The 144179-nt window shown below is 46.2% G+C and overlaps 1 protein-coding gene across 4 annotated transcripts; it reads left to right on the forward strand.

The window, feature by feature from the left end:
* The first annotated feature begins 3321 nt into the window (after window positions 1–3321).
* Window positions 3322–80316, forward strand: MACROH2A1 (macroH2A.1 histone). 4 transcript variants are annotated; one of them, XM_087816372.1, is made up of 9 exons: window positions 3322–3433; window positions 13461–13665; window positions 38100–38206; window positions 38632–38829; window positions 54882–54992; window positions 62685–62784; window positions 69217–69306; window positions 71616–71790; window positions 79562–80316. In XM_087816372.1, the coding sequence occupies exons 2-9, from the start codon at window positions 13494–13496 to the stop codon at window positions 79725–79727; spliced, it is 1119 nt and encodes a 372-aa protein (XP_087672498.1). In that variant the 5' UTR covers window positions 3322–3433; window positions 13461–13493; the 3' UTR covers window positions 79728–80316. The 4 variants fall into 4 exon arrangements, with proteins under 4 accessions (XP_087672498.1, XP_087672500.1, XP_087672499.1 ...); XM_087816374.1 differs by lacking the exon at window positions 62685–62784 and adding an exon at window positions 64466–64556; XM_087816373.1 differs by having other exon boundaries at window positions 54885–54992.
* Window positions 80317–144179: the final 63863 nt, after the last annotated feature.

Genomic DNA, 144179 nt, shown 5'->3' on the forward strand with positions numbered 1-144179 from the left:
TATTTAAAAATAAATAAATAAATAAATAAATAAATAAATAAATAAATAAATAAATAAATCTCTTGTAGGTGAGAATCTTAGGGGAGGTCTCAGGGGAGTGTTTCAGCAGAATATTCATCAGTTTTCTAAGTTTGCTCTTTCAGGGTCGTGGTCTCTACTGATTGGTCAGTGTTAGGGGAGGGGGTCATTAGTCACTGCAGCTGGTCCTGGCGTCATCCACCTGGTTTTGCTGCTTTTCTGGCCTGGAGCTGAAATACAGCTGAGGCCTAGATGTTATCTTGAGAGACAGGAACTTCTGTGTTTGGCTGTAAATTGCTCGGCTAGTTTGTTCAGCTTTCTGTCTCAATTTCCCATTCCACTAGCAGAGAAATTTTCCTAGCTTCTTACTGTCCTGCCTCAGTAGGTCTGGATATCCTGCCAATGCAGGGCTTTTCTTTGTTTGTTTGTCTTTGTTTTAAATGGAGGAAGAGAGGCCCATGAAGGCAAAAATACCTAAGGCTCAGGGTGGTGAGGGGTGGGGGGTAGGGGATGGGAGGGTGGAACCTTCTGGAGAGAGGTGGGGACAGGGCCTCTGCATTGAAGAGCTCCAGGAGGCAATATTCCTAGAGTTCTATGAGAATGGTACACTGAGGAGGGGCATGAAGGGGTGGGAGGACACCAAGATCAGCCCTTGGAGGAGTGTGGACTCTAACCCAAGGACAGTGATGCATGACTGAGTGGGGACAAAGAGACCCACGCTGAATTGAGGGGTGTGGGGAGGGTGGATGCTGGGTGCAGAGGAAGCCAAGCCCCTGGAAAGGCTCTCTTCAGTTCTGAACCATGAGAGCTCAGGATCCAGATGAATCCAGATTTGAATCCCAGCGTCAGCTTGCCCTCTCTGTGATCTCAGGCATATTTCTTAGTTTCCCTAATCTGTAGTGTCTTCAGCTGTAAAATGAGGCTAGAAATGTTTCAGAAATAGCCTGCCTGCTGAGGCTTCTGTGAGGGTGAAATGATGGGAAGAATGTGACCTGGCACATGGTGAGTGTGCAATAAGATGGAGAGCGAAATTGGCCTTTTCAACATTACCCACTTCCAAGTCACCAGCAAAAACCAATGCTTCACCAGCAGAAACCAATGCTGGGGTGGAGGTGAGTGAGTTACTTCTTGGCCCCCTTGACATTTACTGGACAGTCATCCTCTGTGTCTGGCCTTGGCCATCACCGAGGACCTGGGGAAGAAGAAGCGTCAAGTTTGCCCACCACCAAGGCACCAGCAGGCTGCAGGCATCTTCCTCTCTCCATACAGGCCTGGCCTAGCAACACAACTAGAATGTTGCTCTCCTTGGGAAGGAGTTTGGCATGGGCCTGGCACATAGTAGGTGCTCAGCAAGTATCAGTTGAGTAAATAAGTAAAGTCTGGTATCCTTCTGACTTGCTGTGGCCCCCAGAAATCTTGCCTGGTGGCTGGACCCTGCAGAACCGAGGGGCCTGCTCAAGGACCCAGGGAAGGACAGAGTCACAAGGCAGGTGGCCTTTGTACCTTCCTCTGATATCCCCCACATCTTCCTGGGGGGAGGGTCCTCACACATCCTTAATGCTTTATTTTGGCACACAAAAAAAATCAGTTCCCCAGTTTTGTCTCTTATAACTCCTCTTCACTCATTCCACTCCAACCACACACTCACTATTCTTTTTAAAAAAAATCAAAATATTATTGACATATAACATTGTGTAAGTTTAAGGTGTTGACTTGACACGTTTATGTACTGCAATATAATTACCACTTGAGCGTTAGTTAACACTGCTATCATATCACATAATTATCATTTATTTTTTGTGGTAAGAACACACTATTCCTTTGCCTCAGGAGCTTTGCACTTGCTGCTGTTCATGGTGCTTGGAACATTCCTCCCCCAGATACCCACGTGGCTTACTTCCTCAGTTCCCTCAGGACTGTGCTTCAGTGTCACCTTCTCGGGGAGGGCTTCTCTAAACTTTGAAACTCCACCTCATTTCCCACTCCCTACCCTCCTTGCCTGCCTTACTTTCTCCCCAGCATTTATACCATCTACCACACCATCGCTTTCGCCTTTCCTTCCCTCCTAGACTGCAACCTCCAGGAGGGCAGGGAATTTTGCCTGTTCTGTTCACTGCTTTATCTTAATCACCCCAATTGGTGCACGGCCCCGGAGCATGACTTCAGAACTTAAGTAAATCAGTGAACGCGTGAGTGACATGTATTGGATGCTGCTTTGCAAAGTCCGGTGTAAAACACCTTGGTGAAGGGGGGAGGTTACCACCGCTGCTCTAGGGGGCGGCTTGAGGCTGGGAGGGCTTTGCTGGGAGGGGCGGCGGTACTTTAAGCAGCTAGTTAGCTCCGCCGGGTGCGTATTGTTATCCAAATGTGGTCGACAGCCCGGTGCTCAGGTGGCTTCCCCCTAACACTGTGGCAGGTGGAGAGGAGGGGAGCAGAGGGAGGGCCCTATTTAAGTACCCGGGGTAGGGCACTATCGCCTTCGGGAGAGAAACCTAGTTTAGAGATCCACGGATGGGTCTCAGAGGCCCCTCCTCTTTCTGCTTGGCCGCAGTTTTAAAACACGTGCGTGGTGATTAAAGAACCGCTGTTTGCATCAGTGAATCCCAGCTGGGTTCATTCGCGAACGTTTGCTCAATGGAAGCAGAAGTAGCCAACGGCTTCCGTGTGCCAAGCAGGTCCAGCCTTCTGGGGTCAGGATGAAGCGCCCTAGGGGAGCCGGATAGTTTCGAGGGACAGATAAGGTTGGCTGGGGGCTTTTATCTAAAGACAGCGGGGGAGGGGGGTCTGAGGCGCGCGGTTGGTCTTTTGCATGGGCTGGGGAGGGAAAGGTGGTAACAGCATTTGTTGTGCCTCCTTTCCGGGGTTCAAGGGAAGGAATCCAGAGACGAGGCAGCGAAAGCCCCATGCTGAGGGCCAGGCACACGGCAGGCGCTCAGTAAGTGCCACTCGCGACGCACAGGCTGGGACGTGCGCTGGAGCAGCTCTTCTGCCAGGGCATCGCTGCTGGGGGGACCCCGCGGCCGGCGTCGGGGGGTGCCTGCGGGCACAGGGCCGCACGCCAGGGCCTCGGTGCCGCCGGGGGCAGACCGACCGACGTCCGGGCGAGGAGCGAGGAGAGCCCCCGCGCGCGCCGGCGGGCTGGGGTCAAGGCCGGGGTGGCGCGGGAGGGGCGGCCGGACGCGCGCGGACGGGATGGGATGTGACGAGCGGCGCGCGGTGCATTGTGGGAATCCCGGGGCCGCGGCGACTGGTTCCAGTTCATTCGGCAGCGGAGCCGGGCGGAGGGGGCGAGCGCGGGGCGTGCGGGCGGGAAGCGAGGAGGCGGGCGGGCCAGCGAGGAGCGCGGAGAGAAAAGGCGCGAGCGGCCCAGAGGGCACAAGCCGAGCACCTTGCTGCCGCCGCCGCCGAGCCGCCCGTAAGTGCCGCGCGGACCCCTCGCCGCGCGCCCTGCCCCGCCGCCCGCCCGGCCGCCGCGCTCCGCCGCCGCGGTGCCTGGGGGCGGCCCGGCCTGTCGGCACCGGGAGTCGCGGGCCGGGTCGGGCCGCCGGGCTCGGCGCGGCCCACGCCGGGCCTCGCGCGCGGCGCCTTCCCAGGCCGTGCCGGGGCCGCGCGGGATTCCCTTTGGTTTTGTTCAGAAAGCAAACCCGGAAGCCAACTTCTCTGCCGCGCTCGGGCGCTTTTGTGGGAAGGGGACAGTCGGGCCGCTTCCCCGCGACCCTTCCCTGGGTGGGCGGGCAGGCGGCCCGGCCCGAGGCCGGAGGGGGCCTGGGCGCCCGGGGCCGGTCGTGCGCAGAGTCGGACTTGGTGAGGCCCCGCCAGCCCGCGAGTGGCCGGCCCCGGGACAATAAGTCGGGCCCGGTGGCCGCGATGTGGGCGCCTGGCTCTGTCTGCTGGGGTGGGGGTGGGGGTGGGATGGTGGAGGACACTCGCGGGGCTAGAGCCAGGGCAGGGCAGGGGTGGTTCAGAGACGCGCCAGGGGCCACGGGAACCACCCCGCTGCTCTTGCTGGGCTCCTGATGGGCCTTTTGTTTGCTTTTTGGTTGGGAGGGTGTTTTTTTTTAAGGTAATTTCGGAAGGCTGCAGGCTCCCGGGTGGAGAAGGCCAGGAGGGGAGAGGCTCGCTGGGGGCGGGGTGGCACGGGGTGGGGTGTCGTGGAGTATTGAGGTGAGAGTGCAGGATGCTACTGCAGGGTCACCTGACAACAGGTGTGTGGATGGTGCGCCCCACTTCCACTCTTGCTGGGACCACAGACCACTCAAGGATCGTGTTAGTAGATTGGGAGGTTAGAACCTTCCAGTATTTTAGGGAAAATATTCCTGAGTTTGAAAGTGAGAGGCTTCTGTAGAAACAGCTGAGAAAAACCTTGAATTCAATAATTACAATGACCATGAAGTCCCTGTAAGATTTTAATGATTCAATAAACAGCCTATAAGAGTAGACAATTAGAGGGGCTCTCCTGCTAGCTTCCCCTTTCTTCCACCTTTGTGGTTTGAGGTTTTACGTTGTTGGGGGGGGGGGGTGCTTTGTTCCAAGGCTCCCTGCTCCAGGGTCCCGGGAATTTTGAACAGCTTTAGATTTGAGTGGGAGGCTCCAATTGTAAATTAGGTGGAATCCACCTACTGCAGGCCACCTTTAGGGTACTCTCTGCTGTCAGAAGAGTTACTAGTTCTTCGACACCTCATGCTATAACTGGAATTAATACCCCTGTCTGTATACAATTAGCCAAATTGGGCGATGGCATCTCAACCTTGCACAACTCAAAACTTAAAATTTTCTCCTCCCCTCAAAAAGTTTTAGAAGAATGAGAAATCTCTCTGGCCAGTCATTTTATTTTCACCTATTCCCATTGTAATGGTGATAAAGGTATTAAGGAGGAGGGAAGGAGTTAAAGTAAGTGAAAGTTGTTTGAGGGAGGGATACTTCACATTATATTAAAATTTGAGAGTTGTCTAACCATGAGTCACGTGCCCAAGCATAAGTCATTGGCTCGGTCTGTACCAAGTGGGACAGGGAGTGGTGCATCTTTATCTACCATTTCTGGTCCTGGAGATGGCTAAACTCGAGGACAGCCCTCATTCCTTCCCTGGAGAGAGGCTTGAAATACATGTATTTGGGACCTGCCTCTAATACTTGCAGAGCTAATGCTGCCTCAAGTCATTTAAAGGAGATTTATTTAAAGAAACAAACAAAAAAACCCTGAAAACCCTAAGCTGACAGAATCCAAGAATCGTATGTGTTGTTCATCAGAATTGCAGCAGCCTCTAGTTCTTGTTTGAGTGCCTTTGGATTTGTGTTGGGTTTTTCAGAGCTCCATTCTTGACACATGGGCTGGGAAGGGGCAGGGGTAAGTGGGGTATACTGGTCCTATGGGTTCTCCCCGCTTTTTGTAGCTATAGAAGTATATTGGGCCTCACCTCAGCTCTTAGAAGTGAGCCTGAGTATGTGGTTGTTTGCTTGGATCAAGCCTGCCAGGTTAGTGTCTTTCAATAAATATTTCCTGAGAATTAACTCTGAGTCAGGCACTGGGGACAGTACCATGATCAAGAAGTGCTCAGTCCTTTTCCTCAGGAAGCTGACATGTTGAAAAGACAGGCAAGCGGCTGTGATGAGGTCAGTGCAGGAGGCCGCAATTTCTCCCATAGTGGCCCCCAGGATGGTGACCTAACCAGGAGCAAGCGCTTACCAGGCACAGAAAGGCCAAGCAGGAATTGGCTGGGCAAAGGCGGGCAGGTCAGGATAAGTGTTTGGGGCCTGGGGGACCACATGTGCAGAGTCTTAGAACAGTGAGAAAAGAGGTCAAGTTGGGGAGCTGCCAGAGGCTCAGGATGACTGGATCCAAGAGGAGAGTCAGGTGAAGCTGGAGAGTCAAAAGGGCCAAATCGCAGAGGATCCTGATCAGAAACACACTGAGGGATTTAGACTTCATCCTAACAGTAGTGAGAAGCTATCAAAGGCTCTGGGCAAGAGAGAGACGTGGTCAGAAGTTATTTATTCTTACTGGGAACTCTTCCTCTAGTCAACAAATATCAAATGGTTTCTAGATGTCAAATCTGACCAGGGCCCTGCCCTCCCAAAGCTCACATTTTAATTTGACCTTTAATAGTCTTCCATTGGAGTGGTCATTGTAGTTTGACACAGCCTTTATTTTATTTTATAAATATGTTTTTATTGATTTTAGAGAGAGAAGGGAGAAGGTAGAGGGATAGAAACACTGATGAGAGAGATACATCAATCGGCTGCCTCCTGCACGCCCCTTACTGGGGATCAAGCCCGCAACCTGGGCATGTGCCCTGGCTGGGAATCGAACTGGTGACCTCTTGGTTCATGGGTCGACATTCAACCACTGGGCAACACTGGCTGGGCTGACATAGCCTTTAAAAGAGGAGGTGTGAAGGAAAGTTTCCTGGTGAAGCAGGCAGACAGTGTCTTACTGTTGAAATACAAGGTGACACAAAAGTAGGTTTACAGTTGTGAGTATGCAAAATCAGAGTTCATTCTTGTGTTCTTTATTAAGTATTGTATTATTTTCCACACAAACAACTGTAAAACCTGTTGCCCCACCCTGAATAGTGGTGGTTCTTTTAGTGCAGTTGGGGAAGCACACCATGGAGAGGGTTTGTAGAGGTGAAATCTTAATCCCAGACTAGCTTTCTGCAAACTGTTTCAAGCTTGTGGTAAATAACACTTGTGTTTGGGTTTTGTTTTTTCCCGCCACTAAAAATCTAACACATGAGGGAGGTATATCTGCTGGAATAAAATGTGAGGTTTAGAATTTATTTGCCATCTTAATTTATCATTCACTCCCTGTTTGCAGTCCTTTGATTCCCCCAGGGTAGACTGTAATCATCCAGCTCACTTTATGATGTTGTGTTTTATGAATGGAGGGAGATAGTTTTTCTGATTGGCTGGAGTATCAGAGCAGGTCTCTGTTCTGAACCAATCAGAGTGTAGCTTGTGAACCCCAGCTCTGTGAGTGATAGTTGTGTAGTATATCCATATGCCTCTGGGGACATGACAGCAGCGACACTGTTAATCATTTGGTACGATAGGAGTAAACAGAAGAGAATGCTGTAAATAGGATTAATGTCCTACAGGTTCGCCTTCGTGATTGGAGTTGATGAGAAGGTGACAAATGCATGTGGACATGTGAGCATATATCCAGCTGCAGGGAAAGGATGGGGCAGTCCTCCCATAGCCACAGTGACTTGAGCACTGATAGCTCAAATTCCTTCATCCTCAGGTGCTGGAGATAGGGATGTCTGACTAGCAGCTCCCTAGCAGTTTTAATCGATATTTGTTCGGGGTCAATATGTACGCATTCATTGCTTAGGTAATAAAAGACTTCATGATTGACCATTTCAGTGGTTTTGTGAATGCCCTGTTTATTTAAGAGTGTTTTCTGCTGCAGCTTTAACAGAGGTTAGTCTCTTATAGATGTGAGGAAGATAAGTATTTTTCTCTGGTCTGTGTTACTGAGCTGGTCTAGTGGCAGGAAGAGAAGTCATTAGAGCCAGAGAATTGTCAGGGAGTAGGAAGGCCTTTACGTGGCTCCCGCCTCAGGTATCAGGACAGTTGTGGTGTTCCTTTCATGGGAATCCCCAAAGTAGCTCCACAAGCTCCCTGGATTTCGAGGGTCTGGGCTCCCACAGGGATTAGCCAGTTTTATGTATATGACTGGTCGCAGAGAAGGTCCCCAAGTGGTATCTCACTTCCATATCTTTTGAGTCCTTTGACCTTTGGTAATGCTACCCTCATCTTTGTCAAGAGAATCTCATGCACAGTAAATGCCAACTAGTCAGTCACCATCCAGCTAGCATTTGAGAGTCTACCAGTTAGCAGGCAGAGATACAGTGGTGAGCAGAGCTGACTGGTTCATTGCATGAAGAAAGACAAGGAAATGGGCAGCGATGATACAGAGTAACAAGTGTTAAGGGTGGAGTAGTTGACTTTAAAATATTTATATAAATTGGTTCTAGAGGGGCAATTAGATTGGAAGGAAGGCCCGAGACTGCATTTGCAGAACACTTTACATAAGATTGAGAAAAACAATTGAACATATTAAAGAATGGTGACAGACCTAGGGACATTATAAGGAATTTTTAGCTGGGTTCAGGGGCCACAGTAGGAATGTTCACTGAAGAAACTGGGAGCAACTCAGCCTGGTAGAATCCTGGTTGTTGGAAATAGGGAGGGATCGGCTGGAGGTCAGCAGGGCCTTGTGTACAAGGCTGGAGCTGGGTATGGGCTGCCCCAAACTAGAGTGTGACTGGGGGCCACAAGGCAGAAACGCAGAGGAGAGAGCTCCTTGATAGGTCTGCATCACCAGAGAAGGTGTCAGAACCACTGGGTAGGATTGTCCCAGATGAAGGCTGGAGAGAGTGCCCAGACTGAGCGAGTGGCATGTGCCAAAGACGAGGTGGGAATGAAGGTGGTTTGCAAGGCATTGAGGAGCCTGTTAGGGTGCCATGTTGGGGAGGAGTGGAGTGGTGTGGTAGGTAAGTAGATAGGATGGCCCTTTGTCCTCACCTCTGTGGTCCCTCTAAGTAGTAGAGGGCTTGTGGTTTTCATGTCCATCTTATTCACGGGATCCTCACAGCCAGACTTCTAATTAGTCCTGTGCTATGAGAACAGATCATGTTGTCCAGGTCACATCTCATTTGTTGAGGGGCCTGTGGTCAGAAACGTGCATCTCCCTCAAGTCTGGCTCACCCTTCTGTATAGCCCTCTCCAACAGTGTGTCTCTGAGTAAGCTTTGGGTTTCTGCAAACAAGGTTCCTGTCTGTTGTGATTGATTTATAGCTGGAGGAGTTGCAGAGATAAAGACCACAGAGATCCCTCCAGGATCAACCACAGAACCTTCATTTCCTGACCTGATAACAGTAAAAAAGGCAGCCAAGCTAATGTATATTAATATAATGTGATGAACAGATGACAGGGTTGCCTGAATACCTATCACCATCTTCAAAGCATGTGGGGCACTCTACAGGGGTGAGGGCTTCTGGTTTACTGAATAAGGTTCCTCCTGGATGATGAGTCCAGGAAGGAAGGACACAGCTTTGTCTGTGTGACAAACGGGTATTGCTGTTTTTCTTGTGAGCAATGTCTGCTCTGAAGAGAAGCTGAGTGTATCAGCCACTTTTTCTATAATGTAGAACTGTCCATCTCTAAGAAAAGGCTGGATGCAGGGCATGCATCAAACAGGGCTTAGCAAGTTTTGGCTGGTCATCCAGACCCTGGCTTCAGGGTCAGCTTTCAGGTTGGTTTGTCATGTGACAGGACCTGGCTGTTTTTTCTTCTGAGCAAATAGGTAGAGGACATTTCTCAACTTATATTGCAATTAGGTGTGGCCACATTACCAAGTTCTAGTTGATGGATCATGGTCAGAAGTGGTGTGCCTCACTTCCAGGTCTGGGCCCTGAAAACCTCCATGCGTTTTCCTCCATGGCCTTTTCCCTTCCATGGTAACCCTGGGAATTGTGCATGGAAGGATGGGAGTCTGGATCCATGAATCATCCTGTGGAGAAGCACTGGCCAGTCATGAAAACCCAGTTTGGACTTTTCATGAGTGAGAAATAAGCTGTAAGGGCTTATTTCGTATAGCAGCTAGTGCTGCCTCATCTGTACAAATACCCAGTTCCAGTTCTGCAAGAAGGTGGCCTTTTTCATCTGATGCTCCTTGTCATAATTTTTATTAACTTAGCACTCAGTGGGTGTCAGGCCCTTCCATGCATGCTTTTATTTAATTCTCTGATATTCTTGTATGCATGCTTTTATTCAACTCTTTGAGGTCTGTTCTATCAACATTTCCACTTGACTGATGAGGAAATAGACTCGGGTTATATCACATGCCCAAGGACACATAGGCCGTAGGTGGCAGAGCCATGACTTGAACCAGGTAAGTCTGACTTTGGAATTTGAGTTATTAACCACAGTGCTTAACAGCCACTCTGTCAGAGCTACTGTCCCCACATTAGTGGCTGGCCATAGCTGCCCATAGCTGCAGGTTAGACCTGCACATTCATGGGTTTATCTGGAGACTGCAAGCTACAAGGTGATTTTCCCACACATTACTGGATGCCATGAGGCTGCATGGCTTCGTCAGAATTCTCATAGCTGTGGCTGTAGCTTGGGGATCTACAGTTAGAATTGCAGAAAGAACATGGGAGGGGTGAGCAATAGAATCTGCAGGATAGCCCCCTTGGGGAAGGGATAAAGACATAGTGCTGCTTTATCAGAGAGGAGCCAGACTCAAATGAAACATGAAGATGTTCTTCATACAGCAGAGTGGCACTTGAGGGTCCATGATGTTTTACGTTTTTCCTAGGATCCAGGGAACCAGAGGTGAGTTTACTACAGTGTCTGGCATCAAGTAGCTTGCAGTTCAGTCAAGTTGGGGAAGGAGGCACACAGACATGTTCCAGGATATGTGCTATGGGAACATGGAGCAGAGAGCAATTCCGGTCCCATGGTCAGGTCCGAGAAGAGGGCTTGTCTGAGCACAGTTCAGATTGGCAGGAGGACAGAGGGTGTTATGGTCAGGAGAAACAGCATACATAAAGACATTTGGGGCACAGTATCACAAGTCAGGAAGTTGGGCAGCCTGGCCATCTGAGCCCAGGCCAGGTGTCAGGAAGCACTGCTGCGGAAGTAGTTGAAGGATACTGTTTGTGGCTGGCTCATGGTAATGAGGAACTAGCAAAGTGGGAAAAGATACTCTAGTGTCCATGGAAAGAGACTGGTGCTGGGGAAGTAGGTAAGTAGAGCTGAACCAAAGTTGGGGTGGGGTAAAGAGAAGGGAAGAGGCTTGAAAAGTTACGGAGGTGGGTTCAACAGAGCTTGGCTGATTGGGTGCTGTGGAGGTGGGCAGAAAAATGGGGCCAGGTTGACTTGTTTGGTGGCTTTCATGATGTTGCCAGTAATAGGGCTGAAAAACCCAGAGGAATTTAAGGTGCCCATGGGACTTCCGAGTGGACCCTTGCTGCAGGCAATCAGAACAGAGTTCTGGCGCTCAACAGCCAGATACACACTGGGCTGGAGACCTGGGAGTTACCAGCAGGTGGATGATGTAATGACTCTTGGCTAGAGTCAGAGGGAAGCATGGGGAGCATCACTTTTAAGGAATAAGTGTGTTTAGAACCCATCAGGTTCCTGAATGCTAGTGACTCCTCTCTGGGGCAGGACAGGAGTGGCCCCAAACATACCCAGACAGGGCTGCCTGGACAGAGGGCTGAAGTCTGTGCTCCAATATGTACGGGGCTGAGCTGCATTAATCATCACTGACCACAGGCCTCTCCTGAAAGAGGGGAAACATTCAGATCTGAAAAGCTCTTAGTCCAAGAGTGTAGGGTTGGTCTGTGAAATGGTCTGTGAAACACATTTGTAGTAAAGCAGAAGATTGCTAGGAATTCCAGTGGCAGCTTTCCCTGCAAACACATGTGCACACATGATACACATACCGCTTCCTGCTCAGAGTGAGCACAGGCACCTGTTTGCAGGGAATGTTTTAAAATGGAGCTGATTACAGCAAGAAATGGATACAGCTAATTGTTTTAGAACAACTCAGTGATGATTACTAACTTTAGCACTGAGCAGTTAAGATTTGGTGCCCTTTGATAGGATGAGAGACAGAGTTCTCTTCCCAGGGGACTTTAGCCCCCTCCAGCATCTTGAAGAACCAGGGCTTGAGCCTCTTAATTCTGTTGGGCCTGTCAGCACAGCTGCCCCACAGTGCCCAGGAATGCAGCTCTCTGCTGTTTTGGCATCTCTGTCAGGCAGCCAATTTGAGATGATCTTGGGGGTTGGTCACACTGATGTTAGGTACAGACCATAGCATGTCCCAGATATAGGGTTGGCTGTCAGAGTAACAAGGACTTTTAACTCTGGCCCCCATGGTCAAAGAGGCATGGACAGTTGGAGCTGGAGGGGCCCACACACCATGGAGCCTAACCTCAGTTTACCAGTAAATGGGAGACCTGCCCATTTGGTTCATTGGTCAGAGCATAAATATCTTCTAGGGAAGGCTTGCCTGGTGCCCTGGAATGGGCAGAGGCCTCTTCACAGCCCCTCTCCCAGCACCCTGCACTAGCCTTTCACCATTACATTTAAATGACTGTAGGGTTTTTTGTCTCTCTTCCCCACCTGCTCTGCAAGAACAGGGACCATACTGTCTTATGCACTGCTATCTCCATTCCCTAGCGTAGTTCCTGAAGGGAATGCATGGTGACTTGAATGCTTTTAGCAAACAGTTGAGACCTTAACATGTGGTGCTACACCAGGGGAACTCGCAGTCTGATGGGAGAGATGGGGGTATGTGCTGTTGTGTGAAACACATGGGCGCCCAGAGGGTGAAGTGTCTGGATCTGAGCACTCAGAGGAGGGTTGGCAGAGGGCAGAAAGCAAGTGTGAAGGATGCAGGTGGTCATAGCCAAAGCACAGCCACCGCAGAGGAGGGCATTTGGGGGGAACTTATGTGACCACAAGAAGTACAAGATAAAGCTGGATGGGTGTGCCAGCCTAGATTTCTAGGGCATTGCTTGCCAGGCCAAAGGTCCTGATTTTATCTTGGGAATAGTGGCAGCGAGGGAACACTTTAAGACCAGACTCTGGCATATTCAGATCTGTGTGTACAGATCTGTGTGCTGTGGAGGGCAGGCGGATTAGAGGAGAAAGGGCCAGTGGTGGGAGACCTTTTCAGGAGACATGCGTGATCATTTAGTTAAGGTAGTGACGACCTGGATCCAGTCACGGTTGGGGTGCAGAGGAGAGAACCCCACAGAGGTGTTGAAGAGGGGACATCCTTTAGACTGAGTGGCATTTTGGATGGGAATGGGAGGAGGAGCAGGGATAGAAAAACACTTCTCTAAGCACAGCAGACTGGAAGTGTCCGGGGCCTTTTATTTCAACCTGGCTACCCACTGAGCTCCTGTGAGCTGTTCCTGCCTCTCACAGGTGAAGGATCATAAGGTAGTGATGCTGATTTCATCAAAGAACATAGGTACCTGGCTTTAAGGCTTCATTTTAGGGCAGGTGACATAGTTTTCTTTTCTTTTATGAAGACTTCAGAAAATTTGTCGGCCTCAGTCTCCAGTATATGAGTGCAATTATTAAACAAGTATATAAAACTTAGCCAAGAATTCCCAATGTCTTTTACATCATGTGGCATAAAAACAAGACACTTAAGAGCAGTCATTGTCAAAGTAACCATTAAATGGAAGTGGCTGATAAAATTTGATGTTGTGGTGTAAAATGTGAAAAGCTAAGCCACTCTCTCTTCAGGGGCCACAGTGCTTCAGCATAGAGCATCAGCAGGGCTCCGAGGGCTCAGTGACTACAGACGGTGGCATCTGCTGGCAGGACCCATTTCTCCCAGGGCCAGAGTGTAAGGGGAAAGGGGGAACGGGTCTGTCTCAGTGATCCTGATGGTGTGCCTCTTGCTTCCACAGTGTGTTTACTGAGCCAGTTCCAGGGCCACCGCCATGTCGAGCCGGGGCGGGAAGAAGAAGTCCACCAAAACCTCCCGGTCCGCCAAGGCAGGAGTCATCTTCCCTGTGGGGCGGATGCTGCGGTACATCAAGAAAGGCCACCCCAAGTACAGGATTGGAGTGGGGGCGCCCGTGTACATGGCTGCAGTCCTGGAGTACCTGACAGGTGAGTGCCTGAGTCAACTGTGACACCACTGGCAGTTCTGACAGCTTTTTTTTCTGGTTTCTTTTATTTTGAAACTTTTCAAACCTACAGTAAAGTTACAAGAATAATGCAACGAACATTTTCATTTTGATCCACCAGTTAACATTTTATGCTCCTACCTTGTGTGTGTATGTGTGCACACACATTAATTTCGGGCCGTTATATATTATGTAGTTTATTTTGAAATTCCTTCAATTGTCCTGATAATGTCCTTTATAAATTCATTTGGCTTTCTTTCCCAGTCCAGGGTCCATTTCAGGATCATACGTTGCATTTGGCTCTTTTGTTTCTTTAGCCTTACAGAATTTTAAACAGTTCCTCAGTTTTTTAAAAAATTCTTTTATGACACGGACCGTGTGTGTGTGTGTGTTTTGTTTTGTTTTGACATAGACCTTTTTGAAGAGGCCAGGTCAGTTGTTCTGCAGAATGTCCTTCAGTCTGGGTTGATCTCATGCTTGGATTCAGGTTAAACGTTCTGGTAGGAGAATGGCATAAGTTATGTTGAGTCACTTCAGGAGGCACCCGAAGTAGCTTTGTCCTGTCATTGGTACTATTTAGTTTGATCATTTGATTAAGGTAGTGTCTGCAGATTTCAGCACATCCTGAATCACAGTGTTTTACCCAGTGGCTTTAGCATTTCCTGATGATCTCACCTGAATCTGTTATTTCCATAGTGGTTAAAAATGGTTATTTGTCTATTTATGTCATTTCTTTTGCATTTATTAGTTGGCAGTCCTCTGTAAAGAAGAGCTTTCCTTCTGCCCTTTTGTACTATCAATTTTTTGTACTATCAATGTTGGTTCATGGATTTTTTAAATTTAGTGGATTATGTACAATCATGTCATTACTCATTATGATGCTCAAGTTATCTCAAATTTTGACCCTGAAGCTGGTTCTCGTGTCCTTTTGCCATGTCTCCATCAGTTTTTATACATTTCCTTGCTTACTGACTTGAGGTATTCTGGTCTCACCCTGGACTTTCCCTGCCCCAGTCTTAGAATCAGCCATCTCTCTGGGGGTCCTTGGACCTTTTCACATATAAAATCTTATTGATCTTATTGGTTGCTCCATAGCAATTGTGGGAGGCGAGCTGAACAGGGGTACCACCCCCATTTTTGCTGATGAGAAAACTGGCCTCAGAGCATAAAAGAACTTGTCTGGGGTTGCATATAAACAGTAAAGACTTGAGGAGGGCCCAATATCCTACTGTCCTGTTGTCATGCTTTTACCACTTATTGTTCCATACACCATCAGTGTAGGTGGCAGGAGGGGGCACCTTTGATTGTTAGCAAGACAAGGTACCTCTTCCAAAGTTTAGTGTCAGGCAGCAGAAGAGCTGCATTGCTTCTTCCTCTCCCAGGTCTCTCCATAAGGCAAGACCAAGGGTTCCCCCATGAAAAGCATAGTCATAATTGGTGTGTTTTAGTTGTGAGGTGTTTGCATATGTCCTGGGACTTTTGACCCTCTGCTTGTCAGAGACTGTTACAGGTGGCATGCCTCGTAGCATGAGCCAGGCATAATTCTTCTCACTATAGAGATAAAGAAACAGAGGCCCCGAATTAATGTGACACGCCTGGCAGTCATCAAGGAGACCAGGGGAGAAGTCACTAGATAGAAATCAGAGGACATGTTCTAGTTCTGGCTTGGCAGTTTACATGCGGTGTGACCTAGACTGAGTCACTTAACCTCCTGGTTCCCTGTTTCCTTACAACTCAAATGGACACAAGAGTCCTGCTCCACCAACTCCAGGCTGCTGTGAGAGCCAAAGGGGCTTTGACTGTAGAGGGAAGGCCGACACAATGTGCAAACTCAGCCAGCCTGTGTTTCCTGGTTCCCAAGTGCCACAGCGCCCCCATCACTGGAGTTTTCATAGACACTGTCATTAGGTCAAATACAACATGAAGCTTTCTCTATTTAGTTTGCAGGTAATGATATGGGGCATACCATTGCTTCATCATGTCTGAAGCAGCTAGTGTCTGTGCCACACAGCAAACCTGTACAGTTTGCTTTTCTGTGCCTGGCTGACTCTGAAACTGAGCACAGTGCTTATGAAGTCACAGTCACAGTCCGTCCTCATGGCGGCCAGAGATCTTGATCCTGTTTGCAACCCACACCCGTCACACATGTCCCCAGCTATCATAGGTTTATGATAGCGATCACAAAGGGGAGTGGGAATGGTCAGGGCAGCCCATTACCAGAACTGGAAAAGTAGCTTACAGCAGATCCTTACTCTGATATTAGCCAAGTTAACCCCTGTTATACAGATTTTTAAGTTTTACCAAGGCCTTCCACAAAGCCAGAGTTAGCTGAATCTGAACTATTTTTTTTTTGTCTGCATACAGTGCTGAGTCACTAGCATGACCATTGCCTAATGCCAGTGCCCATCATGGTGCCAGGCCTGCAAGACCAACATCTGGGGAGACATCCTAAGCCAGTAGTGCTATGCTTGGTCACTCCTGTGGTCACCTGTGTTCTATGGCCTGATGGGATAGGAGCTGAACTCTGAGGCTACATCCAGCAAAAACACTGCTCCATTCCGCTCCTTAGAACAGTGCCGCACACCCACACTGACTGCTCTCGGAAGGTGACCTGCCCTTAGCCTCTTAGGCTGGGATGTGAGAACATGTGGATATTTGGAAGTCCTAGGCATCTGCCCACTCAGAACTTTGGTTTTGGTCCTTGAGTGAAAAGGAAAGGTGGATGAGCTCTCTATTCTGCTGTTTGCCTTTGTTTTATTGAAAACCCTTTCCCATTTATTTCACATATTTATTGAGCACTTATTATGTGCCAGGCACTGTACTAGGCTCTGAGAACATAGGCATGATGGAGGCAGAAATGGTCTTTGCTCCCTAGAGCTCACAGTTTAATTAGGAGAAAGAACCAACCAACCTAGATGGTTACTAACTTTCATAAGTGCTCTGGAGGACATAAACGGGCCAAGGTGCGCTGGGTGATGGGCCTGGAGATGAACTGGCTCAGGAAGGCTTCTTTGAGAACTACAAAAGAAAATGGTGTCAACCAGCCCTGTGAGAGATGGGAGAGGGGCTCTGCCATCCTCTCATCTGTGCTGTATGCACCCACTGGGTGCCAGCAGCCTCTTCTGAGAGCTTGGGGAAGTTATCAAAAGAGGGAGAAGCCAGGGTACCAGCCCTTAAGTAGCTCAGGGCCTAGTCAAGAATGTGGCCCAGACACAAGGCATGTGAGGGAAGTACCACCGTTTAGCAACTGAGAGTTGCGATATGTCTGGCACTGGGATGTAAGCCAGAGGAAGACCTATCTCCACCCCAAGGAGCTTTCTGTCCAGGGACAGGTACAGGCAAGAGAAACTTGGTGATGATGCAAGACCACATGTGCTGTGAGTAGGTGTTGGGAAACATTTCCTGGAGGATGTGCATTAAGCAGTTAACCAGAGTGCCCTGCTTTTCTAGTCACCTGAAAGGCACTATGGAGGGATTGTTTTCCTCTCTGCGAGGCCCAGACCCTTACAGGTGGCATAGACAATTGCAGGCATGGTGATGGGGGTATGCAACACAAGGCCATTTTGGAATGGCAGGGCCAGGCCTCCTGCCTTCAGAAGCCCCTCGTGGAGAGATGAGTGGAGGTCTGGATGCTCAGTGATTGCTAATAGGATGGTGAGCTGCAGGGCCCACCTAGGCCTAGGTGGCTCTGGAGCAGGGAGCTGACATTTCCTTCCTGGCCATGACTTTCAGTGAAATCAGTTAGAGGCGGTGGAGCTGGGCGGTTAAGAGTGTGGACCTTGGTGTCAGAGCTGCCATTTCTAATTGTGGCTTTAGGCAAATCACATCTCTTAGCCGTGGTGTTACAGTCTGTTGACTGAGGATAGCAGTAGCTGCCTCGTAGGGTTATTATGAGGCTGAAGCGAGAGGATGCACGTGAAGAGCTTTCCCACGCCTGCACAGTGTGTGTGCTTTAGGAAGAAGAGTCAAGTGGCAGCTTGAAGCAAACCAGGAGTAGGCCTGAAGCCGTCAAGGTACTCTGTAGATGCCTGGTGAGGCCTGGTGGGTTCTGACCAACAGAAAGCATGTGTGGACAGCTCCTACCACCACCCCTTACAGCATGGTGTTACGTTAGGGCTAAAGTGAAGAGAGGGAGGAGTCCCTAGTCAGGCTGTTCTGGCTGCTGAGGTGACTGGGGGTTGCCCACTTGCTGTAGGAATGGTGGTGGGAGCTGTCCACTCATGCTTGTAGTTCTTTCTGTTGGTCAGAACCCACCAGGCCTTACCAGGCACCTACAGAGTATCTTGACGGCTTCAGGCCTACTCCTGGTTTGCTTCAAGCTGCCACTTGACTCTTCTTCCTAAAGCCTATGTCACACTCACCACCGAGATGCCCTGGACTGTTACTGGACTGTTCCATCTGGTGTCAAAGGCCACTTCTGTCCTGAGCTCCCGGCACACTCATGGAAACCTCAAAGGATTTTCCAGTTAGCCAGGAGCCAAGCATACTCAACCCTGGGCCTTTGTTAGGGCAGAACTGAGGCTGAACTAGCACGAGAGTATCTAAACAGGCAGCAGGCCTGCAGGCCCGGGGCCACCAGTTACGCACTCCCCTGTGAAGAGCACGTGTTCAGGCCGGGCGCCATGCAAGCGCTCCTCCTAAGGGTCTGCGCAAGCCTGGGGTGGATGTGGGGAGGAGGTCAGGGCTTGCGTCTAGCTCTGAAACTTGAAGCTGGTGTCTGTTTCTCCTCTTGGGTCCAGAGCCCAATCATCTGCTGAACTTTAAAGGAAAAGTCAACATCTGGAACAAGCTTGGGTCTGGTGACCAGACAGCTCCTTCCCCAAATCTCTGTGCACCTGGCTCTGTGTGTCCAGCCCAGCTGGACTCTCCCCAGAGCTCTCCCTGAGGAATGTGATGTCGTCTGCTGTCTTCTCAGGGCCCAGGACTATCTGGGCTTCACACCATTCTCTACCCCTTGGCCCTTGACCTTCTAGCCTAGGGGATTATAGTAGCCCCACCTTTTGGGGTTGCTGTGCAGATAACTGTTGTATCACATGAATTTAACCAGCATTCACAGTAAACCCTCAATAAATAATAGATAAAAATAAGTATCATGGGGAAACTGAGGCAGTTCCTTTGAGGCATCATCTTTGCCCCCATAGTAGTGTGGCACTTTTTTCTCAACTGATGTTTAAAGGGAACTCGACTTTAGTTCAGGCCTCTTCGGAGTCTCTCCCCGTGTCTGGCACAGCACTGCACAGTGCTGGAAGGGGAGGAGGCGTGAACTAAGAAACACGTGACATGGCTTTTGCCCCAATGGAATTTCCATTGATGTGGGGGAACATACAGTCCCACAGACCAGCAAGGGAATAAGCAGATCTAAAGGATAAGTTAAGAGTACTTGAGTCCTACAGTGGCTGGTGTGGTGTGGGAGGGGTAATTGAGAAGCGTGTGGAAGAGGAAAGATCAAGCACATTTGTGCTCTGACGCTCTCAAGTCATGGGTCTAAGGCATTCTGAGTCAGCATTGCGCAAATTGTGTTCAGTAGAACCATGGTGTTTGGTGAAACTGAAGAGGTAGTGCACCAAAAAATAGGGCTCTATGGCTGAAGTGAGGAGACAGCAAGATTCACATTCCCTCTTTTGAGATGGATATATGAATGACTTTGAGTTCCTCAGTAAAAGAACTTGTTTTAGTTTGGGAACCACCAAGAAACAGCTTTCTTTACTGCGGTAATTTTCAGAATCTTTAACAAACTGGTGTCACTGTGAATCTCCAAGGAAAGGAACTGTGATGTGGTTCCCAAACTTATATCACAAACACCTTTCAAGAAACACCTTTAAACATCGTGTACAGTACAGTGTATGACATTTAGGGGACACTGTTGTGGATTAAGCCCATGAGGAATGATACTATGAGCAGTGAGAATGAAGAAATAAAATCGAGACCCACCATAAAGAATGAACTTTCGTCTGGCTTGTTGTGGCATGGAGGCACAAAGCTTGACTCATAGATAAGGAACACCTTGGTCTTTCTCCTCCATTCAGGCCCCAAGACACAGAAGGTGCATCAGTATTTGCTAAGTGAGGCAGTGACTTGGGAAAGCTGTGCATTTATTCTGCTAAGCTGAGTCCCTCAGGCACTGACTCAGGGAGGGCCTACCACCCTCCCGGCCTGTGCTACACACTGAGATACATGACAGAAGTCCCTTCCCAAGGAACTTACCTTGGGAGGAAGTTCCCATTTTACTCAACCCCTGAGAGAACAAGCCTGGTTGCCATTCATCAGATCCAAAAAGATGTGTGATGACATCTTTTTCTATTTTTTTGGTCCAGAAACCCTGTTAATTAGTCTGATCACACACCTTATTCTACCAACTTACCTTCTAGGACTTAAGCCTGTTTGCAAAAATCAAATCCTCTCTCAGAGGACTTCTTAACTTTAGAAAGATGCCCTAGCTACCAGCTCTCAAGACTGACTGACCAACACCTTGTAATAAACATAAGCCCTCCTATGGTGACCACTGAGAGAGGTCTGCTGATTTGGATACCTAAGCTCTGGTCTTAGACCTAGTATTGCAGTAGTTAGTGCATTTCCACTCTCACAGGATAAGGCTGTGGCTAGAGTTTTTCCTTCTGTCTTCTTTGGATCTGATCCACAAATGATGATACATTGGGATTTGTGTACTCTTAACCCCCTACTCCTTTCCCACTTTCCCAAGCCTTGCCCCTGCCCATCTCCTTTGTTTCGGACCTTGGTCTTCCCTCTCCTGTCTCTTTTCGGTGACCAGAACCTCCACAGTCTTCTAGCAGGTCCCTGGCATCCTGTCACAGCAGGCAGTCCTGTCGGAAGCTGCCTGTGTGTACTTCACTAACTGGTGAAGTTTACAGGGTCAGCTCTGGACCTGGGGAACAAGCTGGGTCCCCTTGATGACCTTATCGCCACTTTACAGACTGGATGAGGCCCAATCCTTGTGCTGAGTGCATCCTGAAATAAAACCCCAAGGAAAAAGGTGGTTGTTAAAAATACACCTTGTTTCCTGGTTTTGTTTAACAAGGATCGTCCTCATCCCAAGTTTCAGCTTATTTAATTTCTCATCGCTAACTCGGGTCAGATGTTGCATATCCCTCAGTGTTAGTCACTGAGCCATACTCCATCCCGCCCCCATCTGTAAAAGCAGCAGAGCCTGCAGTTGGCTCTGTCACTTACCTGGCCTCTTTACCAGTTTCCTATCCAGGACACCCAAGTGTGTCCTGTACTCACACAGCTAAAAATAGGGCATGAAGAGGAGGACAGTCAGGCTGAATCCTGATGCTCCAAGGCTCTCTGAATTCCTTCGTCTCCAGCTAGTTTGTGTAACCACCTCTATGTTAGACTAACACTCAGGTCAGAACCCAGCCAACTCTTTCTAGCACCTTCTTGAGCATTCATCTTCCGTAGGGCTCTCAGCACCCCATGGTGCTCATTGTTCTGAAAAGCCCTTCACCAGCTTCGTTAAAAACAAACAAACAACAACAACAACAAAAACCACAGGAAAGGGAGGACTAAGGATTTTAATGAACTAGAGGGTTGCAACTAGAAAAAAGTCAAAAACACTGAAGTTAAAACTCCAGTGTGCCGGGTGCTGTGTACCATGTATTTAAATACATATTCCCTTTTGTGGTTATATGAGTAATTTGTGTTTGAAAATTTAAGAAGCTAAAACTCACTATAATCCCACTGCCCAGAGATAAAATAGCTGGCACTGAATGCCTTTTATGTGTATGTGTACATGCATGAAAGAGAATTGGATTTTAATGTAATTATTTGTTTTGTTAATATCTGCTGTTGATGCTCTTCATTGACAGCCAGCCACAGAAAAATCATCACTGTGAAAGCAAATCATTACATAATTAAGGAGGTGCTCCCCACATACATTACATTGCCTGTCCTCCTTCAGTCTCCCAGGAGGAATAGATGATTCTGTGGTGGATGGTCATTCAAGGAGTGCTTGAAAAAGCAGCACTTTAGCACTAGGGGCCTTTGACATTTCCCTGATGGTGTGGTGTCAGATGGCCAGCCAGTTAGGAGACCCAGGTGGGTGACCTCAGAGCTTGAGACTAGAGCATAGAAACCACCAAGGGGTGGACTTCCCCAGTACTTCACCTCCCCACCCGAGATGTAGAGGTGGCAGCACAGCTTGAGGGGCGCTTCTTCCAGGGGCACATGAATCTGCTTTAGAGCTCAAAAACTGAGTTTTTAACAAGTCCTCATCCAGTCCTTCTTAAAAGTCCAGGAGGTTGTCCAGAACAGTGTACATGTGACCTGAGCCCACTTCATGAAACAATGACCCTTTATCTTCCTGCTCTCCCAGGGCTGGGGTTGCACTATATCATTTGAGATCAGAGAAAGGAAAGGCCGCATTGCTTTCTTTGGCAAATATTTTCTCCCAGTTTGTGACTTGTCATCTTATTCTCTTAATAGTCTTTCACAGAGCAGAAATTTTTAATTTAAATGAAGTCTAACTTACCAATTCTTTCTTTCATATATTGAGCCTTTAGTGTTGTATCTAAAAAGTCATCGCCAAACCAAAGGTCATGCAGATTTTCTCCTCTGTCATCTCCTAGAAGTTATATAGTTTTGCATTTTACATTTATGTGTATGATTCATCTTAAATTAATTTTTGCAAAGGGTATAAGGTCTGTGTCTACATTCACTTTTTTGCATGTGGATGTCCAGTTGTTCCAGCACCATATGTTGAAAACCTCTCTACTTTCTTGAAGATATACTGCGTTGCCTAGGAATCCTCAGTGGTCAAGGAGTCTCTCTGTCACTTCATGATTTACCTTTGAAGGGTAATATGCAACTCTTCTTTCTGTCACTGGGATCTGCACATGTATAGACAAGTTCCTTATCAAGGTTTCTGTTTTTGCTTGGCCCAATGGAAAAGCATACAGCACTATAAAACCTGCTTCTGGATTCAGGAAAGGAAAAAGGTGTGACCAAAACTAAGTGTGCCTTTTTCATCTCTAACCTTCCATCTGGGATCACTTTACTTCCAGCTGAAGTACATCCTTTACAATTTCATTTAGTGAGGTCTTTTGGTGATAAACTTTCTCAGGCTCTGGTTTTGAACATGTCTTTATCTCACCCCTAAAGTTTTAAGCTGTTATTTCTTTAGTGTCTCTATTCTAATCTCTATATGGAACACAAACATATGTTAGTGTTTCAGCCTGTCTTCCATATCTGTTCATCTCCTTCATATTTTTCATTTGTCTCTCTGGACTTCTTTCTGGATAATTACTCTTTTTTGTAATCATTTTTTATTTTTAAATTACAGTTGACATACAATATTATGTTAGTTTCAGATGTACACACCAGTGATTAGACATTACATAACTTACTAAGTGATCATTCTGATAAATCTCTCACCCATCTGACACCATACATAGTTATTAGAATATTATTGACTATATTCCCTGTTATACTTTACATCTCCATGACTATTCTGTTACTACCACCAATTTGTACTTTTTAATTCCTTCACCTTTTTCACCCAGTCCCCAAACCCCCTTTCCAGGTGGCCAAAATGTTCTCTGTATCTATGAGTCTGTTTCTGTTCTGCTTGCTTATTTTGTTTCTTAGGTTTAATTGTTGATAAGTATTTAACACCCTTTTATTGTTCATATTTTTTATCTTTTTTTTCTTCTTCTTAAAGAAGACCCTTTAACATTTCTTGTAATACTGGTTTGGTGGTGATGAACTCATTTAGCTTTTTCTTGCATGGGAAGCTCTTTATTAGTCCTTTGATTCTAAATGATAACTTTGTTGGGTAGAATAATCTTGTTTGTAGGTCCTTGCTTTTCATCACTTTGAATATTTCTTGCCAATCTCTTCTGGCCTGCAAAGTTTCTGTTGAGAAATCAGCTGACAGTCTTATGAGAACTCCCTTGTAGGTAACTAACTGCCTTTCTCTCGCTGCTTTTAAGATTCTCTCTGTCTTTAACCTTTTGCATTTTAATTATGATGTATCTTGGTGTTGGCTTCTTTGGGTTCATCTTGTTTGGGATTGTGTGTGCTTCCTGGATTTGTACGTCTGTTGCTTTCACCAAGTTAGGGAAGTTTTTCATCATTCTTTTTTAAAGTACATTTTCAATTTCTTGCTCTCTTCACCTTTTGGTACCCCCATGATGCAAATATTGGTACACTTAACATTGTCTCAGAGGCTGCTTACACTATCCTCATATTTTTTATTCTTTTTGCTGTTCGGATTGGGTTTGTTTTGCTTCCTTCTATTTTAAATCGCTGACTTGATTTTTGCTTCTTCTACTCTACCGTTGATTCCCTATAAATTAGTCTTCATTTCAGTTAGTGTAGCCTTCATTTCTGACTGGTTCTTTTTTATGGTTTCCATGTCCTTTTTTATACTGTTGAAATTCTCTCTAAGTTTATCTGCTTTTCCCCTTAGTTCATTGAACATCCGTATAACCAGTGTTTTGAACTCTACATCTAGTAGGTTGCTTGTCTCCATTTTGTTTAGTTCTTTTTCTGGAGTTTTGTTCTTTCATTTGGGACATATTTCTTTGTCCCCTTGTTTTGGCAGCCTCCCTGCATTTGTTTCTATGTATTTAGTAGAGCTGCTACATCTCCCACGCTTGGTAAAGTGGCTTACTATAGTAGGTGTTCTGTAGGCTCCAGTGGCACAGCCTCCCCATTCACCAGAGCTGGGCAATACCCATGTGCCCCTCATATGGGCTGTGTACACCCTCCTGTTGTAGTTGAGCCTTGATTGCTGTTGGCACCTCAGTGGGAGGGGTTTATCCCCAGGCTGATTGGCTGCAAAGACTAGCTGCAACCACTATGGAGAATCAGCTGTTTAGGGGCCAAACCCACAGAGCAGGACTTACTTCATCAGGGCTCTGGTACCTACTGAGTCTGCCCCTTGAGTGTGTTGCATGTGGTGGTGGTTGGGTGGAGCTTTAACGTGGTCTGAAGCTGTCCACCAAGTGTGCTGGCTCTGGGGCCTCCCAGAAGGTGCAGGCCAAGGTGAGCCACTACCTGTGTCCTGCCTGGGGCCACCGAGCCTGAGCTACAAAGCGATCTGCAGATGGCTGCTATTTGTGCTAGGCTTAGAGGTGCTCAGGAGAGGACAAATTGTGAACCAAGGCCAGCTGCTGCTATTGCCGGGCCTGGGGCCATTTAGCAAGCAGTACAGGGAACACTGAGGCCAGAGGCTGCTTGTTTGAGAGACTTTAGGGAAGTCTGAAGCATGAGCCCAGACAGGCCACTGAAAACAGCTTAGGTCGGCTGGAAAGTTGGGTGGGGCCTCAGGGAATCACCAGGGCTGGGCAAACTGTGATAGTTAAGTTAATGGAGACATAGATATGTGGTGCCTGCCTGCTGGTTCTGTGGGGAAGGGGTCATCAAAGGAACAATGGCCTCTGAGCAGCCCCTCTAGCTCTTGCCCTGATGCCAGACAATTCAGTTCCTCTCTGCCTGTCCCTGGTGCCTTTAAATCTGCTGCCCCAGCACTGGAACTTGGAGTGATTCAAAGTAAGTCTGTGCTTGGGCCTTTGAAGAGGAACTGCCTGGGATTCCAGCAGCCCTCCATCTCACTCAGCCGCAATCCCTGCTGGTTTTCACAGCTAGAAGTTATGGGGACTTCTCTTCCTGGCACTGGAACCCAGGACTGGGGAGCTTGGTGTGGGGCTGGGGCCCCTATAGCCAAGATATCCCTCCTGATTTTTATCAACCACACATTTTATCAACCAGCCTGTTTCGCATCTCTGCCTCTCCTACCAGTCTCGATGTGGCTTCTTATATCCTTGTTGTGGGACTTCCATTCAGCTAGATTTCAGGTGATTCTGAATAATGGTTGATCTGTAGTTTAGTCGTATTTTTTTTATGTGGTTGTGTGAGGATGTGAGTACCACATTTACCTATGCTGCCAACTTGACTGGAAGCCTGGGTAATTACTTCTGATCCATCTTTTAGAACTATCTCCCAGTTTAATTCTCTCTTCAGCTGTATCTTATTTACTATTTAATTCAGTTACTACTGAATTTCAATACTTACTTTTCATTCCTAGAAGTTCTCTTTGGTTCTTTTTTGAATCTGCTTGGTTATTCTTTATAATCTATTTTCTCTTCATTTTCAAAGTTTTTTTTTAAATATCCATAGCTATATATTTATCTGAATTTTTTTCAACTTACTAAGGAGTAATTGACAAATATAATTGTCTATATTTAAAGTGTACAATGTGATGATTTGATGTACATATATATTGTGAAATGATTACCAGATTTATCTGAATAATCCTAATATCTGAAGTTTTTGTGAGTATTTTTGCTGGATTTTGAATCATTGTTCATGCTTTTCCTTAGCATTTTTATGGATTTGTTCTTTTTACACTTTGATCCATTTGGGATTTATTCTGAGTGTGTGTGTGTGTGTGTGTGTGTGTGTATGTAGTGTAAGATAGGGATCAACTTAATTTTGTTCCATATGGTTACCCAGCTGTTGCAACATAATTAATTGAATAATTCCTCTTTTTCCTGATAATCTGAGATGCTACCTTTACTCTACATGAAATTTCTAGATATTATTAGGGCTATTTCTGGACTTTCTTTTAGGTTTCATTGGTCTGTCTTGTTATATACTTAATATGTTTCTCATATCTGGTAGATCTTTACTTTTGTGGAAAGTAATTATTTTCTTCAATAAGTACCAATGGAACTTATTTAATAATACCAATGGTAAAATTCATGTGTTCCCAAAGGACATACAGTGAGACACACACCTCCCTCCCTGCTCTTTTGCACACCCAGTCCTCCTCCCAGAGGACAATCACTGTTATTAGTTTCTTATATGTTATATATTTTCCTAAAGATATTCTTTTTTCCCCTTTTCATTTCAAAATTTATCTAGAAAATGAAATCTCAAATAGTAAATTGGGATAATGGGTATATGTGATATGCAGAGACTGACATTTATATTTAAACCAAAATCTTGGTTGGGAGAATCTGAGGATCACTGATCTGCCTGCCCCTAACCTCCCCCAGCAACCCCAGTTTCCTCTGCCAACCTTGAGTCCTGGCTTGAGACTGGGAGGTGAGGCTTGCCTGGGCCATCATGGGGCTGCTTTCACCTAGGATGACACTGCCTGCCATGGTCCTGAGTGTTCTAATACATGAAACCAGACCAGTGCCTTGGAGGATGTTCGTGAACTTCCCTCCATCATCACTGCCTGAATGCTGCAATGTCTGGGTCACTTGTTTAGAGATGCACCTGTAATGACCTATTTGTGAAAAAGTTACTAAGCTCTGAAATGTGCAAAGTGCCAAGCAGATGCTGGGGGTTGAAAGAATCATTGTTGATTTCAACAGATTTGTATTGAGTGTCTGTGGTGGGCCAGACATATCAGAGGCCATGTTAGTGACCCCAGAGCTGGGACTGTGCTTTCTCCACCCCTCCCTCACCACTGTGTCAGCTCCCTGCACAAGGACTGACGTTCCACAGCTGCTCAGCTGCTGAGAATAGTATTTTATTGAAGAATAATATCAGTTAGAGGAGGATGAGTTTCAGGAGGAAGAGTGTTGCTAACATCAGATGCTACCAGGAAATTGTTGAGAGTGAGAGCTGAACTAGATCCTGGGTTTTTTTGTTGTTGTTAATCCTCACTCGAGGATACTTTTGCCATTGATTTTTTAGAGACAGTGGACCGGGGAGAGGGAGCGTGAGGGGGCGGGGGGGAGGGGGAGAGAGAGAGGGGAACATTGATATGAGAGACACATCGATTGGTTGCCTCCCACATGTGCCTAACTGGGACTGAGCCTGCAGCTGAGGTATATCCCCTTGACTGGGAATCAAACCCGGGACTCTTCGGTCCATGGTCCAATGCTCTAACCATTGTGCCAAAATGGCCAGGGCTGGATTTTTTTAAATGTAGTGTAATTAAAATTAACACCACGGCTGAGTAGGCTGGACCTGCCTGAGGAGAGGCAAGTGGAAAGGCAGCGTTGGTGTAAACAGAAAGGTGTTGGAAGTGTTTCAAGGGCCAGTCTCTCACTTCTGCACAAGAGCCACTGCATGTCTCAGCAATACCTTGGAAAGCAGAGGTCAGGAACTGCCCAACCTATTAAAATAACAACATCCCGGGGGCCCTCTGTGATGGCCATCAAGAATGGCTTTAAAAGAACTGCTTGCTTACTGAGAGGAGAAAGGAAATGGGTAAGAATTCTACAAATATCTTCTCTCCCAATATTTTCCTGTTAAAATATCAGCAACTAATAAAACATATTTATAGTCCTCTAGCTTTCTTTCCCTGCCTGAGAGGGCTTCTATGCCTAGTCAACTCAGAATAAAATATGAAAGTAAAAAGCCACTCCTCAGAGCCATAAATAAGTTTCAGCAAGAACACAAACCCGAAGGGTATTGATGACAGCCAGCCTCCCTCCATCTCTGTGTCTCTTTCCACCACCCCCTCTGGTTCTGGTTGCCAAGAAGATGACAAAAACTCTCCTCGGGTTTGCCAGGCTGCTCAGCCAGCCTACAGCTCTGACCCCGGCTCCCACTTTTCCTCCCTCCCTCCCTTCCTTCATTTCCCACCCCACGTTCCTCATTTTGAAGCAAATGCCTGCTATTTAGTGGCCAGAAAGTGTTTCCTGATACAGTAGTACCTCGGTTTTCGAACATCTCTTGACGAACATTTTGGTTTACGAACGCTGTAAACCCAGAAGTAAATGCTTCGGTTTTCCAACACGCCACGGAAGTCGAACACACCACATGGTTTCCTCTGAGGCCTAGCTGTCGGCTGTTGATCCCTCGGTTTTTGAACGTTTCAGAACTCAAACGGTCTTCCGGAACGGATTACATTAGAAAACCAAGGTACCACTATACTTCAGAAGCTGGTGATGGCGCCTGACACTGAGGTGTCCTTTCTTAGGATTGACAACACCCTCATTTGTCTAAAGGGGGACGTTTGTCAGATGCGCTCTATAGAAGACATTTATAAATGTCGTTTTTCTAGAAGGAGGCTCGTTCCCTGCCTGAGCTCACATTTCTTGCTTGGAGGAACCATTTGGAAATCCAGGGCCTCTGGAAAAGGCTAATCGATCTGTTTCCCTGGCCATTGATACCCTGATTAATGCTCCCTGTGGTAACTGGTAACAGGCAGCCTTTGGTTAACATCTGCTGCCTCTGTAAATGTGGATATTGACTGCTGCAAGTCAGTATCTGCTGTTCATTCAGAAAATGAGGGTACTTAACTTGAACAGCATTGTTGTTTTTTGCCTCCCACCTCCACCCGAGGCCCTCGAACGGTGTCTATTCCAAATTCAGATTGTGGCTTACAATTGTGATGGTGCTTTGAGGGTTAGGCAAAGCAGAACAGTTTAATAAAACATCTGCCAATCTATTGAGCACTTATTCTGTGCCAGGCACTGGCCAAGTGCTTCACTTTTGGTAACTCACTGAACCCTCAAACACCTATTTTGCTTAGGAGGAAATTGAGGCTTTGAGAGTTTAAATAATATCTCCAAGGTCACTCAGCACAGTAACCCATCTCTCAAAGAGCATTTTCTGCAGGCTTTCTACTGGAGCTGAAACCTTAGCAGTTAGAAAGAGAGAACCGGGACTCAGGATCACTCAGCCCACTTTCCATCTCCATTGTCTTCAGTGGACATCTCAGGAGGATGGTATATGCCTAGTCTCTCAAGCTGGCTCCCAAGTGTCCTTGATGGAGCTGGAGCCTGGCTGAGGACGCCATAGATTCCTGAGAGGGCAGTCCCTGAAAGTCCCAGAGGATCACGAAAATGCACATGGTATAGATCTGTAAAGGCTGGAGACAATCCTGTGGCCTGGCATGGGCAAAGATTACAGGGGTCCTGTAGGGATGGGCCTGGAAAGACAAATAGTCACTGACAGAAAGGAGGAAAATCAAGGGCTTGCAGGAATAAGATGGGTAATGTCTGTTGGAGTGATGTGTGCTGGCTGTAGGGAAGGGGAGGTCTTGTCAGTATTGGAAGTGCTGGCTATAGCAGCAGCAGGACAGGTGAGGTCCTGGGAGGAAAGCACTCATGGCCAGAGGTGGCCTGAGGGCTGCCATGAGGAGCCACAAAGTCCTCAGAAAGGGGAGGGCAGTGCCTGGTTGGATGTTGAAGGATACTGCTCAGCAGAACCGAAGGTGGACTACAGGGCCAGAAACTTTTGCCCAATGTCCCTTCATTGTCCCTTTAGTGAAGGGGAGGTGAAATCGTGGGTGACAGAACTTAGGTAAATCCTTACAAAAGTGGAGCTCAGCATTGGGAATGCGCTTGGGCAGACAGGGCCTGGGCTGGTACCGATGACCCCAAGAGTGGCAGCCCATCTTGGGGGCCTCTCTGACTATAACACACTGAGATTTCTCTAAAAATAATAAGTCATGAGAAAAACCCAAAAAATCTTCAGACGCTCAGAACTTTTTCTAGAGAAGCAGGATTAAGCAGTCTGGACAGGTGTGAGGGCAGAAGGATGCTTGTGACACGTGGTTGAGAAGGCCAGTGGGGTGGCATAGCTGCCTCTTCTCATTTATGCTGTGTTTTCATTCACTTCTGGAAGAGATAAACTGCACAAGATAAACTCAAGCAGTACACAAGAGGGTTGAGCAAAATGCCCCCTCTGATCTAGTCCTCGATCCACTTCCAGGAGGCAAAGCATTGCAGGTCCCGATGAATGGGTGTGTAAGCATGGATGACAGGCATTGCCCTGCCCCCCACACCATGGCAGCCCACTATGGAACACACTGTCTGCAACTTGTTTCCCTCTTAAACGTCCACCTGGGAAATGGCACCATGTCAGGGCTCTTTAAGTGAGTTCCTCTTTACATTACACTCGTCAAATCATTTCATTTCAGCAACCATCTCTGATTGTTCACCCCTTCCTGGGATAAATTAAGAACAAATGGCTATCATTTTCCATATCAAAACAAACATACGTATTAACCATTTCCTTGTATTTTAATTTAGAGTCCTTGAGAGCAAGTGACTAGTGGGCCAGAGGGCCCTGCCCAGCTGTCAGCCAGGCCCTGGGTTAGAGCAGGTTTCTCTGGGCCTTCCCCAGGTACCCCCTCCCACCTTCCTTCCTGGGGCCTTGACTGTGCTGCCTCAGCAGATGGTTTTGGTCCTGCCCCTGCCATAGCACATGTTACTGGGTCAGACAAAAGCCCTAGACCCCATCCCACGGCAGAGACTGCCTGTGGGGCCACCCTGGGTGCTGCATTCTATCAAGGCAAGTCTGGCAGCACTGAGGTTAATCGGGTTCAAGTGCATTTTTCAAACACATGTAAACTGTTAAGTGTAACAGCAAAGAGTAAACTGTTGGGGGAGGAAACACCAGGTTTTCTATGTTACTTTTCTCCTCTGCTTGGCTCTCACGCACAGCCAGCCAGCCATTTATTTTTATTATTATTTTTTAAATCCTCACCCAAGGATGTGTTCCACTGATTTTAGAGAGAGAAGAAGGCGGGGGCGGGTGGTGAGAGAGAGAGAGAGAAAAACATCGACGACATGCAAGAGAAACAGCAATTGGCTGCCTCCCACACGCCCCCAACCTGGGATCAAACGCACAACCCAGGTATGTTCCCCCCGACTGGGAATCAAATTTGTAACCTTTTTGGTACGGACCAGCCAGCCATTATTTTGATAAAGGCAACTGAGGAAAAGAATCTAGTTTTCTTCCCCTGGAAATCAAGCTGCTATTCTTTTTAAAAGATCGAGTGTGTGGTTGTAGCCTCAGCTATAATAGCGTACTCGGACCCATTGTTCTCAGTCTATATCTTGGTAACTCCATCATCCTCACAAGCCTAGAGATGATCTTGCTTATCCCCCGTTTTAGAGTGGGAAGCTCTTAACTGTGTCTTGACTTGCCTCACAGCTAATTGCAGGAGCTGGGGTGTATACCCAGCAGACCCCAGCTCTAACCACGGTGCACTGGTGGCTCCTGCCCTCCGCGAGAGACAGACTGTGGAGGTGGCTGACATGGAAACTCTCAAGGTTTGAGGAAGGTAGAGGAAGGCTTTCCGGAAGGGGAAGGTGTTCGTGCACTGGGCTGTGTTGGTGGGTTAGATGAGGGTAATGTTTGCCAAGAATCATAATATCTCCTTTTTGTTAATGTGTATAATGCAAATTTTTTTTTTTTACTTTGAAATATGAAAAACAATAAGCTGACTTCAGAAACTCCCCAATGAAGCTGTGTTTCTATCTTATTGGGAGAGTTTGTAGGGAAAGTGAAAGACTATACCAGGTGCTTCCTTCTGAACCCCTGGACCCCTGGCCCTTAGGAGGAGCCTGAAACATGGGCTTAATAGCAATGGACAAGTTTGTGTCAGATTTGGAACATCTGCAGAAAAGCAACAGAATGACTCATTCTTATAAAATACCTTATACTCTGCACAGAAAACACCACTTTCAATTGCTGCTGTAGGTTTTATTTTCTCTGTGGAATCCCTGGTTCCTTTTAAGGCTCCTGGGACAGGCAGACTGGACAGCTTTACTGTGGCCCACAACTGAGGCCCCAGAGCTCCAGGTTGATGGCTTAGCAGGCTTCAGACTCTGCCACTCATCTCCTGAAAAGGTGGATGTGAGCCGGTGGACTCTGGGCTGCAGAGGGAATTGGAGGAAACTGGTGCAGTCAGGACGCAGGAAACTCTTAGCAGCACTCTCCAATTGGGGTTGATTGGGTTAAGGCCTTCAGGGATAGTGTAAAATAGTTCTGAACTCAATGAACTGCTGATGGAAGCCTGGTGACTGGAAAGAAATTACAATAAGCAGATTCCTTGTCATGTTGTTGGCTTCGTAGCAAATATCTGTTTTCTCCTTGGGATTACGTTAACATTTGCTTTTCTTTGATTTCTGGTTGTTACTCTCAATATTTCTTTTGTTCAAGGAGATGCTTCAAACTGCTCTGTAGAAGCCCCCAACTCTGCTTTGCAAGGTTTGTGTTTAGAGTTTGGCGCAGCCTCCACACATCACCTGTTAGCTGTTAGGAGTCTAATTCTGCAAACCATGACTTCATCTCCCTAAAGAAAGATAGACAGAATGCTTCAGTACAGCAGATATGGTTCAGTTCAAGATGTTTGGAGGAAAAATTTTTTAAAAAGACTCTAAGCCTTTGGTCTCTGGGTGAACTTGGAAAGTAGACCTGTCAAAGATATTCACGTTCAGACAGCTGGTCTGTAGTTGGAAAGGCTGCCAGATAATGCCGTTATTCAAGGCTGTGAGAATTTTGTCAAGTGGCCTTAAAATGGTTGTGCTCAATGAGGCTGGGGAACGTTGGGCCCAGGGGTGCCTCTGCAGGGCTTGCTGCTCTGAGGAGAGAGAAGGTCACATCTCTGGTCCAGGCCAGCACAAAGTATGTGCAGTGGGAGCCAGAGATGCTGGATGTCTTGCAAATTAGATCTTCAAACAAAAAGATCTTTAAAAAATAGCACATGAGCTGGCCAGTCTTGTTCATTCAGCATGTCCCCTTCACAGTGTTTATAATTAGGGAAGCTTACCATACTTAGGGTTCTCTCCAGAGCTGAGCCCAAGTGCTTTAGGCCCCCAACCAGCCTAGTGTTGGTCATTGGTAACAAAATGAGACTGTCACTGACCAGGAAGACTTGGCTTGAGGGGTGGAGAACCTGGTAAGGAATCTGTTTCTTTTCCTAACTGCTCTTTCCAGTTTCCTCCTGTGGTTTCTTATGGATTCCATTCGTTGTGGTTACAGCCCCTAGGGCTCTGGCTCCTGAAAAGTCCCTCCGAGGGAGAATGCAAGCATTGAGCTCTGGAAACCGTGGAGAAAAGGATTTGCATCTGTAGATCTGGTGCTTTCCTGGTTCCCTTTCTCAGAATTCCTTTTCTCTTGAACAAGCAGAAGTTAAAAAAAAATTTTTTTTTTAGAGTTGCACAAAACCTTCCAAAGCATGAGCTGCATCAAGGGCAGGAAACCCTCCCCTGTGGGAAGGTGTGGGGCCCATTCAGCTGATGCTGGCTCTGGCCTAGCCTGGGAGGTAGCCAGTGGGGGACCCATCCCAGTGCGCTTGGGGTTCAGTGGCAGGAACCCATGTCTATGCCTGAGCCTGGGCTCCCATGACTTAACCCTTGCTATTATTTCCAAAGGCCAGATCACTTATTAGGAAGGACACTTAACCAGGAAATCTTCTCCAGAGGTGCACACCCTGTCCCAGTTTCCTCAGCAGCAGGTACCCTCTCTCCTTCCGGGAACGTGCCCTGGAGGGCAGATGGGACCTGTTCCGTCTTGTCCAGTTGCTGTCATTTTGCACCTCCCCTCAACCCTGCAGCAGGCAGCCCTCTCTTAGCCAGGAAAGCCCTTTGCATTCAGACTCTGGACGAAAGGGTGAATTTTACTGAATACTTGGCCAGGGGTGAGTACATGCCCTGGATTCCTGCTTTTGTTACCAGTCAGATTTCTGCCCCTCTTCCTTGGCTGTTTTAAAATGCTCAGCCCTCTGTGTGCTGCAGCGCAGGGGTGGGGCCCGAGGGACACTCACTTCTCATAAGAGGTGTGTCTCCCAGGTGCTGTTTTCTGTGTCTCTTGACAAAGGGGTTACTATGGTAACTATTCCTCTGGCAAACAGGCTGGAGGAAATGGAAGATAAGGCGTTTGCTCAACTCTCGCTGGAGTGTGGATCTCTGCCCTGCTTTGTTATCCCCAGTTGACAGCTTCCCTCGTGCCCCACAGGGCTGAGTTCACAGGTGAGCTGGAGTTTGACAAAAAGGATGGAGTCCTGGATTTTCTGGCTCCTTGGTGAGGAAGACAGCAGAATAACACCCCTGCCCAGCTGTTCCCAAGGAGCTGAAACACTCCTCATGCCAATGCACACACCTCCCCCGCCCCTCCACTCTACCTCATTGTCACTGTCAGGTGGATCCAGTCTGGCATCTGCGAATCCACCACTTAATTAGTAGTAAGTGAGCCCAATCCTTGCAATTTTCCAAGTTTGAGCTACAAAGGGAGAGTTCGGGGGGTTGGGGGAATCGCTGGGGGAAGCTTGTGGAAGTCGGGGAATTCCTGGAGAATTGATCTTCAGGTTTCTCAGCCATGGGTGCTACTTACAGGTCACTCCATTGCTTTATTTCCCTGTGTTATATACTGCATGTCCCCTACCCAAATCGGGCCAGACACACTCAGTTCTGGTGACCCCCTCTTGGCCCCCAGGGCTTTGCATTCATCATCACCATCTTCCCTGCACCAATAGAGCAGCACTGTCAAAAATAAGACAACCGCATCCCTCCTCTCCTCCCCACACCAACGGCTGTTGTGCCTTCTCTTGGGGAGAGCCTTCCACTAACACTCCAGGCAGGAAGAGGAACCAGGCCCCCTCTACTTTTCTGAGAAACCGCAATTTCAAACGATCTTCTTGCCTAAGGGGTGGGCTTAGGGCACCACTGTGAGTGCTTCTCTCTCACTCGCTCTCAGGCCAAGTAAAGCCTTCTTAGCACATTATGGGGAAAAGGTTGTAATCCACCTGCCTCCTGTATATTCTGGCTCTGCAGACACTGATGGCTGGCGTGTGCTTTCCTGTGGCCTCAGAAATTGGGGCAGGCTGGGGAGGGGAGAGGATGGTGGAGGCCAGGAAGCTAGCCAAGTGGGCTACAGCTCCTTGCTGCAGCTGTCCCTCTCTTGACCTCCTGTTGCAGAGGCTCCAGCCCAGCCTCAGCTGTGACTGGCTCTCCTTCCTGTGCCCTTCCTCTCAGGGTCTGTGCTCAGGTCAGACTCCTGCTTTGGCTCCCTCCCAGGCTGTGGTCAGGACAATAGCACGGCAGATGTGCCACCTCCTCCATGAACATGGGAGAACAAAGGGAAAGCTGGGCTGGCCGGGCAGGCATTTCTGCATTCACGGCGCCTGAGGCCTAAGGTCATTTAGGCATCCCAAGCACCCTCCCTTGCTTGGCTAAGATAGGTCCATCTCCACTGGGCACTGGGACATGCTGCCATGTGCACTTGTAGGGAAGCTTCAGTGAAATTGCTCGGTGGGCCATCTCCCCTATGGACAGACTGTATGGGGAACAGCTCTGTTGAGACTAATGGGTGAGCTTGGGAGATTCTCTCTCCCCCTAGTGACTGTCACATGAAATCCAAGGTGAGGGGCTCTGGTCTGGGAACATTAAGCAGGCAGGTGCCTCTGGTGTCCAGTGTCATCAGTGTGGTAATTGTTGGGTAAATGAATCCTGCGTGGATTTAGGGGGAACCTGCTGTGCCAGGTGTGACTGACTTTTACCCCCGCCAATATGGGAGTATACAAGATTTCCAAGCAGCTTTTCAGCTTTACGTACAGAGCAGTATTTGATTGGGTTCAGCTGTTAGTATTTCTCAGTGATGAACAATATCATGTAATATTGTGAATTTTAAATACACAATTTTCATGTAGCTAGAGTTTTCTCTTAGTTATTTCATAATGATTCTGACTTCGCCAGAGACATCTAGTGTTTACAACATAATCTTGAATGCTTGAAATTCCTTAGTACCAGGAAGAGGTCAGACTTGAGTTGAGCCCAGAGCGTGGGCTAGAAGGACGTCATGACAGGTGTAAGACACACTTTGAGGTGGTCTGTGTTTCTCGTTAAGAAGTGATGTGATGAGGTTGACAGTTACCGAGAGATCTGTGCCTCCAGAGAGGAGACAAAGGGCTCGTCCTAATTTCCCTATATTTGGTGCTGTGGTGTCTTGGCTGGTGAGAGCCTGCCCTGAAAGACAGGTGAATAAATCCTAACGTCACCTAGCACCAGCTATGGGTCAGGCTCATGTCCCTCTAGCTTTTTTTATTTTGAAAAATACCAAATTTATAGAATGCTGGAAGAGGTGCACTCTTACGTCCTTGCCTAGATTTAACAACTGTTAACATTTCACCACAATTGCTTTACTCTATAGACTTTTTAGAATTATGGGAAAGTAAATTGCAGACATCAGGACCTTTCACCCCTACGTACTTCAGCATGTATCTCCTAAGAACAAGATGTTCCCTACAGAGCAGCAATACCATTATTACACCCAAGAAAGTTAATAATTCCCTGGTGTCTAATAGCCAGGCTACATTCAGATCTCAGCTAGCTCCAAAATGACTTTTGTAGCTTTTTCTGTAATCAGGATCCCATGGAGGACTGACACATTGTATTTGGTTGGTGTGTCTGGTTAGCCTCTTTTTACTCTAGTACATACACCCCACCTCTTTCGTTTTATACATATAATGGAACCTCAGTTCTTGAACTTAATTAGTTCCGGAATGCTGTTCGAAAACCGAATCATCCCCCCCCCCCATTAGAAATAACTTAAATTGAATTAATCCATTCCAGACCCACAAATGATTCCACGTTTTAACCTTTCTTATATACAGTACATATCTAATGTACTGTTCAATCTATAAAGACTTCTTTTCTTAAATTTATCAAACTACCTCCTACTAGCCTTAAAAGAATCACTTTCCAAACTCCATCCAGGGGTGTCTTTCAGGAAGTCAGCAAGTGGCATCTTCACTTTCTCACATATCACTGCCTCAGAAATACCTGATAACTGCTTTTCCTTTATCCAAATCAACAACAGTTTTTCTACCTCTTCAGTTGCCTGTGATCATTGTTTCTTTCACACCCTTAACAACATTAGCATTCTAGATAGCCTCTTTATGTTTTAAAATTGTGCTAATCTTCGATTTCACCAGCAACAAAAGCATTCTTTCCTTTGTTGCCTGAGAGACACTTTTTGTCATGCTGAGGTTGTCATGCTGAAAGGGTTGTCAGGTCGAAAACCAAAGTTTGATTCCAGAATGGAGACATTTTTTCCATGAACAACTTAGCCAAGAACGGAATTGTTCAAGATGGGAAACGTTTGAGAACAGAGGTTTGACAGTATTTTTATGTTTTATGATGTTGACTTTGTAAAGAGTCTAGTCATCTCCTAGTTTTGAATCTGAGTGCAGGCAGTCAACATTGATTCCATCGATAGAGACTTACTAAGCACCTGTAACATGCCACCGCCCCCTGAAGCCCCGTAACCCCGTGGGTGACCCATTGCTCAGTTCCATGCATGCACGGTTCACTCTCAGGGGCCACACCATTCGTCGGCTCCTCAGGGTTGGTCCTAGTGACATCTGGATGCCGACTGCAGGCAGCCCTGTTCTGGCAAATAAGTTCAGATCTTAGCTCTACCACATCTTACTGAGGGACCTTTGACTGGTTGCTTCTCCTTTGTAAGCCTCTGTCTTCGTCTCTAAAACAAAGGGATTGGGCCAGAGGTTTGATTCAATGCCTCTGTGACTTGGCTCGAAGTGTGCCAGGTAGACCACCTGCATCTTCCCCCCTCAGGGTAGCTGCTTCATGAATTGATACCTGCGCCCATTCCCAGCTCCATGAGTGGGAGCCAAGAAGATGTATGTGAGCCTCCAATGCTCTAATGCAACCATGTGCTCTTCCCCTCTGTTCCCCACAGCGGAGATTCTGGAGCTGGCTGGCAATGCGGCCAGAGACAACAAGAAAGGACGGGTCACGCCCCGGCACATCCTGCTGGCCGTGGCGAATGACGAAGAGCTCAATCAGGTACGGAGCTTTACTAGCCGCCCTACCCCAGGCACGTGAGCAGCCAGCCGTGCTGCCCGAGAGACAGGCTGTCTGTGCAGAGGAGGTTGGTGTGTGGCTGGCTATCAAAGGTGTGGACTGCATTTTGGACTGTTAACAGCTTCCCTGCCCCCTGTGGCAGTTTTTCGTGAAGGCCTTATTGTGGGTGGGGGGCAGGGATGAAACAGTATTTGGGTCTCCTTAGAGAAAAGATATCATGAAAATTACCCCTGAGTGAGGGACTCTGAGGTCCTGTGTAGTGAGCCTGGATCCCATTAGCATCCTTGCAGATGCCATGGAGGGAGGAACTCTACCAACCAAAATCAGAAGCATGGATGGGCTGGCTGACTTCTTGGTCAGGGCAGGCTGGTCTAGCTCACTATCTGCTACTTTGGTTTCCCTGCAAGCTGCTAAAAGGAGTCACCATAGCCAGTGGTGGGGTGTTACCAAACATCCACCCGGAGTTGCTAGCAAAGAAACGAGGATCCAAAGGGAAGTTGGAAGCCATCATCACGCCACCCCCAGCCAAAAAGGCCAAGTCTCCATCCCAGAAGAAGCCAGTGTCTAAGAAAGCAGGAGGCAAGAAAGGGGCCCGGAAATCTAAGGTATGTGATTTGGCAGGGACGTGTGGGGTAGAACAGGGCAGTACAGATAGGTGGGGTCAGGAGAGCCCCCTTCCTGCTGAGTGTTCATCCCACTGATGAGGTGCAGAACTATGGAGGAACATGTGGGAACTGTTTACAGAGGGTCTGGTCCTGCTCAAGTGGCCAGCGTCTGGACACAGGGGACTAGATTCCTGCAGGCAAGGAGGATATGGGGAGGGTGCTGTGAAGATCAGGATGGAAGGACCTAGCCTTTCAGGGGGATGCCCATGTCTGTGGGAATTGACCTGTGTGTATAGGAGCTTCCTCGTGCTTGGACAGCTACCATTGAGTCCTGCCTAGAGGTGCCAGCTGCCCACTTGCTCCTGACACTCTCAGAACTGATGTAGCATTGCTACACATGCGTGTCCTACTCTGAGCATGTTCCAGCAGGGACAGTCTAGACAGTTTGCTTTTTAGAATGATTGCCTTGTTAAGGAGTAAAACAGACGTTTTATTCAGGCCCTTCCTGCTAGACTCAACTTGGGCTGAGACTAGGTCCTGGGTGCTGGTCTTTTTGTGGTGAGTGAAACCCTCTCGTTAGTGTGTTCCTTCATCGCTGGGCCCTGCCTCTCAGCAGCTGTCACAGGGCCAACAAAGTGGGTGTTAAGTTAGTTAAGTATAGTTAAGGCTCTGTCTTAATAAATGCCCTGCGGCGTCCCTTCGGGAAACATCCTTCTGGCCTCCAACCGGACTAGGGGAAATTACCTCTGGTAGAAGGTGACCTCCCTGTTTTGTAAGACCCTCAATAAGAACTCTTTGGAAGTGACTTGTGGGGCCTAATGATGCAGTGTCAGGACATTCTTCCTACCAGAGCACAAAGCCTCTCTCCAGAGTGAGATGGTAAGGCCATCTCCCAGGATGGGCTCCAGGGGTCTTGACCCAGAGCCACACTCTTGCCTCCCTCCCAATATGTCCCCTCCTCTGATCCTGTCCAAAGATCAGGTCCCTGGACTGTGTGTGCCTTAGACAGACTGGCTTTCACCACATGGGGGCACCTTCTCTGACTTCTAACCTCCCATCCACGCTCTTTGCAGGCCTTTAATTGAGGTGGAAGAGGCTGTATTTTTCAGTACATCCTTCGGGGTGCAAACAAATGCTTCCCTGAAGACATCAGAATCTAAATTCCTGTTTCCAACAGACCACCCACCCCACTCCCCCCATCTCACCCTACCGGGCTCTGAATCACTCCCAGCTCTTTGAGAGAGAAACCTGATATTGAAGAGCATCCTGTAAGTTTATTTCCAGACGCTTGCAGTCCACCTCACTCATAAGTCCAGGAGGAGGCTTGGAGTCAGGCAGGGAATTCACAGAATGCTCCGCTTTCATTCTTGGTAACTATAAAATTAGATTAAACTGTTTCTTTTCTCCCTTTCAACATTTGCAGTTGGTGGGGAGGAGCAGGGTGGGGAAGACGGGAAAAGCGCCTGTGCAACCCTTTTAATTAATTAATTTATTTATTTATCATTGTTTTAATCCTTACCTGAAGATATGCTTATTGATTTTAGAGAGAGGGCAAAAGAGAGAGAGAGGGAGGGGGAGGGAGAGACAGACATCGATGTGAGAGAGACCATCGATGGGTGGCCTTTCATGTGTGCCCCAGCTGGGACCAAACCTGCAACCTTTCGGTATATGGGATGATGTTCCAACCACTGAGCCACACTAACCAGGGCTGTGTGACCCCTTTCAAATGTTAAAAAAGAAGGCAAAGGTGCCAAATCCATTATCTCTTGATTATGGGCCCCAGGGAGCTGGCTGCCCACAGAACAAGGCATTTGGTGCTCCCGGCTGGGGGCCAGCAGGGCAGAACCATGTCCTTCAGCCTAGCTGTCCTCAGGCTGTGGTCAGAGCGATGGCCCCTGTTCCTGCAGGCCTGCTGCTCGCGGGTGTTTGAGCAGCCTCTCCAACTCCAGTGTGCCCGGCAGCCCTGGGCTGAACCTTGCTCTCCGTCACCCCCATTCCTCCCCTAGTAGTTTTGCCCGCGACTTTCTGAACTTTCCAATTGACCAAACACGAGGAAGGGTTTTTCTTTATTTTTGGACTTGAAATATAGAGGGGTGTGTGTGTGTGTGTCTTTAGCTCCTAGTAGCTATATTTGGAACTTAGTGTTTCTAATAACCATATGCCAATAATCACTTGAACCACTCCACTTTTCCCTTGATTACAAAAGCAGGAAGTCTGTTATGGTGGTCTGTTTTTCTTCCACACAATAAAACACATTGTCTGCTTACTGTACGAGTATTTGGCTAACATTAAACCCTGGGGGAAGCTGAAATTGGAACCGTGAACAGCTAATTTTCAAAACATTTGTTTAATGTAAATTGTGGTGTCAGCTCCCAGAAACAGCGGAGAACCCTGCATCTCCAGGTTTAAGTGGAATGTTCTGAAAATAACCTTTCCAGAGACAGGCAAAGAGAGCCTTAGTAACATGTTAAAGTACATGCAGTGAAAGGAGTTGGTATTTTTCAAGTGTCAACACTTGAATTCCAAATCATAATTTTCCCCCCAATTCTATATAATTGGACGTTTCTGAAAGTCTCCAGTTGTGACAGCTGAGTCAGCTATGGTGGAAACGGTGAGAGAATAGAGAAGGCAATAGGACGCACCGGGGCTGGGAGTCTGGAGCCTTGGAAGTGCCTTAGGGTTTCTCCTTCCTACTTGGGTGGCCTTAGGCAAGTCTGTGACTCAGTTTACACTCCCTCCAATAAAATGATGGGGTCTATCCCAGACTTAGAATTCAGTGACTAAATGAATATTTACATAATGTGATTTTGACTACATAATACGTGTAAGAATTGGGATGGTGCAAGAGTATGCAGTAATAGAATCTCAGTCCCACCAGCCCCTCCCACATTCCCCCAGACAGGCCTCTGAAAGGATTTTTATGTATAAAATTTTTATGTATCCTATCAGAAAGTCTGTGCACGTAGAAGCGTATAGATACGTAAAGCCTTTCCCACCATATCTATCATCTATCTATTATCTATCTGTCTGTCTGTCTGTCTGTCTATCTATCTAATCATGTTACCCACTGTTTTGGCAGTGTGGGTTAGTGGTTAAGGGTGCCAGCTCACTTGGTTTTGTGTTCCATTCATCCATTTCTTGACTGTGTGACCTTGGGAAGTGACTTGACCTCTCTGGTATCTCAGTTCCCTCATCTGTAAAGTGGATGGTTGGGAGACCTAAAAGAGAATTCATGTAAAATGTTTATAGCAGTGTGGCACAAATGTTAGCTGCTGCTATTAACTTGGCAGTGCTTCCAAATCGGTGTGTGGAGAACTGCTTTAGTGTTTCATATATGACTCTAGTTACTTATATAGTATGCAAGACCAATGTACCCAGCTGTCTACGAATGGACTTCTGGTTATTTCTAGCGTTCATTCTGACACACAGTACCACAGTGACTATCACTGTATGTGGGTTTCTGTGCTCATGTGCAAGAGTATCTATAGGATAAAGTCCTCAAGATGAACTTGCTGAGGCAGACAGTGTATTTTTTTTTTTTTAACTTCGATGGTGGTTGCTCACATATAGAGCATTTTATCCCATTAGGAAATTTCAAAGTTTGCCTCATTCTTTTAACTTTTAGCACTGGGTTGTTTAAAGAAGACGCAAGCATGTGATTGATAATGATCATGTCTACATGGGCTCGTTACTGGACTCAGTAGCAGTGAATGAAAGGCCCTTGCCCTCCCTCCATGCTCAGTGAGCTTTGGTCTAGTGAGGGGGGCAGAGCAGGTGCAAGGATGTAAGTAAAGCGGAGCAATGGCATGGGCAGTGTAATTTTGCATAGGTAGTCAGGTGAGTCTTCTCTGGTAAGGTGACACTCGAATGGAGACCAGACGGAATAAGGTATCGGGCACTCAAGTGACTGGGAGAAGAGAGCTCCTGGCCGAGGAACAGCAGGCAGCCTCAAGGTGGGAGCATACCTGGCTTCTCTCAGAGAGAACTCAAGAGAATTTGCATGTGGGGTCCCTGACATGTCTATAATGGACACTTTTTGCAGTCAGAGAAGCCTGGGGTTCTCGAGATAAAGTTACAAATGCATAAAATACCAAAGATCAAAGGAAACCATTTTAAAAAGAAAAAAATGTGTTTCCTTGTGATGAGAACTCTTCGAATCTCCTCTGTTAACTTTCAAATATATCATACAGCAGTGTTAACTGCAGTCATCACGCTCTACATTATATCCCTGGGTATTTTATAACTAGAAGATTGTACCTTTGGACCACCCTCATGCAGTTCTTCTCCCAACCCCTCACCTCTGGTAACCACAAATCTCATTTCTTTTTCTATGTGTTTGGGTTTTGTTTTTTTAAGATTCCACGTATAAGTGAGACCATACAGTATTTATCTTTCTCTGTCTGACTGGCTTCACTTAGCATAATGCCCTCAAGGTCCATCCATGTTGTCACAAATGTCAGGATTTCCTTCATTTTTATGGCTGAATATTATTCTTGTGTGTGTGTATGTATATACACCACAACTTCTATTTTTTATTTTTGTAAAGCATGAGGAAAGAGGAGATTCATGGGGTCTGAAGCTTAAACAATTTTGAGGACCCGGTTTAAATAAAATACAAAATTATGAGTATAAAATTAGGTTCGGGGCCTTACATGGAATCTGCGCAACTTAAAGGACCTTGGTTATCTTCATAGTAAATTCTGTTCTGCAAGGGTGTATATTTTCTTTTGTCTTGCTGCCACTTAATTTTGTGTGTGAGAGATTCATCTAGATTGTTGTTTGTAGCAGACAGCACCAAGTCTGTGCATTTCATTGTTTAATCTACCACAATGTGCTTATTCTGTTAAGAGATGTTTGTTGTTTCCAGTTTGAGGCTTTTACCAATATTCCTGCTGCAAAAGTACATGTCCCTTGGTGCACACATATTGCATTGTGTCGGGAGTATACCTGTAAGTGGAGTTGTGGTATCTTGGGTATTCAGATGTTCAGCGTTAGTAGATAGCGCCAAGCAGTTTACCCAAGTGGTGGTAAAATTCTGCAGTCCCAGTGTAGTGTATGAGAGGGGAGTTCAGTTCCTACATGTAGCAAAAGCAGGGTAGTTTGATACTTAAATTTCAGCCATTCTGGTGGGTATGTATTGCCCTGATGGCCAGTTAGTTTTAGCATGTTTTCAAGTGAATTTTGGCCCTTTGGATATTTTCTTTTATGTAAGTGTTTTATGCATTTTTAAAAAATTTAGTTATCTGTCCATTTTAATGACTTATGGTTCTTTTTATATTATGGATGAGTCCTTTTTTATTGTGATACAATTGACACGTAAGATTATATTTGTTTTAGGGTATAAAACATAATGACTTGATATTTGTGTATATATAGCAGATACTTGAATAATGTTTTGTTGTAACACTGAAAGATGCCATAGGAACTTAACTCTTGTTTATATATAGATTAGTCTACCGTAAAATTGTTCTCATTATATATATGCCATTTTGCTGCAGTTCCAAGAACCTGTTGATGGTGTTAAGTGAGGACTTACTCTATTTTGAAATGATCACCATATGTCTAGTTAGCATCCATCACCGTACATAGTAATACTTTTTTTTTCTTGTGATGAGAACTTTTAAGATCTGATCTCTGAGCGACTTTAAAATATGCAGTACATTGTTACTAACTATAGTCGCCATGCTGTACATTACATCCCCATGACTGACTGACTTTAACAGGAAGTTTGTACCTTTGGACCTGCTTCAAACAATTCATCCACCCCCCACCTCTGGCAACCACCAGTCTGTTCTCTGTACCTATGAGCTTTGTTTGTTTTTAGATTCCACATTCAAGTGAGCTCATATGGTATTTGTCTTTCTCTAACTTATTTCACTTAGCATAATGCCCTTAAGGCCCATTCATGTTGTTGAAAATTGCAGGAGTTTCTTTTTCCATGACTGAATAATATTCCATTATATATATAGATATGAGAGAGATACTTTATTCTTTTACTTTTATTTATTATCATATTATTTTCCCATACAAACAATTGTAAACCTACTTTTAGCTCACCTTGTATTTGTAATATACATACTATATAAATATATGTATAAGTATATATAAATTATATATAACATATATCACGTTTTCTTTATCAACTTATCCATCATTGGACACTTCCATATCTTGGCTGTTATAAATAATACTGCAATGAACATGGGGGTACATATATCCTTTCAAGTTAGTGTTTTTGTTTTCTTCCAATAAATACCCTAAGGTGGAATTGTTGGATCATATGGTAGTTCTGTTCTTAATTTCATGAGGAACCTTCATATTGTTTTTCATAGTAGTAGTACCAGTTTACATTCCCACCAACAATGCACAAAGATTCCCTTTTCTCCATATCTTCTCCAACACTTGTCATCTCTTGTCTTTTCATAACTGTCATCTTAACAAGTGTGAAGTGATAGCTGAATGTGGTTTTCATTTGCATTTCCCTAATAATTAGTGATGTTGAGCACTTTTTCATGTACTTGAACATTTGTATGTATTCTTTGGAGAAAATATCTACTCGGGTCCTTTGTCCATTTTTTAAATTAATTTTTTGGTTTTTTGCTATTGAGTTGTATGAGTTCTTTGTATATTTTGGATATTAATCCCTTATCAGATACGTGATTTGCAAATATTTTCTCTGCTTCCATAGGTTGCATTTTCATTTTGCTAATGGATTCCTTTGCTGAGCAGGAGCTTTTAAGTTTAATGTAGTCCCACATCTTTATTTTTGCTTTTGTTGCCTTTGCTTTTGTTGCAAAATCCAAAAATATCACTGCCAAGACCAAAGGCTAGGAGCTTAACTATTATGTTTTCTTCTAGAAGTTTTAGGATTGCAGATCTTAGTTCAAGTCTTTAATTAATTTTGAGTTGATTATTGTGTATGGTGCAAGATAGGAGTACAGTCTTATTCTTTTGCATGTGGATATACAGTTTGCCCAGCACCATTTATCAAAGAGACTATCCTTTCCCCATTGTATATTCATGGTGCCTTTGTTGAAAATTAAATGACCATTTATGCATGGGTTTATTTCTGGACTCTCTATTCTGTTCCATTGATCTATGTTTCTGTTTTGATGCTAATACCATACTATTTTGATTACTATAGCTTTGTAATATAGTTTGATATTGGTGAGCATGATGCGTCCAGCTTTTTTCTTTGTTCTTTGTTCTTTTTTTTGAATCCTCACCTGAGGACATGCTTTTATTAATTTTAGAGAGAGGAAGCGGGGGAGAGAGAGAGAGAGAGAGAGAGAGAGAGAGAGAGAAACATTGATGTGAAAGTGAAACATCAATCAGTTGGCTTCTGCACATGCTTCGATGGGGGATCGAACCCGCAACCTGGGTATGAGCCCTGACCAGAAATCGAACCCTCGGCCTTTCAGTGTATGGGATGACTCTCAACCAACTGAGCCATACTGGCCAGGGCTCCAGCTATGTTCTTATTTCTCAAGATTGCTTTTGCTGTTTAGGATCTTTCGTGGTTCCATACAAATTTTAGGATTGTTTTGTTTTTGTGAAAAATGCCATTGTAATTTTATTAGCGATTGCATTCACTCTGTAGATTGCTTTGGGTAGTATAGATTTTAACAGTGCTAATTCTGCCAATTCATGAACATAGAATATCTTGCCATTTTTTTGTGTCTTCAGTTTCTTTCATCTTATAATTTTAAGTATGCAGATCTTTCACCTTCGGGATAGATTTTTTTATAGGTATTTTATTCTTTTTGTTGAAATTGTAAATGGGATTGTTTTTGTAATTTCTTTTTCTGATAGTTCATTATCAGTGTATAGAAACATAACAGACTTTTGTGTATTGATTTTGTCTACTGAGCTTTACTGAATTTGTTGCTTAGTTCTAACAGTTTTTTGGTAGGGTCTTTAGGGTTTTGTGTTTTTAATATCATGGCATCTGAAAATAGCAAGTTTTAATTGTTTCTTTCTGATTTGGATGTCTTTTACTTTGTTTTCTTGCCTAATTACTGTGGCTAGTACTTCCAGTACTATGTTGGATAAAAGTAGTAAAATCGGGCATTCTTGTCTTGTTCTTGATCTTAGAGGAAAAGCTTTGAGCTTTTCATCTTTGAGCATGATGTTAGCTGTGTGCTTATCATATGTGGCCTTTATTATGTTGAGGCACATTCCCCCTACCCATTTTGGTGAGAGTTTTTTTTATCATAAATGAGTGTTGAATTTTGTCAAATGCTTTTCCTCCTCCTCTTGTGTGATCATATCATTTTTATCCTTTATTTGTGCATGTGGGGTATCACATTGATTGATATGTGAATGTTGAGTCATCCTTGCTTCCCTGGAATAAATTCCACTTGATCATGATATATGAGCCTTTAAATGTCTTGTTGAATTTGGTTTGCTAATATTTTGTTAAAGATTTGCATCTATGTTCATCAGGGATATTAGCCTGTAATTTTCTTATGGCATCTTTGTCTGGTTTTGGTATTAGGGTATTGCCGGCCTCATAAAATGAGTTTGAAAGTGTTCCCTCCTCTTCTATATGTTTGAAGAGTTTGAGAAGGATTTGTATTAATTCTTCTTTAAATCTTTGGTAGGAATCACCACTGAAGTCACCTGGTCCTGGACTTTTGTTTGTTAGGAGGTTTTTAATTACTGATTCAATCTTTTTACTAGTAATCAGTCTGTTCAGACTTTCTGTTTCTTCATGATCCAGTCTTGGTATGTATGTTTCTAGGAATTTATCCATTTCTTCTAGGTTGTCCAATTTTTTGGCACATCATTGTTTATAGTAGTCTCTTATGATTCTTTGTATTTCTGTGGTGTCAGTTGTAATGTCTCCTCTTTCATTTCTGACTTTGAGTCCTATTTCCTTTTTAAAAAAATTTATGTTTATTATTGAAAGTATTACAGATGTCGTCTCCACCCTTCCCCGCCCCCACCAGATCTACTGCACTACTGTCTGTGTCCAGGGGTTATGCATACATGCATATAAGTTCGTTGGTTAATCATCCCTCACCCCCCACTTCCCTCTGAGATTAGTTAGTCTGTCTCTTTATTTCTTGATGAATCTAGCCAAAGGTTTGTCAGTTTTGTTTATTTTTTCAAATACCAGCTCTTAGTTTCATTGGTCTTTTTTATTGTGTTTTTAGTCTCTTTCATTTATTTCTGCGCTGATCTTTATTTCCTTCCTTCTGCGAACTTTGGGTTCAGTTTGTTCTTTTTCTAGTTCCTTGAAGTGTTGTAAAGTTAGGTTTATTTGAAGTTTTTCTTGTTTTTTTGGTGTAGGAGTTTATCATTAAAACTTCCCTCTTAGAACTGCTTTCACTTTATCTTATAAGTTTTAGCATGTTGCATTTCCATTTTCATTTTCTCAAGGTATTTTTTATTTCCCTTTTGATTTATTCTTTGACCCATTGGTTTACTAGCATGTTGTTTAATCTCCACATATTTGTGAATTTTCCCGTATTAGTCTTATAATTAATTACTAGTTTCATACCATTGTGGTCAGAAAAGATGCTTGATATGGTTTCATTCTTATTAAATTTTTAAGACTTGATTGGTGGCCTAACATATGGTCTGTCCTGAAGAATGTTTCATGTGTACTTGAGAGGAATGTGTATTCTGTTGCTTTTGGATGGAATGCTCTGTATGTATCTGTTCATTCCACCTGGCATAATTTGTTGTTTAAGGCTGATGTTTCTTAATCCTAGTTTTCTATCTGGATGATCTATCCATTGATGAAAGTGGGGTGTTAATGTCTCCTATTATTGTATTACTTGCTATTTAGATTACTTCCCTTTAGATCTGTTAATATTTGCATTATATATTGATGTGTTCCTGAGTTGGCTGCATAAATATTTACAAATGTTATAGCCTCTTGTTGGATCATCCCCTTTATCATTATGTAATGCCCTTCATTGCCTGCTATTGCAGTCTTTGTGTTTTGGTTTTCATTTGAATGGAAAATCTTTTTCTGTCCCTTCACTTTCAACCTGTCTGTGTGAGGCTCTTGTACGCAGCATATAGATGGGTCTTGTGTTTTTATTCATTCAGCCACTTTCTGTATTTTGTTTGGATAATTTAGTTCATTTCCATTTAAAGTAGTTATGATAGGTATGTACTTATTGCCATTTTGTTGATTTTGGGCTTTTTGTAGTTCCTTTGTTCCTTTCTTATTCTCTTGCTCTTTGTGATTTGATGATATTTTTAGTGGTATGATTAGATACCTTTCTCTTTTTCCTTCCTGTATCTACTATGGGCTTTTGCTTTATAAGTGATTAATCCACCACTTTTCCTATATATTTACCTTTACCAGTGAGATTTATACTTGCATATCTTTTTGTGTTACTAATTAGCACCCTTCCTTTTCAGCTTAAAGAAATTCCATGAACTTTCAGCCTTGTAAAGCTGGTTTAGTGGTAAACTCTATCTCCCCTTAAGTTTTGAAGGACAACTTTGCTGGGTGGTAGAGTATTCTTGGTCAGAAGTGTTTCTTTTGTGTGTGTGTGTGTGTGTGTGTGTGTGTGTTTGTTTTACTTTCAGCACTTTGAATATCGTGCCACTCTCTTCAGGCCTACTGTTTCTGCTTAAAAATCTGCTTATACTCTTACAGGGATTCCCTTGTATGTAACAAGTTGCTTTCTTCTCTGTTTTTAAGATCCTCTCCTTGTATTTCACTTTTCACATTTTAATTATAGTGTGTCTGTGTGGGTTTCTTTGGCTTTATCTTACTTGCAATTCTCTGGGCATCCTGGCAGTATTTTCTTCTTTATGACTGAATAATATTTCTGTGTGTGTGTGTGTGTGTGTGTACACACATACATTGTGACATTCTTTTGGGTTAATAAAGCTACTGTAATAATTATAACCTGCCTATCTTTCCATATGAACAATTAACTACTTTAAATGTAAACCTGCTTTTGCCTACTCCTGTACATGCTGCTGAAAATCACCAGTATTAATTATCACAGGTTAAGCCTTATAACCTGCCTGCATAGGTGGCCGCTGACTTGCATCAGGGACACAGGGAAGCTCTCCGGCTCCCCTCCTCCCAGTAAAACCAACTCTTAATTCCAGATACCTGAAATTCTGTCAGTTAGGGCTTTTTCACCTCTTAAAATCCAAGTGTCCTTAGGAAGAAGTGCTAAATCCTTATCTGCCTGTCAGCTGCATCCTGTTCCTCAGTGTTTACTGAGCACCTTCTGTAAGTCTGGTGTTCACTTGATAGAACAGTGATTTTCAAACTTTTTGGTTGCATACCTCCTTAGATAGTTTTGAAATCGTATCTCTCACATTCAAAATTGACAGTTAAACTTTTCATAATAAATTTAAATACTTGCAAAAGGTATAATTTTGGGTATATAATAAAATTGACATTTAAAAAGAAAACTATTTCATCACTTATTTAAGTGTACCCAAAGAAAGCTAAGTAGCTATGATGATTTGATATACCATCATCATTTTAAAAAATACACAGACTTTTTTTACAGTTGGAAATTTGATATTACTTTTCTCTTTGAGCCATTATTTTCCTTTCCTTGCCCCACAAATTTTATCCTAATGTAACATATTTTTATGCTTCTAGTATTTTATTGATCTTCACAACAAAAATAATGTATATACATTTAAATTTATTTTGAAAATATTTCATAGAAACACTAAAGGTTACGGATTTTACAGGCTTGGATAATTATCATATTTATTATTAATACACAATTGATTAAACTGACAAATACATTACAAATTTTAGTAACATAAGGAAAAAGTAAAATTTTCTTGGAACTGTATGGGATAGATGGAGATAGATTTTCAGTGAACTCAAGTATTCTAAGATGAATGTTACTTATTGCTAAAATTAGACAGGGTTCAGCATCCTATATTTTTATACTTACATGTGCCTGAAAAATCTTGTTCACAAAAATAATTAAATAGAAATGGAAAAGATTTTGTAATAGCAACACCACTCAGTCCTCAGAACTCTTTCTGAGTTATATGCCAACAATCACATAATAATCTGTCATCAATTTGTTTAAATGTTTTATTTTAGAATCGTTTTAAATTATAGAAAAGTTACAAAGACAGTACAGAGAGTTTCTGAATGTCCCTCACCCAATTTCCTTGTTAATGTCTTATATAACCCTGGTACATTAGTCATAACCAAGAAACCAGCATTGGTCTATTACTATTAACTAAACTCCATCAACCTATTCTTTAACGATCTGTCAGCTGTTAACTCAATTTGGTATTCAGTTTTGTTGAAAGCACAGAATTAGAAACATCTGACTTGCAAAAGGATTTGTCATCCAGCCTTTCCCTTTTTTGTTTCCTGGGAAGTATGTCAAAAAAAGCTTTACCAAGACTTACCATGTAATTGTTGATTATACCTGTTTCTCTTTCACGTGTCAGATTTGATACACTCAAAGTATTAGGAAAACCAAAATAGTAATAACTTTAATAGATCTTTGCTACTACCATATTTCTTGATAAAATGCTTTTGTCTTATTTATATTAAAACTTTGGAGCTTCAGGTTTAGCTCATTTAATTTATGGAAAATATTCCTTGTTAGCCATATAACCTACATGCCAAAGTAGTCCTTATTGTTAAAGAATTCAGCAAAATTAAACCTATTTTTCAGTGTAAGTGAAAATGTTAATGTGTTAATGAATTTGAATCCTAAATGGGCAAATGGATAGGGTACAAGTCTTGCCCTGAGTTTACTGTCCAGATTCATCCTGCAGGAAGGCATGGTCATCTGTAATATTTCTTACACCCTAATTTCTTTTTAAAAAATTTTTTCAATTACATTTGACATACAATATTACATTAGTTTCAGGTGTACAGTGCAGTGATTAGACATATAACTTATGAAATGATCACCCCAATAAGTCTAGTACCCATCTGACACCATACATAGTTATTACAGTATTACTGACTATATTATCCATTGATGTCAATAGAGTGCTAAAGTCTCCTACTATGACTGTATTACTATCAATCTCTCCCTTTATGTTCACCCATATTTGCTTTAATATATAGATGCTCCTAGGTTGAGTGCATAGATATTTATGAGAGTTATGTCCACTTTTTGGATTGATTCCTTTATCATTATGAAATGCCCTTCCTTGTCTCTTGTTATAGCCCTTGTTTTAAAGTCTATTTTGTCTGATAGAAGTATTGTTACCCCAGCTTTTTTTTTTCATTTTCATTTGCATGAAATATCTTTTTCTTCCCTTTACTTTTAGTCTGTGTATGTCTTTTGATCTGAAGTGGGTCTCTTATAGGCAGCATATGCATGGGTCTTGTCTTTTTATCCATTCAGTCAACCTATGTATTTTGATTAGAGCATTTAGTCCATTGATATTTAAAGTAATTATTGATAGGTATATAGTTATTGCCATGTTGTTGTTTTTTAAAATTGTTTTTGTAGTTCTTCTCTGTTCCTTTCTTATTCTCTTATTCTCTTCTGTTTTATGTTGATGACTTTATACAGTGTTGTGTGTGGATTCCTCTCTCTCTTTTTCGATATCTCTTGTGGATTTTTGGTTTGTGGTTACCATGTGCATCCTATATAAGCTATGTTTATAGCAGTCTATTTTAAATTATTGGTTGCTTAAATTTAAACACACTCTATAAGCACTACAATTTTTACTCACCCACTCCATGTTTATGTTTTTGTTATTATTTCTTACTTCGTGTGTATGTGTCCCTTAATTTATTGTTGTAATTACACATGATCTTCCTACTTTTGCCTTTTAACCTTTGTACTAGCTTTATAGTTGGTTGATCCACTGCTTTTATTATGTGAAAAATTTTCTTTCCTATATTTTCTTATTCACATTTTCCATCTTTTAAAAGAAGTCCTTGTAACATTTCTTTTAATACTTGTTTAGTGGTGATGAAGTCTTAGTTTTTTCTTGTCTGAGAAACTCTTTACTCTCTCAATGATAGCCTTGTTGGATAGAGTGATCTTGAGCGTAGGTTCTTGATTCTCATCACTTTGTATGTTTTGTGCCAGTCCCTTCTGGCCTGCAAAATTTCTGTTGAGAAGTTAGGTAACAGTGTTATGGGAGCTCCCTTGTATGCCAATAGCTGCTTTTCTCTTGCTGCTTTTAAGATTCTCTCTTTGTCTTTAACCTTTTGCATTTTAATTATGATGTGTCTTGGTGTGGGCCTCTTTGGGTTCACCTTATTTGGGACTCTGCACTTCCTGAACTTGTGTGTCTGTTTCTTTCACCAGGTTAGAGAAGTTCTCAGTCATTATTTTTTCACATAGGTTTTTCAATTTCTTGCGCTCTCTCTCCTCTTTTGGCTGCTCCTGTGATGCAGATGTTAGAATGTTTAATGTCGTCCAAGAGGTCCCTTAAACTGTCCTCATTGTATTTTATTATTTTTGCTGTTCTGATTGTTTTTTTTCTGCTACCTTGTCTTCCAGATCGCTCATTTGATCCTCTGCTTCATCTAATCTGTTGAGTCCATCAAATGAATTCTTCATTTCAGTTATTGTATCCTCATTCTAACTGGTTCTTTTTTTATGGTTTCTATCTTTTTGTGTAAATTTTCACTGAGTTCATCTATTTTTCTAAGTTCAATAAACATCCTTATAACCAGTGTTTTCAACTCTGTATCTGGTAGATGCTTGCCTCCATTTCATTTAGCTCTTTTTCTGGAGCTTCCTCCTGTTCTTTCATTTGGGACATATTTCTTTGTCTTCTCATATTGGCTGCCGCCTCATGTTTGTTTCTATGTATTAAGTAGATCCGCTACATTTCCCAGTCTTGGCGGAGTGGCCTTATATAGTAGTTGTCCTATGGGGCCCAGTGGCGTCGTCTCCCTGGTCACGTGAGCCAGGTGTCACTTGTGTGGGTTGTGTGTGCCCTCCTGTTGTAGTTGAGCCTTGATTGCTGGTGGCACATCAGTGGGTGGGATTGACCCTCAATCTGACTGACTGTGAAGACTGGACGTGACTGCAGTAGAGAAGTTCTGCTTTCTTGATTTGCTCCCACTGGATCCTCCCTCAGGAGTGATGTACGTTTTGATAATAATTAGGGGAAGGGAAAAGGTTTAATGTCTAAACAGAAATTGCCATTGTTCCCACTATCCTCACTCTATAATATATCTGAATGCAGAAAATCCCCAATTGACGCAAAATACCCATTTTTAATACAAGCCTCGTCCTTAACCAAAATATATAAAAGACTGGGAAAGACATGCATCCCTTCTCCAGGGGCGTGCCATGCAAATATTTAGTCTGGGAAGTGGGAGAAGGGTGGTTGTGCAAGGAGACCCAGCATGAAATCTTTGACCACAGGCATAGATCTCTCTTAGGGCAGATTAATTTTGGAAAAGTACATTAGAAAGTTGAGGATCTGGAAATTGATTAAACCTCTCCATGCAGCATACCCCTTGAAAGGCTCTTGGGAACCTCAGGGTACACATATTTCGGACTTAATGATGCTGAGCATGCCAAGATCCATGCTAACTATGGGGGTTGGGGGGGTGTCTCCAGGGTTTACCAGTAGCCACCATATGGATCCCTCTCCAAGGCTGGTCTTATTGAAGGAGATTTGGAGAGTCTTACCTCCTGGGCTGGGGAGGGTTGGAAGACTGTGGTCCTTGGTCTGCTTTTTGGCTCTTTTGAGAACTAATGACATAAAACAATTTGTTTTTGCCCCTTAAACTTGAATAGTGTAGAGACATCTAGAAATTGAAGACCCTCAATTAAGAGACATTTACTTGGTATAAATCTATGAAATGGTTCTGTTCTAAATTATCACAGTAAAGTTTTGCCTTTGAATAGCTAATTTTTTTTAAGACTATAAAGTACTGAAAATACAATTTAACATTTTTCATAGAATTCTTGGACTTCAAAATAAGCTTTGTAGCCCCCACTTTGAGAAAAGCTGAGAAGTGCTAGGGGTTTAGTTTCCTGTTTTCTCTTGAGTATTATGGGCAAGGCCTGGGAGCGGTCTTTTTGTTAGAAAAGCCCAGATTCGTGCGGTCTCTTCCTGTGTAGGCCACATACTGACTCTTCTATTTGTGCAAGAAGAAGCAGGGAGAAGTCAGCAAGGCAGCCAGTGCCGACAGCACGACCGAGGGCACGCCCGCCGATGGCTTCACAATTCTCTCCACCAAGAGCCTCTTCCTTGGCCAGAAGGTAGGCAAACATGTGGCCTTGGTCTGCTTTCAGGCCCTGGGAAGGGTACAGGCCACCTCCACTGGCAGGAAGGCCTGGGAATTCCCAAAGGCCATTCCTGGTCTCGTGGGGGTGGGTAGAATGAGTGGGGGTGGGGGTCTTTCGGAGTGGCCTCCTCAAGGGACATAACAGGAGTGATTGGAGGAGACTGGCAGGCGGAAAGGGGAGGTGATGGTAAAGAAGAGGGAAAGGCTCCTGTGGGGCGCATGGGGAGGGTGGGACACCCGGGTTAGTCTTCGGAAGGAGCTGCTTATGTGGGGTAACTGGTCATCATATAGCTCTGGCCAGAAAAACAGCCAGACGTTGAAACTGGGTCCTGGAACAGGAAAACTCTAGCAGGCAGCCCACTCACTCTAGTGGGCACTGAAGGTAGAGCCCCTGGTCTAGGGGGCAGGATTGTTTCTAGAGGTATGTAAGGGGTGCATGGAGCCACCTGACGACTCCTCGAGCCAATTGTGTGGCTTTATTAACCATAGGAAATATATTTTCAGCCACCCCAGTGATGCAACTTTGCCAGGATGCCATGGTTTTGTAAAAGATGATTCACTTCTGTTGAAAATAAAAATGATGCATAGGTTTTTAAGACCTGAGAATGAGAGTTAATTAATCTTTCTCTATTAATACTAAAAAAGGGTGTGGAGAGAAAGGGAATTAAACTTTTCTTAATTTTTTAAATTCTACATTTTAAAAAGTTAAAAGCATGAATTCGGCCTTTTGTGTAAATTGTGTTTAGTTTGAATGTGGTTAACAATTTGGTTCTGAAGTTGCATCATTTTTAAAACCTCACTCGATTTTCTTTTGCATCTCAGTGACAGTTGTCCTCACATCATTCATTGCAAGTGCTCCTCCTTTCCCCTCCCCCTTCCTGTCGCTAAGTACACTCAGGCTCTCATGGTGCAGCTCCTGTGGTGGACTCTGTGTTCCAGCAAGTAACCATTCCAGCTTACATTTTATAACCATTATCTGTCTTTTGTATGCATTTTCAAAGGAGAAAATAAGCAGCACTAATTGTCATCTTAAGGTCTGGGGCTTTGAAAGTTTTTGTTTAAAATATTTTTTATTTATTAAAAATTTCAATTCAGCAGTGAAGGCAGCCACCCGGGTCTCCTTGCATGTCCTTGTACATCCTTTGGGTAATATTAGCGTTAATGTGACCTGTCATCCAAATCACTCTGGCTTGAATGAAAGTTTGAAAACCCCTGTTAGTTAGGACTAGCTCATGTGTGCTTCAGATCCCTCATGCAGACAATTAGCCAGGACTTGGAAGCCTGTTAAGCAGGTAGGACAGTTCAGCCCCTGGAGTCACCCTCTCCCTCACTCCTTCCCCCACCCTGTGCCTTGACCCTGGCCTCTCCCCTTCTGGTGTTCTTTTTTCTGCCATCACTATTTATCCCCATTATACCCTCTTCCACCTCCCCATCCTCCTTCCCCTGCAGTCACCACACTGTTGTCCGTGTCCATGAGTTGTTTTTTTCCTCAACCCCTCCACCAGAGCTTTCAGCCTGCTCTCTGTCTATGAGTCTGTCTCTGTTTTGCTTGTTAGTTCATTAAATTCCACATGTGAGTGAAATCATATGGTACTTGTCTTTTTCTGACTGGCTTATTTCACTTAGCACAATGTTCTCCAGGTCCATCCATGCTGTCGCAAAGGGTAAAATTTTTCTTCTTTTCTACGGCCGAGTAGTATTCCATTGTGCAAATGTACCATGGCTGTTTTATCCACTCATCTACCGATGGATGCTTGGGCTGCTACCTTCTGTCGACTACCCCAAAGCCAACCTCAGATCAGAACTCGTCACACCCTTTGCTGGATGAACTCAAATATTTCCAAAATTGCACCACTCAGCCCTACAAATGGAGATGCCCTTCTTGATCTTGGAATTGGGCTCTCCTGCATGTGAGCCCTGGAAGGGAGGCAGCAAAGGCTATAGACACATTACTAGCTCCTCCGCAACCAAGCAGTGCCGTCTTCTCCATTTGGGCACATCTGGCCTCAGGGCCAGAAGCCACAGACACAGAAGTACCAGAAATCCTGCTAATACTGACTAACCCTGCTCAGGGTTGGGGATGGGGGAATCTAAAAGCTACAAAGTATTGATACTCCATAATCATTTATAGACATGTCATCTGATGTTATTTAAGATATAGAGGAAAATAGAAGAAGTAGGTTTGACAAATGTGCCTGTTTGAAATCTTGACTTTTGGAAGGAGACTCTGAAAGGATTCGTTGAATTGGAGTCCAGGGTAGAATGGTCAACTGTAAGAGAAGGGGCTGAGTGCAGAACCAGATGGACCACCGCTTCTTTCTCATAGCAAGTGGTGAGAACAAAACACCACAAGACTGCCCTTTGCCTTAAATGTGCTTAATGACTCAAGATTCCCACATCCAGGATGAGGGACCCCCAACTCCAGCACTGCAGATCCCCTTTAGCAGAGTAAACTGCCCTCCCCAAATGTGGCATCACAGAATGAAGTGAAACTTCAAGTCAGCCTGGGCACCAGAGTTGGAAACTAGTGTGCCAGCAGCCCTTCCTGGCACCCTGTGCCCCTCCCTGCAGCAGGAGATGGACAGTTTATAGCTCGGAGCACTATTTTGAAGCAATACTTTTTGGCCCTTTATTGGCTATTACTATCAGGTAAAAATCATGGCATATAGTGCAAAAGAGGCAGGAGTCACAAAACTGACAGGAATTTTTACACAAAGCAAATAGCATTTTACACAATAGCATGTTAAATTGTTATTACAGACATTGATTTTGACTTGGATTTTAGGAAATGTTTCAAAAAGAGTCCTTGAGAACTATAACCGTATGGCACCCCGTGTCCTACGAGTCTTATTTTTCCACCTGTGGCAACTAAACCAAGGCTTGAATGTTGCCAGCGGGGTGGAGAAAGGTGACACTGTGCTCCCTACAGCTGCGAAAGGCATGGTTGCTAAGCCACTCACAGGAGAAGCAGCTGGGCTTAGGAGCCTGGGATCTAATTGTTGATGAGGAACTTCACAAACTGAAGTCTCAGGAGTCATCACCTTTATTACTCTATGATTTTACCCAATGTTCACACACATTATTGAACTGCTTTCAAAGAGAAAACAGTGCTGTGAATCTGAATCAGCTAAAAGCTTTTTTCTTTTGTGATTCAATGGGGATTTGCAGCCCTTTTTAGAGATATAAAAACCTGATGATTTTATTTCCAAAAAAAATACTCCATGTCAGTGGCAGTAATGATTTAGGTTTCCTGGTAGGGTAGGGTCAGTGTTATTCGAAGCAGTTGGGAGGGCAGTGTAAGGAGGTGTGAGTGAGCCTTCATGCCTCCTTACCGATCAGCGTGGCAGCTATAGGCCACCAAAAGCAGGGGAGGAGTTCCAGGGCTTTTCTCCCTCAGATCCAGACACCCTGGGGCTGGAAGACTAAGGAGAGGAGGAGCTCTGGAAGCTTCAGTGAGGAGGAAGGAGCTGCTACCCCTTCCACCCTGTGGCTGACCAGCGGCCTTTGAGGCCATTTAGGAAGCTGACGAAGCCATGAAGAGCAGTGACTCAGCTCCTGGGCCTTCAGCAGTGCCCACGTGTGTCCTGATCTTTGTGTGACACGTTCTAGCCTGAAACACACCAGATGCCACCACCAGACCTAGGCTTCTGGGGAAATTCAGGCCGGGGATGCATGCAAGGCGGACAGCATAGTACAGATGTAGTCTTTCCATCCCAGAGGCAAGGGCAGGAGAGGGCCTGAGAGTGGGCCACAGAGCAAACGTGGTTCTCCATGAGGAATTTAGAAGCAGGTCTATGGAAGACACTGTCCTTTCCACCATTCTTAGTTTAAGTAGACTTTGAGGACAGAAAAAAAGTTGCATTTCATGTGACTGGCACAGGGAAGTAAGGCTGGTTAGTCTTCTCCTTCCTTTTCCGTTATGAGGGAATGAAGGACACCAAAATTGACGATTACAGTCTAGACTAAACATGCCACTCATATAATCTTTAACAATCACTTTGATTTCCTAAGATTGAATTTCTGAATATATTACGTAAAAAAAAATAGGATTGTACTATTTCGTATAGCCAATAGGTCATGCCAGGGCATCCTAGGTGTCCACCCAGTAGCTCCAAGCCACCAGCTCCTTCCCTATCAAAGTCAGACCACCTCCTGGCATTCCCTAAACAGTGGGCGCCAACCTCTCTTCCAGGATGGCCAGGTTGGCTCTGGCCACCTCAGGTCCAAGGCAGGCCAAGGGGCTGGCTCCTGAGCTAGCATTTCCAGTAGCCCTGATTTAAGGGAAGGGGGATGTTCATTTCACCTCAGAGTATGTCATGATGTTGGGTGTTCAGTTCCAACTCTATTAGTGTGCCTACAGAAACCTGAGCGCTGTCTTAGGCAGTATGTGGCACTGACACCCTGCCTTCAAGGAACTTAAAATCTAACAAGTTCACAACATGAATAGAGAAAAGGGGTTAATGTGGGCATAGCGACTTGGGTGCTGTGGACCTCAGAGGTGGCTACAGCAGAGCCAGCGGAGGTTAGATAATAGGTCCCAGTGGTAGAAGGGATCTTGTTGGCTAAGTCCTTTCCTCCCAGCTCCACAGTGGGACACTTTGGCCACTCTCTCCAGTGGCCAGCAGTCTTCACAGATGTTTTAAATTCCCCATGCCGTGGTTTAAAACAGCTTTCTATCTTTCCCAGTGCTGAGACAAAGTAATCTCATTCAAATTCTAAAATCATTAATGACCCTCTTCCCTCCCAGAAAATCAGATTAAATTTAGGAATTCTCACAACACTCCAGAAATATGATTTCTCAGCCCACAAGTACTCCTGCTTTGCCATGTGCTTTAGACAGCCACCTGCCCCTTTGGCTGAGAGATCCAGTTGGATTTGACCCTGTGTAATGGTGGGGGGTGCTGGGACCTCCTAGGACTGGGATTTCTCCTGCCCCTACCAGGCTTGTTCATGTGTGCCAGTGGACAGCACATACTTGTCCAGGGGAGCTACTGTATTTGTTCGTGATCATCTCACTGTTGGCTTCTCTGCCCACTGCTCCAGCCTGCCCAAACCAAGTTGATTACCCCTTAGTCTTTCCATAGTTCCTGAAGCAATTTGTCCTTTCCTCTCCCCATTCCTCTCCCAAGCGCACACACACAGACTCCCTCCCACAAGCACATGCTTTATAGTTAAGAGAATTTTTAAGAAATACATATTTGTACATATTTAATAGCAGCAAAACAGTTTTGTGGCTTAGCCCCTGAGGACTTTGCCAAGCCTAGTGCATAGCAGAGCACAGTTGGAAAATCAAGGTGTGGGTAAGTGAACCAGCACCTGATGAACTGGGAATTCTCGATGCTGGGGGTAGTGGCTCCATGAGATGCAGCACTCTGCGCTCCCAAGAGCCGGGCTGCTGCTGGTCAGGAGGGAAGGCAAGTCAGAGTGCACTGGGAACTCTCTGAGGAACTTGAATTCTGTTTGCAGCCACTCCCTCACTCCAGCAAAGCCACGAGCCCTCCAGTTTCCCCAGGGAGCCCATTCCCTTGGACAGAGAGGTGCTTCTCCCCAGGCAGTGAGAGACAGGCGACTGGGGTTTTCCAGTGAGGCATTTCTGAATACAAATGCAGAAGTGTCTGTACTTAGAAAGTGTGTGAATTTTAAGGATTTGAACATGTTCAGTTTTTTAAACAACAAAAAAGGAATTTCATAGATGTATACTCATCCACACCACACCAAGTGAAGCGTTTCTTTCTTCTCCTTCCCCCGAAAACCTCCTTCCACTTTCACAGTGTGAGGTTTTTGTGTTGTTTTTTTGATGGGGGGGGGGGGAGACGTAGTGTTGGCTTAATTTGAGATTTTATAAACAGCATTTGCTTGAAGTCACATGCAATACTGACGTACCATAATCAAACCTCTTACCTGTCCTGAATCCTGAATGTTCACTCGCCTTACCTGAGACCCCCACCTGTGCCCACCCATACCCTTCTCCCTGAGCGGGGCACTGAGCGCCCTGGCCTTTCTGTGCTCTGCCCTGACGCCAGGGCCCTGTGCTCCTGAGAGCCTAGCTGTGTGAGATCACCCTCAGTGCCCTTCCTTTGGCTCCAGGGATGTGGGCGGCCCCTACATCACCCTGCAGGCTGGGTACCATACCACAGAAAGTCCAAGTGGAGAAAACTTGTTCCTCCTTTCTCTTTGAGTCCAAACTAAAAATTCAGACCACTGCCTTGTGTCAGGGCCCAGCCAGAGTCCTTCCCTGGCCACGTGACCAAACTTATATCCACAGCTGCTTTCTCACAAAGGAGAGTGACTTGTAGTCTAAGCCAGTCCCTTTTTGGAGAATCTGCTGACTGCTTCTGGAAATCAGAAGTTTGGGTTTATATATCTGATGCTTATAGAGTGTCAGGTTTTTTGTTTGATTTTGTTTTCAACAAAATGTTTGGCCCCCGAAATTCAGTGACTTGGAGCTCAATTGCCAAGGGCCTCCCGGCCAAGTGTCTTTGGAGTGAGCCTGGGCAAAGGCTCCTCCCCTGCCGGGCCCTGCGGGCTGCAGTCAGCTCTCCCAGCCTGCACTCAGCCGGTCTGGGGCGCCAGCTACTCAGGGGACTCTCAGGCGTTACTCCTTGCTGCAGCTGCTAGGAATTTGTCACTGAAGAATGAGCATTTTGAGAGAAGGGGAGAGAGAGGGAGGGCCCGGAGCGAGGGAAAGAAGAGAGAGGCAGAGACAGCGTGAGCTAGAGCTGGCTTTGCTGCAGGCACCTGTACCTAAGAACAGGAAGGGGAAGAGTGTATACAGGATAGTCATCCTGAGCCAGCTAATTTAATTCCCTTTGCCTCCTCACAGCTGAGTCTAGAACTTGGGATTCCTCTCCTACTGAAGGTTGCTATGGCAACAGAATAATAGTAGGGAGGGGGATACTCAGTGACTCTTTAGAAAGAGCACTCTTTAGAAAGTACTCATAAAATTCACTCAAGGAAAATGCTCCACCCATTGAGCCTCAGAGTAACCTCACCAACAAGGTGAACAACATTTAAAAGACACATTGTTTCACTGGAGAACTGCTGTTTTCTTCCTGGGTTTCACCAGACCTTCAGCATTACATGATTAATGGACATGTCAAATCAGATGTTACTGAGCACCAGACCATTCTCCTCCATGCCACCCCTGAGCAGGGCAGGGGAGCCAGCCAGTAGTCATGGTGATGGGGGTAGCCTTGAAGACCCATGGCCACTTGGAGGAGAGTGGCAGAGCTCCTAGGGGTTCGCCCAAACCAGCTGGGGCTTCTGCACCACGCCACTGCTCAGAGAGGATAGCGACATGTAGCACACCCGCCCAGCAGTGAGTCCTCTGATTCTGGGTCCTGGCAGCTTTTGTTTGCCCCCCCCCCAGATCACAAGTTCTTTTAAGGGAAGTGAGTCCACCAGTCCAATATGGCTAATGCCACTCTTTTGCTCTAAGCATCAGCCAACAGGTTCTGGACCCCTCAGGCTAGCTTGCTTCCTTTCAGTGTCGTGAGTGACATTTGAGTCTTTTGTTAGAAATGGATTCGTTTTAGTCAGTAATTCCCTGCTCCCCTTTGTGCCTAGTGCCCTTGAAATGTCCACTGCCCCTCACCTGCGCCCCGAGGCTCACTCCTCTGACTCCCCAGCTGCCCTGCTATTTCCCACCTCATGCTTTTCTTTTCAGCTGAACCTTATTCACAGTGAAATCAGTAATTTAGCCGGCTTTGAGGTGGAGGCCATAATCAATCCTACCAATGCTGACATTGACCTTAAAGATGACCTAGGTAATCGGGGATGGGGTTTGGCGCCGCCAGCTGTCAGGTGAAAATTTATGGAACCCAGAATTTAGGCTCTTCATCTTCTCAAACTTCAGGTGGTCAAGCCAAATTCCCCAGTCCAAGATGAACGTTTGGGTGTGGACACTGAATGTCTGCTTATTCCAAGCCATTCCGAATGGAAATGATCAGATGGTGTTCCATTAAGTGCAATTGGCTGCTTTCTTCCCTTGATTGTAAATATATTGCCATCTAAATTCTCTTCCATAATAATCACACTGACTGCTGGTTACTTGGGGGGGATTTTTAAAAAAATGTGTTTGTTATTTTTTAGAATGGAAAAATCTCAGGAAACTATAAAATGATAGTTTCTCCATTTAAGCCTTAATTAGAAATGACACTCAAAGCTTGAAAGCACCTGAAAAGGGAGACAAGCTGCATCAGTATACAATTAAGCTGTCTTTAACCCACCAGCAAATTGGTTTCCCCCAAATTTACCACCTATTGTCATTTCAGTTTTTTTGTTACAACTGAAAACAGTATATGGCTGAGTTATTTGGCTGGAAGATATTAAACAGGGGAACAATATTTCTTTCCAAGTGAGTTCCTACAGAGGGAAGTTCTGCCCCTATAGCCACAGGCTCTCCCTGCTCAGGAGGGTGGAGGGTTCAGAGAGCCAGCTGAGAGTGACCCCTCAGGTGTCCCACCCTGTGGCTTCATCTTTGCCCAGATACCTCAGCTCAGGAGCCCCATTAAGGCTCCCGTCCTCTTAGCTGTGAGCCTTGCCAGGGGTAGCAGGCTAGCCTCTTGCCTGATGCAGACTTAGGTGCGTTTTGTGTGCCCTTAGCTCCCCCCTTGTGCTGCGATTGTAGGACAGCATTTCCTGGCTGGGAGGGATGCTTGTTCCAGAGCCCAGGCCCAACCCTTACAACCTGGGTGCAGTAGTGGGCTGCAGACATGCGCACTGGGACTCAAGAAGAATACTTCACTCAAACTTGTTTCCCAAATGCCTCTACCAGATGCCTTCTTTAAAAAAAAAAAAAAAGCCACAAGCTAGAGAAAGCAAGAATTCTATCCTGTTATATATACTAATACATAAAAATAAGATTACCTAGAATAAGAGGCCTGAAAAAATGTTTTTACTCATTGAAGGGGAAAAATAAAGGCAGTCCTCTATGCATACCTATACTGTTTTCTCGGTTTTCAAGAGATGTCCCTTGAAGGTAGACAAACTGATGAGTGTCACAAGAATGTCAGATCCAGAAAGTTGACTGCTCCTGACAAAATGGAGAAACTGATTGTTTTGGTTGGCCTGACAGTCCACTTTTTTTTTTAAAAACAGACGCCATTTTAGTAGCCTTTTCAGTGGGGTTCCAGCTACACAGGCTTTTGCGAAGTGAAATGGGGCATTCGTTGTTTTGTTATTTCTTTTAACCTTTGAAATGATCTCATGTGTATGTTTCTCTTTTTTTGGGACTTGTCATTCAAATGTTTAATTTCAACATGTCACATTTGATATTCCTCCTCCTCACCCCCATCCACGTGTGCGCACACTTCGTGGACTGTGCCCCTTGGGCTCCTATGTTGGAATCGACCAGGTAGGCCAGCCCTGCCAAGGGGCGTTAGTGAATGTGCCTGTGCGTGGGTCTCGGTCCAACACAGTTGATATACATTTGTTTACCTGTTATAGTTGCAAGTTGTACAGGCTGACATTGCCTCGATCGACAGTGATGCTGTCGTTCACCCGACAAACACTGACTTCTACACCGGTGGTGAAGTAGGTAATGCCTAGCTGGGTGCTGCCGAGTGTGTGTGTGCATGGTCAGTCGGCCGCCGCAGACAGCTTGATCCTTTGACAGCTATGCAGGGCTGCATTCATTTCACACTTCCAGCTGTCCTGACCTTCTCAAGGTCGACCTTCCCAAGGTCTCCTGTCCCCGGGTTGCGAGCATGAGAACTACAGCTGTCAGCCAGGTGCATCATGCAGCTCACAAATGGGCGCGCTTCTGGTTTGGAAACTGGTTCAGCAACTTCATTTCTTCATTTGCTTCACGAGGCACAGCTTTGATGGAGCCTGGGTTCACACGTGACTTAGCTGCAAGGGCTATGCCATCAGATTGGCCGAGGAACATCCAAGACCACTTCTGTGTCCTCTGTGGACCAGACATACAGGGGCAGTTGTGCACAGGCTTCCGAGCCACCCACTCCCACATTCTCTCTGCATTAGAAGCACACTCCTTCCTGAAAGTGGCCTTAAAAACTCAGGTGCCCACTGGGGTGGTTTTGGAACACCCTTCCACACTCAGGTGTTCTCAGACCTTCCAGGAACAAAAATCACCTCATTCTGATGTGTTGTCTTGAGAAATACTCTCCTAGATCCAGAAAGCCCTTCCTCTCCCAGCAGCTGATAGGCATTGCACCATCGATTGTCCCGGTGCTCAATAGCTGAGGGCAGGGTGAGGCAGAGAGCACTCGGGGTGCTGAGCCTATGGCTGACGACTTGCTGCGGCAGTGGGTCAGAATGTGCTCTGCTTTAAAAATGTGCTGAGGCACTTGTGTGATGAGGCATCTATGGCAAAAACAACAAAACTGTTGGAACTGGGTACAGGGGGCTTGAACCCTAACCTCACCTTTTACTAGTTATAGGGCCTGGGCAAGTCACTTAACTTCCTCATGCCTTGGCTTTTCTCTATCTTAAAAATCGTGCTAATAATGAGATTATGTTAAATAATTTAATAAGCAAAGCACCATGCTTTGTGCCTTGCTCATGATTGGTGCCGACCTATGGTCTCGTTCCCAAATGTGTGATTTTTACAGTAGATGTGCTGGTCCCGAGAGGAGCATTCTGAGTGTAGATTCAAACACCAGCTTCCAGAGAGAATAGAGACGTTTCTAATAAGGGCAGATGGTAAGGTCATCGTGAAGGATGCGGCGCTCAGGATTTTCGTGAGTGTCCTGGACACTGGAGGTGCAGCAGTTCAGCAGCCTGGTGGTCCAGCTCTGTTTCCTGTCACTAGCAAAGCCTGCTGTTCACAGCCTGCCCCAGCCACTGTGATTTGGGCTAATTGCTCTCCTGGGCATTTTGAATTTCGGACATGGATGCAAAGACAAACTAGATGGAAAGTCAGGATTTGACAAGTCTGCCAGGCCAAAGTGAATCCAGGCTGTAGGTAATTAAAATAAACTCCCCTTTGACAAGATTTTGGAGGAGTTAAGAGCTCCTAAGTCAGGCAGCTTGAGAGAGAGATGCTTTCTTAACCAAATGAAAACTTGGTGGGAGGGAAATACTTATTTGGAGGAAAATAAATAAATGAACAGCTAAGAAGTCATCTTTCAGCCAGGAATGACTAAGGCCTGTGTTCATCCTGCCATCCAGGACTTTTGGTAAAATGAAAATTATGACACTTCCTGGGCTCAGGGAGAGGAGAGTTGCTGACCTGCTGGGCAGTGGAAGGCCTGTGTTCGGCAGGATTAGCCACACTAGGGGGTAAAGCTGTAGGCCTGGAGAGGGTCACAGGCAGTCAACTGTGCCCCCCCCCAAGAGCCCAGTCAGTCCTTCCTGAATGACAGTGTCAATCCTTTCCCCTCTAGCCTGCTTGTCCTCAGCCCACTGATATTCACAGAGTAAACATATGATAGCCTCAGTGACATGCAAGTAACTTGGGTTCAAGAGCAGCTTGCCCAAGGTCACGTCACTCACTGACACTGTCACAGCTGGAAAAGAACCTCAGCAGGTCCAGACAACCTGACTGGCTGAGGAGGAAAGACTGTGTCTGGATCCGAACCCAGGTCTCCAAAAGCCCACCTCAGTGCTTTTTCTCAGCGAACCAGTCCAAACTAGTACTGAACCCAGATTTCCTTCATAATGCCAAACCAATGATCAACCAGATTCACACGTGCTCTCAATTGGTTCCAGCTCCCACTTTGATGTGTGAGAGGGGAAACGAGGAAGCTAGGACGCAATCACTCCATTTCTCATATTTGGTGTGAATTCCTGAGTCCCGAGACCGCTGGAAGAAGGAATGCGAGTGCAGGAATGCTTAGCCCCAGTGATTAACTTTACCCATCAAAAGTTCTTTCTAACAGTGAAATAGACCACAGGCTTAGCCTGACATTTGTCCAAGCCTAAATTTTCGCTTAGGCTGTTTTGAACACTGATACTTATGCCTGCTTTCTAAGCATGAAATAATGTTCTTGTTCTCATGGGAGTAACACATGTTTATGCTTGGGGGCAAATAAGCCAATTGCTTTATGATTAACCCTGAAGTTAAGCCTAAAAAGCAAGAGTCTTACATTAAGAGTGTTGACAATACAGTTGAAATGGGCCTGTTTCTTGTTAAAAAGTACCTGTGTGTCTACATGAACATGTGCATACATATGTGTGTGTAGGAGTCAAGTCCTGACTGGGTGGATTGCCTGCAATCTAGGGTTCAGTTTTTAAGTTTGGGCATTAAGTGTATTTTAACTTGCAAATTTCACTTTTAATTAAAGCAAGATTTAATTATAAGTAAAAATTTTAAAGTAAACGCTCTTCCTAAGATAAAACACCTTTTATGTAAATCAGCCTGTTTTCTTAAGAAATATTTTGTATTTTAGAAAGGAGTTGGTAGTATTAGTTAATACAGTACTGATTTTATTTTCCCTTCCAAATTTCCCAGCTCTCCCAAAGAGTAGATAGGATGGAGAATGAGGACGGGAGCTAGTCCTGCCTAGAGCACATTTGTGTCCCTCCCTTGAGCCGGAGACTGGGTTAGGAGGGAAGGCTAGACCAGGTGCAGCTGGGCAGCAGCATTTTGGGATCCAGCGTATTCAATTTTCTCAGTGGCACGGATATTTCAGGTGAACCTGTAAGTGAGTCTCACTCACCTGGGCTGTATCCTCAAAGCCTCCATAGATGGGGTCTCTGAGTCACAAGGCCCAAACCTGCTCCCTCAAGCTCATTCAGCCACTCTCTGATGCTGAACTTTGTCAGAAACACGCAGCAGTTGGCCACCTCTGTCACTTAAATGCCCACTTCACTGCTTTCCAAGACTGGAAGGCATGGGGGCTGTCTGGGCTAATGACGAGGGACGCTGAACCCCACCTCAAGGATCCCACGTTAATCTCTCTGATTGATGGCCAGCTGGTCACGTTCATTTACTCACCCTAGACTTCCTACAGTTAGGTGGCTCACAGGCCAGTACCTGCCATTAATTCTGGGGCTGTCTTATTGGTGACAGTGCCCAGGCTGTCTGATTTTCCTTCTAGACACTTCCTGGGGTCAGTTCACCCCTCCAGAACAAGCATTCAAGTGAGGCAGATTTCTCTTAAGAAAATCAGCCCTAGTCATTACAGGGCAGATCCCGAGAGAATTTGGGCTGGTGCATTCCGATGCACCCTGACTGACCCATCCCAGAATTTGCCAGGTGCACCTTGAATTTTCCAAGACAAATGGTGAATCTTAAGGGGAGTATTTTGTCCTCTTGTGAGGAAAAGTACTTTAAAATGTGCAAAACTGAGGAATCAGAGCTTAAGGAAGACTGAGACCCCATTCTGGCCAAACTTTAAAGGGTGGTGGTGTCTCTCATTTTGGTTGCTGCTTGCTCTCCCACACGAGACATCTAACCCACAGACCTTATCAGGGTTGGGAACTTGTTTGAGAACTTGGCTTTCATAGCAGAAATTATCAATTAGTTGTTAGTACCCTAATGCACAAGAAAAAGTGCTTCCTACTGCCATTGGATAAAACAAAAGTGCCTGATCCTGAACAGTTAAGTCATCCTCCTTTCTAAGCTTTTATATAATACAAGGTCATCTCTAAGCTCTGCTTCTGATGTTGCTCTCCTTTACTGAAATGATTCTGAATCATAAGTGTGATTAAGAAAATTCTGTCTGAGGCCATTTTTTTTTTATTTTTATTTTTGTATTCACATATGTCCAAGCTGCAAAATAGGAACTAAACATGGTAATAATGTTGGTCCAGAAGTGGCCAAATCTGCACAGTTTCTTCTGGGCCCGCTGCCAAGAGGGGAGCTAGCTGCCTGATGGGAGCATGGTACGCTGCTTCTAAAACCTCCTTATTTGGGGGTTCTCCCCAGAGACAGAGAAGAAAATCCAGGGGAGGTATCAGCCTTTGAAGCCAGCCTTGGAAGCCATCTGGTTTCTCACGCTAATAGGCGTGCTCACAAAGAACAGGCATCTCCCATCTCCCTCACATCTCTGGCTCATCCAGGATCACCCTGATTCACCCCCTAAATAAGGGGTGCCAGAGTGGTACCTGGCCGATGAATCCCTCCTGAATCACACTCTGTAACTCAACAGAGGCTTAGCTCCTGTTTTGCAGCCATATGGAAATTTAGCTGATCAGATCACTTAAAGTATGTAGTCACCTGACATGCTAAGTGTCTGTGTGTGTCCTGAGACACCAGAATGGCAGTCTGAGTTCACCCTGTCCTTGTCTAGGAAACACGCTGGAGAAGAAAGGTGGCAAGGAGTTTGTGGAAGCTGTTCTGGAGCTCCGGAAAAAGAACGGGCCCTTGGAAGTAGCTGGAGGTAAGGTCGGGAGCATGGTATGCTGCTTTTGGGTGTTGGCGATGCAGGGTTAGGGAAACCAGTTAATGAGACAGCATGGGATTCAGAGGTGGTGGCGGGATGGGGGGAGCCTTTGGCTTTGCTACTTAGACTTTTGTCACATGCAGATTGTCAGGAGAGCTTAAGAGTTGTGGAAATTGCCTTTCCATTTTTTTTTTCTTTATTACTTAAAATAGCTTCTAAATGTTTGATGTCAAATTTTAAGGAATTAGAGAAGCCAAGTTTGGCAAATTTAAGATCTGGGAATTAGAGATAGTGCTACTGAGCCATCTGCGAAACTGCTGGTGAGAGATGCAAATTAATTACTTTTATTCAGCCATCTGTGTTTTTAATGGGAAAAGTATATGTACACATTTCTCACTTGCCAATTACACTTTTCCTGATACAGGGAAGTCTGATGTGGGGAGAAGTAGCACTAAGAACTGTTGTAGAGACACAGTGCTGATTACTGCTGCCAGCCCACATTTTAGGTGGACAGGCGGCCTCCTGAGAGCCTGGGAGTCCGCAGTGGTACAGCCTGGCTCAGCCCACAGCTGTGGAAGGATAGGCCACTCCCTTTCTTTTTTGGGCTCTGGTTTCCTGTGCCCATTCTGTCTTCAAAATGAATCTTAATTAAATATGGGCATCAACAACTACTATGCGTCCACACAAGCCCTTTCTCAGAGGGTCTATCAGGAAAGTCATAACCCCTTTTCCCCAGGGACTATGTATGACCTGCCACTCTGGGCTAGTCATGGGGCTCTGTGACTTTGACCTCTGCTCTGCCAGCTGTTTTGCCTATAAGGGACATGGCATTGTGTGGGGGCAGTTATCAAGCTCTTCCAGCCAGTTCCACCTGGAATAAGGGAGGACACACGCAGCATCACCTACAGGGCCAAGGGCTCCTGGCCTTTCCTCAGCCCCTTCCTGGCACTCCTCTGAGCCAGCCCTGGGCTCCTTCCCATTGGTGTTCCAGTTTGAGCCTATTTGGTGGCCCTGGTTGCTGCCATGCACCAAACTCAGCAAACCCATTAGATTTAGCATGGTTAAAGATCTATTTGCTTGTTTCAATAACAAAAACATACTCAGTTCTTGATTTTAAGATTTATTTTAAAAAAGGTTTTAAAATATAAAAATAAAACATACCCCTGCTCTACTGTCCAAAGATAATCAGTGTTAACATGTTTCTTTCCAGTCTTTTCCATGTGTAGTTTAGCAATGATGTCTCACGTGGACAGACCACTGAACTAAACCCCAGTCTTCTCAAACCAGCCAGTAAGCAGCGCCAAGATGCAAACTCAGACACGGGACTCTTGGTCTAGAGCTGTTTCTACTGCAGCATGAGACACTACCCACAAATCTCTATTTTCCAGTATCTACTAGTGACATAGCCTTAACGACCCTTGGATAGTGCTGGTGCGTTCCTCACAAAATGGGCTCAGGAAACATTCGATCAAACCAAAAAGTTTGGGGGTCTTTCTGTCGCAGTAGAGTGGGGATGTCCAGGTGCTCCTGTATAGAAGCACAGTAGGCAGTCCTCACCAACCCTTGGGACCTAGAGCCACCTCCTTTGCCTCACATCTTTGGGGACAGGAATCCCAAAAGATGGGCTGGCTTGTTCCATTTCCTGATGGGTAGCAGACCCCTGGCCAGTGTCTTTGGATCCGACAAGGGGCAGAGATGGAGAGCTGGTCTGCTATGGAAAGGTGTAGCTAGAAAAAGACTCCTAGCAAAAGAAAATAGTTCCATCCTAGAGACAGTCTAATTCTGTCAAAACTTAACAGTCAGAGAACAGGGCAGCAGACATGCTTTCCTATAAGTTTGTCCTGAATTGTGTCTGGGAGACTTGTAGATACATTATAGTTATATATGCATGTGAATGCACCTGCGGAAAGGGGGTTAGAGACCCCAAAAGGCAATTAATTTGAGGCTGCAAACATTCTGACACAGTCCATCAAGTTAGATGGCTAAGGCTCTGTCTTCAGGGAGGGTAGAGGAAGGGCTTACTACAACCTTGGCTAGAATTCCTGGTGGTGATGCAGCCAATGCCAACCTTCCAAGGCTGGGTTTTGGCTTGGCCTCCCCAGAGTGAGAGGACTAACTGAGGAGCACCTTCCAGCTCGAGCTTCCATTGGAATCCCAACTCGGCAGGCAGCTGCGCCCTCCCTGCACACAGGCCAGGAGGCCGCCTGGAAGGTGTGCTGTGGCTGGAGAGTGGGTCTGTGTTTGGTATCTAGTGCTGTGCGCTTTGCCGAGGGACAAACTCACTGTTCCTGTTTCGTCCCCTCCAGCTGCTGTTAGTGCAGGACATGGCCTGCCTGCCAAGTTTGTGATCCACTGTAACAGCCCGGTCTGGGGTGCAGACAAGTGTGAGGAGCTTCTGGAAAAGACGGTGAAGAACTGCTTGGCTCTGGCAGATGATAAGAAGCTGAAGTCCATTGCGTTTCCATCCATCGGCAGTGGCAGGTAAGGGCACCGGCCTGTTACCATGGCAGCCATGGGTGTATTTCTCTGCATGTTTAGCCCATAATTGTGGAGCTCGGACTGCGTACAGGGTCACCCGAGGCTGCTTTCAAGCACTGGCCTTAATCTAGGGGAACAGGAGAAAAGAAGTCAGGAAGAGTACAGTGGTGAGGGACAGTGGGAGAGGTGTAGTGAGACAGGCAGCCTGAGGACAGTGTGGAACTTCTGTTGCGACAGCATCTGTCATCACGCAGGGTAACCTCGAGTGTACTGGGACCATCAGAGACAAAGGCTCAGAGTGGGTGGGTGGGGAAGACAGGAGGTGTGGATGCAGGGATCTGATTACAGGAGCACCCCTCCCAGAACCAGGCTCTGTTACAGTTCTGCCCCCAAACCACAGCATTCTTTGGGCAAAGCCCTATGCCTTTTACCTTTGTGTTCCCAAGTGTTTTTCACCTCCCCAGACCTGCTTGCTCTGCCTCCATCTCACTGTCCTGCTAATGGGGTTATGGGACCTGATGGAACTGAGTGAGCAGTTAGGTGAGAGTGAAACTGGGTTGGGCCTACCGCACCTCCCAGCCCTGCATTATCCCCAGGTGGGCTCACTGAGGTTTTGAGGAGCAGCACAGCTGCCCCTCAAAAGACACACAACCCAGAGCCAGCACTGGAAGTGACTTGTCCTTGAACAGCTGATGGGGCAGGCAGGGTGGCAACCACCCCAACGCCCAGGCTGCACACCCCAGATGCCAGCAACTAGTCGTCTGGTCCCTGCTCTCAGAGCAGCACTGTGTTCTGGGGTGGGGTCAGGCCTAGACTTGAGTCCTGGCTCAGCCACTAACCAACTGAGTGATGGCACATAAATTGACCCCCACTCTGAGCCCAAATCCCTACTCTGTAAAACAGGCATAGTAATCCCTCATGCAGCGTCCTAGGTCTGCTCTGGAAATGAGGGAGAGAGCCATGGGAACTCTGTGATGAGGCGAGGGCTGTTGGAGTCGTGTTCCTCTAAGGTTCCACTGCCCCCAACAACACCAGGGTCCTCCATTTGAAGGGTCATAGTCACAGGCCTCTGGAAGGTGCAGTCTGGATTGGGCATTGAGAACGGGAGACTGGCCTTCAGAACTGCAGCTGTTGGCATCTTGGGCCCAAGAGGGGCCATAGCCCAGGGCTCTGTATCGACAGGTGGCTACACCTGGGCTTCTCCTTGAGATCGTGAGCCTTCTTGGGTCTCTGCCAGCAGCCCCTCCCAGTACCCAAGGAAGTCAGGGCTCTGCAGAGGCAGCCGGCTTCCATAAGGTGCCAGCGTCATTCCTATAGTCCCAGTTAATTCAAGACCTTTTTTTTTTTTTTAAACAAAATGCTTTTGAACCAGAGCATAAAGAGCCAGCTTCTTCAACCTTCCACAGAAGGTATGTTCTTTGACACTGCACTGCTGTGTGATCGTCAGTAAATGAATAACCCTCTCTGTCCCTGGCCTGCCTTATCAGCGAGGCTATGGGGACTGCCCTTCCTCACAGGCAGTTCTGAGGTTTAGTTAATTAGTGCTTTGGAGGCACTTTGATCTACTCTGATGAAAGGTGCTTCCGAAGAGAGAAGCAATAGGAGCCATTATTGGAGGTAATAATTTCATGTTCTTTCATATGGCTATTGGGAAATTTCTAATTGAAGCATAAAAGAGCATCTGTTATTATAAACTTATTTACATTTTTCATGGAGTAAAAAGTTTCAAGAAATAATCAATTGAAAGCTTTTAAGAGGGTGGAATTCCTAAGGTAAGCACATGTGCACGGCCGCCCGGGCCCACATCTGCCAGGCAGACCTTGCCCCACAGCACCGTGTAAACAGCTACCCTCTTTCATGAGTAAAGAATGGGATTATACCAGAGCCGGCCAGTAAATCACAGTGGGTTTTAGGAGGGGAAATAAAACAGCTTGTTTGTGGCATCCAGTGTCTCTGGCATAAAAGTCACGTTGGAATTAAAACAATATAAATGCAAACATTCTGGTATAGTGGGCTTACTTTCTCCCCACCGAGGCCCAGCGAACCAGGCAGATGGAGGAGATGGCCATGACCCCCCCCCCCCCCCATCATCCCCGGCCAACCTCAAAGCCACTGGGTATAAATGAGAGCTAGGGGGTATAACCCCGGCCTTGGAAGCCACCTCTGGCATCTGGACATCCTGTCCTTGGGCACTCGGTCACAATATTTATGGATACCTCCACTCCCTCAGCTCTGTTTGACATTACGGAGTAGTGACCCCTTTCCGGAGGGGCAGTCTGTAGGGAATGGCTAGTTTGGGGCTTTGATTAAACTCTCCTTAGGTTTATGAGCCTAAAAGGAAAGCCAGTTTGTCTTTTTCAAGCTCCCATTTATGGTATTCATTGAGCCCCAGGCACTGTGCTAAACCCTTCTCTGCATTTTCTCACAACAACCCTACGAGGTGCACTGTTATTAATTCCACTCAAAGGCAAAGAAACGGAAGCTTATCTGCATTAGGTCACTCACCTGCAGCCACATAGCTTGCACCTGGAAGGGCCAAAATTTGAGTGGAGCCCTTGGTTTCAGTGTTCATGGTATTAGGCACATGGAACCCCTGCCTCCTGTCCCCTTTGGTCAACAGACCCACCTCCTCACATCCTGCTGGAGGCTTGCTCCACTGCCTGCACACTCTATGTGAGTGGGTCTCAGGAAACCTCCACACCACCGCTTGGAATTCCCTGACCTGCCCAGGCACAGCCATCAGCCTCCCTTCCCCACTAGGCATGAACCTCAGACAAGCAATATAAAGGACAGGAACCAACTGAATTAGGGAGAATTACATATCACCCAAAATGTGCGAGCCCTGGAGTGAGAGAAGGTAAGAGGCCTCTTCTGGGGTTGTGCCCCTCTCTAGCTTTGGGAGACAGGACCCATCATCCCCTCCTGAATTTTGGCTTCTCCCACTTGTAGCCCCTGTTCTCAGCTCAGGACCCTGATGGCCTGGTCTTTTACCTCTGGATGGGGTAACTTTAGATAGACAGAACATGGAAAAATGGAAGGGCCTAGGATCATAGTGTGAGGGAGACCTAATCCTAGCAGGAGTGTCTATACAGGGTGATATTTCCCCCATGTCACCCAAGCTTCCAAGATATCCAGCCCTACCCATCTCCCAATCAGCCAAGCCAACTGCATAGGTGGACTGGCCCAGCAAGAACCAGACTCCATCTAAAATCCACGTTACTCCTGCCCAGCCTTCAAGGGCAAGCGCCAAGTCTGTCTCCTCCAGAAATTCCACCTGGACTTTCCCCACCCCCAGGGAACAGCCTCTCCCCACAGGTGCCTGATGTGCCTGCCTTGCCCAGCCCTGGAGGGCAGCTCACCAGGAGCAGGGATGGTTTGCGATGCCCCACACAAGGAGCAGGCTCTGCTGTGGAGTAGCCCTACAAACCCACATTTCTGCCATCCGACGGGATGGTGGGAGAAGCACCCAATGTTTGTGGTCCCCAGCCACTGAGTAGGCTGACCCAAGAAGGCACCAGACAGATAGCTCACGGGGTCCTCTTGCACTAGTCTAGGGAAACTGAGGCCCAAGACATTTAGGAAAGGCTATCCCAGACATAACTGGAGTGACTTCAGGGGAAGCTCAGACATCTGTCCTTTGCTCAAGGAAAGGTCAAGAAAAAAATAAGAGTTTAACATAAACTCTGTGCAGGGTATGAAGCACTTGGCCTCAGAGGAACTTAAGATACGTGCTGTAACACCACAGCTGCTGGGTCAGGCCAAGTGGGAATTGAGGGGTGCCCTCCAGGGCAGCAGCATCCACATCACCACCATTGCGGTGATCACCACGAGTACCCTTGACGTACCTATTTTCCACTAGAGGAAACTTGTCTAGAGAGGTTAACGCCCCTATAGTGTGAGCCCTTGTTCCCTCTACCTCTGTGGTGTGTTTCAGAGGAGGTGGCATCTGGTCTTATCCAGAAGGCAGACACGGTGAGGCATAGGACAGAGCAACTGTCACAGAGGCAGTGGGCCTGAGGTGGGGGAGGAAGGCACAAGACATGGCCAGGCAGCGGTGGCACGCATAGGGGCTGTGCCTATGCAGCCAACACGGGGACGAACCTGCTGAGACGCCAGAGGCCAGCAACTTTCTGGAGCTGGGCAGTGCCACACCAGGGAACCCCTACCTGTGCCCCTGCCGTGCCAACAGTCATGGCCGACAGCCCTCTGGGGGCCTGAAGCCACTATTAGCACAGGGAGCTATGACAGCAGCAGTCACCTAGTCACAGCTGTCTCGGGGTCTGGGGTGGGGAGGTGGTTTTCCCCCGGGAGAGCCTTCAGAAGGACCTTCGAGATCACCCACTTCACAGATAGCACCATTGGTTGAGGACTCGGGTGCAGCATCTTGTTCAGACCGCACAGCTGCCTCAGGTAACACTGACCCCACTTCCCCAGATGGGGCAGGAAGGCACAGAGACAGGGCCCGAACTCAAGTCCTGTGTGGCTCCAGGCCACTGTGTGCGCCACGGCTGCCCCATCTCAGGGGCACAGGGCTGTTATAAAGCACTCGTGTGAGAACATCTGCTCGTACGTCCCATCCTGTTACACACGTGCTCCCTGTGGTGGGTAGGCAGCATTGTGTTAGGAAAATGTTAGGAAAGCTGTTACCTCCATTCCTGGCAGCCTGGGTAGGCCCGTGTGGCCACCTCCCGTGGCTGGGCTGCTGCTTGAGGCTATGGCTGTCTAGCACAGATGGACGGGTTCATCAGCACGACGTTTTCCTGGAAACAAATCAGATTCACATTCACCCAAGAGCCATTTTGAAGGATAAGGCAAGGCCAGCCCAGCCCACACTCCATTAATAGTAGGGCATGCGGGTGTGGGGACTGCACCTCTAAATCCTTTAATCCCTACTGTGTCCCCACTTGTAGGCTCTTCACCTTTGGGCCTACCCTGTGAGCTCAAATTATAGCCCTGCTGGCTCCATGTAGAACAGTGGTTCCCAAAGGGTGGTCCCCACACCTGCTGAGTTGGACTCCCTGCGTGGAGCCCAGCAGCCTGGTTTCCACAGGCCCTCCCCCTCCTCAGTCCTGATACAGGCTAATGTTGAGAACTGTTGATGTAGGGAACAGGAAAGGACAGCCCCTTTCAAGGGTCCCAGGTAGAGGAATGGAAAACTGTGGGAGAAAGTCTGTAAGAAAGTGCTGGGCACAGGCAGAGTGACTGGCATGTGTTTGGTGCCCTAGCAACAAACACCAGAGACCATCAGGCCACACAACAGACTGCTCCTCAAGGAAGTTCCACAGGCGCTCACCTGTGCAGGTGTGAGGCAGAGACCAGCAGGAGGGCGCCCTCGCTAGGGGAGCTGGGAGCTGGTGGAGTGTTACCTTGGGCTTCCGGTGTAGAGAGCACGTCAGAGCTCCACTCAGACCCACCCAGCCAGGTCACATCCACAGACAGAGCTCCCGTGGCCCGAGCACAGGCTGCTTCCAGTGATGGGCTGGACTCCCTGTGCTGTTGCAGCCTCTGGATGTCCCCACTCGTGCCTGTCTGGCCACTGACTCCCTCCTCCTCAGGCTTTTCTCACCAGGATGATGCTAATGAGATCACTGTCACCTGACCAGTCCTTTGGGCAGCAGTTGTATTTGCAGCAGGAAAATAAACGTTTGCTGTCTGTGAGATACTTAAAATGGGCCCTTATTCCAGTGATACTGTGACCTGTGCCTGCACACCGCTCCCCAAAAGTTGGCCTAGTCCCTGTCAGGAGTGGGGCTGGGTATAGGAAGGGCAGCCTCTACACCTGTGTACCCCACGGGTGAGTTGGGCTCCCCACAACACTCATTTGCACACATGCCCCTGAGAACACGTTCGCCAGAGATGCCCCCTAAAACAGAAGGTCGAGTTGACTTACTCCAGCACTTCCCAGCATGCGTTTTGTTCCTGGTAACCTGTCCCCTGTGCCTGACTCCTGGGAGAGTATAGTCAAGGCACCTGTGCCAGGTGTGGTGAGAACAGCTTCTTCCCAGCCTGAGCTTGCCAGTCCCAGAGTGGGGCAGGGTGCGAGGAGAACAGCCTGCCACGTGGGGTTTCCACCTCTCCTTACCCCCTGCACTATCCCCTCCACCCCCATCCTGGCCCAGCTGTTCATGACCCCGACTCTGGTGGTAGAGTCCCCAGGGTCTCCTGGGGAGGAAGCTGTGCCTGCCTGACACTGTCCAGGCCAGAACAACTCTGAATCTGTTCATGCAGCCTCTGACCCACTTCCCCACCCGCAGTCTGGGTGCTGGCTGCCTTGAAGGTGTGCCTCGTGGCCCAGGACGGCCACCTGTATGAAGGAGCTCTGACTCTGGGTTGCACACTGTCTCCCACGGGCTCTCCTGTACAGGCTGGAACATGCCCTGGGTGACGCCCTGTCTTGTAAGGATAGGCTTCACTTCTGAAGCATCCAGAAGTTACTCGGGGTCCATCGTCAAGCTGGGTGAAGACCTGTTTGATCAAAAACAACTCACAAGAATGGTTTTCTCTTGTGCATCTCAAATGCTCTGAGTGCTGACAGTGGAATAAGGGTGACTCTCCAAGGGAAGCAGCTGAAGTGTTCGGAACTCCCGGCACTTGGTGGCTGAGGCTGGCAGTGTTCTAAGAAACCTCTCACCTGGCGGCAGGTACCCCGTCTGATGGAGAGTCCAGCTGGAACTGGCCAGCTGGGTCGGCACTTGGGGTACTAGCAGAGCCACAGGCTCAGCAGATTAAGGACTGTGGACCTGCTGATGAACACAAATCCTCATGAAAACTGGCCCCAAACTCTCACCCTCAATGTCCTTAAGTGTAAATCGGGGTAAGGGATCTGAATCTAGGAACAACAGCTCCAAGGCCCACATTACTTCCACTAAACTAGGCAAGTTGCTGCATTACTGCCACTCTCCCCCGGGGTTACCTGGGTCCTGCATCTGCAGTGTTGACCAGGAACAGCCTCAGACTCGCATGAAGCAAGGAGTCCTGATTTCAGATTCTTGCTTAAGTTCTGAGGCCCTGTGCCCCAAATTGCCATGTGACATTTCCTTTAGATGGAAATGCATGTGAATTCCCACCAGACTAGCTTACTCTTGGATGCTGTCCCTTGAGATGAAGAGCACACTTGGCCTGGAGTTGTTCCTCTGCATCCACAGCTCCTTGACACCCTGGCCCTTGGGCTCTACAGGCTGCTGTGTGCTGGGAGTGGGTTCCTGGCCAGCAGCCTGGCACCCATGAACTTAAGGGCCAGTGTGAAGGGCATGATCCGCCTACGTGTGTGCACAGAGGCGAGAGCTTCCTGGAGAAGCTCTGGCCTCCAGCCATCCTCTGGAGCTGAGATCCACAGGGAGCCTTTGAGCCTAGACTCTGTCCCAAGCCCCATGCTAGTCACAGTGATGCTGGGAAAAGAAACATGGGAGCTCACACTGCCCTGGGGGACTTAACACACACCACATGCCACAGAACACAGATCTGTCCACTTGCTCATGGCCTTCCAGGGATTTCTGGCATGCTTCCTTCCCTCCTCTGCGCACAGGACATTCTCACGTGGGTCACAGTTCCCTGCCCACTCGTCCTTCCCCTGTCTGGTGGGCACCGGGCTTCCTCATGCTGTGTACGAGCAGCCACAGGACCCAACACTGCTCGCGGACACTGACCCAACACAAGGCGGACTGCGGCACATGTGACCTCGAGAGCCTCCTGGAGGGTGGTGGCGGGCAGGCAGGGGGGGTCCCAGTGCCCCTGTGGCCTCCCTAGTAGCTGAGCCCTTCCCCCTGTCTTGCAGGAACGGTTTTCCGAAGCAGACGGCAGCTCAGCTAATTCTGAAGGCCATCTCCAATTACTTCGTGTCAACAATGTCCTCTTCCATCAAAACAGTGTACTTCGTGCTTTTCGACAGTGAGAGTATAGGCATCTATGTGCAGGAAATGGCCAAGCTGGACGCCAACTAGGCTGAGGAACTCCGAACCAGCGACCGTGCCCCCTGCCTCCAATTTGAAAGAAAGAAAGAAAGAAAAACCTACTTCACTCCTACTGGGAGGCAGGAACCCTTTTGTTTTCAATTTTGCTCATCTAGGGAAAATAAGGTTTTGGTTTCCAGTTTGTTTCGACCTTCTAAAATGTTTTCACGTTAGCACTGATAGTTGGCATTACTGTTGTTAAGCACTGTGTTCCAGACTGTGTCTGACTTTAGTGTAACCTAGGAGATTTTATTGTTTTATTTTAATGAAACCTGCTTGCCGCGGAGCAGCAGGGAGAGCAGTGTCTACCACGGGCAGCAGACCCAGGAAGCCCGTTTCGTAACCGTGTGTCGTGGTGCTTACTGTACACCCAGTGGCGTTCTTTTTACTCTAATGTTCCTTTTTTTCCCCTCAAGAAGAAAAATCATGAATATGCCGCAGACTTAATTTTTGTTTACTTTTTGTCTTAATGATGGATTTGAAAATGAAAGATTTAAAAGGCAGAACAGAATCTGTTGTCCTTAATTATATTTGCAATTTGGAATTTGTGTGAATTGATTTAGTAAAATGTTAAACTGTTGTCTGGCGCGTTCCAAGTTATTGTGCCCTCGAGCCTTAAGTCCTTCCCTCGTCACAGGATGGGTGGCCTTGTGTGGGGCAGCCCATCCCCATGAAACATCAGTGACCACTGCAGTGGGGCGGGCTGGGGAGGGCATCTTCACGCCCTAATGGCTGGTAGAAGGAGATCGTGTATGTAAAGTTTCTCCTCTCATCCTTGTGACACCTGGGCCAGGGTGATATCCCCGTTTCAGGGATGAGGAAGCAGATAACTGAGAGTGGGAGGCAAGGGACAGGCTGGTGTGAGAGCTCAGGTGTTCAGACTCTGAGCCCAGCTCTCTCCTGCCACCCACCCACTCCTGCTGCTCCCTTGGGCTCATGGCTGCGCCCCATGCCCCTGGCCACTTGCCAGGTAGAGCTTCCGAAGCCTCAAGACCTCTGCCAGGGCTGGGTTGGACCTGTTGTTCCTAGAGAATGGGGTCCCTGGTACCAAGAGCTTTCCAAGGGCAAGGTGCCACCACCAAGGTCCCCAAATGTGCTGCCAGCTTTTACATGCCTTCCCCCAGCTGCGGGTGTTTAGGGATGTGGATTATTTAGAAAGATCCCAGCTGGACCAGAGTAGCTAAACTCTTCTTACCTAAACTCAGCAAAACACAGACACTATTTGCTTCAAAATGTACTTTTGCCTTCATCTAAATTCGCCTAAAACGCACAGAATGCTTCTATCTGTTTAGAAAGAAAAGTGCCTGCTTCTAAAGTAGACTTTAACCAGAAAGAAATATGCAGCACACTGCATATCATGGATGAATGTAAAGGATCCCCTTTCCTTTCCAAACTGTGCCTGTGGAAATCAAAACAGAAGTCCTAAGCCATAGCACAACCAGCCTCTTCAATGAAAAGACAACTACTTCTAACTCAAACCTGAAAGATGATCTTCCCATTTCTCCTAAATGTAAGGTATTAAGACTTAACATTTTTTCCCAAGATCTTTACTGGGTCTAGATTACATATTTTTTACTTCTTGATTAGAAATCTGGTATTTTACTGCATGCCAGGCACTGTGTTGAGTCCCCTACGGGCATTCCTTCATTTTGTCCCTGTGGTAACCCCACAGCGCAGGTCCTGTTATTAGAGCCATTTCACAGCTGAGAACAGAGGCCAGGAGAAGCGAAGTAACCTGCCTGTCAGCAGTAACCACCAGATTCAAACACCAAGCCGCTGACCGCTGTGATGCAGGGCTCCAGGGCACACTCTAATCAGCAAGCAAACAGAGTCCATTTGCCCTTGGCGCAGAAACACAGATGGCACTGAGGTCTGAATGGCTTCTAGGTGAGAAGCATTTCCTTAAGCTTTGGAGAAGGAACGCCGGAGAAGCAAGTCCTGTGCCTAGCGCATGTCTCCACTAGATGGCGCTAAAAGGATTGGGAAGGGAAAAAGGGACAGCTGGTTTCTGCTCTCGCTGTGCTTGCACAAAAGAATAAATTGCATTGGTCAGAGTCTGCGTGAATTATTTACCATAATCACCTAAATGTTTCTAAACTTTCAATAATCCAAAGTGCATCGTGCCCCTGAGCTGTGGGCTCCTTGAAGAAATTATTTTCAATGAAACAGAGGAAAAGAGAGCCAGCCAGCTGCTTGGGATTCCCATCATCTCCAAACCACCCAGTTCGTTTTAAAACTGGGATCAAAAATTGTTCTCTGATGTCAGCCTCATGTTTACGGGAAAAAGAAAACAGCTCATTACTTTAAAAACTGGTATAGCTGCAAGGAACTGCTTGAAAGGCACACATGCCTCTCTATTCAAAATACAAGTTTGCAGTTAGTAGAATTTACCAAAAATGAAATGATTCTTTGAGGGGAAGCCTGCAGGTTGTCCCCACCCTCTCCTTTGCTGTAAGCTGTGTCAGGGAGCGCTGTGCAGCCGACACACTCCCAGGTCATCCGCGAGCCTGACCTCGGGTCATGAAGCCCTATGATCCCACCGTGACACAGGCAGACAGTGTCCCTACCCCCACCCCACCCCACCCCACCCCGCACTTGTTTCTAAAAAGCAATCCTGCCCTCGGCAGCTGGATTCTGCCTTAAGTAATCCAGATGATCTCTGCACTGCTCCTCCATGAGCCCCTGTAAATGACGTCCGAGATCTAACACCGAGCCATGGCTCTAACTAGGACTAAACTGACAGTAATAACTGTGTGTGTGTGTGTGTGTGTGTTTCTTCTGCTTCTCATGGCGGTTCTATGAGGTCAGTCACATGATCCCTATTTTACAGACTGGAAACTACAACAGAGAAGTAAAGCATATTCTTCAAGGTCACGCAGCTATTGGTAGTGGAGCAGGGACTTGAACCCAGCTGTCTGACTACGAACAGAGCTCTCCCACTCCCCCCCCCTACCCCCGGTGGCTGGCTTCTCCCTAAACTTTGCTCCAATTAGGCAGGGCCTCTTGTTTATTCACTGACATGTGTCCTGTGTGGTCGGTCCTGGCAGCATAAACAGAACCTATTGGACGAGAGGTGAACAGAAAGTGTATTTAAAGCAATCCAGTGGCCAACAAGGATTTATTGGGTCTTCCTATGAATGCAGCCTCAGATCAGGGCCTCTTGCAAAGACAGGAGAGATACAGCCCCTGTCCAGCAGAGTGGGGACCCAGAGAAGTATCTACTGAATGGGTGCTCAGAGGAGGGAGTGTGCTCACCAGCTCAGATTGCTCAGGGTGGGTTTCTTGGAGCAGGTAACCTAGAGCTGGGTCTTGCAGGAAAGGTTGGAATGTTCTAGGCTGAGAGAACAAGGTGATAGGTGAGTGGCAAGACGGCACCCACGCATCTCAGCCCCGGCCGGGGAGCTTCCCCCGCCTGAGAGCCAGGCGCTCACGCACCTCACAGCCAGGCCAGCCCCGCTGCCCCCGCCTCTGCTCCCCAGCCCTGCCTCCGGCATGTGTGTGGCGCTGTCCATGAGTGGATGTGTTTATCTGGCAGCATTCCTCCCTCCTATCAGGGTCGGGTGGCTGGCCACAGCTACAGTTAGCCCCGACAGAGAAGGCAAGAAAAGAAAACGAGAAGAGAAAAACAGAAAACGATAAAAAAAAGAGGAGAGAGAGAAACCAGAGATGGGCAGCAATTCCCTCCCCAACCCAGGGTCCCAGGACTGCTCTGTGCTCGCAGGGACCTTCCTCGGCGGGTGGGAGGCCGGACGCAGCCCGTCAGTGCTGGCGGCAGGCACTCCCTGATTTGTCACTCAGGCTGCATGGCAGCCGCCCAGAGATGTCCCACTCTCCCTCTCCTCAGAGGCAGCAGCGGCTGGGGGTGGCCTGGCCGATTTATTCATTAGCAGCTTCTATGTTGAATTTTCGCTGCCAGGTGCCACAGGCCACCGTTATCTTGGGAGCTGGCCTTGGTGCCGCCTTGGAGCACTCGGCCCGCAGGCATCGGCAGCGGGAGGAGGGTCCTGGGCCCACCTGGGACTGAGAAGAAAGGGAAATGCTGAATGGCCAGGGGCGGGGCCCCTTTTCTTCTATGTATAACCTGGCCTGTTATGTTTGCTTTTGGGGGCCTCCATATCAAAATAATATCATGTGACCCTCCTGACAGGCGAGGCAATAAAACTGCTCATTAATTCCAGCCCCCATCGCCACCCCTCCATGCTCCTCAGCAAAGGTGTGTAAATAGACTGGCCTTTCCCTGACCCCGAAAAACCAACCCAGCCGAGGCTGCTGTGTCAACTCGGAGAAGGAGTCTCAGAAACACTCTCTCCACAGAAGGCACTTTCCTCCTCACTCTTCTTCTCCCACCAAAGTGACTCACCGCCCCCATGCACCTCTCTCACTCATGCACATGCACATCCCCCCACACTCATGCACAACCCCCCCCATACTCAGGCACCCCCCTCACACACCCATGCTCATGCACCCCCACCCCCACACACACTCAGACACTGCCCCCCATGCACACCTCCCCATGCTCAGGCACACCCATACTCATTCACACTCCTCCATGCACACACACATCCATGCACACACACACATCCACGCATACACACACATCCATGCACACACAAACACCCTCCTGCAACCATGCAAATCCATGCACACCTATGCTCCCACACACACTCATGCTCACACGCACATATGTACACTTGCTTACTCCTAAAGAGACTCCAGAGCCCTCTGTGTCTGCAGAGTGCACAACTGTGGGGCACACAAAGAAATACCCTTCCAGCTGAGAGTCAGCCCGAACTCTGCCTTCTACCAAACGGCTGACACTTCTCGTGGGAGATGCTCTTCTTGGCCTGTTTCACCCTGTGAATGCGGGTCTGCTAACAGCCCCCTTGAGAATGCTTAGAGGGGGACCCAGACCACCTTCCAGGGTCTGCAGGGGCCCCACACCCACAGCAGGGGACGGGGGCACCGCTGCTGCATCCTGGGACACAGGCCACAGGTAATGCGCTCACTGGGGAAGAGGCCTCAGATGCCCTGCAAGCTGTTCCAACGCCACGGGTTAAATAAAGGTCACTGCCTTGGCTGCTGGTGATAACTGCACTTTATGGAGGGCAGAAAACCGAGTCTCAGAACAGTGCCCTCCAAATCCTGTGCCAAAGCCCAGAAACCAGAGCCACAACTACAGCCCAGAATAACGCAGCCCTAGACACACGTAAGCAGGCCATGGGCACCTGGCCGGCAGAAGCGCCCTGTTCCCACACACGACCTTCCCGCCACCCAGCCCGGCCTCCTGGGCAAGAACCTGGCTTCCTCCGAGCCAGGCCCGTGGCCCCTTCCTGCTGACCATCACGGCTCCACCTGCTCCATGTGCCTACCTGAGCATGCCCTGGCCAGGCTGCCCGGGAAACCTGGTATTTCTGTACCTAAAAATGACGAGGCTTCCGAAGCTTAAGAGAATAAATTAGAGCGGAGCTCACGCAGGCCCAGCCGCGGCGATGGGCAGATTGATCGCTTCCCATCTGGGAGATGCAATTCCACTGCCCAACACGGCAGCGGGTAATGAGCTGTCAGTCAGACGGCCGGGGCCCAGGCGGGTGCATAATTGAACCCCGCAGCTCCTCATTAGGTCTCACGGAGGTCCTGGCTACAGATTCCCACCTTGAGGCAGCCTCTGAACCCCAGCGGAGAGTGCACTTGGTCCTGGGCACATCCTCTGAAGGGAAATGCCACCGTGGGCCAGGGCTGGGCCAGCTTTGAGGAACTTCCACTTAACCAAGGGGCTGAGGATGTATTTGTCAACAGCCACTGACAGCCCCTCCAAGGCTTAATTATGGGCAGATCCACACAATTGGAAGGATATCAATGACTTCCTTTAAGATGACACCCAAGGGACCTCACTTCCCAGGGAGCCCTTGCCTGAACCCTCCTGTGCCTCATGGGTTCCCAGTCACCCCAGGGCTTCTCAGGGGCAGCACCCCAAAACCACCACCACACCCCACTCAGCCCTGTACAGTGTGTAAGACGCATGCTGCCAGTTCAATCCTCACAATGCCCTGGGACGACAGTGTTGTGTCTCCACTTATAAAACGGATAAGCAAACAGGGTCCGAGGAAGTTCAGAGCTGTCTTCCGGGTAACCACAGGCCTGGGACTCGAGGAAGGCTGGTCATTTTCTCCAGCCTCATCTTCCCCTCTGCCCATCTCTCCACCCATCCTGTCTCTGTTTGGAGCTGCTCCCGTCTTGCTTTCAAGCCTTTGCATGTGTCAGTTCCTCAGCCTGGAACATGATGCTGCCACCACTTATTTGCAATCCTGCCCAACCGCTCAGGTCTCCACTCTTAGGCCGCCTTTCCACCTCCTCCAGGAAGCCTTCTATGATGACTCTGCTGTCCAGGCTATGCACCCTCTATTGGTGCACCCTGCACGCCTACCAGTCACAGTAATGTGCCTCCTGGACGCTGTCATGGCTGTCTCCCCATCAAACAGTGAATGTCATTCATTCACACATATTCCCTGAGCCCTCTGGGCCAGGCCCTGTCCTAGGCTCTGGGCAGACAGCAGTGAGCAAGCAAAGGAGACTCTGCCCTCCACCAGGCCAGGAACCACGGCCCCTGCACTCTGTGGCACCCTTGCCACCTCATCCAGAGGGCCCGGGACAGGACAAGAGCTCTCTCAGTGGCTGTGTGAATTCCTAGTGAAGTTGAACCTACCAGGACCTCAAAGACCAATCACCAGGCAGAGTGCCTGACTCAGAGAAGTCAGCAGGGAGGTTAGGGAGGATGTGCGCATTCCTAACACTTCAGCCCTGGAGAAGTAAGCAGGGGTGACATCCCTCTGGACCACTAGCTTCATGTGGGCACATGGAGGCTTCAGAGTGAAGTCTGATGCTGGCACAAGGCCCCCGCTCGGCACCCCCTTGCCACACTGCTAACCACAGCTTGGGTCTCATAGCATCTGGTGCTTCTGCTTTCCCTGGCCCCTGATTTGAAAAGTGCGTGGACCTGGGCCCTTTCTGGATAGAGGCTCAATCCACAGTATCAACAAACAAGGAAGGCAGTGGGAAATGTCTGCAAGAGAGACCTGTGGGTTAGGGCAGCCGGCGAGCTCCTGTCTCTGTACCAGTGAGCTTGGTGCACACATTTTACAGGCAAGGACAGGGCCACAGGGCAGGTGTCCTTAAGGGGGTGACCAGCAGCATGTCCTGGTGATGCAACACACAAGCCTGAGTCAGAAAATTCCTCTCAGCCCCAGCCCGGGCCAAGAGGACCACGTTCTGTTACCAGTGCAGTCCAAGGCCTGGGACCTGGTCTGGCCAGGCTCCTACACCAGCAGAAAGAGGCCTGTGGTCACAAGGACGGGCAGGTGGCCCTTATGAACCTCCAACATGCCCCTGATGGGATGTGTCCAACCCTCTGATGCCTAGATCACCACAGCACAAGGGCAGAGTCACAATGGTACAGGGCCTTGAGACACCACCTGCCACCTTCATGCTTGGGTGGAAAATGACAATAACAACACAACCAGATCCATGACCGAGCACCACCAGTAGCAGTGGTGTGAGCACCTGGTAGACTAAGGAGTCTGCTCTCATTCTCTCACCACACCCTCCTAAAGGCCCTGCAAAGTGAACATCAGTATCCCTGCTCTCTTTGTGAGGGAGCTTGGATCAGAGAGGTGAAGTGACTTGCCCAGGACACACAGCAGGAACCTGGCAGAACCAAGATTCAAAGCCAGGAATGCGTAACAGAAGTCAACTTATGCATTCTGGTACGCTGCCTCGCAAAAGCCTCCAAAGGCGCATCATCCCATTCTACAGATGAGGAAAAGCGAGGAGAGGACCGGTGCCTTATGCAATGCCCCAGAGCTGGGAAGGCACCCTGGGGCTTCCTTCCCGGGGGGACACCGAGGAATCCAGCGAAGCCTGAACAGCCACAGGAACCAGCCCCTAGCTCGGCTCCTCCACAGGCCGGGGACCGGCCGGGGCCTTGCAGTAATTAGCGGGCTCTTGTTAAGACCCAGTCGCGCCGCTCCCGGGCCGGGGCTTGTTTGTGTTCCCGAGCGGAGGCCTCGCAGGAAGGCCAGGCCCGCGTGCGCAGCCCCATAAATCCAGCCGGCGTCGCTCATTACAACGTTCCGCTTCACGCCGCCAGCCCGGCCCGCGCCGCCTCCCGCAGCCGCCCGCCGCCCCGCGCCGCAGACATGAGCTCATCCAGCACGCGGCACGGGAGGAAGTGGCCGGGCGGCGCTCTCGGCAGCAAGGGGACAATGTGCCTATTAAGGCTGTCAGCTGTCAGCCCCCCATACGCTCGGCTCGCCCCGCCGAGGAGGGACCACCCCACTCTGGGCCCTGCCCAAACTCCAGCCCACGTGGGGCTGCCCCAGGGGAGTGGCCTGTCCTCTCGGAGAGTGGCCTCGGGAAGCCCAACTGAGGCAGGGGGGACATGGCAGGCGGGAGACAGCCAGCCCCTGAGTGCCGTCCGGCTGTGGGATCTGGGCAGGTCCCTCGGAAGCAGGAACCCCTGCCCTGGCCACACACTGTCCAGAACAAATGACAGGACACAGGCAGGTGTCTTATAATCAGGGAAGCACCATGGAGGTGGCCGGACAGAGAGAGGGGCCCAGGCTGGAAAAGCCCTGCTCTGCGGCCTGTGACCTTGAGCCTCTGACTTTTGGCATTCTGTCTGCATGAAATCAGGGGGGCCCTTTATTTTGGGGGCCTGAGGGGTCGGTAGGAAATGAAGAGCTAGGCAAGTCACCTCACCTCTTGAGGGTGTCTCGTCTGTAAAATGGAGTTGGCAGCACAGTGTCGGGGACAGACGCTTAATAAACGTGAGTCATTCCTTTCTATTGCTCTGATTCCCATCAAGGTTAGAAACCACGGACCTGCCATAATTAAAATCTGGCCATGGTCAGTGTTTGAGAGCAGCCAGACTCATCTCCACACAGGCCAAGTTCAAGGAAACCCGGCCAGGAGGTTATCAGTGCCGTGAGTCACTCCAACGTAACGTTTGTCATATGCAACCGAGGGTGCTGGAGTCACTGGCAGCCCTTCTCCATCTGACGCTCTCACAGCTCAGAGAGGGGCTGGGCAATGTCCAGCTCGGAGGGAAACTTCTGGAACTCTGCTGTCCAATACGACAGTCATTAGCTACATGTGGCTATTTAAATTAAAATTAAATAAAATTGCCCTGGCCGGAGGGCTCAGTTGGTTGGAGATGCATTTTGAACACCAAAAGGGTGCAGGTTCAATTCCCAGTCAGGCTCCCTGGTCGGAGTGTATCTGGAAAGCAACAGGTCAATGTTTCTCTCTCTCTCCCCTTTCTGTTCTAAAATAAAAAACACATCCTCAGGTACAGATTAAAAAATATAAGAATTCAGTTTCTCATTTTCACTAGTCACATTTAAAAAAATTTTCTTTTTAAATGTTTTTATTGATTTCAGAGAGAGGAAGGGAAAGGGAGAGAGAGAGAGAAACATCAATGACGAGAGAGTCATTGATCGGCTGCCTCCTGCAACCCCCCGACTGGGGATTGAGCCCACAACCCGGGCATGTGCCCTGACCAGGAATTGAACCATGGCCTCCTGGTTCATAGGTTAATCCTCAACCACTGAGCCACGCCGGCTGAGTATTCACTAGTCACATTTTCAGTGCTCATTAGCCACATGTGGCTAAATGCCACTGTGTTGGGTGGCTGTGTTCTAGAACATTAGCCCTTATGAAGCCCCTCAGAGAGGCACCTCAAGCTTTACATGCCACTTAATTTAGTGTGTGGAGCAAAAACCATGGCCAGGGCATTTCCATCAGCAAATGGTTTTCTGCTACCCATAGTGACAATGATGATTGATCACTGTGGTGGTGGAAACGATCCACGTACTGAACAATTTCTCCCCTCCAATACCCTAATTAGTGACCTAGCTCCTTTCACTCGTGACAAAATGGACTCAGTGAGACTAAGGGACCCCAGCGGGGTGGAGAGCAAACCCAGCTCTGGCATCACAGCCAGCCTGCCACTCAGGTGCCAAGCACAGTCTGACCCTGTCCTGGGCTCCGACTGATGTGCACCAGAGCGGAGACTGTACTTTCCAAAAGGGGTCTGTCTCCCTCCCTACCTGTCACCTGGCTTTAAACACCCTCCTCTCAGGGAAGCTCAGACTGACTGAGCCTGGGCTGGGGGTCACTCAAACCCTTGGCTGCTACGTGGGATTCCATGCCCTGGGAGGCTGTGAGGACCACTGTTGGCCACTGGGCTGCCCTGGCTCCACCCCTAGTTCCCAGAGGGGCCTGCTCCCTGGGCCTGCCTGGGACCAGGTACCACAGGGGAGACAGTGAATGGAGGTCAGAGCTGTGCTGCCAAACCCTTCCGATGGCCCTCTGCAGGGGTCAGGTCAGCTGAGCTAGAAGGGACACCAGTGTCAGGTGGATGCCCCGATGCACGAGCCTATGAGCAGAAGCAGCCCCCGGGGTCCTGCTCAAAGCCATATCCAAGGCACACACCGCGGCACAGAGCAGGACAGGGTGAGTATGAGCGTGCCAGGCCCTTGGGGAGAACCCCCAGCACCTTCATTCACTCATCCATCCGTCAGCCATTCACTGAGCCCCAGGCCCTGAACTTGGTGTCAGGTCACCTTCTACTGAGCAGATTGCTCTGGGCCACAAAATAGCTCTCCCACCATCCCCCAAACCCTCTCACTGAACCCTGTAACAACCTCAAGAGACTGGCAGGAAGGGCAGGGACAGCCCCCTAACTTAACAGATGGGGAAACTGAGGCTTGTAAAGCAAATGCAGTTTCCCAAAGCCAGCACACTGCGTCCGGGGCTTGCCCACAGGCTCAGCATCTGCTCACCAATTCACTCTTTAAAAGGAGCATTTCACATGGACAAGGCGTATCACGGGCTCTGGGGCTCGAAAGGCTAAACAAGGACAGCGGAGGCACAGCTTCAGGTGCTCTCCTCTCCATCAAGAGCCTTGAATTCTCCCCCTCTCCCCTGCACCCAAGTCACCAGAGAGGACTGCTGAGCTCACTTGGCCACATCCTGGGGACCCGAGACAATTCCTCTCACCGGTACCTGCTTGTTTAGAGACCTTGGGATCTCACGCACCTCCAGAGGCCCAGGGAAATATTTCTGGGCAAGGGAAACTCTCCATCTCACAGCTCCAAGGGCCATGCAGGCCAGCCAGCTTTCACCAGGGACTCGCCGAGACAGCCTGCAGGCCCCGGGCAGCCCTGCGTCCGCAACCCTCTGCCCGCTGGCACGAGCCCACTGCGGTCATGCCGGCCAAGCCAGGGTGCCAGGGGGCCAGGCTCCCAGCTGAAGCCGCATCCTAAATGGGCTCACACCTCGGTGCTGAAGGTGGAGGGCCAGGCCGCGCCCTCCCCCGGGCCCAAGTCTACATTTGTCTCGCTGAAGCCCTAGGACTCCAGTTTAAGACTCTTTTTATAGACTCCTATAAAGGAGAAAGTGAACTTTTAACATGTTTACACGCCACTAAGTCAATACGCATAAAAGGGACAACAGCTGAGCTTCCTCTGCCCAGATGTGGTCCGGCAGGGCCAGAGGGCAGTGTCGGTGCCACCCCAGTCCCCATGGGCACCGGTGGTCCCTTCCTATCCCTGTGGGCCTGGAGCAGGACCCTGATTAGCAGGCCACTGTCCACCAGGGCCACGGGAGGGCACCCACGAAGCCGGAAAGCCCTCCCCCGGCTGAACTGATGGCTGGCTGCTGCCCTCACTCAGCCGAGACGGCCCCCCAGCCACACGATTTCCATGGGAAGATTTAGAGAAGGGGAAAGACGGAAGCTGTAAAGTTTTACTAGGAATTCCCAACCATCCTCCTTTGGCCCCAGCACTCACGCTGCCCTTCATTTTTAAGAGAGCTTCCTTTTTGCTCTGAACTTACCCCTTAAATCTAAGCAGCCCTGTGCCCGCCTCCAGGATCCAGATCCGGGCTCAGGCTGCGGAGATGCCTGCCCGCCCAGGACGAAGAGGAAGACGCTGCTCGGGGGCCCCCAGGGGTTCTCCTGCCCAGCCTCGCCTTGGACCGGCCCCCAGAGGTGCCATCTGCCTGGCTGCCCTCATGCCAAGGTCCCAGAGGCCAAGCTTTCATGCCTGAGAGCTGACACGTTCCTCGGGGGCAGGTTTGCAGACGTGCAAGCTCTCTCTTCATTCCCGCACCTGCATGGGGCACCTGCTGTGTGCAAGACACAGGCCAGGGATGCTCACACCAGTCACTGCTCGCCGGGCGCTTGGTGGGCGTTATCTCAGGGGTTAAGAGAGCAGACAAGTGAATCAGTCTCTGGGTTCGAGTCCCAGCTGTGCCACTTACTAGCTGTGATCTTGAGCGGGTCACTTGGTCTCTCTGAGTCTGTAACTTACCCATAAAATAATAACAAAAGTATCCCCCACCCCTGCGCACACGCAACGCACCATGAGGTTGCTGGGAAGGTTAAGTCGCACGGTACACGTGGCCCGCCATGTAGCGAGTCCTCAGGAAATGGTAGCATAGACCCCCAGCAACTCTGTGAGAAAGACACCATTCTCCCCTTTTTGAAAACGAGGGAACTGAGAACGGTCAACGACTTACCCAAGGTCACATGGAAGAGAGAGACAGAACTGGGTTTAAATCCCAGTTCCTTCAGACTCCAAAGCCCACAGCCCTAAATGCTATTGTGCACAACGCCCCATGCTTGGGGGCAAAACAGGCCCCTAAATCAGTGAGAAAAGCTCAGTGTCAAGAAACTTAACTAAAATTTTGCAATCAGCAAATCTCCAAAGGAATTATTTTAATTATAGCATCATGGTTTTGTATTGTTTCTTAGTTTGAGTTGGTGATGGCAGAGAGGGGGTGGTATTATAATGTTCTCAGTGCTTTGGGGAGTTGGTCTAGTGCGCGTGGCCAATTTATTATCTTCAGGTAACTAATCGTGGTTCCTGAGTGCCAGGCCTGCGGCATCCTAGCCCACAGAGGGCCAGGCCGTGCACAATGGCCTGTGCACTCAGGAAGGGGTGGGGCAGAAAGGAATTGCAGGCAGGGGTAAGGGCCGCCTGGCATCCCCCTCAAAGAGCTGGCATCTCTCAGCCACATCCTGGTCTGGAATTATCTGGAAAATTAATATCTCTTTGCAAATTCAGAAGGCCTGTCTGCTAACCACCTCTGCGGAGTTTTTACTTTTTAGGAGAATTTTTTTGGACTCATTCATGAAATAGTTTCTCCTTGGTCCTGAATGGATCAAGACGTTCTCAGCGTGAAGTCACGTAAAGAACAGGCCTAGAGCGATGTTCAAGCCTGGAACCAACCAGTGGTGCGGGTCAGAAGTAGATGGATGCGGGGAACATCTGGGTAGCAGATGGGGAAACCAAGGCCTGGGTGCAGAGGGACTGCTCGAGAGCCAGTCACAGGTCTCATGTCGCTGCTGGGAAGGTAAGCGTCATTGCCTCTGTCTGCCTTTCTGTCTTTGCCTCGCCCTCCTTTATAACAGCCTTGAAATGCCCAGATCCCAAGGTAATAGTCTGTGCTGAATTCCTCTTTGGATAAAGAGCTGATTTGTTTTTCTAAGTTGTTAAAAGGTGCGGGGATATGGGATCAACCAGGCTCTGGGAGGAGGCCCAGCACGAGCAAAGGCTGGCCTGTTCATGGAAGATTCTGAGGCCTTAAAACAAGCAAAACACCAGCGCTGACTGCCCACCATCCCACCTTCATCCATCACCACAGCCTGACAGTTCCTCTCAACAAAGCCAGTTGCCGATCACACGCTCTCTTCAGTGGAGATGCTAGTTTCGTGCTTGCCCTCTGAGTACGACAGAGCCAAAGGTGTTCTGAAGAAAGCCCACAGAGCCCACCGGTTTTGGCTTTCTGTACAGCCCAGGTTGCTTGAGGAAGCTGTGGGGAGCACCGTCCCCCCTCAACCACCTGCTTACCCCCCTCTGCCTTCCAGACACCCGCCTCCAAGGGCTGGAGGGCCGTCACCTCGTGATCGTGCATCTCAGTTTCTACACCGACACCCTGGACCATTGGGGCTCTTTCTTCTGGGCTTTCCTATCACCACTCAGAGTAGAGCCAACACATCCAGCACATGGACTACAGGTCCCTTCAGCATCAACACTGACAACTACTGCGTGGGGAAGACTAAAGTCCAGACCCGTGTGATAAAGGCGCTGTGACCCTTGGGAATGAATGTGGATTTTAAAAAAGACACCTGAGGACCCTGGGCCAGGTGAATCCTGCCTTGTGAGCGTTTGGGAGCCACTCACTGACATGGCAGCTAGTCCCTCCGCTGACATCCAGAGCACGGCCTCACAGCCAAGCCCCCGCCCCCACACACACATTTCTCAACCCCAGGCGTCCACACTCCAGCCTCCAGAGGCTCTAGATGCCAACTTTAAAGAAAATGGAGCCTTGGCAGGCTCTCCAGCCCCAACCACACCACAGCCCTCTGCCCTTGCACAGCACCCCATTTAAAAGGTTCACTTATCTACTCCATTTAATGTTCTACAACCATCAGGAAAAGGGAAGGCGGAGGCCCCAGGAAGCCCCCACCCGTGGATGCCCAGAATCAACTTACACGCGCACACTCAGACACGCAGCTGCAGGGGGCACACGCAGCTGGCCCACCAGCCAGGCCCACCTGCTTTCCAAGGCAACCAAGGCGCACAGCGAGAAAGGACGCAGGGCCCCAAGCACAGATGGAAAGAAACTGAAAAAGTAGCCTGTGGCCACTCGGGAGGGACGAGCAGGGCCATACAGCTGAGGCGCTCTAACTGTAGCAGGGAACAGGCAAGGCCTGGCGCACCGGCTCATGCAAATACAGCCTTCTAAACTTAATTTTTTTCAATTAGCGTTTTAACCTTTTAATTTGAAACAATTTTAATGAGTTAGCTTGCCTGAATTAATCATAATGACTGCTAAATGGAGATTTTTCTTACCCATCGGTCCTGATCCTACTGTAATGAGGGGCTTTCTTCTCTTGCACATTGATTCATTTACACCAGTGTGGACTCATAGGTCTCTACCTAGTGGGTTTTAACCCATTACTATCAATGTATATTTGATGCTCAGTGTCCCAGGTTGAGCCAGTGGGAGCCCTTCAAGCTGGCTTCCATGTTGTTTTGGTCCCCGTTAGTGGGAAACAGTAATAGAAACCATTACCTGAGCAACCAGGTGTGCTATTTGCTACACAGGTGTCATTGTTTCTTGGCCTTCCTAATGGAAAGAGCTCAGCCGTGTCTGTGTGTATCACAAATATTTACATATATGCTAATTTTTAAATTTATCTATATAGAAAACCTTGCGTTTACACCAATATCTCCAATTCCAGCCCAACAACACTGGGTTCGTTCTAGCTTTCCCCTTTCCTTCTCTGTAACTCCTTCCTCTAATAATGAGAAACCCAGCCTCCATTAGCCTCAACATATGTACTTATCTGCTCAGTCCTCCATGTATAACAAAAAATTCTCAAATCCACATGGCTGCCGCCACTCGACCACCTTTCTCACGGGACCTTCGGCCTCTTCCAGGCAACATTCTACGCTAGAGCCGTGTAAATGCTTTTTCTTCTTCAAACAGCTTTCGTGAATTATAAATTACTTTCATAAAATTAACACACTTTAAGCGTAAGTAAATTTATAGAATTGCGTAACTATCGCAATTCAGTTTTAAAGCACTTCCATTACACCAACAAACTTCCCAGCATCCATTTGTAGCCAATCCCCATTTTCCTGTCTATAGATTTGCCTCTTTTGGAAATTTCATATAAAGGGAATTATACTTACATCCCTTAGCATAATGTCTTGGAAGTTCATGCATGTTGTAACACATATCAGTAGCTCCTTCCTTTTGACTGCTGCATAGTATTCCACGTAAGGCCACAGCACACACGGTTTACCCATCTACCAGCTGATGTACATTTGGACTGTTGCAGGTCTGGGGCTATGATGGAGACTGCTGATATGAACATTCATGTACAAGTCTTTGTGTGGACACGTATCTGAATTTATTCTGGGCAGTGTTGGGAAGCAGAATAATGACTCCCAAACATGTCCAACTTGCTAATCGGCTGCCTTTAAGAAAGCAGCATTACCCTGGATTACTTTATGTCCATATCCTAATCCCCAGAACCTATGAGTGTGTTATGCTATATGGCAAAGGGGAATTCAGGTTGTAGATGGAACTAAGCTGCTAACCAGCTGATGTTAAGAACAAAGGATTGTCCTGGATTATCTGAGCAGGCCCAGCACTCACAAGGGTCCTGAAAAGTGGAAGCGGCAGGAGAGGAGGGCGAAGGGATGCGATGTGAGAAGGACTCACCCCTCTGTTGCTGGCTTTGAAGATGGAGGGAAAACACAGGTACCAAGGAACAGTGGGTGGCCTCCAGAAGCTGGGAAGCTTCTCCTCTAAAACCTTCAGGCAGGAACGCACCTACTGACACCTTGATTTTGGCCCAGTGAGACCCTGGTGGACCTCTAACCTCCCAACTGTGAGAGAACACATTGGTGTTGTTTTCAGCCGCTAAGTTTGTGGTGATTTGTTACAGCGATGATAGAAAACACACAGCAGACACCTAAAAGTGGCCACTGGGTTGGATAGTAAATTTACATTTAACTTTTTAAGGAACTGTTTTCCAAACTGGCTGTGCCATTTAAATTCCTATCAGAAATGTATGATTTTGGTCAGTTTCTAGAGCCCTGAAATGGTTGTTTTTGACAAGCTTGCCCAGTTTTATTTGGGGAGAGGATTTGTCAGGCTCCTCACTCCATCACACCAGCACCCAGTGGCTTTTTGACTGAGTTGCTGCAGAAGGAAGGAAAGAGGGCAGAAGGGAGGAAAGTCAACTTATTGGCAATACTAGAGGACAATGGATTTCAGGGGCTCAAACCTCTACTATACTTCTTGTCAGCTCTATGATCTCACTCTCCTGAGCTTTAGCTTCCTTCCTATAAAGCAGTGTCTCCTAGGTTTGCGATGAGCGTTAAAGAAGCTAACACAGGGAAAGCACACACTCAGCGCTTGCCTCTAATAGCCATCCTTGGTGACGTTTATAACAGCCCAGCCAACAAGGAAAGGCTAAATGTCATCTGCTCTGCTCTATTTAAGAAGATAGAAGGATGTGTAATTAATTGCAAAAAACACCAAGTGTGGGTTCCTAGAAAGGTAAACACTCACCTTGGTTGGTATACTTGCCAAGTCACTCACAGATCTCAGAAACCTAAAACTTGGCCACAAAAATGTACAAGTCACCTGTTGCCAGTGATGACCCGTTCACCACCTGTTCTTCCATCAGGAACAACTCCGTACATTTGTACAAGATTCTATAGAAACGTCTTTTCAGGACCTATTTTCACGTGGTCTTCACAACAGCCCAGTGAGTCGACAGAATAGAATCACCACACTTGACAGACTAAGGAAACCGAGGCACAGAGCTGTCAAGGGACCCAGCCGCTGCTCCACTGCCTTTGCTGCGAGGCCTGTCCCCGGTTTCCAGTGGCGGGCATGTCCCCGCCTCTCGCCGACACTGCTCGCTCATGGGCCGTGGCAGAGGGGAGGGTCTATCATATCCAGAGGTGCCAGTGACACCGTCGCTGTCCACAAACACATGCTGATTTCACTGCAGTGCTGCTCATCCTGCCGGGAGCCGCCGTGCACGGCTTGGTGGAGATTCAAAACTCGATTACAGATCAAGCTGGCATTTGTTCTGAGCCCAGTGGCATTGTTACTGCATTTGTGAACATGGACATGAGTCGAGGCAGCCAAGGCTGGTCACACAGGGCCCGTCAAACACCCCCAGGGCCCACAGCGAGGGCCTCGCAGAGCCCTGCCAGCTCCCCACCCCCAGGACCCAAGGGCGCTCCCTCCGAAAGCCTGCTTCCCTGCTCTCTCAGCCCTGCCACGCCCGCCCGCTCACACCTTCCCCACGGCCTCCGATGTAAGTCCTATTGTTCCTGTTTCACAGAGGAGAAAGCAGAGGCTCCGAGAGGTTAAATGACGTGCCCAAGTCACAGAGCTGGCAAATGGTGGACTCGGGCTCAAACTCAGGCCACCGAGACTCAGGCTCCATGAGCTGCTCACGTCTCTCCCCCCACCCTGGCCCCAGAGGCCTCCTAGTCCCAGCTCAACGCGCCCCCGGCCTTTACACACCCCGACCCGAGGAACACGGCACACAGGATGGATGCGACAGTGCTGGGGGGGTGCATGTCAGCCCACCTGAGCCCATTTCTGTGAACTCCAAGGTTCATGGACAAGGTCAGTTATGATTCAGGCCCTCAAAGCAAAGAGCACTTGGCGGTAGAAGCCATGTGTGCCGGGCGGAATGTCTGAGGGCCTCGCTGAGCGTGGAGGTTTTGCTGTTGTCATTACTGGTTTTTACTCTGTTTTGGTTTTTGGTGTTGCTGCTCTGGGAAAAGCTAATCTGTTAAATGAATGGTGCTTGGTCCTCTTGTGTCAAGTCTTTAACTGCGCTGCAGAGCATGGGGGAAGATGTGGGACACTAGAAAGTAATACAGAGACTGTTTCAAACCCAAGGTCGAAAATGAAGAGCTGCACATGGCTCATCAGTCCCCTCTCTCCCCCACGCACGCAAGCACATGACCAGCTTACATTCCAGCCCCAAGGACCCTCCCTCACGGCTCTGCGCCAAGAGCCCGAGAAAGGCAGGCACAGCAGTACCTGAGTGGGAGGGGTCACACCTGAATGTCCCCAGGATGCCAGAGAAGGCAGGACATGTCTCGCCCTCATCGTCCAGGAAAACTGGAAAGAGGGGCCACACCTGTAGCTCCCCGTCCCTTGTGGCCTTGGGCTGCTCCCCACATTTCCACTGAGAGCCCCTGGCCTCCAGGGCTGCTCCCCACATTCCTCAGGGACCGGGGGTATTAAGGAAATGGAGAAGGTGAGCAAATGAGACTCACCAATTCTTAGATAAAGGGTTATTCACATCCATCCATCCATCGATCCATTCATTCATGGCCAGCTCTGTGGCAGACAGCATGCTAGGAACTGGTGATACAGCATTAGCACAGCACTTCACAGTTTCCAACACCATTCACACACATTCTCTCAGGCGATTCGCACAATACCTCTACTTGGCAGAGCAGAGATCATGCCCATTTTACAGATGAGAAAACTGATATCCAAAAGTGACTTGCCCAGGTCTCAGAGCAAGAAGTAGCAAAAACCAGGCTGGGAACTCAGAAGTGAGACATGTAGATAGACTTCCCTGCCTGTCCCCTCAGTACTGGGATGCCCCTTCTCTCACCAGTCAATCCCTCCTGACGTTCCCAGCGTAACCCTGATGACAGGCTTCGACTCATGCCCCAGCTCCACCATTTTCTAGCTGTGGGGCGTCACCTTCCTGTGCCTAACTGTCCTCATCTCTAAAATGGGCACAAGAGTGGCCACCTCATGAGATCTGTGCAGGAACTGAATGAGATAAAACATGAGCCATGGGTGCTCCACAGACATCAAGCACTCCTCTTGTGATGGTGCCTCAGTGCCCTGCCTGGGCACACGACAGGGGCTCAGGACCCTTGCTTGGATTGACCAGGGCCCCCGGTCAGTGAGCAGATGTTTTTCCCTGCCCTGATGCCCCAGGAGGAGGGCAGGGGCTGAAGGGGAGGAAGGGCCCAGCAGGCAGTGCTCTGGGCCGTCTAGTGGCTGGGCACTCCCAGTCCTCGCCTTTGTCTGCACCCCTGTAACTGAGAGGTCTGTCTAGACTGAGCGGCTACTGGAAGTAATCCCGGGAAAATCTCCCTGAAACCTGATCCCTGCCCTTATCGAGGTGCAGGCAGATTAGCCTGATTGATTGAACAATGGACGCCCAGCCTTAACACAACCTCTGTGTGTCTGCCTGCGGAGGGGCTCGTGGAGGAACCTGTCCTGTGGGTCAGCAGGCCAGTGGGCCTCCTCCCAGGCTGTTGGAGGAGGGGGCTCGGAGGACCCCTTCCACCAGGACCAGAACAGTACCCCACAACCACTTCCAGTGCTGAGGGGCTGCTTTCCAACCCAGGGTCCCTGCTGGGCTCATGTGCCCCCGCTGTGTGTCGATCACACCATCATCATCATCACCACCTTCGTGTTTCACAGGCGAAGGCACTGAGCTCAGCCCCTCACTCAGGCTCTCCCAGGAGACAGAGCTCAACTGTCAGCTCCTGGCTGTTTGACACTGGGGCCCGAGCTCTTAGCCGTACTCCAGTCCTACCTCTTGGCATTCACAGCTGTGGTCAGCAAGCCACAGGCCCCAGTCACTGTTCCAGGTGACCTCCCACTGTCCTTCAGTGAAGAAGTCAGGCCAATGGGCTCTTCCATGTAACCGTGGGTGTGGACAGGCTCTGTAAGCAGCAACCTACACCCCTGAGCCAGTGTCATCACCGAAGGGGTCATTCTCTTTTGTTTATAGTTAGTGGGAACTAACTATAAGCAAAGCAATGCTGCCCTGAGCTGCCTCCACCAAGGGCCATCCAGAGTGAGTGTGACGTGCAGAGGGCGAGGCCACTGGTCACACCAGTCACACATGGGGCCATCAGGTCAAGCATAGAAGGCCCATTCCCACCACAAACTGCCCATCCTCACCAAGGGGTGGATGCAAAGAAACACGGCTGGTACATTCTGCGATCCATGTGCGCCGGGAGGGGCAGGGAGAGAGGACAGGTGGAGGAGCCACAGCCCGCTGTCCCAGGGCGCACGCCTGTAAGACTCCTGATTCTGTCCCACGTGGTCAGAGCAAGGCCTGCTGGCAGAGCAGCCCAGGGCAGGGACGCTCAAATGAGCCAGGCCTGACTCCCACCCTCCCTCTGCCACTCACTGATGTGACCTTGGCACAGTCGCCTGCCCTGTCTGAGCCACGTCAATTCCGTTTTACAAATGAGCATACCGCCCACCTGTGCCCTGCATGTAGGTTAGCATGACAAGAGACTTGCCCCCACTCCCGAAACTCTCAACTCTCAGAGTCGATATGACCTGTAATAAAATGTAACCGTCTGATACGCACGCTCCATCCTGTGCAGAGTGACTGCTGAGGCCGCGGGTCCAAGAACGACGCACATTCAGACAGCCCCTTCCTCACTGCCCACAGGAGGAAGAGTCTCTCTCCCCTGGACGCCAGCACCTGTGTGGCAGCAACGCCACTCTGCCAGGGCCTCACACCACCGGCGAGGAAACTGAGGCCCAGAGAGGTTTCCCCTTAGGATTCAGTGGAAGGTTCCCATGGAAGCACTATCAGCTCATTAACTAGAGTGGGTAACACTGATCCCCCAGTAATACCTCTTTGAGGTCTTTTGCAACCTGAATACCCAGCTGGGTCCTAATTCACTTTAGCAAATGGCATCCAATGCCTTCTGTCTCTGTGATCTCAAAGTGGATAATCCCTGCCCCTCCGGTTTCCTGGTGGCCAGGTAACACCTGTGCTCCCAGAGGTCCCCTCAGCTGTCCTCTCACTGTGCCCCTGTGTGGGCCTGATGTCCATTCCTGGCCATCCCCACATCTTACCTCAGCGTCTCCCATGTCTGTTCAGAGCCAGCCTGACCCTCAGCCTGGGACTGGGCCCCATTCCACCTCTGGAAGGTGGTCCCTTGGGCCTCTTTCCACTTTTGCCTCAGCATGCCAGCCACTGGCCCAGAGGCAGTGCCTTCATCTCAGATCACCAGCCAATTTCTTCCTGTGACTTTACTTCTGGGAAGGGAAAGGCCACTCAGCTCAGCCCTCCCTGAGGGATGAGGCCCATGCCAATTGGGGAAGAGTCTGGGAGAGTCCTGACACCATGAAGCACCTTGGGCACTAAGAATAAAGGGGCAAAAAATAGGTTTTTCCACACAAGCCATTATAACAAGCATTAGCACAACACCCACTATGTGCCAGTTCCTGTGCAGGCACCAAGGTGGGAAGACACACAAGATACACCCCCTGCCCTCTAGAACCCCATCCGACCATGCCAGGGGTCAGAGACAACTGGCAGAGGAGCTGTGATTGGCAGGAGGGGACTCTGAGAGCTGCTTTGAGAGACGGGCAGGAGGTCTGGGCTCAGATATTCTGGGACACGGCAAGGAGGGAGGGAGGGGAGCCCAGGGTGAAAAGGGCCCACTCAGTGGGACTCTTGCAGGAAGGATAAGTGGAGCTCAGACCACAGCGTGAACTCTGCACTATGGGAAAAGGGAAGCCACTGGTGCCTGCAGAGCAGGATGGGTTCTAAAAAGCAGGACTGGTGGCAGAGTAGCTGATGAACTGGAAGGGTCCAGGACAGAAAGAGGAGCGGGGAGGAGACTACTGCAATAGCCCAGGTGAGAGAGGGCGCCAGGGCCCACATGCTTTACCGTATATAAGCTGTGTGACCTTGGGCAGATTTCTTAACCTTTCTGAGCCTTAGTCTCCTCCTTGGTCAAATGGCTGTCATGTGGACCCAATAATGCATGAAAAGCATTTAGCTCAATGCCTGGAACAAAGTAATTGCTCAATAAATGTTTGCTTAGAAAAACAAAAAAGGAGAAGGCTGACTTCTAGAGCTCCCTTCCTCCCCCAGTCTCCCCAATCAATAAAAGCAGCCCTTTTATCTAAATCCCTGGGACCAAAGGGAAACCAAACACAGCAGCTGCAGCTCTGCCTCCCAAGACCTGCCCGCTTGGGCTTCTCCCACTGGGGCCCCGCTCCCTCTGCCGCATGGCCCAGGAAAGAATGCGGGAGCTGTGACCTGGCCGTGAACTCTCCCCCAGCCTCAAACAAGCACAAAAGCATTTCTTCTGCTTGGCAACAAGCACCACCCAGTCCGGCACACCCTGCCCATGGCGAGCCCACGGAACCAAAGCGATCCGTGCAGAATTACACACCTGCCGGGTTTTGCCGCCTGTTACCATCCCTGGGGTAGTGGGGGGAAAATCAAAGACAAATTCGCTCTTAATATTCACGACTCTGGTGGTATTCTGGTGCACAGGGCTGAATTCTCGCACAAAGAGGAGGAATTCAATCCAGTGTAAAATGTGCTTGCTAGAGGAGGGGTAACACAAGCTCTCGAAAGCCTGAGAACTTTTGGTTGGTCTTTTCACAAGAAACTTGGAGCACCTTCCAGGTGGGCTGAGAGGTCGGGAGGCACACATTCTGCAAAATTAGGGGGAACCAGATCAGCCCAGATTCTCAGGGACTCCAGAGACAAGTCCTGCCGGCTGTTGCAGGATGGTGATGTGGCAGTGGCCTGTGTCCAGCTGTGGTCCTCAGCCACTCATGTGCCATGGAAAACACGGGCAAGATGGATGGCATTTCAGATGGGATCAAAGTGGGGCTGTTTCCTTGGCCATCTTTGGATCAGAATGATTGTTTGTAGTGACATGTAGCAGAAAGATCATGGGTTTGAGGGTCAGTAAGCCCCCAGGTTTAAATCCAATTTCACAGTTTAAAAGCCACATTGCTCACCCAAGCTGACTCTCAGCCACAGGCGAAAGATGGAGATTATGGGAGCTGCATGACATGACCGTTGAGGAGGTAAAATTAAATAAGATGCCCATCAAGTACGGAGCCCAGCGCCTGGCACATCACTGGCACTCCATAAATAGGTGCCCCCTCCCCCCAACAACGGTGTCCACATTGGAATATAGCACATCTACACCCCTCACAAAGTGGGCCAGAGGATCAATTGCCTGGATAAAGAAAACAAATTTTTTTAAATGACTGTCACTAGATCATTGAAATAACAAGGACTTTTCCCCCATGGAAACTATCTAAACGGCCTCAGGTTTCGTGTGTGTGCAATAGGCATGGGCTGATAAACAAGGGACTTAGTGGCCCTGGATGAAAAGCCAGCCCCTGGTCATGTTTCCAGGAGTCGAAAGGACAACCTTGCCTTTGCAGAAAGCAAGATGAGTGCTTAAAACTAAACATGCAGTTCCTGTCCCAGAACACAGCTCAGTACAGGGAACCCACCACACTAAGGAGAGTCCCCAGGGAGGTACAAAATTCAGGTCAAAACAGCAGTCAGGAGAAGTCCTCATGAGCGTGACTACCTCCCAGCTACACCTTTTTTTTTTCAAAGAAGCTTTAACTTTTTTTCTTCTGTTTTTCACCCAGAATGCCTACAACTGGGCTGAGGAAATCCTAATCAGAATATCTAAATTCAGCACTGATTTTAGGAACTTAGTAAAACTTCCTGTTGGCCAAAGGTCTTGGTTGGCATTTTTTTCCCCAACTTTATTAAACCACAATTTACATAAAGTAAAATGCATCCACTTTGTATGAATTGCTGAATTTTGAAAAATATACATGTGCACATATGTATATATATATATGTAACTACCACTGCAGTCAAGAACACAAGTATTTCCATCACCCCCAAAAGTTCCCTCCTACCTCTGTACAGTCAACTCCCTCACCTCCAGCCAACGATGACCGTGATTTCATCATCTCCCCTCACCTCCAGCCAATGAGAGTGGTTTCAATCACCATCACTACAGTTTTGCTTCTTCTAAAACGGCATGTAAGTGGAATCATGTAAGATACACTCTTCTTGCACTCCGCAAATTATTTTTAAGATCAATTCATGGCATTGCATCCGTCAGTAGCTTGTTACTTTTCATTGTCGAGTAGTATTTCATTGTATGAATCCACGATTACTGATGAGCATTTGTGTAGTTTCTAGTTTGGGGCTCTTACAAATGAAATTATTAATTTTTATATGAAAGTCTTTGGTGGATATATGTTTACATTTCTCTTAGATACTTAGGAATGGAATACAGTTAAGTGTGTATTTAACTTTAAAAGAAACTGCCAACCCATTTCCAGGGAGGCTGCACGATTTTACACTTCAACAATATATGAGAGTTAGAGTCACTCCCCATCTTCACCAGCACTCAGAAATGAAAGACAGGTACCATGTGATTTTCCTTACCTGTGGAATCTAATGAACAAAATAAGCTAACAAAACAGAAACAGACTCATACACAGAGAACAGGCGCACAGCTGTCAGAGGGGAGGGGGCTGGGGGACTGAGTGAAAAGGTGAAGTGATTAAGCCAAAAAACAACTCACAGACACTGACAACAGTGTGGTGGTCCCCAGAGGGAAGGGCGTGGGGGAGATAGTGGAGGGTAAAGGGGGGTAATGGTGATGAAGGAGGCTTGACGTGGGATGGTGAGCACACAGTACACTATACGGATGATGTATCATAGAAACGTACACCTGAAACCTATATAATTTTATTAACCAATGTCACCCCAATAAATTCAATAAAAAAGAAATGTCAGCTTTTTTTGTATTTAAAATATTTTCTTATTCTGCAGATGTATTGAGGTATAAATTACAGCCAGTAACAGTCTCCTGTGTTAAGGATGTAGTTTGATTAACTTTGGTAATTATATAGTCATGTAACCACAACCGCAATCAAGATATAGAACATGTCTATCACCAAAAAAGTTTCCTTGGGCCCCTGTGCAGTTGATCCCTCCCCTGAACCTTGATCCCCAGTTGCCATGGCTCTGCTTTTTGCAACTATAGTTTTGCCTTTCCCAGAATTACAGGCAAATGGAATCATACGGTATGTAGTCTTTTCACTCGGCTTCATGTTTTGCAAGATGTGTGCGTGAATATTTTGATGTGTTGTGTAATATTCTATAGTACAGATATACCACAATTTGTTTACCCAGGTGGTCATAAGATTGTTTTCGGTTTGGGGCTATTATGAATAATGCTAAATTCTTACCATTACTGTTCATGTACAAGTTTGTTTTTTACCACATTTTTTCATTACCCTTGGGTTAATAACAAGGAGTTTAATTGCTGGGCTATATGGTAAGCGTATGTTTAACTTTCTCAAACACAGTCCAACTCTTTTTCAAAGGGGTTGTATAACTTTGTAGTTGCTCCACATCTTTGCCTATACTTGGCATTTTCAATCATTAAACTTTTAGGCATTCTAGTAGATGAGTTATCTTATTGAATTTCCCTGCTAAATAAAGATGTTGAACATATAGTCATGCACTTATCACCCATTTATATCTGTTCTTGTGTAAAGTGTATTCACAGTATCTTGTGCAGGGATGGTGGGATTATAAATTGATATAGCCACCATGGAAAACAGTATGGGTTCCCCCAAAAGAAAGAGAAATATGATCCAGCAATTCCACTTCTGGGAATATATCCAAAGGAAATGAAAACACTAACTTGACACTAACATTTTCACAGAAGCATTAAATACAATAGCCAAGATATGGAAACAACCTAAGTGTCCATCAATGGATACGCAAAGAAGTTGTTTTATTTATAGATAGATAGAGATGATAGAGAGATGATAGATAGATGACAGATAGATAGATGACAGATAGATAGAGATGAAAGAAAGAAAGAAAGAAAGAAAGAAAGAAAGAGAGAGAGAGAGAGAGAGAGAGAGAGAGAGAGAGAGAGAGAGAGAAGAAGAAAGAAAGAAAGAAAGAAAGAAAGAAAGAAAGAAAGAAAGAAAGAAAGAAAGAAAGAAAGAAAGAAAAAAGAAAGAAAGGAAGAAAGAAAGGAAGAAAGAAAGAAAGAGAGAGAGAGAGAGAGAGAGAGAGAGAGAGAGAGAGAGAGAGAAGAAAGAAAGAAGAAAGAAAGAAAGAAAGAAAGGAAGAAAGAAAGAAAGAAAGGAAGAAAGAAAGATAGATAGATAGAGGATAGATAGATGATAGTATTTCCTCATTTCTTATGGCTGAATCTATCTATCATTTGCAATAATGTGTATGGACCTTGAAGGCATTATGCTAAGTGAAATAAGTCAGACACAGAAAGACAAATGGCAGCACAGTTGGATTCTGGTGAAAACTCTCTTGCTGACTTGCAGATGGCTGCCTTATCACTGTGTGTTCACATGGGGGGTGGAAAGACAGGTGAGGAGTGTGAAAAAAGGGAGAGAGAAAGCTGTTAGATGTCTCTTCTTATAAGGGCACTAATCCCATCATGAGGGCCCCACCCTCACCACCTCATCTAAACCTAATTATCTCCCAAAGACCCTACCTCCAAATACCATTAGACTGGAGGCAAGGGCTTCAACATATGATGGGGCGGGAGGCATAATTCAGTTCATAGCATTGAGATTCAGGGAAGTTAATCTGATCGATTAAGTAAGTGGGAGAGGCCAGGCTACACCCTTGTCCGCCCTACTTGAAAGCTCGTGTTCTCAGTAGACAGCATCTCCCACTGATAAAGCTGGGACTTGCCAAGGCCTTTCAATTTGAGCTCCTGCTTTTACTGATGCAGCTCATGCACTGACAAAGCCAAAGGTGAGCAAGCAAAACCCGAGACATCACAGAAGCAGCTGCAGCAAAGGGCAGTCTGTGTCCGCACACCGCATGCAAGTGCTCTCAGGGAAAGCCCGGGAGGAAGAGGCGGCAGAGACCATGGAACAAGGGTGATGGGAACAAGGACAGGCCGGGGCAAGGGGGATAAAGCAAGTGACAGCCCAGAGCCCGCCTTCTGGATGCCCAGTGAAAAGTGGCCTCTCCTAAGGATGTGAGGCTTTTCTGTGTGACGTCCAAAACGAAAACAGCCAAGGCTTCATGTCTGCCCATCACCAAGAAACAATTCTTTAAAACTTTATTAAATGTATCGGGGTGACAGTGGTTAAATAAGAGTATGTAAGTTTCAAGTGTACACTTCTATAATACATCGTCTATATTTTGCTTTAATCACACCTTCCTCACTCTCACCACAACCCCATCCCAGAGCCTCCCAATTTTAGAGCCTCATATTCAGGGGACTGGAGTGGACTCAAGGACATCAACTGCTAACATCATTAGGTAATAAAACAAACATGGTAAGTGAAATTTTAACATCTTTTAAATGTTTTTTCTTTAGATCGTGTCAAAATGTGCCTGTGTCAAAACAGGCAAGTCAACATGTCACGCTTCTGAATGGCACCATTGAATCAGCCACATCAAAATGCCAGCCTAACACTTCCCAGGGTGCTGGCCAGCTAGTGTGACGGGCGCACTAATCCACAGGCCCTGCTCCTGCGCAGGGCAAGGGCGCCACCCAGGACATTTGTGAGTCAGAGGGTCTCGCTCAGAGGCAGGGGGGGCTGGAAGGGGGTAGGAAGGAGGGGGCTTGGCAAGGCCTTGCTGCGGGTGTTCTGGGAGGCGGTTGGAGTCACAGGACCAACAGGACCTTGACTCTGCCTGTCCTCTGGGCAATCTCAGGGGACAGTGGAGAAAGTGCTGGACTGGGCCTGGGATCTAGACCTATCCCAGCCACTGCCTGCCTGGGCCTCGGTCCTCTCTGCAATAAAATGAAGATAATGGTCTTGGTCCTGCTATTAAATGAGGTGTTGCACATACAGGGCTTGCGTCATAGCAAGTGCCTCATACACATCAGCTGTTAGTCCCATCACACCATCATCATCTTCGTCTCCTCCCTCCTCCTCTCGCTCCCTCTCCTTCTCCTTCCAGGGATTTGTGAGCATGAAAGATCATGGACAGGAAAGTGCTTTAAAAACTGCTGTACACGCAGCAAACGACTGACTGGAACTTGCTGTGATTTTGCCACCTCGAGGCATCAGTGAACACAGGTTATCTAGTCTTCATCTCAGTAGCCGCGAGAGTGAACCTTCCAGTCTTGAGATAAAAACACAAAACAAAAAACCCCCTTGTCCCCAGTGATCTCTGATTTCATTCCAGGTCCCTCTTTCTGGGCAAAGCCCCACCTCTTCCCTTTCTGGACACAAACAGGAGGCACACGCATACTAGATGGTCAGAGAAGTGAAGCCGGGACTTGTTTTAAGTTGGGTCTAACTGGGGCTCATTGTAATTCTCACCACCCATCCTAGGGAAGGTTGGCGGGCACCTGCACAGCGAGAGATGTGTCATTTAATGCTTCACGTCCAGGTGAGGCACAATACTGGGCGCTTACCTATCTTGCCTTTAGTAAATGATATATCTAATTCCCACACTCCTATTTTTTATTGTTCCCCACCCACCATTGGAATATGAGATGCAGGGACACGGGAACTTTTGCCTGCTTTTTATCCATTACCATAGGCCCAGTGCCTAGAATAATGCCTGGCATGGGGCAGATACTACATAAATAATTCTTAAGTGAATTAACAGCCTTCAAGTTGGGCATTTCATATAACATTGCATAGATGTGGAAATTCAGGCTCAGAGAAGTAAAGCAACTCTTCAAATGCCAAACAGCTAATAAGTGCCAGGGACTAGACCTGTACTTACTCTTTCTGGCTCTGTCCACCCCAGAAAACAAGGAGACCAATGCCGATGAATTTCTCACACCCCAACACAGCAGAGATCAAAGCAACAGGCTGCTTAGGAGCCCGAGAACCACGCTCACACGGCTCACTGTACCGAAGGGGCACCTTCCTTCCCGTCGGCCTGCGCTTCCTGGGTCCGCGTGAGCCGTGCAGGTGTAAGCGCCCCATGGGGGCTGTGAGATGCAGGAACCGCAGGGTAGGTCCCCAAGTCCCCACCCAGGAGGAGTGAGCCTACTGCCACCTATTCCACTGACCACGACTGAGCGCCGGACAACGCAGAAAGCAGCTGCCCGGGGATCCGCAGAAGCAAGTGCCAGCAGGGCGGCTGCTGAGGGATGTCCCCACTTCACGTTCAATCAGTATGGTGCTGATGAGTTAGATGTTTTTGTCTTTTCTCCCTTTATCTCTTGGCTTTAACCCAAGGGTGAGTCAAATTGGGGGACTTCAGAGTGGCTTTAGGAAGCAAACACTCCAAGAAATGTCCTCTGTTGGGCCAATGTGGCCCCTAAAAGCCAGAGACTGTGGGGGAGTCCTCACTGCCTGGAACCTGCTTTCTCTTCTGGCCCCGCCCCACGGCCAGCCTCAGTCTGAGAGGTGCCAGTGGTGGCAAGGCAGGCACTTAACCCTCTGAAAGAGACCTGTCCCTTTGGGAAAGGGGGTCCTATTGTGCAAAGAGCACTATTTTTCCTCTTTTCTATACCCACCTGACTATTTTCTATGAGCCCAATCATTCAAAACTGTGCAACAGCACCAGTGGCTAAAGCACTGACAGGACCAGGAAAAGGAGCCCCTAGAGCTGGAGAATGTGGGGAAGATCCTATGAGGAGAGATCAGGAAAAGTGATCCCTAATTCTATGTATGCACCAACACAAACCCCAAGTGCACTTCCCCGAGCAGCACACGTGCAGGACATGCTCAAAGAGCATTGAAAACACTGCCCACGGGAGGCGAGGCAGAACCTGTGATTTGAACCTAACCAGGTGATGGCCTGCTAAACAAGACCAATGTCCTCGAGAACATTTCAACAGAACCCAGAGCCTCACAATTTAATGTACAGGATGCCCTGGGTACAATATACAATTGCTCAGTATACCAAGAACCAGGAAAATCTGACCACTTCTCAAGGGACAGACAATTAACAGATGTCAACCCCAAGGTGGATCAGATGCTAGAAAGATCAGTCTTTAAACAGCTGGCTCACCATTCCCCATGAAGTGAAGATAAATATTCTTGAAATGACTGGAAAAATAGACACGCTCAGCAAACAAACAGAACCAAACGGACATTTAAAAACTGATAAACACAACCTCTGAACATTTCGAAACCACTGTGTGGCTTCAATAGGAAGGTGAAGATGACAGGAAAAAGTATCAGTGAACCTGAACAGAGAGCAATAGAAGTCATCCAAACTAAAGAACAGATGGAAAATTGGGGGGAAAGAGAACAGAGTGTTAGAAACCTGTACGCCAACTTCAAGAGGCCATTCATGTCATTGGGGTCCCTGAGACAGAAAGATTAGCACAGAAAAAAATATTTGAAGACATATCAAACTTAGCAAACTTGGTAAAAAGCATAGATTTTCAAAATAAAGTTAAATAGACCTAAAACACAGTAAATGCAAGGACATATCTAAATGAAACTGCCAAGCACCAAAGATAAAGAAAAGCAAAAGATTTCATGTCAAACACAGAATTCTGTAACTAATGAAAATATCCTTCAGGAACGAAAGGAAAATAATGATGTTCTCAAGTAAAGGAGCCTAAGAGAACTTGTCACCAGCAGCACTGCTCTAAAATAAATGCTAATGGAAGTTTTCCAGGCTAATGGAAAGTGACCCTGGAGGGAAAGTTGGGTCTTCAGGGATGAAGGAAGAGAAACAAGATATAATATAATAGAACAAAATATAATAGGATAGAAATTATTTTATTTTTTCCTTTAAGTTTTTAAAAGGACACATGACTATTGAAAGAAAATATGATAATCTACAGAATCCTGAGAGAAAGGCTTAAAGTATGTATATAATACCTGTGGGAACTATAACATAAAGAGAGAAGCTAATAATATCTTTATGGTTGTAACACTTCTGTATTTCACTTGAAATAGTAAAATATTAACTCTAAATAAACTGAATAGTTAGGCATGCATAATATGAACACTAAAAACTATAGAAAGGTGTAATAAAAAAAACCAACAGATAAATGAAAATGGAATGCTAAAAATTTGCCAACGAATCCAGAAGAAGACATGAAATGAGGTACAGAGGAACCAAAAAGAGAGGAGCCACCAGAAAAGCAATAAAATGGTCAACCTAAATGTGAGTATTAGTAAATATAATGGTCTAAATACATCAATTAAGAGACAGAGATGGTCAGATCAAATTAAAAAAAATAGTTCCAACTGCATGCTGCATTCAAGAAACCTACTTTAAATATAAAGGCATGTATAGGTGAAAAGAAAAAGAGAGAAGATATCGCTCACAAACAGCACTCAAAAGAAAGGCTGAGTGGCTACAGTAACATGGAAATAAAGGAAAAGCTCATTTAAATGGAGGCGGCCAGAGCGGGGCCCCTCGCTCACTACCACTTTTAAAGAAAAGACATAAATTATCAATACCAATCATCACTAGTCTAATAAGCATCAAAATGAGACTAAGGAAATATTATGAACAACTATGGGCCAATAAACTTGGCAATAAAAACAACAGATTAAAAAATAAGTTTAAAAAATCTGAAAAGCCCTATATTTTAATTTTATTTTTTAAATTAACATACAGTAAATTTGACTTTTTGATGTCGAATTCCTTATATCCTTTAAAAACACTGAATTCGTCACTTAAAATATTTCAAACATTGCAGGCCCAGATGGCTCTACTCAAGAATTCTAACAAACATTTAAAGAAAAAAATAATATTGATCCTACATTAGTCTTTCAGAACACAGGAAAGGAGGGAACAACTTCCAATTAAGTTTTTGAAACCAGCATTACTACCCTGATATAAAAATATACAAAGTCAACATAAGAACACTACAAACTATGAAACATTGCTGAAAGAAATTTGGAAAGAGCTAAATAAATGGAAAAACATCCCATGTTCATAAATCAAAATAACTTAACATTGTTAATATTGCAATGCGCCCTAAATTGCAATAACTTAATATCGTTAATATTGCAATGCCCCCTAAATTGATCTACAGAGTCAACATAGTCCCTGTCACAATTCTGTCTGCCTTTTTTCAGAAATTGACAAGCTAGGCCTAAAATTCACGCAGACCTGCTAGGGAAGGAGAACAGCCAAAGCAACCGAAAGGGAATAACAAAGTTGGAAGATGCATACTTCACAATCTCAAAACTCTACAAAGCTACAGTAAATCAAGAAAGTGTAGTGTTGGCCTAAGGACAGACACTGACAGTCAATGGAACAGAACTGACAGTCCATAAAAAAAAAAAAAAAAAAGCCCATATATCTATGGCCAACTGATTACTGACAAGAGGTGTCAAGACAATTCAATGGAAGAGAAGTCTTTTAAACAGATGATGCTAACACAGCAGGCTATCAACAGGCAAAAGAATGAACTGGGAGCCCTACTAAACACTTCCAGTAAAAATTAACTTTAAATGGATCAAAAGCCTAAATGTAAAAGCAAAAATTATAAAGTCCTTAGAAGAAAATTTAGGCATAAATCTTCATGAACCTTAGATTAGGCCATGATTTCTTAGATATGACTCCAAAAGAAAAAAACAGATAAACTAGACATCTTGAAAATTAAAAACTTTTATGCTTCCCAGGATACCATCAAGAAAGTGAAAAGACAACCCAGGAATGGGAAGAAATTTTACAAATAATTTATCTGCTAAGGGACTTTTCTCTGTGTATTTTTAAAACTATTACAACTCAATAACAAAAAAACAAACCAATTTAAAAAACAACAACAAAACAACTAGGCAAAAGAGCTGAGTAGACAGTTCTCCGGAGAAGATATTCACAGAGCAATACACACATGAAAAGATGCTCAACGTCCTTACGCAGCAAAGAAATGCAAATCAAAACCACAATAAGAGGCTATACTCACTAGGTTGGCAATAACAGGAAAGACTTCACTGACAAGTCTTGGTGAAGATGTGGAGAAACTGGAACTCTCATACATTTCTGGTGGGAATATAAAATGAGATAGCCACTGTGGGAAACACTTTGGCAGTTCCTCAAAAAGTTAAACATAGACTCACCATATAATCCCAAAATTCCACACCTGGGTATATCCCTAGGAGTATTAAAAATATATGTCCAGACTTGGCTGGGTGGCTCTGTTGAATGGAGCACTGTCCCCTGCACCAAAAGGTTGTAGGTTCGATTCCTGGTCAGGGCGCATACACAGGTTAGGGTTTCCATCCCCAGTTCGGGTGCATATGGGAGGTAACCCATCAATGTTTCTCTCTCACATAGATGGTTCTCTCTCCCTCCCCGCAAAAAATCAATTAAAAAATATATCCACATCAAAACTTGTACAAAAATGTTCATAATAGCCAAAAAGTGACAACAATGCAAATGGCCACAACTAATGAAATGGATAAACAAAATGTGGCACATCCAGACAGTGGAATATTATTCAGCCATAAAAAGAAATAAAGTACTGTGAAGTACTGTTTCATGCTACAACATGGATGAATCATAAAAATTGTAACCTAAATAAAAGAAGCCAGACTCAAAAGGCCACATGTTGTGTTATTCCATTTATGGGAACTGTCTAGAATATGCATATTTTTATAGACAGAAAGTAGATTAGTAGTTGCCAGGGGCTTGGGGAAGGGAAGAATGGGGAGTGACTGCTAATGGGTCTAGACTTTCTAAAATCAGATAGTAGTGATGGTTGCACACCTTGTGAATATACTAAAAAACACTGAATTGTACATTAGTTTTAAAATTGTGATTTTATGGTACATGAATTATGTCTCAATAATAGAAGAAAACAGACCAATATCCCCAAGCACAGGTGCAAAAATCCTTAAGAAAATATCAGCAAATTGAATCCAACAATATATAGAAAGGATAACACATTATGACCATTTGGGGCTTATTTGAAAATCAATGTAATTCACCACATTAACAGAATAAAGGATATAACCCTCTCAATTGGTACAAAAAGCATTTCACAAAATTAGGTGCCAATTCATGGTGGAAATTCTTAGTAAACCAGGAATGAAAGGGAACACCAAGCATCTGTTTCTGGGGTCAGGAATCTGGGTGTGGCTTAACTGAGTGTCTGTGGCTCAAGGTCTCTTATGAGGTTACAGACAGGCTGTTGGCTGGGGCTTCAGTTTCCTTTAAACATGTAACTGGCAGAGGATACACTTCTAAGTTCACTCACATGGCTGTTGACAGAACTGAGCTCTTCATGGGTTGTTGGACAGAGGACCTCAGTTCTGCACTTACTGTTGGCTGGAGACCTCCCTCAGTCCTTTCCCATATGGGCCTCTCCATAGGGCAGCTCACAGCATGGCGTCTGGCTTCCCTCAGAGCAAGCTGGCAAGGGACAGTAAGTCCCAAGGTGGTAGCCACAGTCTTTTTACGACCCTAACTTTAAAGTGACATTCCACTGCTTCTGCTGTGTTCTATTCATTAGAAGCAAGTCAGTAAAGCCCAGCCCACATGCGAGAAAAGGTTACATATGGGTGTGAACAAAAGGGGGTGGGGATTTTGGGGGGCCACCTTAGAGACTGCCTACTGCAAAGGACACCTATGAAAAAATGACAGCTAACAGTATTAATACTATGTTTAATGGTGAAATATTGAAATCTTTCATCCCTAAGATAGAGAAACAAGGAAAAGATATGCACTCTCACCAGTTTTGTTCAACACTCTACTAGAATCTTCTCAGCGCATTAAAGCTAAATAAATAAGTAAACAAGCAAACAAATTAATAGGACATAAAGATCAGTAAGAGAGAAAGAAAACTCTATCCTGATGATATGTTTATATGGTAAACTGTAAGGAATATGTCCCCCCAATGTACCCCACACTACTAGAATTCATAGAAAAATTTTGCAAAGCCACAGAGTAAATGTCAAAATGCAAAAATCAATTGCATTGCTATAACCTGGTACCAAGCAATTAAAAATGGTATTTAAAACACAATACCACTTGCAATGGAGTCATAAAGCAAAAAATTCTTAGGAATAAATTAATAAAAGATGTGTAAGACCTCTACACTGAAAACTATGAAATAGGAGAGAAGTTAAAGAAATAAATGGTATAGCTCTTAAATAAATGAGGAGCTATTCCATATTAATGGATTGCAAGACTCAATGGAGTAAAAGTGTCAATTTTCCTGAAACTTTTTTTTTTTTTTAAATATATCTTTATTGATTTCAGAGAGAGGAAAAGGCGAGGGAGAGAGAGAGACAGAAACATCAATGATGAGAGTCATTGGTCGAGCCCACAACCCGGGCATGTGCCCTGACCGGGAATCGAACCCTGATCACCTGGATCCCAGGTCGACGCTCAATCGCTGAGCCACGCCCAGCCGGGCCCTCAAACTGTTTTATAAATTCAACACCATCCCAATCAAAATCCCAGCAAGCTTTTCTATAGATACTGGCAAGCTGATTCTAAAAATGTATTTGGAAATTCAAAGGACCTAGAATAGGCAAAACAATCATGACAAAGAACAACCCTGGAAGACTCCACTCTGATTTTGAGACTTGTTATAAAGCTACGATAATTAAGACAGTGTAGTGTTAGCATAGTGTTGATATCAAAATGACAAAATAAATCCATAGAAGAGAATGGATGACCTAGGATGACATATGTGATTTTTGACAAAAGAGACAAGGAACTTTAACTGAAAAAGGAACATCTTTTTAAAAAACAGTACTAAGGCTATGCTGCCTTTTGACCCAGCGATTCATCTCACTTCTGGGAATATAGCCTAAGAATCCAGAAACACCAACCAGAAAGAATATATGCACCCCAATGTTCATAGCACCTTTATAATAGCCAAGATCTGGAAACAGCCCAAGTGCCCATCAGTAGGTGAGTGGATAAAAAAGCTGTGAGACATTTACACCATGGAATACTATACAGCTATAAAGAAGGATCTCGTACCCTTTGCAACAGCATGGATGGACCTGGAGATGATTATGCTAGGCGAAATAAGCCAGGCAGAGAAATACAAACATCACATGATCTCCCTTATGTGTGGAATCTAAAGAACAAGATAAACTGAGGAACAAAATAGGACCAGAGGCATGGAAACATGGAATAAACATGGAACAGATCTCGGAGGGGATGGGGTGGGGGTGGGGAGGACAGGAAGAGATCAACCAAAGAATATATATGCATAGCCCATGGACACAGACAATGGTGTGGGGAAGGCCGGCGGGGGGCAGGGTGGAGGGAGGGAATGGGGGAGAAAGTGGAGGACATCTGTAATAGAGTCAACAATGAAAAAACAGTGCTACGTCGGAGGAGAGGGGCTGGGTGAAAGGATTCAGCTGTGTAAATCGGTAGCTACAGAAGTCACAGGGATGCTGACCGCAGCGTAGGGAATACAGCCAGTGGTATTGTGATAACCATGTATGTGGCCAGGTGGCTACTCAAGGCACCGGGGGAGGGAGGGCACCACTGGGTAAAGCACAGGATTTTCTGGCCTCTTTGCTGTATATATGAAACCAACACACGATAGTGTTGGATGTAAACTGTAATTGAAAAATTTAAAAAGCAGTGCTAGATAAAAATTTATAATAATGCTACAACTGGATATTGATATCAGAAAAAAATGAATTTTGCCTTCGACTTCACACCATATGCAAATATAAATTTGAAATGAGTAACGGGTCATGCTTTATTTTCCCCATGGCCCGACCTAATTATTCCACCTACTCTGCCTCTCCAAACTGGGTCTTCTCAGACTTCTTCACTCGACCTGTTAGACTGTCTAGTGGAAGAAGAACACACACAACTTCCACATATTGCTGGTGGACATGTAAAATGGTAAAAACAACATTGGAAAACTTTTGGCGTTTTTTGAAATATTAAACATATATCTATTTATGACCAGAAACTCCACTCTTAGTTACTTACCCAAAATAATAAAAATACATGTCCACAAAATCTCTTCTCTAAGAATGTTTGTATCAGCTTCATTCATAATAGCCCCAAACTGTAATAACCCGATCTCTTTCAGCGAGAAAATCAATAAACTGTGGTATTTTATACAATGGAAATAATATTCAGCAGTTTCAAAAGTGAACTACTAATGCACAGAGCAGCATGGATGAATCTTAAAACATGCTGAGTGAAAGAAACCAGGCACAAATGAGCATCCACTGTGTCATTTCATTTATACGAAACTCAAGAACATATAAAACTAATCTATGGTTATAGTAATAAGAATAATTGCCTATCAAAAGTGAGGACTGACCACAAGAAGACACAAGGGAACTTTCTGAAGTGATGAAAATGTTCTATGTACTGATTGTGGTGATGGTCACACAGAGACATACATTTGTCAAATTCATCAGATGACGCACTCAAGTTGTATTCATTTCACTTCAGGTAAGTTTTGCTTTGAATTAAAAACAAACAAACAAACAAACATGCTAGCGGCTGTGTGGGGAATGGGCAGTGATGGGCTAGAAGGAACGTGGGGGCCACAGTTGGCAGGACCTCGTAGGTCTCCGGGTAAGAGATGACAGTGACTTGGGCTGATGTGAGAGCAGTGAAGACTGAGACAGATGTGAGGTAACCGCTTCCTCTAGCCATGCTCCCTAACGGTGGCAGCCACCCTAAGCTTCCCCCCAGTCCCAGGAGGTACCCCCAGACCCACCGCATTCACTCCAGTCGCCGCCGAGTGCTCACTCCCGGCTGGCTGCCTGCCGTCTGCTGCTTTCCATGCTCTGGGGCCCTGCCTGGCTCTAAACCAGCCTCTCTACCCCTTACTAGTTGTGCGATCTTGGGTCAGTTACATAACCTTTCAAGGCTCATACCCTATTGTATAAATGAGAATAATCATATTTATCCTGAAGGCTCACTATGAGGATTATATTTAGGTAAAATACATGTTCATCCTTAGGTTAATAGGGTGACGATGGCAGTGACTAGCTCACCACCTGGCCATAGCTGGTAGTGGAGAAACGACAGACCCTTTCCCTCTTTCCTGTCTCCCTACCTGGACTGTGAGCTCCCCAAGGTGGGGGCGCATCTCCCTCTACTCTTGTCTCCCCAGTGGCACCGTAGACCGTATGCTGCAGGTATTTGCTTTCTTTCTGGCCCAAAGAACCAGGGAGTAAGATGCTTTGTGAAGTGGGTCCTGGGTGCAGATATGCTGCACTGGGAAACATAGAATCCGCAAGATTTTAGAAAACCCGGGCTTGCCCTAATTAGAACTCAACAAAAGTAAAAATTTTAAATGAAACTCAGATCTTTGGGGGTTCAGCTCAACTCTGTGGTTGAGAAGTTTTGAAAAAATATGGTTCTAAGTAAAAGCTAAGGAAAAAGGCTTAAGAGAAAAGCTAATAAAGAATATTGACTTAAATCGTGCTTTATGAAGCAATATTATGATGCATTAAAAGCAAAAAAATAAAATAAAATAAGAAACATATGGATTAGGTTCTCCTGGAAATATATCACGTTTTAAAATGTAGGGAAACGGTGTTCAGGAAAATGTGGAGGCTTTGTTCAACTCAAAACACAAATCAATTTCTGAGTTCATTTAAAAGCTTTGCATATTTGTGATAAGCTCAGAATGTGCCCCCTATCCTTCGGTCAAGTGATGTCAAACTACTAGTCCTCAAAAACCAATCAATGCATCAAAATCAAACACACTGGGATGAGATAAACACATTTCGTGAAAACACCAGATTTGGGGGAGAAGTAAGCCTGGAGTCAAAGCTAACTCAGCACTGGCTTTCACGGGAAGACATATGGCATCCAGTTAAAGATGGAGAATTAAGCAAACATACATTTACCTCTACTCCCTCCAAAACCCCCACTTAACAAAAATATTTTTTTCTTTAACTATGTATTTTTTGATTTGAGAGAGAGGAAGGGAGAGAGACAGAAACATCAATGATGAGTCATTGATCGGCTGCCCCCGGCACGCCCCCTAGTGGGGATCGAGCCCACAACCTGAGCATGTGCCCTGACCTAGAATCGAACCGTGATCTCTGGTTCATGGGTCATGAATAAAGAGAACAGAAGATAATACAACAGCAAGGACAACTTGGAAGCTGGACAAGTGCTAACCGACGTAGCAGATCTGGAAAACCTAGTCCTAAGTGCACAGTAATGAAAACCAAAAATTAACTGGTCAGGAATTGGCGGTAACATTACTTTGGAATTGGGGGTAATGTATTTAAAAAGAGGAAGATTGATTTATAATCTGTTTAATAAACTGCCGAGCCTTCAGACACCCATCCTCATTCTCGGTAGTCAGGTGACAGCCTCTTCACCGCTGAAGCTGAAGACTCAAAGATTATTTCCTGGAGAGGAGGAAACAGTCTCAGGATCACCAAGCACAGTTGAAAGTGGGAGTATCAGAATGAAAACAGGAATATTAAGTGATATTTCACATACTGTTATGAACTGAATTATCCCCCTTCAAATTCACACTGTGAAACCTTAACCCCTCTGTGACTATATTTGGAAATACAGACTTTAAGGAGGTGATTAAGGTTAAATGAGGTCATAAGGTTGGGGACCTGATGCAACAGGACTGATGTCATTAAAAGAAGAAGAAGAGGGGCCAGCAGACTGTTCTCTCTCTCTGCGCACACAGAGCAAAGATTATGTGAGGTGATCAGAAGAAGGCGGCCTTCTGAAAGCCATAAAGAGAGGCCTCACCAGGAACCAACCCTGCTGGTACCTCGATCTTGGACGTCCAGCCTCCACAACAATGAGAACATTGGTTTCTGTTGTTTAAACCACCAAGCCTGTGGTATTTGGTTATGACAGCTTAGGCAAACACATACTAAGTAACACACATACTACTAAATAAGATGATGGCTAGCTTTTTCCCCTCTTAAGGTCCCAGGATGCTGGTAGTCAGACATATAATCTCCAGGCAGAAGACCGGGGACAATTTCTCTGATCAATCTGATTAGTCCAAGAGAAAAGTTGAGAAGACACCCACATTGGGAATTCCCTATGAAAACAGCCAGCTAGACTATGCTACATGAAAGTCATATTTTAAGCAAACAGCCCCACCAAGTACGTAGAGCTTTTAAGTCAGCTTTTTAGTTACCTCTACTCTTAAATGTGAGCAGACAATCAAGAACCACCAAGCACTTGAGGAAATTATGTAATATGAAATACAGAGACCAAAACAAACAGGGGAGGGGAAAACTTGAATGAAATTAAAATATTCTCAGAAAAGATATTACATCTATAAAACAAGAATGAGACACTCTTTTATTTTATTTTATTTTTATTTTTATTCTCACCCAAGGAGTGAGGATATTTTTTCCACTGATCTTTAGAGAGAGTAGAAGGGAGGGAGAAGGGGGGGAGAGAAAGAGAGAGAAACATCGATGTGAGAGAAACACACGGATTGGTTGCCTCCTGCACCCACCCCAACCAGGGGCAGGGTCTGAACCTGCAACCCAGGTACGTGCCCTTGACTGGGAATTGAACCCATGACCCTCTGGTGCACAGGCCAACACTCTAACCACTGAGCAACACTGGCCAGAGCAACAAGATGCTATTTTTAAAAGGAATGCTTAGAAAACAAAACAAAGCTCTGGGAAATTGGAAAAAAAAAAAAATGGTGGCAGAGCAAAAATGTGTAAAATTTCAAAACTAAAGAAATGGCTTAGGAAATAGAGAGAAGACAAAAAGATGGAAAATAGGAGAAAAATAAGCATATTGGGGAAACAATTCAGTGGCTCCAGCGTCTGAATAACAGCAGTTCTGGTGAGGTGGAGGCAGAGTGTCAAGGGGTGCGGATGCTTCAGAGAAAACAGCAAGGAAACAACTTTCACAAGTACCAACCAGGAGGGAAGGGCATGAGTTTCAAGGTGGGAAGAGTCACTAAATGCCTGCACAATGCGTAGAGATATATCACACCAGGAACTGCATTATGAAATTTCAAAACAGGGGCAAGGAGAAGCTCCTATGTAGAGAAGGAGAGAGCAAAAAGATTTCACAGAGGGGCTGTCTTAGCAATACTGGGAGCTTGCAGACCGTGGCACTAGGCCATCAAAGTCCTGAGAAAAAAATTATTTCCAGTCTAGAATTCCATACCCAGCCAAATCATCAATTAAGCATGAGGATAAAATAAATACATTTTCAGACATTCAAGGTCTCAAAAAGACCCCAGCATACTCCTTTGCAAATGAATGGGGGGAAAATGTGCTCCGCCATAATGAGAAAGAAACCCAGAAACAGGAGGACATGGGATCCAGGAGACGGAGGACCCAGCAGAACAGAAGACCAAGGGGATCAGAGGTGTTGGCGAGGAGAGCCCGCAGCAGAGCGGCAGACGGCCCGGCCCGGCGAGAGGGTCCCGAGAGGGTCCCGGGAGGGCCCCGTGAGAAATGACGCTGACAGAGTGAGGCTGTGAGGACAACTCTGACACGGATTCTGTTAAACTGGGCGGGAGCCTGGTGCTGAACCAGTGGCATATTAAAAACAAAAACTACAAAGAAAGCAAAAAAGTTACCTCCAGAGAAAATGTTGGCTGGAAAGTACAAGTTAACATAGCTCAGATGTGAATAGTGTTTTCAGGGTCAAATTAATTTAATCAAGGAATATTAATCTAATAAAATTATGCTATAATTATCTTGAAAAGATGGGAATAAAGTATAAATAAATAATAAATAAATAAATAAAATGTAATGCTAGAAAATAAAAAATAATAAAAAACTTTAAAAGATGGGAAGTGTAGGAAGTGATTAAAAGAGTTAAAACCTCATCTACCATAGCTCGATGTCAATAGACAATTGCAAAAATGAAAAATTTAAGTAGCATAGATATAAGCAGCTTATTTAGAGATATACAGGGAAATACCAAAAGAATCATCTAAATTGCTAAAAGTGGTTGCCTCTGGTAAGTAGAAAATGAGGCAGGGCAGGAGAAGTCTAGGAGTGTGAGAGGGAGAGTGTGTGTGGGTGGGGGGGGGGTGTTTGCAACAAGCCTCCTAGAGCTATTTGACTTTTTAAACTACGTGCAAGTATAACTTGTATTTTAAAATGAAACTCAAAACAAAAACCAATAAAAACTCTAAACGGACACAAAGAGGAGGAAAGCAACAGAAAGGGGTGAGGGAACGAGAGAGAGAAATGTGGCTGTCCTGACTTCTGAGGCCACAGGTCAACACACACGCCTGTTCCGAAGGCTCCCCCCTCCGACTCCTTCCTCACAGAGCCCCCTGTGGCTACTGCCAAGGATCCAGGGACAGACATAGGATAGATTATGCTCCAAAGTCCATACACAGGAAAGCTGTCCCGATGGCCCTCACGGGAAACATGCAGATGCTCCCACCCAGTTGGAGGACTCATTTTTGTCACACCTCCCCCAGGCCCAGCTGACTGCTGTCTCTGTCCTGGAGAGCGCCTGCTACCCAGCACAGGGGTGAGGCTGCTTCGAAGGCGTCACTGACCACCTCAGGCCTCCCCTGGGGGCTCTGTATCCTGATTCTACGGGGCGAGAGGAACACAGGACCAGGCCGTCTACTCCTCAAGTACCCTGGACCGACAGGGCTCCCTGGCCCTCCCGCTAGCTCAGGCCCAGGCCCTGAACTTCCGCTTTGTCTGGTTCCAAGCATGACAGGACCCTGGTTTATGTTGGAACCATCTAAATAAGTACCATGTCTGGAGGCCATTTCTTGGATAGTTAGTAGGATTTCAGAGGAAAAAACACTTATCAGTCTAAACACACACACACAGAGCTTGGAATGGGAATTCCTCTTTTAAATACAAATGTTTTAACTATAAATAAGTAGCTGCAATTGGTTTGATTTTTTTCTTTACAATTATAAAAGTAATTTATGCAGATAGTAAAAAGTTCTGACAGTACAAAAAGGCAGGATAATAAACAGTAAGTCTCCTTCCCTACTCAGGCTCCCAGGGCCTCTAAGGAAATCAGTTTCCTATGCGTTCCTTGGGGAACATTCTATACATATAACACACATACTAGCATATACCTTTTATTTGTTTTAATCAAAATGACAGCACTCTGTGCATATTAATGTGCACTTTCCTTTTTCTGTACTTAACATATCTTGGCAATATGTTACAATCTCCAAAATACATTATAAACCCACTGTGTTCTTTATAACGACTGCAGGGTATCCCACTGTACAAATTATTTTAGCTTAATCTGTCCTCTATCAGTGGAAGTTTATGGTCCTTTCCAATTTTTCTCTATAGTAAACAGGATGTAACAAGTATCCTTAATGCACGTCACTACACTCATTTATGAATGTACTCATATGACAGACTCCTAATGTGGGAAGCTAAGTCGAAAGGACGGTACAGCTTTAATAGAAATTGCTCAGCTTCCCTCCAAAAGTCTTGCACCAATTCACACTCCTCACCCACATGTGTGCCCATTTCCCCACTCTTTCCAACAAAAGGCATTAGCAAATTTTTCAACTAGCCTGCAAGGTGGAAGTTGTATCTTACTGTGTTAATAAACATTTTCCAAAACACAGGCAACCTCATTCTACTGCTCTTCACTGACAGTGTTTCCGACAGCATCATGGCAAGACCCCCTACCAGCAGAAGAATTATGACCTGCTGAAGGCTCAGATGACGGTTAGCATATTTTAGCGATAAAGTATTTGTAATTAAGGTATGTACATTGTTTTTTTAGACAATGTTATTGCACACTTAACAGACTACAGCGTAGTGTAAACATAACTTTTGCAGGCACTGGCAGCGAACCCGCAGTACCTCCGGGGGACGCCTGTGAGTAAGGCTGAGCTGCTTTCCACTTGCGCATAAGCCACTCGTAATCCTCTCTGTGAGCTGCTTGCTCAGGTCTTTGCCCATCTTTCCACTGGGTTGTCTTCCTTTTTCTAATTGATTTTTAAAGGGTACTTATAAAGTAAGGAAATTAGTTAACTTTGAACCAGAATTATGCACCTGATTTTTCTAATGGTACTTGGATAGTCAATTCTACAATCAAGTGGGAGGAGAGTCCTCCCGGGGTCTCATGTGAGCACCTAAGAGCGGGGAGAGAGCAGTGACGTGAGTGCCTAACCGGCTGTCACTTCCTAAGTGCTGTTAGCGTGCTTCTTACGCATCCTCGCATTTTGTCCCCACCGTAACCTGTGAGGAAGGTTATCGTTAGTGTCCTCATTTCACAGACGAAGAACAGGTTTAGAGAGGGAAAGTCACTTGCCTAGGGTCTCACAGCCAAGGAAGAGCAGAGCTAAGATACAAGCCCAGGCCGTCTGACCCAAGACCCAGACATTAACCTCGCTGCCATACCATCTGCCATGTGATCCCAGGGCCTGAGGGTCAAGCTGGTCATTCCAGACCGAATGCATCCTGATGCCACCCCGGAAATGCAAACCCCTGCACTAGCATGTGGGCAGGGGCTGGCTGTCCTGTTCTCTGCTAGGTTCTCAGTGTCCAGAAAGGTCTCTGGTACAAAGTAGATACTCAGCAAGTGGTGGCTGAGGACTGCATGAATGAATGTCCTCTCACTTGACCATGAGCTCCTCGAGGGCAAGGACCACACATGGCCTGTTCTCCGAGGGCCTAGCTCAGGGCCTTGCAAGGGGAGGGCAGAGGCCAATCAGAGAACATGTGTTGAGTGAAGTAGGCCTCTCCGCAGTTTGGTATGACGTTCCCCACAAGCTTCAACTCTTAGTCAGGTTGGAGCCACACCAGCAATTCTGGGAAATGTTCTATTTGACAGCACTTGACACGTCACACTGGGAAGACCCATGCGAAAGGATGGAGGCTAGGGAGCCGGCCAGGAAGACAAGGGTGGCCTGCCCACCCCCAGGCCGAGCAGCTGGCCCCCTTCCTCCACCTCTGCCCCAAGGTCGTGGCTGCTAATATTTCTCAGCTGGGAGAATTGTTATCCTCAGCCCAGAGACTGCGCAGTTACCTCGCAGTTTATTGAGGATAGTCCTGGCTTCTACCTGCATTAACTCATCTGGTCTTCAAAACAACCACATGCTGCATGCACTATTATTATCCCCCATAGATGAGGAAAGGCACAGAGAGGTTAAGTTGTTCAGGGTCATAAACAGCAGAGCCAGGATTTTTAACCCCAATAGACCACTGGGCTCTTGTCCAATAGCAAGGCTCTTTAATCAGGGCTGCCCTCCAAATCCCGTTCAACCTCCCAGACCCAGCTGTCAGCCCTCTTCCCCAGACAAGGGCTCCCAGCTCCCCCTCGCTCCTCAGTGGGCCCTGCCTTTGTTCCCCCTCTTAGCATGGCAGGAACAAGGATGTGAGCAGATTCCCCACGTAGCCCCTGCCTTCCAGAATGGCTTCCTCTTTTCTGCTCCCAGCACTCAGCATCGAGTACCGTGTGGTGGGCAATGGGTTTCTTGAGGTCCCACCAGACTAGAGGAGAGCTATCCCACAGAGGGCCCAGTGAGCATCTCTAAATCTACCCTCTCCTGCCACCTTTCCTGTCATGTGCCTGGCTGAGGGACCCAGCTTGTGTCCAGACAGCCTTAATGTTGAGGGAACTGAAGTCAGGCCACGGTGAGCGGGGTCTCAGGCCTCTCTCCTTCCATCTGTCTAAGGACAGAGGTATCTCTGCCCGATCTGTAACCTGCGCTTTCAGACATGGATTCAAATGCATTCTGAGTAATGCTGGACAACTTATTCAACCTCTCTGAGCCTAGGTTTCCTCACCTATAAAATACAGGTAATAACAGCACCCATCTCCTACCACAGGGTTTGGGGCAATTAAACTAGTGAATAACACTGTCCTATGTCCTAAACCTGAGCTGCAGGCAGGCCCTGGCAGGTGTGAGGTATGGAGATGGCCTCAGAAAGCCCTGAGGATCACCCTGCCCAGCAGTCCAGGTCTGCAGCTCCCCACAAGACATGGCCCAAATCTAGTCTCCAGCCAAGCTCATCTGTTGGGGTAACATGATGGATGAGCCCTGAATCCCATCCATGGATGCCCAAGCCCCTCCAGGCATGAGTCTCCCACTCCTTCCAGCCCCAGGTGGGCTCCCTGGCCTGGTGAGACCTTTGGGAAGGGGGAGCCCCAGAAGAGGAGCTGTGATAGGCCGAACAGGCCCTTCCCCACCATCTGCCTTGCTGGTCACAGGTGGGCCCTCATGCATTAAGGGTGACACCAGGCCCTTCCTCCAGCCGTCTGGGTAGTCCTCACCCACTTTTCCTCTCTTTCCTCTCTTCCCTGGCTGGCTGCAGGACCAGGCTGAACTCGTTCTTAATTAGCCTGACAAAATTCAGTCACCAGGGGAAGTCCTTGAAGTTCAGGATTTCAGCAAAGCTAAACCACTAAATCCCATGGCCGCCAGCCTGTCTTCACAGTTTCTCAGCTCTGCCAGAAATCGCACTTACTCGCATGCAGAAACCACAGCCCTGGCGGCTTCAGTGTCTCCCCCGATCCCGGGCCACCTTATCAGGGCAAGCCCAGCCCATCCTTTATCTGCCTGCCATCTCTAAGTGCTTCCATCCAGGACAGGCCCCATAAAAGCTGGGAAAAGACAAGGCTGCCCCACTGCTCACATCACTGACTTCAAAGGCCACGAGTTAGGTGGGGCAATCTGAATGCCTTGCTGAGTTAAGAGCAATGCTTGGTGCTCCCGGGATGACCCTGTTGGTCTGGGGATCATTCCAGGAGCCCCAGAGCTTATCAATAAATACATAGAATTGGGTAAGGGCACAGGCTCTGGAGCCTAGCTGCCCCAGTTCAAGTCCCAGCTCGACCACTTGGGAACATGTTGCTCTCAGCGTCATTTCTGACAAGCGGGGATAATGGAATGTGCCTGCCTAATCCTCCGCGTGTCACTGGGACAGGCCTGACATGGTGAAGAGAGCTCCTCCTATACAGAGATGGCGGTTCCTTGGGGCCCCCGAGAGCCATCCTGATAGGGCCTTGGGTAGCAGTGAGACCTGAATCCGCTGGGTGGCACTGGGACAGAAGGAGTGAAGGGAGGAACCAGACTCAATGGCATCTGTAGGCTCCACTGCCAACTTCCCGCCACCCACCCCAGACCATCAGAGCTCAGGGTCCAAATGCCCTCACCCTGCAGTGGCAAGAATCCGTCCGGAGGGAATGGGGGCTAGTGCTGAAGGCTCAGAGTTTCAGTTTGGGAAGATGAAAGAGCTCTGGTGTTGGATGGTGGCGATGGTCGCACAACCATGTAAATTTACTTAATGCCACCGAACTGTACACCTCAAAATGGTTAAAATGATCAATTTTATGTTCTAAATAGTTTGCCACAACTTTTTTTGGGTCTGATTCTCAAGTAGAGACGACGGTCGAGAGGAATAACAAAGGGCTTCCTAGCTCTTCCAAGGGCTCAAACTAGCTCTTCCAAGGGCTCAGACTAAAGCCCAAGACTCCTACCTGCCGATAGTGGAAATGAGGCCCAAATCAGGCGCTGGCCACCGCCCAGCGGCCCCTGTCTGGGGGCTGCCACACTGCACAGGCCCAGGCGGTCTCAGGAGGGGCTGCCACGGCCCCGCCTCACCCCGGAGGCCCTAGAGTCCAACGCCGCCTGGCTCACACCACGAACAGTGGCTGCTCAGGACATTTGCTCCAGACCCTCAATACCAAGAAATAAGTGCAGAAAGGGGAAGAGGAAAGAGGAATTAAGTCATCCTCAGCTTTTCTCCCAAGTTCCACTAAGAAGAACCAAGACGCTTTTTGGGCCCATTGCCCAGAGACAAAATTGGAGATGAAAATATTTATTTGTTTCTAAGGCTCTTGCAATCCCAGGATGAAAAGCCCCCCTTGGTTGTAACTTACTGCAGCTCGAGCTGCTTCCAAGGCAGGTTCTCCCCACAGGCAGCCACCCAGTCACTTAGGTCTTGGGGCAAAAAGTTCTACCACCCCACTGAGGAGAAAAAGTGGGATCCCTGTCCCCACAGAAACTGAAACTACTAAATGAGAATTATCCCCTATTGGCATCGGGGAGCCGTAAATAGCTCAGCCGCCTCAGTTGAATCACCAGAGCTAGCACTGTGTCAGCGTTTCTATATAAACCAGGGTTTGCTAGGGGATTAGCTCACAGCCATAAAAAATTTGCTCCAGGCTGAAACTTGGCCTAAAGAAAATCTCAGCACAGGAGTAGATACTGAAAAGAAAGCCAGACAGATACCGCCCCCCAGCCTCCCAAGGACAAGGGTGCCTCTGACCAGGACCTCTTACACCGGGGCCCTGTTGTCACCAGCATGTAAGAAGCCTGGTGATTTAAGACACCACTGGGGTTGTCATAATTCAAAATTTGGTTGTGTTTTTTTTTTTTTTTTCCCAAGCCAAAAGAAGGGATATTTGCTGCTTTGAGAGGTTGCATAGGCCTGAGTTGGAGAGTATGTAATCCAAGCCCTCTCCTTCCCCCGCTGACAGCTCAATGTCAAGCAGAGAGAGATTTACCTGGGCAGCGAACCAGCACTCATGTTGGCTCCTTGTATGCTGCTGGGACAATGGGTGCTGTCTTTCATCCCAAAGGTAAAGTTTGAAAGCAAAGCCTAGGAACCAAACAGATCACAAGGGCAGAATAACTGCATATATGACACAGGTATAGCCAGTGGGGACAGATGTTTTGTTTTTTCTCATCTGTGGATAGTCAGTGAGTCCAACATCATCTATTTAAAAAAGCTAGAGCCCTCTGCACATCATATATATAGGTGGATTCCTGGTGGACTTAATATTTAAATGAAAAAAAAACTATAAAAAATATTAGAAGAAAATTTAAGACAACATGGATGTAAAATCAGTGTGGGGAGGTCTTCTTAAGTCAGTCATAAAAACCAGAAGCCATAAAGAAAGAGAGGTTTTACTGTGTGGCAATGCAAAGTTTTACATTTTTAGGTAGCCAGATTTTGTCATAGACAAAATTGAAAGAATAGATGGGAGAAAGAATTTGCAACACATATGGCAAAGGCTTTATAGGCGGTCTTAATAAAGGGCTCCTGCAAATTAGTAAGAGCACGAAAAAACGGCAGAGAGAGGCCAAGGATATGAAAAGGCAATTTAAAGAGGAAGAAATGTAAGTGGCCAGCAAACAATGATGCAGCTTTGCTGGTAGTCAGGGAAATACAAATTAAAACAACAAATCTGACCCACCAGATTGACGAAATTAAAACAGTAATCCCCAGTGCTGGTAGGTGCGTGGGGAAACAGGAGCACTCATTCATTGCTAGGGTATGATGAACTGCTGCAATCTCCAGAAAAGAAGTGTAGCAGCATCTATTAAAATTTAAAATGCCTGCAGTCTTACTTGTAGAAACATGTCCTATAGGCCATACCTACAAGAATGTTTATTGCAGCAATGTTTGTTAGGACAAAAAACTAAAATCGAAATGAATGTCTACCAGGTAAAGTATTGAATCAACTGTATTATGTCTATACCGTTGAATATAAATTATTCAGCTTTTAGGCGAGAAAGAATAAATAACAACTTAGATTTACTAACAGAAAAAGGCCATGATGGATTTTTAAAAATTTTTAATTCTTTTCTTACTTATTGATTTTTTTAGAGAGAGAGAGGAAGGAAGAGAGAAACATCAATTTGTTGTTCCAGGTACTTATGCATTCATTGGTTGCTTCTTGTATGTGCCCTGACCAGGGATTTAACTCACAACTTTCGCATATGAAGACGATGCTCTAACCAAGTGAACTACTCAGCCAAGGCCTTTTTTTCCCATTTTTAATTACTAATAAATTATAATGCATTCTCCTTTAACACCTATGGTTGTATTAATGAGTCTCTTTTCCTTTATTTCTCCTTTATACTACTTAACATTTTAAAAGTCGCCCATGCATGTCAGAAAGCTGGAATTTGCCTATGCCCCTTTCTGATAGCGGAGGTGTTTTGCAGCAGATTTTCTGGAGAGTGCAATACCATGGTGCAGTGTTAATTGAAAAGCAATGTTAAGATGTAGAGTACTGTGTTGAATATGAGCCAGGTTTTACTTTTTCTTTAAAAAAGAGGAAGAGGTAAAATCCCAACATATGTATATACATTTTTATTTAAGTTTGTGCATGGAGATTAAATTACCCCATTTTGTTAACACTGATAACCTCAGAGGAGCAGGATTGAAAGGGGGACCACAAACTATTAACTTTTTCTTTATACGTCTCTATATTGTTTGGTGTTTTTTTGTTTTTTTGTTTTTTACAGCCAACATACATTAGTTTTATAATATTTTTAAGTAGAAAAGTTTTTGATCACTCCAAAAAACAAAGTTCACTGACAAAGGGGAAGCAGTAGCTGCACCTCAAGACACGCTTGGTAAGGGTTATGGCGTCCCTGACTAATGCTACGGAGTGGCCAGGGAGGTGGCACTCACAGCCCCTGCACTCACGGAGCTCATGGCCAGGTCCAGGAGACACATACATGCAGCCCTCAGAGAACCACCGAAAACTCCACAGGGGTTCAGTGACCTACAGAATCAGGGTGTTCAGGGAGGACTTCATGGTGGAGGCTCCAAGGTTTTGAGAATGGAGGGACTTGGGTGAGTGCAAGAGGTAGCAACAGCATGAACCAAGGTCCCTGGCTGCACCTGAGCTTGGTAATGAGAGGCTGGGGTCTGGAAAAGGGGATGGCACATGGTAGGGGCTCAGTGACGCTTCCTGAGCTCCACCTGTCCCGTCTCCTGCTCCTCACTGTCTGAACGCTGCCTCCGCAACGGACCGGTTTCGGTTTTCCTTCCAGAGACTGGTTCTCTGGGAAATGACTCACAGCCAGACTGCTCTCTGTCCCGAGAGCTGAGCCCAAGTCTGGGAGCCCCAGCAGGGAGCACAGGCCTGCGAGGGAGGCTCACCTCTGGGGTCACAGGGTGGCCTTCATGCTGGGCCCAGCCCAGGTCAGTTCCCACAGCCACCCCACCTTGGGTGAGCCACCCCAGGTCAACTGGGAAGCATGCAGTCAGACACTCTTCCCGGCTGGTACCTAAGCTGCTCGAGCGAAGGGACCAGAGCCTGGCCAGGGCGGCGCTCGGTGCACAGATGTCCAGTTACTGTTGGTTCCCAGAACTGGTGTTTGCGGCAGAGCCCGGACCTTCCACCCTGGTGCCTGGCTGAGCCATCACACCGCCAAGGCCGGGAGGTAAGAGTTGGGATCTGATGGTGACTAGACTGATAAACAAGACAGGGCCGGGCAAAAGCAGGTTTACAGTTGGGAGCACTAGAAACACACAGTTGATCCTTGTAATAGTATTTATTAATCACTGTATCATTTTCCATACGAACAACTGTAAACCGACTTTTGCCCCACCCTGTATTTTGTTTGAAGAGACCAATAGAAAAGAAGGACCCATACCAAGAGTCTTAAGAGTATCTGAATGAAGACACGCACAGTGTGCAAATTCTTTTTACTCTTTCCTTTGCAGGCAAAAATGACTGGTCTATTTCATGTGATCCCTAAAGGAGGAAGGAACAAGAGGTGTGTCTCCCACATTGATGTCTCTCTCTCTCTCCCTTCCACTCTCTGAAAAGCAATGGAAAAAATATCCTCGAGTGAGAATTAAAAAAAAAAAAAGGTGACACTTGTTTGTTTCAAGCCCAGGACCATCTTGGTAGGGCTTATGCTCCTAGACTGCTCAGGACTAGCAATGCTGGCTCTGAAGAGACGCATCCCTCCCCGCCAGTCCCCTCTCCCAGCCCTCAGGTCCTTCCTCCCCACCCAGGGACACACAGACCTGCGGGGTGCAGCTCACACGACCTCCCAGGAGAATCATGTCCCTCGCCCATTTCCGGTCTGCAACTGGAGGTGTCCACTTGGTCCTGCTCTACCTAGACTGAGTCACTGTCCTCAGTGGGTGGGGGAAGGACAGACATTATCTCCCAGACACACAACCGAGGGTTCTTCCAGCTCAACCCCTTATTAATTCCACCCAGCTCAACACCTGGCCACTGAGCGTCCCCTCGGCGAGGCCCCCGGCACCAGGGCAGGTGGGCTCCTGTCCCCATGGACTCAGGGCTGGCCACCCCCATTCGGGGCTGTGGCTTCCCTTCCAGAACCCACAGGAATGATGGCACCTTCCTCCTTCCTGTCCAATCACTGCTTCTCCCAGCACCCAAAGGGGCTGGTTCCCTACCTTCGTTTCAAAATTCTTGGTTTTAAAACTCTTTGCTTTTGTATTACGAGTTTTTTTGTTTGGGTGGTAAATAAATGATGCAGGATACAGATGATGTATTATAGAACTGTACACTTAAAACTTATATAACCTTTTAAACCCAATACATTTAATAAAATTTAAAAAAAAGTCGTTGCTTTCTGCTCAGAGGAACTGAGGTTCCTTCATTCAGTCAAGAAATACTTGGTGAGGGCTTTTTATTAACCAGGCTATCTACATGGTGAGAATACAGCAGTAAATAAAATAAGCAAAAATCCCTACCTTCTTAGGGCTTAAATTTTCGCAGGGGAAGCAGAAGAAAAGCTAATGAATTAAAAAGTCATTTATCACAGTGCTATAAGGTAAAGCAGGGCAGGGCTGGCCAGGGGGGGAAGCGGGTACGCAGAGAGGGCCCTTCCCGCTCCCGCCCGCTCAGCCTTTATCTGCCGGCCGAGTGCTGCTATTACGGCTCCCAAATGTTCGAGGCTCCGGCGAAGAGTTCACCGTAATGGGATTATCTCCCGCCCTGTTTGCTTTCATTCCAGTCCCACTCTCTCCGAGCATGAGAATCTAACCTTACCAAAAGCATATTTTGGTAATCTGATATAAACTAAATTTACACTCTGACCTCCAACAATAAAAACACTACTTTCCCCCTCTGAAGACCTGAAATTCAGATTCAAACTGCCAGCTTCAGTTTCTGGATTTCTAACTGGCTTCTAATTAGGTTCTAAGCGTTCCTGGGAAGGGGCAGAGCCCAGGCCAGGCTCACGGTGGCCCAGCGGCCTGTGGCCCCCCCCCCCCCCCCGTGTCACTCATCAGGTGTCTCCCCAGCTTTCCCGAGCCCTTCCCTCCAGCTCCTGGTTTGTGGACTCACAGCACAGAACTCAGCTAATGCTGAAAACCCAAAATGAAATTGCTGCCTTAAACCACGGCGCAAATGTGTATGATTCCCGTTTTGCACGAAGTGCTTTAATCCTGGAATGGCTAAAGGTTAAGTATGGGTTTACTCCAACCTGCCCCCACGTCATGTTCTAATTCCTACAGGTTATCTTATTTGGAAATTAAGGCAAGCAAAATCCACTGGAAGCCATGTGCAGCCAGGCCTGCTCCTTGCATCTGAGACCTGTCTCTGGAGCCTCACTTGCCACCCGGCTCATCAACTACTTTCTCTTTCCTAGAGCTTGGCGTTCCTGTTGTTCAGGTCTGCTAGACACAATATTAAAACCTGGCTTTCAATTTTTTTTTTTTTTTTAAGAGAGAAATTAAAGACGTTTCAGTCTGGGCCAGAAACAGCAACTAAAAATTCAAATTCAGGGATGTCCCACATTAATAACTGTTCACCGAGGAAGCATTTCCTGTTTATACATTGAGCTAATGAGAATCCATCACTCCTGTCAAATACACTGAACACCAAATTCAAATGTCAAACCAAATGTAAGAGGTCACACATTTCCTTTGCTAACTAAAAGTGTAATTCATAAATATTATTGCTACCAAACTCTCCATCTACAACATTTGTTTAGGAATATGCACATGTAATATAAATTGTGATTAAGTTAAATGGGTATATTATTTCCTGTTTTAAGGGCTAACAGCAGCATGAATTATGCTTTACTGCAAAGAAGGCTCAAGTCACAAGCAGTTCTGCCTGAGGACAGCCCCACGTTTTACGCTCCCAGAATGGTTTTTGCACGTTCATTCATAAATACTTTACATTACCCAGGCTTGCTGATAACTTTCACTTCTGCTGCCTTATAAAACAGCTCTTATTATTGAAAAGGTCAGCTAAATGGACATAAACTTTGGGTCTAGCTACATTTAAAAATAAAAGTGGAAAAACAAAAAAGTTTTACGAAGCCAGGGTCTTCATTTACCTCTGTGAGCATAATACCAGAGTCCAAACTAAACAGAAACTTTGCGTCTGTGGCATGATTTAGTGAGAAGGGAATTGTCAGCACAAGAAGCAACAACCCAGATTTTTAACTTCCAAAATTAATCCTAGGGCACAGAGGAACAAGTGGGGAAGCAACCTTTCATCCCAGTTTTGTCTCCAAATCAATTCAGCGAACGTCCTTAGTTTTAAAAACCTATATACAAATGAATATTTCTATTATTTTAGGAAAACAAAATTTATTCTAGCAACGAAAACCAGGACACACAGAACAAACAGAAATAGACTCTCAGCTAAGAACCTGGTAGAGAAATGTCCTCAAAGAAAGGATGGAAAGGGAAAGACCAGAGGTAAAGCTGAAAAAAGGGGACATCTATAGAGCTTTCAACAATAAAGATAATTTTTTTTAAAAAGTTCATCCTCACTAGTCAGTTCTCTGTCAGTTCAGGACAGTTTTACTCCGCAGTCAATGAAAACTACTTACTACCAGTGACCCCCCCCCAAAATAAAACAATTGTTTAAAAGTGAGCAAGCCAGCAAACAACACCCCCCCCCCCCTACACTGACAGGCCTGTTCCCACAGGCGGGCTGGAGGACTTAGCCCCAAGTCTCGGTAGAGCCCCACTTCCCTGTCAGCAAGGCCTCCTCCCCCTGGGAGCCGGGTCCCCCTGGGCCGAGGCATGAGGAGGACAGAGGTGGGTGAGATGCTCCTCGGAGGAGCTGAGTCATCACCAGTTCCAAACCCTTGCCAAGGGGAGCCAGCCCGACGCCATTGTGCTGGACGATTTTGCAATGCAACCAAGTCTTTGATGTCACAGATTGGGAGGAGGGATAAACGGTTCCTCGGAGAGATAACCAAGATGACTCTCCAGCTTTTGAAGTCTGGTGCACAGTATTTCATAAGCTCCAGCTTCAGAAGCAGATAAAAAACAGATACCACTGGTGCTCCTATCTGTGGACACTCTGCCCACTCACCACGAGGCGGGCCCTCCCCTCCAGTCCCCCCAAGTTTAGCCTGAATGGGCAGATCTGGGTTTAGAATAGATGCTGCCAGAGAACAGGTTTCAAGTATGTAGCTCTCATGAAATATTTATAGTCAGTTCTCCAATAGTCTTACCACAGCATTTTTCCATCATAATATAATAGTTCCGTCACTGGGTATTTTAGATATAGTATCTTCATATCTGTTAACTGTGATTTGAAGTCCAGTAAAAGAAATGCTTTTTTATTCCACGTTTTTTATTAGGGCATAATTTACATAAAGCAAAATGTTCAGTTCTTAAGTGTCCAGTCCAGTTTGGTGAATACATCTGAAGACACAGAACATTTCTTTCACCCAGGAAGTTCCCCAACACTCCTCAATTTTCCACCCCAAGAATCAACTGCCAATCTGACGTCTATCAGGTTAACTTTTCCTATAGGTTAGTTTTCCCTATTCTAGAATTTCTTATAAATAGACCCATGGTGTGCACATTTTTGTATGTAGCTTCATCACTCACCACGTGTTTGAGACTCATCCGTGATACTGTGCATATCAGTGGGTCACTCCTCCACGTCCTCGGTAATCTGTTGTATGACTACAGCTCAGTGTCTGTCCTCTCATTTTTCACTGGTGGACACTGAGCTGCTCTCTAGGTTCAAAATTTTATGCATAAGGCTGCCATGAACATTCTCACGCAAGATTTTTTGTGACAACGTATTTTCATTTCTCTCAGGTAAGCACCTAAGAGGAGAATTGCTGGGTCATAGGGTAAATGTATTTTTAACTTTTTAAGAAACTGCCAGTTTCCCACAGTGGTTATACCGTTTTCACCAGCAACGCATGAGAGTTCCAGCTCCTCCACGGCCTCTCCCGCATGTCACACTGTCAATTTTTTCACTTTAATCCTTCTAATGAGTAACTTCTAGTGGATAACTAGTAGTAATGCACTGTAGCTTTAATTTGCATTTCCCTGATGCCTAATGAGGTTGCACACTCTTGACTACTGGCCATTTGAATATCTTCTTTAGTGAAGCTTCTACTCAAGTTGTTTGCCAATTTTTAATTGGATTGTTTGTCTTTTTATTATTGAGTTGTAGGAGTTTTAATATGTTCTTGATGGGAGTCCATTGTCAGACACGTGTTAGCAAAAGGTTAACACATGTTAGCCTATTCATTTTCTTAACAGTGTCGTCTGATGAGCATAAATTTTTAATTTTCGTGAAATCAATTTACCAAGTTTTGTTTTTATGGCCCATGCTCTCTGTGACCTCTTTAAGGAACTTTTGCCTACCCCAAGGTTGAAAAAACATTCTATTTTTTTCTAGCAATTTTATTGTTTTAGCTTTTATATTTAGGTCAATGACCCATACTGAATTGATTTTTATATATGGTTAGAGGTAGGAGCCAAGGTGTGAGTTTTTTTCCCAAATGTATATTCAATGGCTCTCAAACCATTTTTTGAAGACATTTTCTTTCCTTATTTAATTTCCTTGAGACTCTTATCAAAAATCATTGAATTAGGTATATGTTTGTGGATCTATATATAGACACTATTCTGTTCCATTTATGTATTTATCCATCCTTTCATCAATACCACAGTCTTGACTAATGTAGCTATGTAGTTACTCTTGTAATAAGGTGGGGTAAGTCTCCTAAATTTGTTTTACTTTTTAATATGGTTTTGGTTATTCCAGGTTCTTTGCCTTTCCATATAAATTTTAAAATCATTTTGTCAAAGAAAAAAGGGTTGCTGGGCTTTCAAATGGGATTGATCAATTTGGGAGAACTGACACGTTAATAATATTGTCTTCATATTCATAAATGTGGTATATCTTTTTGTTCATTTAGATCTTAAATTTCATGTCAACAATGTTTTAGTTTCAGTCTTGTGCATCTTTTATTAACTGTATTCCTAAGTATCTTATTTTTATGCTATAATGTTATTTTAAAATTTTTCATTGCTGCTTGTTCATTGCTACATGGAATCATAACTTTGATATATCCTCCAGTACTGCAAAATAAATTACTATTTCTACTCATTAAAAAAAAAAACTCCTTAGGAATTGCTTTGTATAAAATCATGTCACTTGTAAGTAAAGACAATTTTACTTCTTCCTTCCCAATCTATATGTCCTTTATTTCTTTTTCTTATATCTTTGCCCTAAGACTTTCAATAAAATGTTGAATGAAAGGGGTGAGAGAGACATCCTCATTTGTCTCCAATCTCTGGAGGAAAGCATTCAGTCACCAATAAGCATGCTGTCTGCAGGTTTTCTGTGGATGCTATTTGTGAGGTTGCGTGAGCTCCCTTCTCTTAGTTTGCCAAGTTTTTATCACGAGTGGATGCTGAAATTTGTCCATTGCTTTTTCTGCATCTATGGATATATACCTTTATCCTTTAGTTAATGTGGTGAATTACATGGATTGATTTTTAAATAGTATATCCACTTTACTGGGATAAACTCTACCCTTTTCTATATCTTGTTGATTTGATTTGCTAATATTTTCTTAAGGATTTTTACACCATTGTTAATGACGGACTTTGATCTATACTTTTCTTATAATGTCCTTTCCTGGTTTTGGTATCAAATTAATGCTGGACTCATGAGTTGAAAAGTGTTCCTTAATATTCTTATTTTCTGAAAGAGTTTATGTAGAATTGGCATTATTTCTTCTTTAAGCATTTGAAAGAACTCACCAGAAGAAAGCTATCTGGGGCTGGGGTTTTGTTTGTGGGAAATTTTTAATTACAAATTTAATTTCTTTAATGAATATTGGGTCTAGATTTTCTATTTCTTATGCTGCTGGTTTTGTAAGTTACATTTTTCAAGTACTTGTCCTTTTCATCTAAATCACTGAATTTACTGGCATAAAGTTATTCATTATCCTTTTAATGTCTTTAGTGATGTCCTCACTTTTATTTCTGATAATAATTTGCCTTCTCAGTTTTTCCTTTTCATAGTTTTTATAGTGGTTAAATACATAAAATTTACCCTCTTAACCATTTCTAAGTCTACAGTTCAATATTATTATTTATATTATTAGTATTCACATTGTTGTGAATCTCCAGAACTTTCCATCTTGCAAACTGAAACTATATCCATTAAACAATGTTGTCCTTGTTGCTACATTAATCTTTTCAACAAACCAACTTCAGTCTCTGCTGATTTTTCTATTTTTGTTTTTTATTTCTTTTTGAGATTTAATTAGCTCATCTTATTTGGCTTTAAAAAAGAATGTTTTTATTGATTTTAGAGAGAGAAAGGGAGAGGGAGAGAGAGAGAAACATCAGCCTCCACTGGGAATCAAGCCTGCATGTGTGCTGAGAATCATACTGGTGACCTCCTGGTGCATGGGACGATGCTCAGTTGAGGAGCCAAACAATCTGGGCTCTTTTGGCATTTTAAGGGAGAAATAAAGATCGTTGATTTTGTACCTCTTATTTTCTAATATAAGCATTTAAAGTTATACATTTTCCTTTAAAATTTGTGCATCACACTTATTTTATTGTCATGTTATTGTTATAATTTAAAAATATTTTCTAATTTCCCTAATGATTTCCTCTTTGACTCATGAGTTATTTAGTTATGCGTTAATTTCCAAGTATTTGAGGAATTTTATAGATATCTTGTTGTCATTGAATTCTACATTAATTCCATTTTGTTCAGAGAATATACTTAGAAATTCAATCCTTAGAAAGCCTGAGAAATGTATCTTGACTCATTTATGGTCCAGTTTACGGTCCGTGTTGAGGAATGCTCCAGGTGCCCTTGAGAGTTATGTGCATTTTGCTTTTGTTAAGTGGAGCGTTCTGTAAATATCAATTAGATCAGGTTATCAGCAGTGTTGTTCAGATCTTCCATATACTCATGAATCTTTCAATTGATCAGTTACTGAGAAAAGGGTCTTAAATTCTGCCGCTATGATTCAGCTGTAGTTCTGTCAATTTTTGTTTCATGTATTTTGGAACTTTGTTATTAGGTACAAATTTTAGATTTTTGTGACTTCTTGATTAATTAACCTTTAATGTTATTATAAAATGCCCATTTTATCTTTTTATCATCTTGAAGTCTACTCATTCTATATTAGTATAGCTTCACCTGTTTTCTTATGCATAGTGTTTGCATGGTATATATTTTCCCAAACTTTTCCTTTCAACCTGTTTGTGACTTTAAGTTTAAAGTGTAATTATTATAAACCACATATGGTTGTCTTACCTTTTTATTCAGTTTGACAATCTCTGCTTTTTAATTGGAAAGTTGATCCACTTACATTTAACTCAGTCATTTATATATTTTTATTTTAAACATAACAGATTTCGGTTTGTTATTTACCCTTTTCTGTCAGTCCTATCCTGAATTTCTGGGATGAAACAAATATTTCTAGTATTTCATTTCATCTCCTTTACTGACATTTTAGACATGCATGTTTACATTATTTTTTAGTAAATTTTTTAGAGATTACATGTTTACCTTTAATTCATCACAGTTAACTTTCAGAAAATATTTCTTTTTACCTCATGAATAATTTAAGAACTTAATCACAGTACATTTCCCATCCTTTGTGCTCTTGTTGCCATTAGTTTTAGTTCTAAAAGATTATAAACCCCATGTTCCTTTGAAATTTTTTTACTTTAAATGACTGATTATCTTTAAAGAGTTTTAAAGGTGCTTTTTATTTATAGACCTACTCACTCTTTCTGGTGTTCTTCACTGATACAAGTCTTTCCTGTAGGATCAGGTTTCCATCTGAAAACACTTTTTCAGCCTATAGCACTGTTAACATTTCCTGCTCTTCTGGAGATTGATTCTTTCAGCTTTTGTCCGCATAAAAAATGTCTTTATTTCATCTTTATTTTGGAAGTATATCTTCACCTGCTATAGAATTCTAGGTTGACAGGGGTATTTTGTTTGTTTTTCCTTTCAGTACTCTAAAGACATTCCATTGTCTTCTGATCACTATTATTTCTGATGAAAAGTAAATTGTAATTCTTTATAACTTGTTCCTTTCTGTGTAATTTTTCTTTTCTCTCTGGTTGCTTTCAAGGTTTTGTTATTTTTATGTGTGTTCTTTTTAATACTTTGTTTTCAGCAATTTGATGATGATCCTGCCTGTGTTCCTCTGGGCTTCTTGAACCTGTGGTCACTGTTGTTTGTTTTGCTTTTGTTAATTTTAGAAAATGTTTGGTCCCTATCTCTTCAAATATTTTTCTGCCCTTTTCTCTCTCATTTTCTTATAGGGCTCCAATTACACATGTGTTAGACCTTTTGGTGTGTCCCAGAGATCTCAGGTGATCTATTTCATTTTTTCACTCTTTATTCTCTTTTTAAGTTTGGATGATTTCTAATGACATGTCTTTAATTTTATTGATTTTTTTCCCTAGTTGTGTCCAATTTCTGGATAAGTCCATTAACAGATTTTCTTCATGCATGACATTCTGTTTTTCATTTCTAGTATTCCCATTAAGATCTCTTTTTATAGTTCCCATACTCTGCTGAACTTCTCCATCTGTTCATACATGTTGCCCACCTTTACCACTAGGTCCTTTAACATATTCATCATAGTGATTTTACAACTCCTGTGTAATAATCCTGATATTGGAGCCAATTTTGATCTGGTTCTATTGATTATTTTATCTTTTGACAAGTGGTCATATCACTGTTTGGGTATATATGTATCATAAATTTATATTGAATGTGACACATTGTATGCAAAATATAGTATATACTGAAGTAAATATTCCCAAAAATGGAGAATTCTCTTCTATCAGACTGTTAATGTGGGAAGCTGAGTTAGAATCTAGTCTGTACTAGAGGTGGGTTTGAACTTTTTTATTACTTTACTTATATCCTATGTACTACATGCTTCACATTCTCTTAGTGGTAGACTGCCGTTCCCTATACTTAGAAGCCTAGTATAACGGAGTTTCTCTAAATTACCCTACACCACCTATGACTTCAGAGGGCTCTGCACTACAGAAGAGGGCTCTCTTAGCATCCTGCCCCTCTCCTAGTGTTACACTGCTGCCTGGTATTTGATGCAAAGCCCAGGATTTAGGAGAATTTATTTAGACAGCTCTACATACCTGTACCTCAGAGAGAATCACTCTCAGCTCTCCAGCTTTTCTCCCAGTAGCAGATGAGCACTGTTTCATTCTCGGTGCAGAATCCAGAGTTTGGGCAGATTTCTGGCCCTCGTCCAGCGGCAGATGAGCACTGACCCTTTCCCATGCAGTGTCCAAGAGGTTTTCTCAGCACAAGAGGGTTTCTTCTGGTTCTTCTGCTCTAGCTTCAGTGATAGGAAGGCCTTGTGTACCTCTGCCTCTCTCAGCACTTCTACCCTCCTCCATTGGCAGTAACCGTTGCTTCTTACAATTGAAAGGTCAGGAGCGTGGGATAGTTTTTATTGGTTCTCGTGCTTTAACTACAGACTCAGACAGGTTCTACATACTGGCACCACAGGGAGTTCTCTCTCTGTTCTCCTGCCCTGTCCCCAATCTTTCTTGTGAACTCTTGGTGGAGACCCATGGACAAAAGTAAGCAATCAGACACCTCTTGGTCTTGGGCTCCCAAGAATTCTAAACTGTTATGCTAGCCCATACTCGGCTCTTCAAAATTCATTACAATTTCAGCTGTTTTCTTCTTACTTGCTTCTTCAGTGGCTACCTCTCTTCCTGCCACTCTGCCCAAGGTGACACAATCATGTGTCCCATCTCTCCTTAAAAGATCTGTCACTCTTAATTTTAACCATTAGGTTCTCTTGTATTCTCAGCTCTCTGATAAGCTTAAAAGTACAAGATTTTATAACCTATCGGTTGTTTTTTGTTATTGTTTTTTGTTTGGATTGGTTCACCTCCTCCACCGATTTTGCCCCTTTGACTTATTGTTAAGCAACGTTCTCTTGCAACTCTTTACATCCTAGGTGAAAGTTCTTATTAAATATGAATATTAATAACAAATAACCTCTCTCTTTTGGTATATGCTTATATGCTTTTAGAAACAATTTCACTTTTTGTGCATGTATTCTTTCCTAATAAAATTGCAATGAAATCTTACCCTCTCCCCTGGTTCCATCACTCCTTGCAGATAGAGCTTATGAACAGTAATGAGGTAAGAAATTTGTGCACAATCAATGACGGAATGATTATTATTAGAATAATTACAACAACAAACATTTCTTGGGCACACAGCAGGTAAAGCAGGTAATGTTTTATATATGCATGATTTGTCGCAACTCAATAAACTAGAAGCAGTTTTCCGGATGAGAAAATTTATACTCAGAGAAATGAAATAACTTGCCTAAGGCCACAAAGCTAGTAACTAGAGAAATCAGGACTTGAACCCAAACAGTCTAGATTCTAGACTTATAATCCTAACCTCCGGGTCATAAATGAGTGAGTGAGGGGTTAAATGTTTACTTACACTAAGTTTTCTTTCATGGATGGCCTGACATCTGAGTGTTGACTAATTCATATAGCTCTCCTTGCATCCAGGGCCAAAGCAACACACACACACACACTTTTTTACATGAATCTTCCACCAGAAAGTATCACTCCCAGACTTCATCTCACCAAAATGCTCTTACATCATCCCACTGCCTTCAGGAGGAACCTCCCTCCAGTCCACCCAACCAACATGGGCTGAGGGCCAAGACTGGATGGAGATTACAGAGTGTGGAAGCAGAGCAGTGCCCCAAAGCAGGACTAGCCTGCACATAATTCTGTGGGGAAAATGCAGAGAGAAGATCTGACTGTACAGAGAGAGCCCCTGAGGTGCTGGAGGCCACCACAAACAGCCCGACTCCTCTGGAGGGGGTACAGAGCCTTGGTGCACTTTGGGTCATCAACTAATGGATCTGAAGGCCAAACCCAGGATTTTAAGGAAGTGAAAGGGAAAATTCATGTAACTACACTTACAATTCAGCAGCATAACTTCCCAGACAAGCTGTCTAGAATAGGGCTCATTCTTCTTGAAGCAATCTCTTGGCTGTTCAAAGGAAGACTTTCCCAAGTCGCTTTAAAAACTAGAGGCATTGCCATTAGGGGCAAAGAGATCAAAAGCACCTTAATCTCCTCTATCAGCGGGGCCAGCCACTTACCAAGTCGAAGAATGTTCCCCATGTGCTGCTTCCTGAGCCTGCCTGACAGTCCCTAGGATCGCGAGCCTGGATCTTGGAAAGTAGAAATATGGTTTTACTTATGCAGGTCTCTATCTCTGAGAGATGCATGGAATGATAACGCAATGGCCCAATCGTCTCCCACCCCAATGGCTGCAAAGGGTATTTCAAAATTCATAATTGGAATAGCTGTGGTTGCTTCCTTTAAAAGAGGGATCAAAACATTGAAATCCATCCAAGAGCACTGCTTGTGTAACCTGAGAATGGGAGGCGTTCATTAATGGGGCATGCACAAGGCGCTTGCCCTCATGTTCTTAAGAAAGATTCCTCAGCATTCCTTAGGGAGAGGCTGGCCCCATGGCTCCGAGCCCTTGGGAAGGCACCGCTTGTGCAAGAGGCTGGTACTGCGAGGCTTACCCGCGCCAGAGCCTCCCTTATGCCACTAGGCTGCTACACATTAAGATTGCATTAACAGAAGCATGCTCCCAAGAACAAGGGAGGTGAAGCCCTTCTTGTTGCCATGTAGCTAACTTATACAGGGCGTACTGCCTTTTGAACCCTTGCATTTTAAGGCAGACTTTGTCCAGATACAGTGAGTTGATTGGAGGATGCTCAGGATGAGGGGAATTCTGGGGCCAGGACATAGGAAATGGTTGTAGACTGGACTAATTCAGCATTTTTGTGTTCTTAATTCTGCTGATGCTGATTAGCACTCTAATTCACTTACCTTTCTCACTCTGCAATCTGATCTCACATGTACTGATCCTTCCCCCTCAACTAAACTTTGAGCGCCTTGAGGGCAGGGGTGATGGGTGGCTAATGCACAGTACCTGGCATGCTCAAGAAATACTTGTTGGATGGATGGATGGATGGATGGATGGATGGATGGATGGATGGATGGACAAAAGGGCTGCTTTGGGAGGATGGATTCCCAGGTGCCAGTATCTGCCCACCCCGTGCTTCCAGGAAATGGAGGGATGGCCCTGGCCTACCGATGGAAGTTCTGTCTGCTTCTCACAGAGGTGCCAGGGCTGAAGAATTAGGCTCC

Source organism: Miniopterus natalensis, chromosome 4 (assembly GCF_054644295.1).
Source record: "Miniopterus natalensis isolate mMinNat1 chromosome 4, mMinNat1.hap1, whole genome shotgun sequence".
Lineage (NCBI taxonomy): Eukaryota > Metazoa > Chordata > Mammalia > Chiroptera > Miniopteridae > Miniopterus > Miniopterus natalensis.

What these genes read in the sequence shown, in the direction of transcription:
- MACROH2A1 (XM_087816372.1), top strand. Translation starts at nt 13,494, where the DNA reads ATGTCGAGCCGGGGCGGGAAGAAGAAGTCCACCAAAACCTCCCGGTCC. An exon ending in ATGACGAAGAGCTCAATCAG is followed by an intron (nt 38,207 to 38,631) that starts GTACGGAGCTTT and finishes TTTCCCTGCAAG; the next exon opens with CTGCTAAAAGGAGTCACCAT. An exon ending in GCCCTTGGAAGTAGCTGGAG is followed by an intron (nt 69,307 to 71,615) that starts GTAAGGTCGGGA and finishes CGTCCCCTCCAG; the next exon opens with CTGCTGTTAGTGCAGGACAT.